This window comes from Heterocephalus glaber, unplaced genomic scaffold, assembly GCF_053883595.1.
Source record: "Heterocephalus glaber isolate CG9 unplaced genomic scaffold, H.glaber_assembly_v1.0 deba00001610, whole genome shotgun sequence".
NCBI lineage: Eukaryota > Metazoa > Chordata > Mammalia > Rodentia > Bathyergidae > Heterocephalus > Heterocephalus glaber.
In genome coordinates this window covers 14,772,534-14,894,429 of record NW_028258381.1, presented here as the reverse complement: position 1 = coordinate 14,894,429, position 121,896 = coordinate 14,772,534, and the positions used below count along the sequence as shown (strand labels likewise).

General features: G+C 47.3%; 1 protein-coding gene and 2 pseudogenes across 2 annotated transcripts; 2 read left to right on the top strand and 1 right to left on the bottom strand.

Moving 5' to 3' along the window:
- The first annotated feature begins 20,701 nt into the window (after positions 1-20,701).
- On the top strand, positions 20,702-29,233 carry Ramp3 (receptor activity modifying protein 3). Its single transcript, XM_021254259.2, has 3 exons — positions 20,702-20,909; positions 26,976-27,108; positions 28,523-29,233. Exons 1-3 carry the CDS (start codon positions 20,858-20,860, stop codon positions 28,776-28,778), a joined length of 441 nt encoding a protein of 146 aa, XP_021109918.1. The 5' UTR covers positions 20,702-20,857; the 3' UTR covers positions 28,779-29,233.
- A 170-nt stretch (positions 29,234-29,403) lies between these two features.
- On the top strand, positions 29,404-74,924 carry LOC147822610 (rho-related GTP-binding protein RhoG-like; annotated as a pseudogene). The gene is made up of 4 exons (XR_015445438.1): positions 29,404-31,707; positions 40,241-40,312; positions 47,745-47,824; positions 57,667-74,924. The product of XR_015445438.1 is annotated as a rho-related GTP-binding protein RhoG-like (transcript).
- On the bottom strand, positions 43,331-44,209 carry LOC101712105 (CBY1-interacting BAR domain-containing protein 1 pseudogene; annotated as a pseudogene).
- Positions 74,925-121,896: the final 46,972 nt, after the last annotated feature.

The window sequence follows — 121,896 nt, the reverse complement described above, 5'->3', positions numbered from 1 at the left end:
ATGGCCATTGCGGAGCTCTGGCCCTGCTGGTGATGCACACACACTTTGCTGGTCCTTTTCCTGCAGCAAGGGGTCATTTCCGGCCACCATGAGAAGGCTGCATGTCTCATTTGTGCAGCCGCACCCACCCTGCCTCTGCCACTGGTGGAGGAAGGAGCCTGTGCCCTCTTCCTTTTCTCCTTGGCCCTGTTTTCGGGTCACTGCTGCTGGCACCCGGGGAACAGCAGGAAAGAGCCCGATGAGGCACCTTGGCTGCTCTGCTATCTCAGAAGGCCACGGTGTCTTTCTTTTCTTTTCTTTCTTCAAGGTCTCACTGTGTAGTTCAGGTTGGCCTCAAACTCACTATGTAGCCCAGGCTGGCCTCGAACTTGTGGTGGTCCTCCTGCCTCAGCCTCCTGAGTGCTGGGATTACAGGCGTGTGGCACCACACTGGGCTTCACCCTGGTGTTTGTGGTTGTGGAATTTTGAAAGTCTCAAACATTATTCATTTGGTCTTCCAAATACTGTCACGGGAGGCTGGAAGACCCAGGCCACTTTCCTGGCATAAAACTCTCCTGCCCGTGAAAGGGCCATCCAACTGCCCCTCTACTCACGGTTTGTGTGGGGTCGGCCTGGCCTCTGCCCTGGGCCTGGCCGCCAAGGAAGAGCGCTGTGTCCCCTCCATGCCCCACATGCTGCTCCTTCCGGTCCTCTCAGATGCCTCTGTCCCCTGCTGACCCCCTGCCTCAAGCCTGCTGTCCCTGGTGTGGCTCAGGGTGTCCTCAGCCAGGAGGGGCTGTGTGGCCTGGGGAGGAGCGAGGGCTTTGGTGGGCAGGAATCCAGGGCGCCTTCCCAGAGTGGAGCTGTGTGGGCCCCAGGGCAGGGCCGTGGGGTGGGTATGTCCCCGAGCTGTTCCTGGGCCAGGCTCCAGGTCGAGTTCTCCCTTCCAAGACGCCCGGTGCTGTGTGCCCTGTGGATGGGGACACGAGGCCTGCACTCCCTCCACCCCGCTTGTCCTGTGCCCCTGGCTGGGCCGAGTTTCCTCGTCTCTGGTGCTCAAGGTCTCACCATCAGCCTCTGTCTGCTCTGAGGGAGGCCCTCCCATTGTCCCTGTCACACCACTCATGCCTCTGAATACAAAACTGCATCTCCTGCACCAGCCCTCGCCCCTCTTCTCCTGCGGCATTGCACCACAGGCCCTGGGTCATTGGCGAGTGGGCTGGGTACCCTAGACCCAGCAAGGAGAGGAACAGCTGCGGGTCAGCCTGCTCCCTGGGGCTCCATCTGCCAGGGGCACAGGTGGGTGAGGACCCCAGTGGGCCCACAGTGCTCCCTCTCTGGCTGTGAGGGAGTCGCTGCTGAGCATTCAAAAGAACAAGGGCAGCAGAGCATGGGGGTGCATGCCTTTAAGCCCAGCACTCCCAGAGGCTGAGGCAGGAGGGTTGCAAGTTCCACTTAGACCCTCCTGCCTCAGTGTCCCGGAGCACTGGGAGGACAGGTGGGTGGCACTGTGAGCAGCTGAGTGGTCCATTCTTCCATGTGGTACACGCTTTCCCCGGGTGCTCCTGGTGACTCAGAAGCCATGAGGGGATCTCCCTCCGGGGTCAGTCTGCTGCCAAGCTGAGCTTCCGGCCTCCTGGGGAGGGGGGGACGGGGTAAGGGCAGGGCAAGTCTCCCACTGTGTAATCACAATATACAGTGAATGTTTGAATAAAAATATGGTGAAACAACTGATGAATGGATTAAAGAAGATGTAGTTTTTTGTATCAAGAGCAGCTTTTTTTTTTTTCAGTACCGGGAATCGAACTCAGGTCCTTGCGTTTGCACAGCAGGCGGCGAAACCACTGAGCTAAATCCTCGGCCCGAAGATGTGTTTTTTTAATACAGTGGAGTACTACTCTGCCATAAAGAAGGATGAGCTTCAGACATTTCTAGCTATATGGATGGATCTTGAGACCATACTCTTAAGTGAAATAAATCAGATACACATGTGTAAATAACACATTGTTTCTCTGGTGTGAGGAACCAAAAGTGGAAATAAGGACTAAAATGTATAATACATATTGGGAAATGGGAAGAAAATGTTCAAAGGGGAAGGAGAACAAGGGAGAGGGGAGGGGGGGAAAAGAAGGAAGGGACAAGAAAAAAAAGAATAGAAGCAACAAATGGAAACAAAGCTTTTGTATATAGAGAGGGGAGGGGGCTTGAGGGGAAGAGGGAATGGGAAAAAAGATGTGGGATATATCTTGGACAGGTGCAAATTCCCTACGATGAGTGTTCTCATTATGTATGCCTAAAATGTACCAATAAAAGTTTTGCTATGAAAAAAAAACAGGGGCTGGGGATTTAGCTCAGTGGTTCTGGTGCCTGCCTTGCAAATGCAAGGACCTGAGTTCGATCCCCGGTACCCAAAAAAACCCACAATCCAATAACAACAATAACAACAACAACAAAACAGTGAAGGGGCGGGGATTTAGCTCAGTGGCGCCACACCTGCCTTGTAAATGCAAGGTCCTCAGTTTGGTCCCTGGTACAAAAAAAACCAAAACCCACAACACAACACAACACAAGAAAAAACAGCGAAACACACATTGTCATGAGCCCCTCAAATCTTCCCCTTGCTTCCAACACACCCATCCCCTTGTCCTCACCACTTTCTGCATCAGCTCTGGAGTCCTTTCTTGAGTGTAGTTATGCTGTCCTGGCTGCCTCCATGTCCTGAATCAGTTCAAAACATTTTTCCCAAGGAAGCAAAAGACCTCTACACTGAAAACTACAGGACTCTGAAAAAGGAGATCGAGGAGGATACAAGAAAATGGAAAGACATCCCTTGCTCCTGGGTAGGAAGAACCAATATAGTGAAAATGGCCATACTTTCAAAACTACTATATAGATTCAATGCAATGCCGATTGAAATTCCAACAATATACTTCACAGAACTAGAAAAAAACAATCCAAAAATTCATTTGGAACCAGAAGAGACCTAGAATAGCAAAAGAAATTCTAGGCAACAGAGACATGGCAGGGGGTATCACAATCCCCAACTTGAAACTATACTACAAAGCTACTGTGATAAAACTAGCAGGATACTGGGAAAAAAACAGACCTGAGGATCGGTGGAATAGATTACAAAATGCAGAAACAACTCCAGACATACTCAGCCACCTCATCTTTGACAAAGGAGCCAACCACCCTCATTGGAGGAAAGATAGCCTATTTAATAAATGGTGTTGGAAAAACTGGATTTCAACCTGCCAAAGATTAAAACTAGACCCATACCTATCACCATGCACTAAACTAAGATCGAAGTGGATTAAAGAGCTAAATGTTAAGACAGAAACACTAAAATTGCTGGAAGATAAGTTAGGTAGAACTCTTGCAGACATTGGCATAGGAAAAGACTTCATGAACAAAACCTCAGTAGCATGGGAACTAGCACAAAAAATCAACAACTGGGATCTCATCTTATTAAAAAGCTTCTGCACTGCAAAAGAAACCACCAACAGAGCTAAGAAACAACCTACAATGTGGGAAAAAAATTTTAGCATCTGTACCTCAGACAAAGGACTATCTAGAATATATAAAGAACTGAAAAAAAATCAGACCCCCCAATTCAAAGACCCAGTTCAAAAATGGGCATCTGAAATGAACAGACATTTCTCAGACAAAGAAGTAAAAGCAGCAAATAAATATATGAAAAAATGTTCAACATTACTGGTCATTCGAGAGATGCAGATGAAAACAACACTGAGATTCCACCTCACCCCAGAAAGAATGGCTGCTATCAAGAAATCAACCAATAACAAATGCTGGCCGGGGTTTGGGGAGAAAGGAACCCTTCTCCATTGTTGGTGGGAGTGCAGACTGGTGCAACCACTGTTGGAAGTCAGTATGGAGATACCTCAAAGAACTAGGACTAGAGGTCCCATTTGACCCAGATATTCCCTTACTGGATATCTTCCCCAAAGAATTAAAAGAATCATACCACAGCGATATGTGTGGACCCGTGTTTATAGCGGCACAGTTTGTAATAGCTAAAGCTTGGAAACAGCCCAAATGCCCATCAACTGGAGACTGGATAAAGAAGATGTGGTTCTTTGGATAAGCTGGATAAAGAAGATGTGGAGTACAGAATGAGGAACTAGAGACATTTATAGCTAAATGGATGCACACTGAGGCCACACTCTTAAGTGAAATAAATAGGACACACGTGTAAATACCAAATAGTTTCTCTGGTGTGAGAAACTGAAAGTGTAAATAAGGATTAAAATGATTAAAACGAATAATTGCTAATTTGAAATAGGAGGAAAAGATCCAAAGGTGTAGGGGTGGTGGGAGGGGAAAGGAAAGAAGGGAAAGGAAAAATTATGAGAAAATGAAAAAATGGAAACAAAGTCTATGTAAATAGGGAAGGTTGGAGGGGGTGAAGGGCGCCCAGGGAATGGGGAAAAAATAAGAATCAAGATACGTCAGGTACTGGTACAAGCACCCAATGATAAATGTAAACGTGTTGTATACCTAAAATGTACCAGTAAAGAATTTTTTTTTTTTGGTACTGGGGATCGAACTCATGTCCTTGCACTTGCACAGCAGGCGGCGAAACCACTGAGCTAAATCCCCGGCCCGCAATAAAGAATTTAACGGACCCCCCCGCCCCCAAAACGTTTTTTCCCTTTCGAGTTCATTTTGACCTTGGGAAGGAGCTGGAAGTCACACGGTGTCAGATCCGGTGAGTGAGGTGGACGAGGACAGAGCGTCATGTTTTTATTTGACAGAAATTGTTGCATACTTTTGATCAATGAGATGTGATGAAAATTAGTGAATTTTTAAATTAAAAAAATCAGACCTGGCGGGTCCAGTCACGGCGGAAAAACGAGAGGCAAACCGCGGGACGGCCGCAGCGCCCTCTGCTGGCGGCTGTTTGTCACCGCCGCTTCCTCCCTCCTCAGCCCCAAGCCCCTCCTGGCTCGGGTGCAGCTCAGTGGTGAGTGCGCTTGCGCCGCGATTACAGGGTGCTGGGTTCGAGCTCCAGCATGGGGGTGGGGGGGAATAGGGCATCCGATTTGGACGCCGTGAGTGAGGCTTAACTGCACCAGTCGTAAATTCTTAGAAACAAGAAGTCTATGCCGTGCACTTACTTGACTGTTGTCAGGTAAAAGGGCTGAAAACCAAGACCAGACTAGGCCACAACAAGCCTTTATTAGGGGAAGAGATCTGCCAGGCTATCTCTGAACAAAGGAGAGACAAAAGCAATATGGCCGGGGCAGGGAGAGTCTTTTATAGAGACTGGGGTGGGGTTTGTAGGGGCTGAGGTGGGGTTGAGTGAGGTAGTGACTAGGGAATGGAGGAGCCGGTGATGTCACTAGATGGTAGGAGCTGAGCGAGTATTAGGTTACTCTCTAGGCAGGAACAGGGGCATGCTGGAAAGAAGGGTTTATTCTTTGGTGGGAGCAACCATCTTGGGATGATGTCACACAGGGGAGGGGCCAGGGCACCATAGGAAGAGGGCAGCTACTATACATAATAGCTGCTGAGGTAGTGGGAGACCTATTAACTGTAATCCCAACGCTGGAGAGGCAGGAAAGATCGCGCCGAGTTCGAGGCCAGCTATGTAGAGAGTTCAAAGCCAGCTGGGCTACATAGTGAGATGCTGTTCCCCACTCCCCTGATAAAAAAGACTGTTGGATACCCAGTCACAGCCTCCTGTCCCAAGCAAAGCCCCGTTTTTTCAAGCCTCCTGCAAACCAAGGCCAACTCCCCCAGGTCTTTCTCCTCTCCTCTGCTAGAAAGCCCTGTGTTCTCCGCTTATGTATCCACTGCGGGCAAAGAGCGCTGTTCACCACCGGTGCTGTGGCTTCTGCAGGAGGCCCTAGAGCTGGGAAGTGATCCTGTCTTCTCCTTTCTCGGGGAAAGAAGCTGAGATCACACACACTTCCTGAGTACTGAAAAAAGAAACAGAAATTCTAAATTGACCAGCCAGGCTGGATTCTGACTTCTTTTTTGGTACCGGAGATCGAACTCAGGACCTTGCACTTGCGAGGCAGGAACATTACCACTGAGCTAAATCCCTGGGCCTTGGATGGTGACTTTTGATCTTCCTGCCTCAGCCTCCCAGAGTGCTGTATTACCAGTGTATGTCACCATTGTAAGACCGAGGGCCTTACCAAACACTCCGAGGAGCTGACTATAGTGAAGCACACCCAGGAATCCCAGTGGTGCCTTCAGAATGTAAGACTGAGAGCCTTACCAAACACTCCAAGGAGCTGGCTACAGCGAAGACCACCTGGGAAGGAACACACCGGCCAAGTTGGGAAACAGACCTTTATTAGTCTGGCCAGATGGCACTCCCGAAGCAAAATAGCTTAGAGAGGCAACTGGCTCAGAATCCGAGGCTGTTTTTATAGGGGGTTGAGGGGGAAGTTAACATATTAAAGAAAAGGGGACAAAGGTTAGCGGTCGACTGTCACATATTGATGGTTAGCAGACATCTGCAGCTTGTTCTAACAATTGTGGTGCCTGGAATATCAGTTCTGGATAAAAAAAGAGTTGAGTAGTTTACTCTGGGACTCTAGGTCTGTTACAGATCCCCATCTAGCGTTCCTAGACTAACAAGCATCTCCATCCATTAACTCACATTTTAATCACAACGGGGCTGGAGAAAAAGGAACAAAGGTTATGCAGTCCCACACCATGTCAGGCTGAACAAAAATATTTTACTTAAAATAATATAAATAGAAATTAATATTTTTAGCCTGATGTAGTGGCACACCCCTGTAATCCCAGTACTTGGGAGGCTGAGGCAGGAAGATCAACCGTGAGTTCGAGGTCAGCCTGAGCTACATAGCGAGACCACATCTCAGAATAATTAAAAACAATTTTTAAGCACATGTTTGGGATACATTTGAATAAATGAACTGTGGGGAGTTGGTACATATACATTTTAATCCTTTCTACTTCCGCTTCTCTTCCCCTTTCTCCTCTTTCTATCCTTCCCTTCTGCAAACATCTACTTTCCTATTTGCTATCAGAAGGCTTACATTTAGACCACTTCGGACCAATCAACAGGCTTGAATTTGAGCCAATCAGCAGGCTCAAATTTGGACCAATTACAGGCCTGCAGCTGCTATATAAAGAGTATTCATGAGGCACTTCTGGGTTGGATCTGGGAGCCTTGTCCCTGGTGTCTCTGTCCTATAAATCTTTTTAAGGTTTATTTTTTGGGTCCTGTAAATCTAGTTGGGATTTTTACCCTAAGTAGTGTGGTCAGAGTGGTTGCTTAAAAAAAAACGCTGTAAATCCTTGGGGCTGTTAACCCTGAAGAGGGCAGGCCCGCCGTGGCATCAGGCCCAGAGCTGTCAAGCTGAGGACCGTTGTTGGCACTCAGCCTGGGGTAGCTCAAAGAGTTGCGCTTTGGTGATTCCTGATCCAGGGCCCGGACCAGACACCCGGGGTCTCCCCGAACTCCTCAGTTCATCGCTCAGTTTCCCTGGGTGTCCTGGACGGGAAGAGCGGTTGCCAGGAAGTCCTGCGGGGCTGAACAAGGCAGGAGGGCGTTCTGGATGAGGATGTGCTGGGGAGGAAGTGAAAGCACATCTAGAGCGGCTGCCGGGATTGCAGGCTGGGAGTGTGGGAGGGGAAGCCAGGGGAGTGGCCCAGGGTACCTTCGGGGCAGAGGTTGGGCTCTGAGAGGTGGCTGCCACTGCCTCGGAAGTGCGTGCGCCTGCAGAAGGGAGGTTTGGGGCGGCTGCTCAGATGCTCGCCCCACAGGAAGCAGCAGAGCACAGAGACCGTGAGCCGGCCTCGCTCTCCGCTCTGGGTCTCCATGCCGGGCATTTCCCCCTGGTCTTTCTGCCTCAGACCTCACGGGTACCGAGCTACAGGCTGAGGCTCTGTTACTTGCACTGCCTGGGGCTGGTTCCCTGGGAAGCTGAGAGAGGGATTAGAGTGCAGGAGGATCCTGACTGGGGACTCCAGGAGGAAAGGAAGGAAGCCGAAAGTGGTAGGGGAGGAAGAGACCTGCAAGGGCTTCCAGGCAGAAGGCTCAGCTGAGTTCTGGCACCTCTCAGTTCCACAATGCCTCCCTGTCCTTGCAGCCTGGCTCAGGCTGCGCTACTGTCAAAGTCTCACCAGGAAGGCTCCAGAAAACCCACCTGGACAACTGTGGGGCTCCCCCTTTTCCTCCCTAGCCCTAGCGTGAGGCCATGGCCCTTCCTTCTCATGGTCACTCTTCTCTCCCCTGGTGTCGGTTAGTCAGCTTTCCTCACTATAACAAATACCTGAGATAATCAAGTTGAAAAGAAAGTTTATTTTGTTTCATAATTTTGGAGCTTTAATCCATGGTTACTTGCTGTCAGTTGGGCCTGTGGCAGGAAATCACAGGGTTAGCAGAACCTCCTCCTGCTGGGTGAGGAAAAAGAGAGAGAAAGAAATGCAGGTCCCAAAGTCCTCTTCTTAGAGACTACCCCAGTGTATTGATCAACTTTTCAGTTGCTAGGATAAAATACTTGATGCCCACAAATTAAGGGAGGAGTTTATATTGGCTCATGATTTCAGAGGTCTCAGTCCATGGTCAACCAGCTCCAAGGCAGAAACATTATGGCAGAAATGTGTCATAGAACAAAACTGCTTACCTCATGGCATCTGGGAAGTAGAGAGGAGGGGAAGAACCAGAGAGGAAGGGTCCAGGGTCCAGGTATGGTCCCCAAGGTAACATCCCCGTGACCTACCCAGAAACACCCAGAAGTGTGCTTTGCTAACCTCCCAGGTGTCCCTCAAGTCAGCCCAGTTCATGGTCAAGATTAACTATCACACACAGTGATGCAAAGACCTGCCACCAGGTCCTGCTTCATGAGGCTTCCACCACCTCCCATTAGTACCAAGCTGGGGGCCTTGGGGCAGGCAGTCCTGATGCAGACCATAGCACTCAGCCTGCAGAGCCCTGCCACGGGGATGAGTGGCACAGCTTCTCCAGGTGGGCTGTGTGATGAGGGGCCTCTTGCTTCCCCTTTCATACTCAGCCCACAGAGCTCACACAGCACCATGGGACATGTATCCCCTTCCCCCCATTGTCACTGCCAAGCTGGTTCAGCAGGACAGCCCCATGCTTCAGCAGGAGGCATCTCTGGGTAGAACCACCTATTATGTGGCCATGGTAGCCTATGTAGAGTGTCCTGTCCACAAGTCTTGTGCCACATGCTGGGCCGCCCTACCTGACAGGACATGATGTGGGATCTCATGCTGGTGGCTCATTGCCACATCCGGCTCTTGAGTCCTAGGAGCAGCTGCCCACTGTGCCTATTGCCCAGCAGCAGAGGGACTCACTCAGGTCGCCTGTTCCTATCCATGCCTTTGGGGCATTCAGTTAACACAACTGCTGCATCTAAAGTGCCCTGGTTGCAAACTCCTCTCTCTAACGAGCTGTCTTCCAGCCACTTTGCCTTCTGCCTCCTTCCTTCTGGCTCAGAGCCCTTCGTGTTCACAATCCTCTCAGCACGCCTTCTCCCTGGCACCCCCACTCCCACTCATACCATCAACACCCCATAGATCTGCAGTGTAAGCCTCCCTCCTCCCCAGAGCCCCCCAACCTCAGTGCTCTTCCGGGCTGTCGGCAGAATTCAGGTCTTGTGGGTGTTGACCCAAGTTCCCTGCTTCCTCTGTCTTCAAGCCAGCTACTGTGGGCTTATTTGTGGTGCTGGGGCTTGAACTCCAGACCTGTGGTTGCCAGGGAAATGCTGTACCATTGAGCCACCTCTCCAGCCATGCTACCAATTTAAATGTTAATTTCATCTCCAAACCAACATCCAGAGTAGTGTCTGCCCACATATCCGACACATCTGACACAAGTGGATTTGTGGCCCTAACCTTCCATCCACAGGGTCCTTTGCCACCCAGGGACTCTTCCCCCAGCTCTGGGATCAGGTGTGGACATCTCTGGGGGCTGTCATTCTGAGGTGCACACTGTTCTTTTGCTGCCTTTCATTATACCCAGGAGTTTGTCTTTTCTTCGGGGGCTATCACGGCATGAACAAAACCAGCTGTGCATGTGGCCTGAGCTGTGCCAGCAGGTGTTTCCCCAGGTCCCGAGGGATCCGTCCTGGGGCACAGAGGCAGCACTGGGAGCCCTTGTCCTCAGGGAGAAGGGTTCTTGCACCAGTGTGTGGGAGGGGCTTCCTTCCTCCCCGTCGGCCTCTCAGCCAGTGGCAGAGACCCCCTAAGAACACCCCAGCCTCAGTGTGCTGTGGGCCCCAAAGCACGCTCCTTTCCTTGCAGTCCTGGCTGAGGCAGGAAATCTCTGTCATCTCACCTATGCCACAGATTCAGAACAGATGTTTTTATTGGTGCGTTTGACTTTGGACTCACTGAGGATCAAAGAAGTGAAGGATGTGCCCAGGGCCACAGTGTCCTGACATGCCAGCTGTGACCCTTAACACATGTCATCTGACTTGTGGGGTCAGCCAGCTGAGGTCAGGCTGTGTGGTGGGGGAGGAGGAGAGCGTGTTCTGGGAAATCATCAGACACACACACACACATGCCTCACACATGCACACTCACAAGACACATACGACTTTAATGCTCAGAGCACACATCACACATATCCACATGCTGCACATATGATGCACAACACCCACTCGCACCTGTGTAGCACACACACATGCACACACACACCACAACTCATGATGTGTGCATACAGCTCACGTGTGTCATACATGCAAGACATACTCGACCCCCACGTGCCATGGTCTCCACTGTACAGACACATGCAGAAAAGAACAAGAGTTCAAAATTGCCTCCAGTTTTTCCAGGGGCAAAAGACAAGGAATTCTAAAAGTTGCAAGAGAAAAGTTCAAGTCTCGTAACAGGAGTTTTTCACTACATAACATCAGACTTCTCAATAGAAACCTTATAGGCCAGAAGGGAAAGGGATGGTGTATTCATTTTGGGCACACGAGACCTGCTAAAGTTAAACTATGAAGACCCAGAAAACCTGAATAGAATAGTACAAGTGACAAGACTTCATCAGTACTAAAAGTCCCCCAACAAAGAAAAGCTCAGGACGGGACGGATTTGTGGCTGAATTTTACCAAACTCCCAAAGATGAACAAATTCTTTTCAAACTGTTTCAAAGTATTGAAGGGGAGGGAACCCTCCCAAATACACTCTATGAGGCCAGTATTACTTTGAAACCAGACAGGGACACAATAAAAAGAAAAGAAAAGAAAACTACAGACCAGTATCCCAATATCCAATAGCACATAAAAAAGATCACACATCATGGTCAAGTGGGATTTATTTTAGGGATGAAAGAATGATTCAATATATGCAAATTGTTAAACATAATACATCACATCAGCAGAATGAAAGATAAAAAACCACATTGTTATTTCAATAGATGCAGAAAAGGCATTTGATAAAATTTAACATCCCTTCATGATAAAAGGCCTCAAAAAAATCAGGAATAGAAGGAATGTTGTTATGGCTTGTATCTAGATGTCTCCCCAAAGTCTCATGTGGTTATAGGTGGGCCTTTTCAGAGGTGGTTGGATCTAGGGTGTGTGATGTTAGGCTCAAGAATGTGATCCTAGGATTAAGGGTGGGTAGCCTGGATAAGGGACAGAAAGTTTTGTCTTTTGTCAGTTGCCAGTTGTCACCTGTCCAGTGGCTTGTTTTGTTAATTTCTGTCCATTATGAACTGTTTCTCCTCTGTGATCCCTGTCTGTCACACCACCCTGCCTTGGAGCCAGCCAACTATGGACTGAAACCTCTACAAACTGTGAGCTAAATAAACCTCTCCTCTTTTAACTTTGGATGTTTGGTATTTTGTCTCAGTAATGAGAAAAGTAACAAATACAAATGTATTAGTCTTTTCCTTCCTGGACACAATACTTAACTTGACAACTTAACGGAAAAGAAGTTTAATTTGGCTCGTGTTTTAAGGGGATTTATTCCATGGCTGACTTGCTCAGAGGCAGAAGCACCACAGTGACAGGGCATGGTGGAGCAAAGCTGTCTAATTTATGGTGGCTAGGAAGCAAGGCAGGGGAATAATGCCAGAGAAGGGGTGAAGGACCAGATATAGACCCCAATGTGTGTCTCCATGATCCACTCAGACACACCCACTAGTGTGCTCCACCAATCCCCTGGGTGGATCCCAAAACCAGTCAAGTTGACACTGCATACTAACTGCCACAATTCCACCCCTTGTCAATTTACTACCCAAAGACATGTCCTTATACCGTACTTCATCTCTAAGACAATAGCAAGTTCATAATTCCACCCAACATAACACGACTATTCCGTCTGCAACTGGAAATGTAACAATCCCTTCCTCAAAATCCCAACAGTTCCAGCATTTTTCAAAAGTCCAAATCTAAGTCTCTTCTGAGACTGAAGGCAAATTCTTTGTTTGTTTGTTTTTTGGTACCGGAGATCAAACTTGGGTCCTTGCACTTGCGAGGCAGGTGGTGGAACGACTGAGCTAAATCCCCAGCCCTGAAGGCAAATTCTTAGTTGTGAACCTCTGTAAAAATAAAGAGCAAGTTTTGTAATCCCCAGGCACAATGGCATAGGATAAATATTCCTATTTTAAAAGGGAAGAATAGAGAAATATAAAAGAATTGAACCAAAGGAATTGAAAAACCCAGCAGGGCAAACATTAAGTCTTGTGGCTCCATAGCTGTCATCTAGGGCAGACAGTGGCAAAATGTGAGTTCCAAAGGGCTTGGGCAGCCCCACTCCTTTGGCTTCACCAGTTACAGTCCACAGGGTGTCTCTATTGGGCTGGCTCTGCTCATAGCCCGCAGTTTTCTTTGACACATGTTCCACATTCCTGGCATCTCTGACTTCCTGGGGTCTTCACAGCACCTTCTGGTTCATTCCCACAGCTTCATGCACTGCCCTCTCAGACCTTCCTTTGAAATCTGGGTGGAAGCCACCATGACACCACAACTCTTGTATTCATGTGGATGATGCCAAATTCTACTACCAGCAGGTGTGGGACTGCATGATTCCAAAATCAATTATCCCCCTAGCCTCTATTGTACTTGTAAATTAATGGTTAAAATGTGCTTGTTAGTTCTGGGATAATAGAATCTGTAACAAAACAAAGTTCCTAAGCAAAATTACTCAACCCCTTGTTTGTCTCGAGAACGAATGTTCCCGGGCCCACTACCTGTAGAACAATCCATCAGTGTGTCTGCTGACCATCAGTACGTGACGGTCGTGACCATTAGTGTGTATGTCTGCTGACCACCAGTACGTGACAGTCGACCACTAACCTTTGTTCCTTTTTTCGTAAATCTACATGTTAACCTCCCCTTCAACCCCCTATAAAACAGCCTCGGACTCTGAGCCAGTTGCCTCTCTAAGCTATTTTGCTTTGGGAGTGCCATCTGGCCAGACTAATAAAGGTCTGTTTTATTTTCCAACTTGTCCGGTGTGTTCCTTCCTGGGTGTTCATTGCTGCAGTCAGCTCCTCGGAGCGTTTGGTAAGGCCCTCGGTCTTACAGCAGGAACAGTAGCCAGGCCTCCTTGGGCCATGGCTGCAGTGCCCTTTGAGTGCCTGGGTAGCTGAGTATGATGAAATGAATCCCAGGGAACAAATTCCCCATGGAACCTTTCTTGAGCAGAGGGCCTAGGGGCTTTCTTCTCAAATGAAAGGTTTATATTTTTGGATCCTTGAGCCTGAAATGGGTGGGGTCTTGCTGGTTCCAGAGATACCCTCAAGAGATCTTTTTTCTTATTCCTGTAAAGAGTACTTTGTGTCTTTTTAATGGTGCTAATCTCTTAACCAATCACATTTCTTTTGACCCTAAATTTACATGTGGGCCAAAAGTTAAGTTTTTAACATTTTTCTGCTGTCTTTTGGCCCTGATTCTCATAATAAATCCAGCTAAAAGCAGTCAGCAGTTCCCATGTCCCAGCCTGAACTTTGGGCTGTCTTGGAATTTCTTTTTTCTTTTTGTGGTACTGGAGATCGGACTCAGGACCTTGTGCTTGCAAGGCAGGCATGGTGCCCTTGCGCTAAATCCCTGGCCCTGCCTTGGAATTTCTTCCACCACATTAGTCTATCACTCTTTATCTCAGTGTCCTGAAAAGTGTCAGGACAATGACAAAATGTAGACAAATTTTCTATCAGAGAATAACACACATGGCCTCTAATCCAAATGCTAATGAAATCGTTGTTCCCCATGAAATGTCCTGAGCCTGGCCTTTACTGTCCACATTCTTATCAGCAATCTGATCATCTGAGCTCCAACCAGAATCACACATCAGGCTCTGCTTACAGGATTCTAAGCCTTCACTAGCTTGCATCTCCAAACCTTTCAAATTCCTCTTGCAAGTCAGTTCCAAAAGCTTTTAAACCACATGGTCAGTTATAATCACAGCAATGACCCCACTTCTCTGGTACCAGTTTTCTGTTTTAATCACTTTCCCATCACTGAACACAATACCAGACATTCATGACTTAAAGAAGGAGAGGTTTAATTTAGCTCACATTTTAAGGGAATTTAGTCCATGGTTGCCTGGCTCTATGGCAGAAACATCCTTGTGGAAGGACATGGCAGAGCAAACCTCTTTAGTTTACAGCAGGTGAGAAACTGAGCAGGGGAATGGTGCACTCCTTCTCATAGTTCAGCTCAATAGGGGTTATATATGACAGACCCAAGGCCTACATCACATTAAACTGAAAGAAGCTGAAATTGTTTCCTCCAAAGTCAGGAATAAAATAAAAGTGTCTACTTTCACTCTCTTTTTCAGTGTTGGAAGTCTCAGCTAGTGCAATATGGCAAGCAAAAGAAACGAAGGACAACTACATAGGACAGGAGGAAGTCAAACAACCTTGTTTGTGGATGACATAATTTTATACATACAAAAGCTTAAGATTTCATCAAGACAGTGTTAGAACTGATAGATGAACTCAGCAAAGTAGAAGAATAAAACCAACACACAAAAATTAGTAGCTTTTAAGCACTTCAGTAATAAAATTCTTGAGAAAGAAATCAAGAAAGCAATCCCATTTACAATAGCTACCTAGGAATAAATACTTAGGAATAAATTTAAAATAAAATAAATTTAGCTAAGGAAGTGAATACAAATTACAAAACTCTGATAAAATTAATTGAAGAGGATACACATAAAATGGAAGGACATTCTGTGTTCTTGAATCGGAAGTAGTAGTATTGTTAAAGGTCCCCACTACCCACAACTACTACAGATTTAGTGGAATTTCCATCAAAATACCAATGACATTCTTCACAGAACAGAAAAAACACTCTTAAAATTTATAGAGATCTACAGTGATCCTAAATAACCAAAGCTATTTGTCCTAGGGGACAGTGAGAACAAAGCTTGAGGCATTATGATACTTGGCTTCAAAAGATACTACAAGGTGATAGTGACTGAAACAGCATGGTACTGGGATAAAAACAGACACATAGGCTAATGGGACAGAAAGGGGAAGCCAGATATTAATTCACGTATTTACAGCCACCCAATTTTTGACAATCAGAGCAAGAACATACATTGGAATGAAGCATGGTGGTGCATGCCTGTAATCCCACCACTTGGGAGGCTGAGGCAGGAGGCTTGCTGTAAGTTTGAGGCCATCCTGGGCTACACAGTGAGTTCAAGGCCAGCCTGGACTATGTATGGAGACCCTGTATCAAAAAAAGAAAAATCAAAACTAACAACAACAACAACAACAAAACAACAGCAACAGCAACAACAACAACAACAATAACAACAACAGATACATTGGATAAAGAACAGCCTCTTCAATAAATGGTGCAAGGGAAACTAGATGTCCAAAGGCATAAGAAAGAAACCAGATCCCTATCTCTCATCATATACAAAAGTCAACTCAAAATGGATTAAAGGCTTAAATAAATGCAAGACCCTAAACTACAAAAGCACTAGAAGAAAAATGGGCAAATGACCTGAATGGATGTTGTTAAGGCTTATATCTATATGTTTCCCAAAAGCCTCATGTGCTCACAGTTGGGGCTTTTGGGAGGTGGCTGGATCATGAGTTCATGATGCTGGATTAAGGGTGTGATAACTGGGGTAGTACCCTAATTGGATTAGCATGGTCCTGGGTGTGACTGAATGGATTTACCGAAGAGGGAAACTGCATCCTAAATGTGGATGGCACCAACCAATAGGCTTGTAGCCTGGATGGAATATAAAGAGACATAAAGAAGGCAGGCTTGCTGCTCTTTCTGCCTGCCTTGCCATGGACTATCTCTGCTCTGCCATGCTCCACTGACGTGCTGCCCTCCCTTGAAACCAGCCGACTGTGGACTGAAACCGTTACAAACTGTGAGCCAGAATAAACCTCTCCTCCTTTGACTTGTGGGTGTTGAGTATTTTGTTCCAGCAACAAGGAAGTAACTAAGACAGGTATTTCTCAAAAAAGTTAATACAGATAGCCAAAAAATGAATAAAAAACACTAAAAATTAATTATCAGGGAAATGCAAATCAAACCTAAAATGGGATATCATCTCACCTCAGTTAGAAAGGTTAAAAAAAGATAAAAAATAATAAATGCAGATGAAGATGAAAGGCAAACTCTCATATGTGGTTGGTGGGAATGTAAATGACTACAGCCATTATGGAAAACAAGGTGGAAATTCTTTAGAAACTAGAAAGATGACTCCCCTATGACTCAGTAAATTCATTGATGGGTTTCTATTTATTTATTTATTTATTTGGTACCGGGGATTGAACTCGGGTCCTTGGGCTTGCGAAGCAGGCGGCAAAACCACTGAGCTAAATCCCCAGCCAGATGGGTTTCTATTTAAAGTAATTGAAATCAGTATGTCAAAGAGGCATCTAGACTTTCACATTTACTGCAGTGCTATTCACAGGATAAGGAGGGCTGGGGAGCAGCCTGTGATAGAACAAAAACTTGCCTCTCATGTGCTAGGCCCTGGGTTAATCCCCCATATCACAAACCATGTCATCATCATCATCATCAACAACAACAAAACGAAGATAAGTATCTATCAGTGGATTGTGGATCAAGAAGAAAGTGGTACATGTATGTAAGTGTCTTCGTTACTTTTCTCATTGCTGAGACAATATACCTGAGACCCAAAGTTAAGGAGGAAAGGTTTATTTGGCTCACAGTGTGTAGACGTTTCAGGTCATAGTTGGCTGGCTCCAAGGCAGGGTGGCATGGCAGAGGGGCATCTCAGGGGAGAAACAGTTCATGGTGGGCAGAAGGCAGCAAAGCAGTGAAGTAGCAAAGAAGTAGCAAGTGGCAAGGAACAACAGTAGCCCTCTTCCTGTCCCTTATATTCTATCCAGGCTACCCACACTTAGCACTCACACCCAGGGAAGACCTTCCCATTATCCATACAAAGAACTATGCCATACCAATCAGTGAACTGATTTAGTAATCATACCCTTGACCCCAGCATCACACATTGTAGATCCAACCAGCTATGACCACATGATGCTTTGGGTGGAGATCTAGACACAAGCCATAAAAGTAAGAGAATGCTATTCATCCACAGAAAGAATGAAATTCTGACATTTGTAGCACCATGATGGATGGAACCAGAGGACATTATGTTAAGCAAAATAAGTCAGGCACAGAAAGACAAATACTACATGTTCTCACTTATATGTGGAAGCTAAAATGTTAACCTAAAAAGAGCAGAGAATAGAACAGAGGGCACCAGAGAGAGGATGGTTAACGGGTACAGAGGTGCAGTTGGATAGGAGAGATACCTTGTTCTGTGGACTGGGGATTGAACCCAGGACCTTCCCATTGAGCTACATGTTGGTCCTTTTTAAAAATGTCATTTTGAGACAGGGTCTCACTAAATTGTGAAGTTGTCCAGGCTGGACTTGAATTTGTGACCCTGCTGCTTCAGCCTTCCAGAATGCTGGGATTTCAGTGTATGCCACCATACCCAGGTAGGAGGGAGGGATAATTTAGAATGTTCTGTAGCATAGTAGGATGACTATGGTTTGTTTGTGTCTTTTGGTACTGGGGATCGAACTTGGGACCTTGTGCTTGTAAGGCAGGTGGCAGAACCACCGAGTTAAATCCCCGGGCCAGGATGACTATGGTTGACCACAATTAATTAAATATTTCAAAAGAGCTAGTAGGGAGGATATTGGATGTTCACAACACACAGAAGAGATTTGTGTCTGAGGTGTCAGAGACGCCAGTTCCTGCACTGGGATCATTATACAGTGCATGTGTACTGAAACGACACTGTACCCCACAAAAGTACCATTACTATGTGTCCATTACAAAGTTTTAAAAGGAGACAGAGTTATCCCCTGAGCTGGAGGCAGGTGGTAAATACCTCGGGGTCAGGCACCCCTTCTGGAATGTCCCCCATTCCACCTTTGGGAAAAGTCCCCTGCTGGCGGCTTCCTCTGGGACAGAGGCCCTCAGCCCTGACTGGTGAGGATGCGCTCTGAGTATTTAGACATCTGTCCAGCAGGGGGAGCCACGCCTCCAGGAACGTCGGAGCCCGTGGAAACCTCAACCTCTGGTGCGGTGTGGATTTGCGGGCACCAGGTGGAAACCCTCTACCCCAGAGAGGGCGCCGTTGAAGCACGATGTTTGATCACAATGTCTTCGTGTTAGAAAAGTAGCACACATCCCAGCACTCTGGGAAGCTGAGGAAGGATTCAAGGCCGCAAGTTCGAGGCCAGCCTGGGCAACTTAGTGAGACCCTGACAAATAAATTAATTAAAAATTAAAACGGACAAATTAATTAAAAATTTAAAAAAGGGTTAGGGATGTATCTCAGTGCAAAGGCCCTGAGTTTAATCCCTAGTACCAGAAAAAAAGCTACTTGACTGTCAAGTAAAAAAAAACTTTTAAGTCTATTTTAGAGTAAGAAGAATTGCAGAATAAATACAATAATTTATCAGTTGGAATCTGGTCAGAATCTGAATCAGGATTTTTGGTTTAGAGAGCTGTGAACCACGCCAGGCAGAGAGAACCCAGAAGATCTCAGGGTGGTGGACATGGGCAGGGCCACCCGGGCTATTTCCGGGTCACAGTGGGATGGCTGCTCCCCTCTTTGCAGTCCCGTGGGGCTTGGGAGTGTGCTGGGCTGCAGTAGCCGAGCTGGGGGCTCTCTGTCTCAGGAGGAGGTCGCTGAGGCTGTGGGGCAGCCTGCTTTGGGGTAACACGCTGTTATCCTTAGGTGACTTCCCACCCCTGTGGCTGGCAGCTGAGCCTGTCATTCAGCAGGCAACCTGTCCTCCTCTCTACCCAGGGCCACCATACCATCTGCCCCAAGCCCAGTGGCCTAAGCCACACATGTGCAGCCCTGGGGAAGCCAGGATTGTCCTGAGAGGTGGGCCTGGCCCGGGGTGGGGTAGGCTGTTCTGACATTGCCCAGGCACTGGTTCGGCCAGGACGTTGGCAGGCCGGAAGCTCAGGTGCCCTGTCAACTCCAGGGCTGTCCCCTGTGACCTCTCCTGGTACAGGAAGATGCCAGCTCCTTGGCATTCCTAGAACTTGATTCTGCTGTGTTTGAGGGTCACAGGGACCAGAGATGCTGTTCCAGGAGGAGGCTGGGAGTCAAGCTCTGGATGGGGGAGGAGTGTGAGCCAGTGATGACCTTGACCCCCACCCAAGGTCAGCTCCTCTGCCAAGGTGCTCTCTTCCCACTGGCAGTGCTACCTCCCAGCTCTGCTGCCACCCAGACCCTCACCTATGACCCCACCCTATGAATGGGCTGCCCCAGGTGGCACTGGTCCTGACTGTCCTCAGCTAGGACCAGGTCACCCACACTTCCCCATGGGGTCCCAGTGGCAAACATGGGGTGTTGTGCAGAATGGGAGGAGGAGAGGACAAAGAAGGGGTGGAGGAGTAGGTGGGGGCAGCGGGGTGGCCCCTCTGCTTGGAAGGCAGTGGGGCTGATGTCTCCATCGCTCTGCCCTTATTGCCCTGTGGCAGGAGCCCCTTGGAGGCCATGGGACAGAGGTGAGGCTGACAGCGTGCCAGGGACACAGGCTGCTCAGTGGAGCTGGGGTGCTGAAGTCCCCAGGCAGAGCAGGGAGGGGCATCCCCATCCTGGCAGGCTGGCAGGCTGGTGTTTGTCCTTGTACCCTGGTCAGGGCTGAGCCATGGCCCCAGGCTGGTGAGGGCCTCGAGGTGCCGCTGGCCCTTTCCACCTGGTGACCCCATCTCCTGACCCGGCCAGCAGGCTGCCCGCAGAGCCTGGCCTCAGCTTCTCCACGTCTGTCGCCCCCAGCACATGGGGTCTGGTCCTGGACTCTCGGGTGGTGCAGGGGCTGGGCCAGCCTGTTTCCTGATGCGGGGTGGAAGGCCTGGGTCATTCCTGCCCGCCCCCGTCCTCTCAGGCAGAAGGTGAGATGACTGATGGGCTTTTTCCTTTGCAGCACTGAAGACTGAACCCAGAGTCTCCTGCAACCCGCCCCCCTCAGCTGCCTCCCAGTCTGATCTGACCCCGCAGACTGCCCCCAGTTCGTCCTCTGCCTGAGCTGCAGCCTCCCCATCCGACCCCTGTGGGCCTCCAGTCCACACTCTACTCTCACTCCAGGCTCAGAGCGTCCCCACTGGAGCAGGCTGGGAACTGCCAGGCTGCACCAGGGGTCAGGACCTCCTTGGGAGGGTGGGGGCGTGGCCTGGAAATGACAGGGTGTAGCTTAGGGAGGGAGGCGGGGTCTGGGGAACGGGGCGTGGTCTGGAGGGAATGGACGTGTCCAGGGCGGGACTGGGGAGGGAGCCGGGAGGATGGGCATGGTGTGGGCGTGGCCTCAGCGGGCCCCTCCCCTCCCCGGCTGGCTCCGCCCTATTCCCCGGTCCTCCCTGCCTCTCCCGCGCAGACCCGTTCGATCTCGGCACAGCGCGCCTGCGGATACGCAGACCGCCGGGCCATGGAGACGCGGGAGCGGCGGCCGCAGCTCCTCTGGCTGCTGCTGCTCTGCGGTAAGGGGGCGTCGGCCAACCGGGGAGCCCCGACCCCTGGGGGTCTGCGCCTTCCTCGGAGCTGGGGAAGGGCGCGCAGTGACTCGGGGAGCAGAGGGATGTGCAGGGGTCCCGGTGGCTGCGGTGCAGGCCTGGGGTCTGCAGTCCCGCCCCTGCCTGGGGAGAGGTCTGAGGAGGTGATGAGAGCTCCGTGCAGGCCAGGGGCGCGCGCACACTGCGCAGGCGACGGTGGGGGAGACCCCCCAGTGGGTGGCCTTGGTCTTTCTGAGCCCTGGGGGGGAATCATTGCTCACAGAATGGGAAAAGCTTGTTTCGAAAAATCTCGCTAAGAAATTATCCAAGAATAACAGGATGCGTGTGTGTGTGTGTGTACAACTGTACATGTATGTGGACGTGCGCGTGTGTGCGTGGGTGTGCGTGTGTGTAAGGGCTTTTACAGGAGAGCGCTTGCCAAGGGCTGGGGGTCGCTGGGCACGGCCTGGGGCTGGCCGGCTCTGGGCTCTGGACAGGTGACGGGCCTCGCCTGGGTATCAGACTCAGGGTCCGTCCTCCAGGGCCACTGCCCCCTGGTCCTGGAGGACAGCTCCCTTTCCGGCCCCAGCCTCCCTGGCTGCGAGGCATTTGCAGTGTCTTAGTCAGCTTTGCTGATGGGGATTCGGTAAACAAGGTGGGAAAGGTGAGCCAGACGTGGTGGTGACATCCCTTCCTTTGCAGGGCTCTCTGGGCAGTGCGTGGCTTTATGCCATGTTTTCCAGAGCCTCAGGTGGGGTGGGCTTTTAGGACACGTGACTGCTTCCAGAAATCCGTGTCCTGCCTTTGGATTTCAGCAAGTGCCTCCCATGAAGGCCCCTCTGACAGGCTATGGCCTTCCTAGCGACAAGAGAGACCGGAGTCCCTGCTGATGGTGCCCGGGCACCCACGACTGTCCCCAGCAAGGGTTAGGAAAGGACCACAGGCGGAAGCCACACAGCACCCTCTGTAGTGCTCCTGGGGCCACCTCCTTGACCTCTTTTGGTGGTCCTCATTGTCCCCTGACCCAGGAGCTGGGCTCCTTAGTGGGAGTCAGGTGCAGCCTCCTGCAGACCTACCTGGTGTTTGCTTGGCCAGAGCACAAGTCAGACGAGCTCACAGTCACATGCAGTTTGCTGAGCAGCATGGAGCCCGGACTTCCTCTGGAAGGAGGAGCTAAGCTGCCCAGCTCCCAGGCACGGTGGCCATCTGTGCTCTGGGTCCTCAGCTGCCTTCAGAATGGGGCCTGGCTGCTGAAGGGAGCAGAGCCAGCAGCAGTGGTTCCTCCTGACCAGTTCCAACCCAGGAGGGTGCTGGCCTGCAGGGCTACTTTGAGAATTGTAAAGCATTTCTCAGGAGGCACCTGGCGTGGTGCAGGGCCGTGGAGCAGGGACTCTGGCAGGTGTCCACTCAGCAAGAAGCTGCCATGGGTGAAGCTCTTGCCCAGATCTTTTTGGTATGGGTGAGAATCAATCATAATCTTAAGATCAGCAAAATCTGGCCTCTAGCCTCAGTTTCCCCAACTGCAGTGTAGACGCAGCTCTAGCCATCTGGAGAGGGCCGCTGTGAATCAGTCTGATTCATTTCTGCTCAGCCCCCCATCTGGTACTGGGTGTGGGACTCATGTGTGTGGCAGGTGGGGCTCACCAGGCCCACAGCACCTCCTGCGTGTGAACAGGTGCTGTCATTTTGACAATGAGCGGAAGTGGTGATGCCCTGCTACCATGTCATCTGTGGTCACTCTGATCACCAATGTTGTCTTGTTGCTCACTGGTGGACCCAAGGGCAGGGTGGAGTGGCAAGTAGCTCTGGGACTTAGAGTCCAGAAGGAAGTGGCTTTTCAAGCTCAGGGATGGCCTTGTAGGTCATCTGCACCGACTCATCATTTTACAGATAAGGAAACTGAGGCAGAGGGGCAGGGAGGGAGTTACCAAGGGAAGGGACCCACTGTGGCCTGCTGTAGCTACCCAACATTCTGGGGTCTGGTGGCTGTGCGTTTCCTTCCCGGAGGATGAGGCACTTGGGTTCATGTTCGAGACAGTCTCCAAAGGTCTTTCGGAAATGGATGTGTTTGGCTGTTTATCATCTCTGAGCGTGTGGAAGGCCTCGGGACAAAAGACGCGCATGCCTGTTTGTTCTTTGTTTCCTGGTGGAACTGACCAAAATGGATTTCTATTTCAGTTCAGTTCCTGAGAACTTCACAGATGCATCCAGGAGCTCGGGTGGCAGTCACCCGCTTTCTGTTTGTATTCCGGGGCTGTCTCCACCCCTTCGGTGTTCTGTGGGTAGCACCACAGTGCCTGCCTGCCCTGCACCAGCCTCAGGCACTGTCACAGGCCCTCCTTGGTCAGGGAAGTTACGCATGAGGCTGGGTGTGCGGCTTCCATGGCACAGTCACCACTGCCTGGGCCAGGACCCTGCTGCCCTGGGAATGCAGGGTTCAAGGGCACAGGGCACCTGGGGCATGCAGAGATTCTGGGGGACACAGATTCTGCCTTCTTTGGAGGTGTGTAGAGATTCAGGGCGCAGCACAGTGGGTCTCCCATCCTCCTTAGAGAGCTGGGCCCACAGAGGTAAAGCTGTGGCAGAGGGTCCTTCCTTGGCATGGGGGGAGGGTGGGTCAGCTCTTCCAGAGGAGACCAAGGGCTCGGAGGGAGTGACAGTCCCAGGGACTGGTAGTCACAGGACCTGTCCCGGGGGCTGTTTTAGAACTTCACAGTTAACGTGAAGAGGCATCAGAGGTGGACCTGCATGGGGGAGATGAGCTGCTAGGAATAGCCGTGACAGACACCTCCGGGGTTGGGGCTGCACGCTGTCACTAACGTCATCTGGCCTACATGGACCAGGGCTGCCTTCCCACCATGGGGGTGTGGCTGAGCAGCATTCCGATGGGGCCTGGGCAGGGCCCTAGGGTCAGATGCCTGGGGACATGGCATCCCCGGAGCCTGTCGGTCAGCGCCCTGGCCTGCTCCAGGCCTGTGGGAGTGTCATCTGCACCGCCGAGGTGCACATCTGAGTGGAGATGCCTGGTCCTCAGTCTCTTGCTCCCAGCGGGGCTTCACACTGTCATGGATTAGAGAACAGGAGTTCCTAGGTCTCCACCCAGAGACTCTCCCACAGTGGGCTGGGCTGTGGCCCGCGGGGCTGGTGTGCAGCCTGGTCCCCACTTTCTTCTGCCTTACACAGTTGCCCTGGGAGACAGCAGAGCCCACAGGGGCTGGGGATGGAGCCCCAGCCTTGGGGTTCCAGGTGGACTGCGGAAGGGCGGTCCCCACTTGTCAGAGGAGAGGCTTCCTTCTGCCCCAAAGGCTTTCATTATAATTGTCACTTCCTTCAAACAGACCTGGAGCCAGCTGGGAATGCACAGAGGGGACAGCCAGTCCCTGGAGTCTGGGGAGGGGATTGGCAAGGGGGACAGTCAGGCTGTGAAGGGAATGGGCCAGTGCCCAGTGGAATGAAGCCTCAGAAGAGATTTTGTAGGGACACCATTATTAACTGATGAAAAACACCCATAATCAGAATATTTTCATTTTTGAACTAATTTTATACTAGATGCTTTGAAGTTTTTCTCTGCTAAGCCCAACATTTGGAGCTTCTCAAAGGTGACTTTTGTCTCCTGCTCTCTCTCCTATTTCTTTCAATGTTTAATATTTTTAAACACTGTGAAAATTTAGGATAATCTATTGCAGCAACTCTGGGTACTGATCCTCCCCTGGTGCTTGTTGTGTTATCTGTTAAGGTGCCTGGCTGAACTTGTAAGTTTGCGAAGCCTGTTTCCTCCTTAGTGTACAAGGAGTGTTTGAAAAATATGGTGAAAGTTTAACCTTTAAAAAATTATTATAGAAATAAAAGAAGGGAAAGGAATAAATATGAGAAAAGGAAAAAAATGGAAACAAAGTCATTGTAAATAGGGAGGGGTGGAGGTGTTGAAGGGAGGGCAGGGGAATGGGGAAAAAAATAAGAACTAAGATATATTATGTAAAGATACAAATCCCCAATAATGAATGTCAACATATTGTATACCTAAAATGTACCAATAAAATTAATGAATTAAAAAATTATTACAGTAAAACATGCATTGCCATTAATTCCCCCCCAAATCCTCCCCCTTGCTTTGAACACACTGATCCCATTATTCTTGTCACTTTCTGAAGCAGGTCTGGAAGTCCTCTTTCCTGAGTGTCTTTATAAGGAGGGATTAAAAAAATATAGTGAATGCTGTTGTTGAGTGCCATCCATCAGAAAGGCAGTGCATAAAAATACTACAGAGTGTCCTCATCCACCTTATCCACCAGCTCTGGCACTGTGCCACGTCTGGCTCTTCCCTCAAATTAAAATGACCATGAAAGGGAAACATTTTGAATGGATTTGGGACATCAAGGCAGCCACAGCAGCACAACTAACGACGCTCAGGAAAGAGGATTTCACAGCTGCTGCAGAAAGTGGCAAGAGCCATGGGATGTGTTCAAAGTGACAGGGCCTAATGGCAATGTGTCTTCTACTGCAATAAAAAATTCAATTTGAACAAACACATGCTGTATTTTTCAATCATGCCTCATATAGTCTATAAGGTCCCCGGTTATATATATTTTTTTCCCTTAAAAAGACTTGTGGGTGAGATTCCTAGGATTGGTACAGGCCCTTTGGTGGTCAAAGGTTGGGCTCCAGCCCCCTTGGCCAGACAGGTTTCCACCTTTTACCGTTGGCTGGGTGTGTATGTTGCAGACTTATTTCACAGTCTAAGGAGATTGTCCTTTTGGAAGGAGCATTGCCAGCGGCTAGGACCTCTTTGGTCATTCTGGAGGAGCAGGTCTGACAGGGCAGCGGGGAGGACCACCGTTGAGTTTTAAGCAAGTCTTCTTAGGATTGTGCCCTGGAGCAGGGCGGCTTGTGGGTGGCTGATGCCCCAGCTGGAAGCTGTGCTCCAGCCTGTGAGCTGAGCCCCACCTCAGCTGTTGGGTCCGAGTGTGGCGTGGGGAGCCCTGGGCCCCGCATCCTGCCTTTTGGTGTGGGCAGCATCCTGAAGGCTGTGTCCTCGGCCCCCCAACTGCGGGTTTCTATGAGGGCTGCAATCCCGGTGCCTGCCTCCAGGGGGCGCTTGGTTCTGCTTCTGCTGGCCCTGTCCATGGTCATTTTAAGCCCAAACGCAACCTGGGTTTCTCAGGTAAGGAGAACTTAGGCGGTGAGTTCTTGAGGAGCTCAGCCTGCACTGACTGACTTGGGATCCTCTGCCCTGCCCAGTGTCTTTCTGTCTGTCCTCCCGCTGGCGAGGGTGTGGTTATTTCTGGCTCATTTCCTGCCAAATGTCTGTTTACCCAGCACCTTTCATCATGTCACTGCCTTGGGGTTCGTCTGCCCTGTGTTGTCCCCTGGCTCCCAGCCCAGCGACCCCGTAGCTCTGGGCTCCCATCCACCTGGTCTCTGGCTGGTTAGCTCCTTGCCATCCTCGTCTTGATGATTTGATGAGTTTATTATTTGCATTTTGTCCTGGGCTTTCAGTTGTTTTCCGTAGAAAGTAGGTCCATGTTTCTGCCTTATGCCTGAACGTGGAAGTAGATCTACTTGTCTCCTTTATACTCATCTAGTGAGGCTTCTATACACTTTAAAAAAACCTGGATGTGGTGGTGCACACCTGTAATCCCAGCACTCTGGGAGGCTGATGCAGGAGGATTGCAAGTTTGAGCTGAGCCTGGGCAACTTAGCAAGACCCTGTCTCAAAATAAAAATAAATAAAAGGGGATATAGATTGTTGTGAAGGCCCTAGGTTTAATCCCCACAACTGCAAGGGAAACAAAAATAAGAAAGAATTAAACACTTGTATACCAGCTGCAGAAGGCAGCTGTCAGAGCTGTGGGGTGGGACCAGGCGTCAGGGCCCAGGCTGCACTGAGAACCTGTGGGGTTCTGGGTAAGTGGCATGGCCTCGGTGGCCTTGTTTTTATGAAGGGCAGGGTGCACACCTAGGGGGTGTCTCCTGGGAGACAGGAGGCCGGCTGGCCTGTGGGGGACATCGGCCACAGGGGTTGCTGAGGTCCCGCTCTGGCTGTCCCCTCCGCAGGCACGTGTGCCCGCGTGTGCTGCTGCAACGAGACCCGGATGCTGGAGAGGCTGCCCCGCTGCGGCAAGACCTTCGCTGAGAGGATGCGTGAGGTGGCCGTCTGGAAGTGGTGTGACCTGTCCCAGTTCATAGTGTGAGTGCCCGCTGGGCCTGCCCCACCCCACGGGTCCTCCTCTGGGTCCACCCAGCCCTTACAGAGCCCTGGGAACAATACTCATGGCGGGCATCCTGGGCAGAAAGGTCTCGAAGACATGGATGGTCACAGCATGTGGCTACCCTCATCCTAGCTTTCCAGGCAAAGGCTTTTTTGGGGTGTCAGGAGGCTCCCCGGCCTCAGATCTGCTGGCAGGCAGAGGTGGGTGGCTGTGGAGTCTGGGCCTCTGAGACGAACGGGTAGGGCAGGCAGGGTTTGCCCCAGGCTGGCTGCCGAGGTGCCCTCAGGGCCTTGGCATGTGCAGCCACCCAGGAGCACCCCTGGGCCTGGACAAGGATTCCAGGCCCCTGTACTGCCAACTCTGTTCACCAAGGCTACTGGGGTGGACACAGGTGCATCTCACCTGTCTCAGAGGGGTTGGGGGCCCTGGGACCCTGCTGCCAGGTGGACAAGGAGGGCCCAGGTCCAGCTGCTGCATGTTCCTCCCTCTTCTGACCTTGGGGAATACAGCCCAAGGTAGTGTTCTGTGTGGGAAGCTCCATGCAGGAAGCACTTCATTCTGGGCCAGCCACTCCCTCCCAGGACATCACAGGAAGGAGGAAGTGGCCCCCTCGCCAGACCCAGGGGAAGCCAGCAGGGCCCCCCTGTGCTGTCCCTCATCTGCCCCTTGCGGAGCTGCTGGCTTTTGGCAGGTGTCCACCCGGCCTCCTGCAGAGCATCTTAGAAGGGCAGCTGCAGCTCCCCACAGACCCCAGGATAGGGAGGTCACTAGCTGCAGATGCTGGGCCAGCTGGCCCTTGGGAAACCCTTGTGGACATTGGGCTGAGCCGTGGATCTTGGTAGCTGGAACCCTTGGACAGCCCTTAGAACCATCCAGGCCTGTTCCTGGGCAGATGAAGCCAATCTTGGGGGGTCTGCTGAGATTACAAATGGGACCTCCCTCTAAAGGTTGGGCCAGGTGGGGCAGAGAGAGGCAACTTCCTGGCAGGAAGAGAGGCATCACTGGGGCTCCCACTCTGAGCCCTTCCCCACCTGGACCATGAGAACAGGCGACCTGGAAGGCTGGAAGGAGCCTGGCCTCAGACAGGCTTCCGCTCAGGTCCTCGGAGTGTCCCTTCGGTGGTGAGTGCCTGGTGAGGCCACGTGGCTGTGGCCAGGTCCCTGCAGATGCAAGGCTTGGCATGTCCACTTGGCAGGTGGTTCTGGGGGACTCGAGGTCAGGGCCAAGACCCGGCCCGGGGAGCTCCTTCCCTGAAGGTCATGGTCCAGACTGGGCGGGGACCCATGTGGCCGTGACTTCCAAGGCTGTGCTCTGTGGGGGCCAGGTGGGAGTGGCCCACAGTGTCTCCTGCCGGTCCTCTTGAGGCTTAGGGGTCAGCCTCTGCCTCCACAGGTTCTACGAGAGCTTCACCAACTGCACTGAGGAGGAGACCGTTGTCGTGGGCTGCTACTGGCCCAACCCGCTGGCCCAGGGCTTCATCACTGGTGTCCACCGGCAGTTCTTCTCCAATTGCTCGGTGGACAGGCCCCACTGGGAGGACCCCCCCGATGAGGTGCTCATCCCGCTGATTGCGGTGCCCGTCCTGCTGACCGTGGCCATGGCTGGCTTGGTGGTGTGGCGCAGCAAGCGGACGGACCAGATGCCATGACCGAGCCTGGCTTGCCGGAACAACGTCCCTGGGCCCTCGAGAGCTGTGGATGTCCTCGCTGTCCGTCCCACCCGGTCATGGCAGACTCCTTCCTGCCCAGGCCGGCACGGCCCCTAGAGGCAAGCTGGCTGGGGGCCCATGCTTGCTCTTAAGTTAGAGCTCGTGAGCCGAGCTTCATGTTGTTTGCTGCTGAGCGCTGCACTCCCTATGCTGGGCCCCTGGTCCCAACCATTTCACAGCAGAGTCTTGGCCCTGGCTCATGTCACCTCCTGCTGCAGCCCTGCCCACACCCCGGGGAGATGGACAGGCCTGGTGTGACCCACCAGTCTGCCTCACCCCTGGGCTGGAGTGGGGAAGCTGGCCATCCCAGGCCTCCCAGTGCCCTCTGGAGTCTGTGGTCCCGTGCTGTGCCTGCTCTGCCTGTCCCTCCTCCAAGTAAAGTGTCCAAACCTTTACTGCTCCTTGTTTTATTTCAGGGGAGTCAGAGTTCCTGCTGTCTGGGGGCTGATGAGTCTGTGGCACCCATGTGATAAACAGGGAGCCCTGGAGGCCCCAGAACCCCGAGATGTCAGCACTCAGGCTCAGAGAGCAGGGAGGTGCAGCCCTATGGGACAGGGCACTGCCCATCGTGGCCCCTTCCTGCTCCGCTGTTTTCCACTTCTGGCGCCTGGGATCTGTGGGACTCTTGACCAGTGGAGTTGGGGAGGCCCTGTCTGGGTTGGGTGGGGTGCAGAAGACGCTGGTCCTGCGACTGGGGGTGGGGAGCAGGGTGGAGCTCAGCGGTCTGGGGTCCTTCATCGCATTTGCTTCTGTTGAAAGCATTGTGAGGGTGGACAGGAGTCGGGGCTCCACGGGGCCAGCTCCGTGGCGGGGGCTCCCCTGACCTGCAGGGGGTGTGTGTATGGCCGCACCTCGGAGTGAGCCGCTCTGGGAATGGGTGGGGACCCACGTGGCCATGCGGGGCCCCTTCAGCCAGCACAGGCTTATGGGTGGGAGGGAAAGAGAAAGAAACGCTCATTGGGCATCAAGCTTGCCCAGGAGAAGTAATCACGCAGGAGTAGACAAAAGTCCACTCCTACTGCTCTTTGGATCCTTTTCCCACAGGTTTGCTCATTCATGTGTTTTCCCCAGGGTAGTAAGGGTGCAGGGCACACACGAGAAATGTGTATCATGGGTGTGTGTGTGTGTATGTGTGCCCGTGAGTGTCAGAGGCAGAGCTACATGAGGAGCTTTCTTGTCTCAAAATCTCTTCAATTTCGTCCTTAAGTTTTGTGTGGTTGGAGGGTGTCTTTGACAGCTTCACCCAACCAAGTTTTTTCACTGATGTGTTCACAGCTATGGGGACCACAGCAATTTGCAAGGCACAGCTTCATTCCAGGAGGCTCCCTCATGTGTCAGGGAGGCAGATACCCAGCCCCTAGAGCAGCATGCATGGTGAGAAGGCAGATACAGCAGTGGGTCTGTCTGGAAGGTTCACGGAGGAGGGCTTTTCAGTGGGGTCTTGAAGGGTGAGTAGGAGTTTTCCATCGCAGAAGGGCATCATGAGCAAAATCCCAGAGACTGCAAGGGTGTGGTGTGGGCAGAGGCTTTGCAGAAGTCATGTGACCCCTCCAGGACAGACAGCTTGAGACCCTGGGCGGGGGGCACCTGGGGTAGGTGTGGGAACTGTGAGGACTCAGACGTCCACCTGAGGAGAGCTTATGTGGGACCGAAGGAAATTCCTGCCCTGTCCTGTCTGAAGCAGGCTTCGGCCTCATGAGCGTGGGCCGAGGACGTGGACACCTGGCTAGTGACACTGCCTGGGGCCTGTATTACAGCCTCATTCTCTGTGCTGGTTAATTAAAGAAACGGAAGTTTTCCTTCGATGGAATTTTCTGCAGTTTTACAACTAAACCCAGGGGGTTAACAGAGCTTTAAGAGACCCCGGGATTTCTTCTGATGTATAGGAAGCAAAATCACAGAATATAAAGTGATGTAGAGAATCCACTTCTCACATGACGTGAAAAACTTCACAGACCACACCACCGTGACCGGTGCAAACGATCACAAAGAATAAATAAGTAAGCCATTCAAAGTCTCTGGAAATTGTCCCGCGGTCACACAGCCCAGGAAGAAACATTTATTAAAGAAAATGGGCAAATCTGCATAAAGACAGACTCTAGCACTTGAGCTGGGGCCCAGTGGTCTGGGAGTCAGGGGTTCCCTCCCCCAGTTCCCTGTCTCAGGTGTTTTGACAAGGTGACACCTCCAGCATGCTCAGCCCCAGCCGGTGGTGCAGAGGCCACAGTCCCCGAAGGAGTAAGGTGTCGGCTGTCTGCAGGCCCCTGAGAGGGAGGCGTCCTTTGTCCACCTGTGGCCTTGTCACTGCCTGATGATCACCAGACCGTGGGGGCGCCCTGACCCCCGCGATGCTATTACCACACAAGCTGGTCCTACTGGAGTTTGGGAGAAGGTTCCACAAAGAGCCAGAGCTGGGCAGAGCTGGGTGGACTGGAGGGTGCAGAAGGGCAGGGCTGGCTGGTGAGGGGTGGGAGACCGTGGGCGGCCGAGCTCTCCGGAGGGGTCTTGGAAGGAAGAACCAAGCCTGCTTTCCCACAGGTGGGGCACAGGCCAGGACTGTGAGCATCTTGACACCTCCATCCTCAGGACACGGAAGCCAGGGGAAGATGGTCACGGGGGAGAGGCCCGTCCCGCCTGGGCCTCCCAGCAGCTACCACTCAGCCGCACCGCCCAATGGGCCTTTCTGATTTCCTGTGTCCTCCCTGGGGCACTGCCAGGTGCCTCAGGCTGGATCAGCCTCTTCCCCAGCTGGCTTCTGCTGTCACGGATACAGCGAGACCTTTCCTTTCGGAGCAGGGTGGATGTCCCATCGGTCCCCTTAGCAGCCAGGACTGAGACTCCATGGCAAAGCTGCTGTCCCCAAAAGCAGGTAAGACCTGGTACTGACTGGGTGGCAAAAGTGGGGGCTGGATATTTACAAGGTCCCCTCCCTAGCTCCCAGTCTCAGGGTCTTGTCAAAGTGACGTTTCCGGGAGCCAGGGGACCTGTAGAGTGAAGCCAGAACACAGGAACATAGGGCTCCGCAGCCACAATTCACCCCGCAGAACATCTGATGTTCAAGGACATCCAGGGGTTTCCCCAGCAGTGACCAAGGAAGCGAGGTTAACAGGAGAGCTGGGTAGAAACAACTTCCTGTTCTTTTATTTAGAAATCAAATTCAGTTAAAGTAGGATTTGTTCAATTCAAATGTAGCCGCAAGAAATCAAGGCATGCAAGGTGACCAGTTAGAGCTGGAGGCAGAGGAAAGCCTCCTAGCGGGAAGGATTCCTGGAGGCTTCTGGCGTTAATCAAGGAACTGTCTTGGAAGATGGGGGAGAAGGCAGACAAGGGCCAGCCGTGCAGTCTGACCTCCCTGGTGCCATGCTGACCAGTTCCGCTGAGTGCCCCAAGGCAGCTGAGTTAGGGAGCTGGGCCTGGGCTACGGCAGCGCCTGGTCTTACGGATTGGTGAGAGGCCGGAGTGACGCTGGGACCCCGGCTCTCCGTCCCCTCTTAGGTGACACCCTCTTTGTTCCTGGCCTTCCCCATGGCTACCTCATCTGGCAGAGCTGACAGGTTGGCAGGGGCACGTGGGGCACAGTTGTGCTTGTCATCGATTAGACTTCCTACTTCTGCTTATCTCTGACCCTGGATATGATAGGACATGGAACACAGTGTTACAAGTCCCTAGTGTTACAGCTGCTTAGTTCAAAGCCTGCTCTGGCTGCACGACATGGGATACTCAAGAAACAAACACGCACTTCCTCCAGGGTGTGGAAGCCATCATACACCAACATCATACACCTGACAAACAGCAGGGGAGCTGCTTATATAGAGCAGCAGCAGGCCTGTGATTGGCTCAAATTTGAGCCTGTTGATTGGCCCAGTTCAAGATGGAGGCCATTAATTGGCCCAAATTTGAGCCTGCTGATTAGTCCAAATTCGTTCAAAGTCAAGCCTGTTGCTTGGTACAAATTCAGGCCAGCTTTGGTCAGGGCAGACATCTACAGGTATGGGAGTCCAGGAGTGTGCTTTTGTAGCTGCAGACCATGTCCCCTTCTGGCTGTCAGCAGGAAAAGGGACCGGTTGGGCTGTTTCTGATCTCAGTGGTACTGACACGATTGTGCACTTTGCCTTTGATGTTGTGTTCCTAGTCCAGGCTAGTTTTCCTCCTCCTTTTGCAGTGCTGGGGATCAAACCCAGGGCCTTTACCACTGAGCCCCATGGCCCCACTCCAGGGTATTTCTGCTGGAATCTCCTGTGTCCCTCCTGAGAGCTGGGCCCTGCCAGGAGCTTCTCAAGTCCTGGGCCTTGCCTCTGACTGAGCTAGCCCAGCTCTGCCCTCCTCCCACACTCTGCCTGCTCCAGCCCTTCTGCTCTACCTGGGGTCCTCAAGGATTTGCTTGGAGCCAAACTAGCAAACACCGATAGCTCCACCTGGAGAGAGAGCTGCTGCTCCAGCTTAGGGATCGATGCTCCATTTGTTTTTGTTTCTAAGCATTTTGTGTATAAACTCAGAAGGCCATGAAAGGGCCTCTGTGCTGCAGCTGCTGCGATTCTTGGAGGGGAACAATGAGGACGGGATACAGAGACATTGCTCTGACAGTGAGGTCACAATGAGAAGCGTTCTGCAAAGCCTCTGTCGCAGGATTGATTTGCTTTAGGAGCAGTATCCGGATTTTAGCAGCTGTTAGGTATGAGCATTAAGACTTTGGGGAAGTAGATGCCTTTTCAGTTACTGAGCCCCGATTAAGCAGTGTGGGGAACCATGGGGCCTCCTGTTGCTCTTGAAGCCCCACCAGGGAGCCTCAGGGACAGAAGCGGCCAGTCCAGGAGAGGTAACATTGTCCGGAGGCCTGGGTTAGGCCTGCTCCGTGCTCTTGAGCCTGCGGAGGATGAGGTGTTCCAGCCTCGGGTGGTAGAGGGACCGGAAGTTGACAGAAAAGCACCTGTGCTGCCGAGACTTGAGGAGACACAGCCAGTTCAGTCCTGGGAGATCGGAGCCGACCTTGTTCAGAAATCAAGAGATCAGCTACAGGCACACAAGGAAGTAGGAATATACACGTTATAAATGATAGGTAACAGTTATGTATCTTGTCTGCAGAGAAATATTTATTCTTTTTGGATAGGCGTGGGAAATTGGCAAGAATGGAAGCGATGCTGGCTGCATTCCTGAATTAAAAGGCAAAAGAGCCAGGCACAAAGGCACAGGCCTGCAGTCCTAGCACTCTGGGGCGCTGAGGCAAGGAGGTGGCACATTCAAGGCCAGCCTGGGCAACCTAGCAATTTAGTGAGGACTTGTACCAAAATTAGAAATTAAAAAAAAAAGGGCTGGAACATAGCTCAGTGTGAAGGCTCTGGATTCAATTCCTAGTAACTTTTCTCCCTCCCATGTGTAAAACGCAGAAGAGAAAAATCACAAAAAATCCTTCTTTATAAATTTACATGTAAGAGGAAATAAAAGCAAAACCCACAAACTATTTACAAATTAATAACAATAAAACACCCTCCAGATATCAAAATACATTGAGACATATTTCCACACACACACACACACACACACACACGTGTGCATGTGTGCGATGGGTGGGGATACAAAGTGTGCCACCCCCAGCAGGACTCAAACAGGGGCACGGACCAGTGAGTGGGGAAATTTTCATCCCCTGCTGTTGAAACTAACTAGGCATTCATTGCCACAGGCTGGTAAAAAATAGCAAAAGGAAAAAAATAGCAAAAGAAGAATAGAAGGAAGAAGTAATGTTAAGCTGGGTGTGAGGATGAAAGCCTATAATCCCAGCACTCTGGAGGCTGAGACAGGAGATCACTGCTAGTTCAAGGCCAGGCTGAACTACATAGCAAGACACCATCTCAAAAAATAAAACAAATGAAAAAGAAATAGTGTTAAAAGCAAAAATAATGAAATGGAAAAGAAAGAGAAGATTTGATCAGTGAATAGGTTTATTTCAAAAGAAGAAAGATGAGATAGAACACCTGAACAGAATAATAACCACAGAAAAAACTGGAAAGTTCCTCAAATATTTACTTCTAAAAGGTGACAATGGCTTTGGTGGTTTATGTGTGGGTTCCATCATCTGTCCCCATGGGATGCCCCCTGGATCGCTCTATGAGGGTAGTTTCGCCTTCTGTGAAGGTGCTTGGCACCTTGAGCCTATAGCGGGGAGAAGTAGGGTGGTGACCTCGTGTCATTGCTGAGGAACACGGCTGCATCTGAAGCTATCTGTCCACATCCAACAGGAAGAAAGGGGGATACTGGCCCAAGTGTTTTCTCAGGATTCTACCCTGTCCTCCAGGAAGACCAGCTTCTCCTGGGCTCCCGTCTACCTTGCTCAGCTGATATGTCTCGCATGGCCACCTCTAGCTGCAAGGGATGTGGGAACAAGCCCAGGAGGGGTGGGCTCCATTCAGGGATCCTGAACCTGAGGGTCCCAGGGTCCCTGCTTCTTGTGGCCATGGAAAATGAGAGGAACCACCCACTCAATCCATGATCAGTTGCAAAAGCTTCATGAAGGATGACATTTTTTTAAAAGGAAGAGTAAAGCTGGGTGCAATGGGACACATCTGTAATTGTGGCACTCTGGGAGGCTGAGGCAGGAGTATGCCAAGCTTGAGCCCAGTGTGGGCCACACAGCCACTTAATGAGACCCTGTTTCAGAATAAAAAAAATAAAAAGGGGCTGTAGCTTAGTGCAAAGGCCCTGGGTTCCATCCTCAGTACTGCTTCCCCCCAAAGTAAACAAATAAAATACTAAGTATAACTGAATTTCCCAGTGAGATGTGGCACATGCTTTAAGGATTAGGAGCAAGGTCAGAGCAGGACCAAGGCTCCTGAAATCCTTGTGGTGACCTGACCCTGAATCTGGAGGCAGAACATCCCAGAAGGGGCTCAGGAGTCTGAGGTGAAGACACTAAGGTGTTTGGATGATTCAGAAACTCTATTTCTCTTTCCCTGTCTTCTTTGCTCCTTTCCTGAAAGTGTGTCCTTACTGCGGACAGCAGGAAGGGGCTTGGGGATCCAGCTGTCACCAGAGGTCCCCGCATGTGACTTGGGACAGGGGGAGCTTCAGGCTGGGCCTGCTGGGGACAGTGACAGGGCTCTGTGTGCACTGGGGGCAGGGCGGGAAGTGGGGATGGGAATCGAATCTTGGCAGCATCTTTAGCCAGACCTGAAGGTTTCCTGAAGTAAAGCTGCCGAGGATGGACTCGGGATGCTGGCTTCCTGGAACTCACAATAGCAAATCCTTCCTGAGTGCTCTGTGCCTTCCAGGAGCTGCTCACCCCAGGAACCCTGCATCCTGTCACCCTGCCACCCTTGGAGCCAGGTGCATTTTTTTTTTTTTTTGAGACAGGGTCTTGCACTGTAACCCAGGCTGGCCTTGAACTTGTGGCGACCCTCTGGCTTCAGCTTCCCAAGTGCTAGGAAGACAGGCATGCACTCCTATGCCCAGTGGCAGGTGATATTTCTCTGCCGTTTTGCAGATGAGGAGACAGAGGCCTCAGGATGGTTTGGTAACATCCCCAAGACTACACAGCTTGTTGAGGATGGAGGACAGATGAAATCCTCGTCTGGTCCCAAACCCACATGCTTTTAACCACCCAGTATTGTTCTGAGCTGGGAGAACTGCTGGTATCAGGACAGAGCAGAGCCAGGCTCAGCCTCCTGTGCCTGAGCAAGGGCAGCAGGCTCTGCCTGTCATGGCCCCTGGGGCTGTCCTGAGCTGCTGGGTGCCCCTTGCAGTGTAGACTTGTTGTCCACTTCTGGATGTTAAAGCAGGGAACATGGGGCGCAAGGTGGGGGGGCATCTGGCCCAGCATCTCCTCATTCAGCACTGATTATCAGTGGGGAAACTGAGGCACAGAGAGGCAGACCTCTCCAAGGCCGTCTGAGAGAAGCTCTGGAGTGAGTCCGCTCACTGCCCTGGTCCTCGCTGCCTTGTCTTTCCTTATGCTGGTCCCTTCCCCCAGTTTACAGACCCACTGGGCAGGTTTTGGGTGTCAGCCTAGGTCCAGGGCCCTGATGGGGCACTGTCCTTGCTGGAAACTCGAGCTGAATGTGTGCATGTAGGGGTTTAAGTCCTGTCCACACTTTCCCTCAGTGAGATTTTGAAATTGCTGTTTTGTTGTCTTGCTTTATCTGTGTGCTTTTTTTTTTTTAGTACCAGGGATTGAACTTGGGACCTTGCGCTTGCAAGGCAGGCATCAGAACCACTGAGCTAAATCCCCGGCCCTGTCTGTGTGATCCCCCTCCCTTTTGCAGTACTAGGGTTGAAGCCAGGCCCTTCACACTGAGTTACATCTCCAGCTCCCCACTCTTCCCCTTTGAAACATTAAAAAAAACCCAACTTTTAGACAGGGTCCGGCTAAGAGGTTAAGTTGCCCAGGCTGGGTTTGAACTTGACAATCTTCATCCCACCTCTTTTATTTTTTGTGGTACTGGGGATCGAACTCAGGACCTTGCACTTATGAGGCAGGCACAGTGCCACTGAGCTAAATCCCCTAGTAAAGTACATCTTAAAGTTAGTCATTCTGGGTTAATTCTCTCAACTTCCTAATGAGCCCTTACAATGTGCAAATCTACTCTACTTATTTCTTTTTTTGATGAAACATTTGAATGTTAGTTCTATTCCATTGTTTTGCTTTTCTTCTCTGGGGACCTCAATAACACATTATTTCTTTTTTGCCTGTCTTCAACATCTCCTTCTTTCTATCTGGCCTGTTTTCCTTCTTTCTATTTTTTTTTTGTATTAAATTCTTTTATTGGTACATTGTAGGTATACAACACAATTACATTTCTCATTGGGAATTGTACCTTTATATAATGCATCTTGGTTCTTATTTTTTCCCCATTCCTAGCCCTCCCTTCACACCCTCCACCCTTCCCTATTTACAAAGACTTTATTTCCATTTTTTCCATTTCTCATCATTTTTTCCTTTCCTTTCTTTCCTTTCCCCTGTGCCTCCCACTACCCCTACCCCTTTGGACCTTTTATTCCTATTTTACATTATCGATTATTCATTCTAATAATTGGTACATTTTAGGTATACAATATAATGACATTCATCATTGGAAATTTGCACCTTTACATAGCCTCTCTTGGTTCTTATTTTTCAACCTTGCCCAGCCCTCCCTTCAACCCCTCCAGCCCTCCTTATTTACAAAAATTTTGTTCCTATTTTTCCATTTTTCTCATATTAATCCCATTCCCTTCTATCCTTTCCCTTAGCCCTCCCACTTCCTTCCCCTTTGCCCCTTTTCTTCCTATTTCACATGACCTATTATACATTTAGTCCTTATTTACACTTTCAGTTTCTCACACCAGAGAAACTATTCGGTATTTACACATCTGTGTCCTATTTATTTCACTTAAGAGTATTGCCTCAATGTGCATCCACTTAGCTATAAATGTCTCTAATTTCTCATTTTTTATGGCTGAGTAGTACTCCATTTTATAAAAAAACCACATTTTCTTTATCCAGTCTCCAGTTGATGGGCATTTGGGCTGTTTCCAAGTTTTAGCTATTACAAACTGCGCTGCTATGAACATGGGTGCACATATATCACTGTGGTATGATTCTTTTAATTCTTTGGGGAAGATCCCCAGCAGTGGAATAGCGGAGTCAAATGGGATTTCCAGTCCTAGCTCTTTGAGGTATCTCCATACTGATTTCCACAGTGCTTGCACCAGTCTACACTCCCACCAGCAGTGGAGCAGGGTTCCTCTTTCCCCACAGCCCCGCCAGCATTTGTTATTGGTTGATTTCATGATAGCAGCCATTCTTTCTGGAGTGAAGTGGAATCTCAGTGTTGTTTTCATTTGCATCTCTCGAATGACCAGTGATGTTGAACTTTTTTTCATGTATTTATTTGCTATTTCTACTTCTTTGTCTGAGAAATGTCTCTTCATTTCAGATGCCCATTTTTGGATTGGGTCTTTAAATATGGGAGGTCTGATCTTTTCAAATTCTTTATAGATTCGAGATAGTAGACCTTTGTCTGAGGAAGAGCAGGTGAAGATTTTTTCCCACATTGTGGATTGTCTCTTCACACTGCTGGTGGTTTCTCTTGCTGTGCAGAAGCTTTCTAATAAGAAGAGATCCCACTTGTTGATTGTTTGTGCTAGTTCACGGGCAACTGAGGTTTTGTTCATAAAATCTTTTCCTGCACCGATGTCTTCAAGGGTTCTACCTAACCTCTGTTCCAACTGGTTCAGAGTTTCTATTTGAATATTTAGATCTTTAATCCATTTTGATTTCAGTTTAGTGCATGGTGAGAGATACAGGTCTAGTTTTAATCTTTGGCAAGTTGAAGCCCAATTTTTCCAGCACCATTTATTAAAGAGGCTTGTTTTCCTTCTTTCTTTGTGACATTTTTATTCTTCTGGTTGTTTTGCTGACTTCCTCTGATTTCCACTATTAAATTCACATTTAAGTCTATTTTCCATGGTCCACCTTGTGATTTATTCCTCAATTCTAAGATAATTTTTTTTCCTTTCATTTCTTTTTTGAGTCCAATTGGCTCTTTTTCTTTTCTCTCTGTTTTTGTCCATTTATTTTCTTTGACTTTTGGGTTTCTGACTCAAGCAGGTTTTCATATCTTAAGTGATTGTTTTACTACATTTAAGTGTGTCATGAATGTAGGCTCGAAATTTTGTTCCTCTTTGTGCTTTCTGTTTGTTGTTAGGTAGGAGAGAAGAATTTTCCTAGTTGATATGTGTGTAACTTTGTCTCCTGATTTTTTCACAGCAGCTCTCTGTGGATTTTAATTTTCCCTCATTTATTTTTGTGATATTGGGGATGTTCATGAGATCCTTAGTTAATGATGGCCCTTTCTGTTGGTCTGGCAGTGAACAGGTACTTGGGATGAGAGCGTGTGTGTGTTTTGGAGGTGGGGAAGAAGTGGGATACAAATCCTCCAGTTTTGTGGTTTTCCTTTGCTCTGCAGGACCTACATCTCTTCCTTTTTCCTGTTTTCCCTTTCACCACTCAGTTTCCAATGCCCGCTTCCTTCTCTTTGCTTTCTCCTCTCCCAGAAGGTCTGGGAACTCCTCTGGACCGTGCTTTTCCTTTATGCATGCACCTGACCCTGAGCTGCGGTCTCTGGGACCAGAGGGAGCAGGTTTAGGGTTGGAGGGGTTCTTGTTTTCCCAGGTGCCCTGGTCCCTTCTGGCTCTTGAAGCCCCATCCCCTGGGTCCCTTTTGGCAGCCTTGGTGGGGCCATTGGAAGGGGGAGGGGTGAACACAGGATCTTGGCTGGGTTTGCTGCCTTTTCTCTTTTTATTGACAGTTACTTTGGAGTCTTGGGAGTCTTTGTTTTCTAATAATGTTCAGTATGTAGTTTTGCATAAAAATTTTCTGGTTGAGTTACTATGTGTTACGTGAATTTTACCTTAACTTTTTTTTTTTCCAGTTCTAGGGATGGAACCCAGAGCCTTGGGGATGCTAAGCAAGTGCTCACCACTGAGATACACTCCTAGCCACAGTTGAGTTAATTTGTATCATTTGCTGTTGTGGATTGTATCTAGATGTTCTCCCAAAGCCTCATGGGCTCATAGGTGGGGCTTTTCTGAGCTGACTGGATCTAGGCTGTGTTATACGGGGATTAAGGGTCCGTGGTACTAAATTAGTCCACTGATTGGAATTAATGTGGTTCTGGGTGTGGATAATGGATTTACTGAAGACAGAAGCCCCACACTGGGTGTGAGTGGCACCACCCAAATTGTAGCCTTGATGGGATAAAAGGGGAAAAGATAGAAAGCAGCATGCTGCTGTTTGCTGTCTTCTGCCTACCCTACCATGAACTGTTTTCCTCTGTGATTCCCCTCTGCCTGCTTCCCTGCCTTGGATCCAGCTGACTATGGACTGAAACCTCTATAAACTCTGAGCTTAAATAAACAGTGTTGGATATTTTGTCTCAGCAACAACAACAACAAAATAATTAAGACATTTGGGGAAGAGATTTTTGAGTCCTGTGGTTGGAGACTTTAACACCCTTCTTTCATTTATGGACAAAACAACTAGATCAGCAAATCAATAAGACTATAGAAGATTTGAACTTTACCACTTGTGATGGGTAATCTTGGTTGCCAGCCTGATTGGATTGAGAAAAGCTCGAGAAGGCAATAAAACACACTTTTGGGTGTGTCTGTGTGTGTTTCTAGAGATGAATGGATCACAAGGGCTCTCACTTCTTGATGGATTGTCCTAATGATAGGATCATAATTTGATGGTATTTTGGGCGGTGATGGAGACTTAGGAACTGGGGCCTGGGTGAAGGAAGTGGACCATGGAGGTGTGATCTTTGGGACTCTGCCTGCCCCTGCCCCTACCTCTCTGGCTCTTTCCTCCTCTCCTTGCTTCCTGGCTGTAGGAGATGAGAGCTGTCCCCTGCCACACCCCGCTGTTTCTACTTTGGAATCAGCTGTGGACAGAAATTTCTGAAATAAACCTTTCCTCCTATAAAATGTGTATGTTGGATATTTGGTCACAGCATCAGAAAGCTGACTGTCACACCATCAGTCAGTGTGACCTAACTGATATTTATAGAACCTACGCTCAGCAGCTACAGAAACATATTTGCAAGGACATACAGCATCTCCATGAGAGAGACTTTCTTTCTGAGGATAAATCCACATCTCATTAAATTTCAAAAGTTGATAGTTAGAGTGCCCACAATGAAGGTACTTTTTTTTTTGTGGTACTAGAGATCAAACCTCAGGATCTTGCACTTGCAAGGCTGATGCAGTGCCACTAAGCTAAATCTCCAGCCCTACAATGAAGGCACTTTTGAGAGTTATAGTAGTAACCTGTCTAGAAAATCTCCAAAATGTTTGGAGATTGAGAAAAATTCTTTAAAAAATCCACAGGTCAAAGAAAACATAGGCTGATTTGTAGTCTCAACTTTAATGAAAGTAAAACCGCAACATACTGGAATATGTGAGGTGTGTCAGAGCAGCCTTTGGTGGAAATTTATAACATTGAGTGCTTATATTAGAAAAGAAATAAAAACATAATGATCTGATTCCATCTTAACAAACTGAGAGAAGCAAAGTAAATGTGAAATAAGTAGATGAAATTAAATTGTAAAGAGTGGAAATCAATAATATGGGTAGCAGATGAGCAATAGAAGAATCAACAAAATAAAAAATTGGTTCACAGAAAAGATGAATAAAATTGACTAAAACAGTGTGGTGAAAAAGGCAAACAACCCTAAAATTGTTGATGCCAAGAAAGAGAATATACAATATATAAAGAATTCAAACAATTCAATAATAAGAGAACAAATAATTGAAAAATGGGCAAAGAACCTGAATAACATTTCTCAAAAAAGACATACAAATGGCCAAGAGGTATATGAAAAAAAAATCCCAATATCACTAAACTGTCAGAGAAATGAAAATATCATATCACTTCACACCTGTTAGAATGGCTACAATTAGAAAGACAAATGATAACAAGTGTTGGTGAGGATAGGAAGAAAGGGAATGTCTTCTACACTCTTTGTAGGAATGTAAATTAGTGATGCTAGTATGGGAAACAGTGTCAAGGTTCTTTAAAAAACTAAAAATAGAACTACCGTAAGATAGAGCAATCTCAATAATGAGTCTGTATCCAAGGGAATGAAATCAGTATGTCCAGGAGAGATCCACAGTGGAATACTATTCAACCATTAAAAGGAAGGAACTCATGCCATTTGCAACAACATGGATAAACCTGGAGGATATTATACTAAGTAAAATTATCCAGGAGCGGAAAGACAAATACTGGACCACTCACCTGGATGTGGAATCTAAAATAGTCAAACTTGTAGAAAAAGAAAGCAAAATAGTGGTTACAGCGGCTGGGATGGCGAGTGGCATTGGGGAGATATTGATCAAGAAATATAAAATTTCAGCTAGACAGGAAGGATAAGTTCAAAAGACATATTATATGATTTGGTGATGATAGTTAACAGCAATATATTTGAAATTATTAAGAAGGTGGATTTACCAAGTTCGATTCCTGGTATCAAAAAAAAAAGAAAGTGGATTAATTTCTCTCATCATGAATAAATGTTGCTTAGTATTTATGCCTGTGAGGTAGTGGATCTATTAATTAGCCTGATTTAGTTAGCCCACAATGTATACATAGTTCAAAACATCATGTTATATATTATAAATAATATATATTATGTTTGTCAATTAAAATAAAAAGAAAGTCATCACAATAGATTCTATAGACAATAAAAGGATAATGTAGAAATGTTAGGAATAAATTTGTGCCAACAAATTTAATAACTTAGATGCAGTGGTTGAATTCCATGAAAAATAGTTTATCAAAGTGGACTTGAGAAGTAATAATTGATCAGAATACCCCTGTAGCTACTAAAGAAATTGAATTCTTTTTTTTTTTTGTCAGCATAAATTTGTTTATTTTTGCATTTATGGGAAGATTTTGTTTTGAGGTTTTCCTTATCAAGTGAGTATAAAGTTTTCAAGTCATTTAAGATGAAAATGGACGTGCGGAAATTAACTTAAAATTAATTTTCTTCTTCTCTGAAGTCTACCTCTTCATCTTCATCATCTTCTGCATGTTGATCCTTTCTTAATCGACAGGTAGATACCTGTCCTGTTCCAGATACACCCTTAGCTGACAGTGATCTCCGAAGAGGTGACTTTGAATTTGCTTTTACAATATCTAAATGAGATGGATAATCTAGTGGATACAGAGAATTTTGAAAGACCTCTAAATCTTCATCCTCATCAATCTTTTGTATATTTTGGTAGGCAGCAGTGTAGACCTGTAAAGCTTTGCCATGAAATAACATTTCGATTGTGATAAATTCTGAAAATATATTCTTGATATCCTTTATTTTCTGCTTTTCAAAGTTGTCAATAATTTCCTCCAGATGACGAGTTGTTTGGGTAACATTTGTTGAAGCTATGTGTAATTCGGCTTTTGCCTGTGAAATTACATGTCAATCAGATGGGTTTCGTTGCCGGGTTCTTTCTAACTGAGTTAACCGCTTAGCTTCTCTATTCCTTGCTGTTAGTGCTGCTTTGAGATCATCCTGTTTCAGTTTTACAATTGCTCCATAAGCTTTCAAAAGTTCAACCACTTTGGCTTCAAGTCTTTCAACCTCTGCTTGTTGATAATCCTGAAGTTTGGCAAACTCATCAGCGAAATTTTTCAGGCCTTGCTCTAAATTTGGGGTCTCTGTAGAGGCATACATGTTAATTTCATTCACCAGGAGGTCTGCTTTGTCTCACAGTCTGGCAGTTTTCTGCACATAAGCAGCAAAGATTTGGCACAGCTCCCCAAAATGCTTCTCTACATTTGTCACAGCATCTTGCAGTTGTCTGATTTGAGCGTCCTGGCTTTCCAGGGTGCACCTTAACATCTTGCCTTGCAAACAGCCAGGAGCCAGGGGCTGGAGCCCAACGACTGGGGCTCCCAGGTGCCTGATGCACGCTAGGCCCAAGCCACATGCCAGAAATTGAATTCTTTATAAGAAAACCTTCCAAGAAAGAAAGCTTTGGAACCATAGTGCTGTATTTTAAATTTTTATTAGTACATATTTGTAGTACATAAAGATTATGTTCATTGCACAGGGCTTTATTGGTAAATTTCATCAAACATTTAAGGAAACAATAAACTAATCTTAAACTAACACAAAAGGAGGTGAAGAAATGCTTCCCAACTCACTTTATGGGATCGCCATAACTCTGATACAAAAACCTACAAGGCAATTACAAGAAAACAAAATTATAAACCAATATTCCTTTTAAACATAGATAGTCTTGAAGAAAATATTAACAAATTGAATCCAGCAGCAGATAGGAAAGATAAGATAGTGTCACCAAGAGGGTTTGAAGCCCAAAGGCCTTGTGGTTTTACATTCAAAATGCTACCATGTAAATCAGGGTTCAGGGACACAAGGAGCGAGCTCATGGAGATGGGGACAACGAGTCCATCAGCCACTCCTGCTGAAAACTCTGAGCAAACGAGAGACAGGGGAGCACGGGAGGTGGATGGTGTCTCCGTCAGGTTGCCTGTCCCTGTGGTAGCTGCCTGGACACAGCCACAGCCCCACTGGTTCCCTGGACCCACAGAGGACTTGGAGTCACAGTGTCTGCCTCCACTAGACTGAAGAGGGGATGTGTGGCCTCAGGAGGGGACCCAGGAGGGCCGAGAGCCCCAGTGGTACTGTAAACCCGATTCAATCACCTTCCAAAAGCCCCTCCGCTGAACACAGGAGACTCTGGGGGACATTTAGATCTGAACTATAGCAGCCAGTGAGATGTTGACACCTGTGTCTTCCAGCCCTGTGCCGCAGCTCCGGTTCCTCCTCCTGCCTGGTGCTTCCTGTCCTCCAGGCCCTGCAGGCCTCCTCTCTCTATTCTCTTCCTCCTCCCTGCAGTCCTGCCAGGCTGGTCATCCCCAGGGTCTCCAGGCTGCAGCTGGGCAGGGAGCTCTGCCATAAGCTGCCTTTGAGGAACATGGCGGGGCCTGGGTCCGATCATCTCTGAACTGGCCAAGCACATGCCTGGCGTGTGGGTCTTCAGAGTGCCTGAGGCACACAGGAAAGCGACTTTCAGAAGGCAGTGTAGAGGTCTCCTTCTGCTCCTACCCCTTCCTCTTTTTAAGTAATTTACTTAAAAATTCTAAACCCATTAATAGACATGGGAAAACAATCAGGTAGCTACAAGGGGTGATCAAAATATATGAGGAATGTTTAAATTTAGAAAAAAATGTAGTGTTACAGTAAAAGACACATTGCCATGAATCCCCCTTGCTTTGAACACATTTATCCCATCATTCTTGCCAGTTTCTGAAGTCTTCTCTCGTGTCTCCAGAAGGTATAATAAAAAAATACAGTGAATGCTGCTGCTGAGTGCCATCCAATGGAAAGGCAGGCTCATTAAAACATTACAGTGCGTCCTCATCCACCTTATCCATTGGATCTGGCCCCTGCAACTTCAGGCTCTTCCCCAAAGTCAGAATGAGGATGAAAGGGAAACATTTTGAATCAACTCAGGACATCAAAGCAGCCATGACATTCAACTAAAGACACCGAGGAAAGATGTGTTCAAACAAGAGAGTATTTTGAGGGGGATTCATGGCAATATGTCTTTTACTGTAATAAATAAAAAAAAATCATCCGGGCATGGTGGGGTACACCTGTTATCCCAGCACTCAAGAGGCTGAGGTAGGAGGATCACCATGAGTTCAAGGTCAACCTGGGCTACATAGTGAGTTCAAGGCCAGCCTGGACTCCAAAGTGTGACACCATAGTTTTTGGTCATACTGCCTATCTTTCTAACACAAAGGAGAAATTTGATTCTTTCCGTCCCCAAATCCATCCCCAGGAGACGAGCCACAGCTCTCCGGGGGTGGGAGGACCCGAGAGGAAGAGGACTCGAGACACAAACAGTACCTGGAAGGGGCTGTGAACCTGTAGACCCAGGGGAGCTTAGCCCCCCCCCCCCCCCCAGGCCTGGGGCGGCGGCTGGCTTGGTGTTTCACTCCCTCTGACAGGGATGGACCTCGCTCGGGTTTCCGGAAGGGTTTTTTAATTTTTATTTTTGGTACCAGGGATTGAACTCGGGACCTTGTGTTTTCGAGGCAGGCGCCAGAAGCACTGAGCTAAATCCCTGGCCCTTCCGGAGGGTTTTGAAAGTCATCATGGCTTCATCCACTGTGTAGTAAACTCTGCACAGACCTTGGCTCGCAGCACGCATGCCCACAGGGAACACGTGTGCCATTTTTCACGGACCTTGGCCCTGCCCAGCCCCGGGACTCCCTGCAGTGTGCAGCAGCAGCTTTCAGGCTAAGCAGAGCCCGAGGTACTTGGCTTCCCTGAGTACTGTACTCCATGCTGAGATCAGGTGCCCAGGTGGAGTGAGTCCAGATGTTGGACAAGCAGAGCTTATTGCGCACAGCACAAAGGGACCAAGCATAGATAGCTTCTTCTGCTAATGAGAAGTCCTACCTGTGCACGCGTCGAGTTAAATGAGGGGCACACGGGCACCGGACATCAAACCACGCCAGGGAAACAAGGCAAGTGGGCTCATCAGACACGCCAGACGGGACCCCCTTATGTAAGACCTAGAAAAAAGTGGCAGCCCAAGGGTGTGCTTGGCAGCAGCATCGACTGCTACCTGGTCACTCCTCAGAGCCTTGCCCAGGAAAACTGCCACATCAGTGATGGTCCCAGCTGTCCCCAGGCTTCAGCTTGGTGTGGCTTTTCTTGCCTGAGCCTTATGGTCTACACCTTGACAGCGTTGGACCTCTTGGTTCGCCCTGGCCCAGACTCCCTGTTTGTCACCTGTGGTGACCCCGGAATTTGTATCAGCTCTCTGCCTTTGCTTTTTGCAGTGCTTCTTTAAATCCTGTGGCAGCCTAACCCTTTCGTAGCTTCTCTGTAACCTGTATATCACTGTGTGAAGTGAGATTTGAGTATTATAGATATTACTAATTAAGAATAGAATAGAATAAAAACTTACGATTGCCATGGTCATGATTACCAAGCAAAACTAAGATACTTGGTCAGCTGGGTGTGGTGGCGCAGACCTGTAATCCCAGCCCTCAAGAGGCTGAGGCAGGAGGATTGTCATGAGTTCAAGGCCAGCCTGGGACACACAGTGAGTTCAAGGCTAACTTGAACTGCACAGTGAGACCCTGTCTCAAAAAACAAAGCAAAACAAAATCCAAAAAAGCCCAAGAGTACTTGGTGAATTAAAGTCAATGCAATGGAGGTAACTCGTGAATTTATTGTTATTAAATAAATTCTGACATTGTGGAAAGACACCAGTGTCTGGTCCATGTAAATGGTGGTGCTTGTTATTGAGCAGAGCCAGACCAAGCTCTTCCAGGAAGTGCCCGGAAGCACAGCCAGGCAGGATGGATCCTGACTGATTGTCTTTTTCTTTTAGAACTGGGGATCAAACTCAGGACCTCGAACTCACCAGGCATCGTGCTGCTGAGCTACATCCCTGGCCCCTGACTCTTGCAGGTGAGAATCTGGTATCTAGACCATGTGGATCAGTCCAGTATCTCCAGTCCTCACTGACTGGGACTCCAAAACATTTATTCTAGGTAACTTTGGGCCAACCTGAGGCTACCTGATGCTGCTGTGTCATACCTGGTGTCTGAGTGGTCTGCATGGGTAGTTCTGAACTCAGAACTCTCCCAGACACTCCCTGTCTAGGGAGAATGGCAGTTTACTCATGGGAACAAGCATCCATACAGGTCTAGGCCATAGCTCGAGGTCCTCCTCCAAAAGAGATAGCAGGAGGAACATGGGCATGTCTACCCCTGTGGCAGTTAGGTTGGAGTTTCAACTTGATTGGCTTCAGGATATGTTCCAGGGATTGGTAGAGTGCACTTTCTAGGTGTGTCTGGGTGGATCATGGAAGTATGGTCTTGGGATCTATGCCTGGTCCCCTCACTGTTCCTCTGCTTTCCTGGCCATTATGAACTATGCAACTTTGTTCTGCCATACCCTTTTTGCCACGATGTCTGTTCCTTGAAGCCAACTGATCTTGAACTGAAACTATGAACAAATAAAACTTCTCTTCCCTTAAGCTGTGGATGTTGGTTATTGTGTTTCAGTGATGAGAAAGCTGATACAGAAAACTGGTACCAGAGAAGTGGAGTCATTGCTGAGGCTATACCTGACCATGTGGTTTAGTAGTCTTTGAACTGGTTTGTGGGAGAAATTTGGAAAGGTTTGGAGATGCAAGCTAGAGAAGCCCTAGAATGTTATAAGCAGAACCTGATGAGGGATTCTAGTTAGAGGTTAGAAGACCAAAATGCTGGTAGGAATGCAGACAGTAAAGATCAGGCTCAGGAAGTTTTAGTTGGGAACAAAGATGCCACAGGCAGCTGGACAAGAGGACAGGTGTATTACATTCTGGCAGAAACATTTTCTGCATTTTCCCCAAGTCTTGAGACTTTGTGGGAGACTGAGATTAAAGGCAGTCTTGAGGAAGACCACCTAATTAGATGGGGGAATTTTCAAAACAGCCTAACATTCAGAGGACATTGAAAAATTAGACCACCAGTTAGTGCACTTTTCTGAGGAGTAGATTTGCGGTGCTCCTTGCTACTCAGAATTGCTTTCCCTTGATTCTGGAAGGTGTTTGAATTGGGCCCGGACACCCAAGCTACCTTTTTGAGCAGGTACTTTAAAGATACAGCTTCAATGTCTGTTTTATGACTTCATGTTTTGCTGTCATCTGGACTGTCTTTCTTTGTGTCTTATATCATTTCCCTCTGGTACTTTTAGGATTTTTCTAGTTGTGAATATTTTGCTTATAATGTGCCTGTGTGCATTCTTCTCCATGTTCCTTTGGCATTTGCTGCATTTCTTGGATTTGTGAGCTTACAGATTTCATTAAATTTGGAAAATATTTGGCCATTGTTTTTTTCAAACATTTTTTCTATCTGTCCTTCCACTCTTGTTCATCTGGAGACTCCAATGCCATGCATTTTGGGGCCACTTGAAGTTGTGGCTCATGGTGCTTTGTTCATTTTTTGAATTTTTTTTGGTGCTTCATTTGGAATAATTTCTATTGTTACATCTTCAAATTAATTTCCCTTTTCTACTTAAATATGTAAGCTATTGTTAATTTCATCCAGCATATTTTTTCACATCAGATATTATAGTTTTCATCTCTAAAAGTTTACTGTGAGTCTTTTCAATACCCCAGTGTTCATACTTTATTATGCTGAATCATTTTTCTAGCTTTTTGAACAGGATTATAGTCACTATGTATCTATATTTATATCCTTGTCTGCTTATTATAATATCTATGGCAGTTCTGGGATACTTTTCGTGAACTGATTTTACTTTTCATTGTGAATTGTATTATGCTGATTCTTGGCATGCCCAGTATTTTTTGATCAAATGTCAGATATTGTGAATTTCTTCTGTTGGTGGTGGGTGTTTTTATATTCATCTAAGTGTTTTGAGTCTTGTTCTTGGATGCAGTTATCTTTAAAGAAACTGTTTGAAACTTGTAAGTCCTGCTTTTAAACTAGGACTGGACAAGAATAGTAGTCTAAGGATAAGCCTTTTCCCACACTGAATCAGACCTTTATGGGTATTTTGCTTGAAGAACGGTGAACTATGAGGGTCTCCAATACAGCAGATGGGCCATACTGGAAGGGGTTCCATATTGGAAGGGCCATATTGGGAGGCACCTGGTTGCTGTTCTCTTGAATCCTTTCTTTGAGACGTTTCTTTCCTTGGCCTCGGGCAATTTCTTCATGCCTACACTGACTGTTCTTACCTGAAGACCTGAGGAGAACCCTCTCCAGATCTTTGGCGCTGTCTGTGTAGTTTGCATCCTATCTTGTAATATGTCCTGAAAACTTGAGCCCTGAGCCTCTCAGCTCCTCCTCTGCAACACTCCCTCCTTGAGCTACAGGCTGGATATCCTCTGAGATGGTGAGCTGGGGATAGTGTGGGGGTCCTTTTGCTATCTGGCTCTCAGGGACGGTCGCCCTTCCTTGTCTGATATTTTGAAAAGTATTGTCTTCTGAAATTTTTCTTTTCTTTCCCTTCCTTCCTTTTTTCCTCATTTTCTCCCTGCCTCCTTCTCTCTTTTTAAAATTCTTTTTCTTTTCCCAGACAAAAAAGTTTTTTTTTTTTTTTTGGTACTGGGGATCGAACTCAGGACCTTGTGCTTGTGAGGCAGGTGTGCTGCCACTGAGCTAAATCTTCAGCCCCAGGCAAAAAAGTAATTACAGATCTGTCCCTGTTTATTGATCCATGGCATAATTCCAATCTCTTCAATCCCTGTATTTCCTATTGTGTCACTCTTCTCAGGGAATGCTCCAACCTTTCCCTTAACTCACTAACCCAGAACCCAAGATACATGTATAATTCTTCCTCGTCCACATCCAAACCTACTCAGTTCTCAAAACCAATCCTTCCTACAACTCTAACCCTTCATCTCTTTGTCTGCTCTGCCCCTGGAATAGTTTCAATCACCACAGTCTCTTGCCTGGATTGTTAAATCTTCCTCTTCCTTTTCACCTTTCATATCTGTAACAATTCTTTTTCTCCTCCTGTATTCAGTGAGTGAGATTCATCCACCAAGTTGACTAAGGAAGAAACAGGAATTATTCTATTTTTGTCTTTTCTACTCAGCCAAACACTGAGCATACTGTGTGCATAGTTTTTTTTTGGTGTGGAAATAATTTCTATCCATATGAAAAAATAACCTCATAAAAATAAAATATATATAATTTAAGCTAATGACAACGCCACAACTCTTCCCTCAGAAATCTGAGAGTGGATGGAACACTACATGGGGAGGATGTGAGGAAAGAAGAACTTTCATAAGTTGCTTTGGTGGTGTGTATTAGTCAGATTTCTTGTTGTTCAGACAACAATATCCTACACTCACAATTTAAAGGAGGAAAGATTTAATTTGGCTCATGGTTTCAGGGGACTCAATCCATGGTCAGCTGGCTCCAAGGCAGGAACATCATGGCAGAAGGGTGATGTGGAGCAAAGCTGCTTAGTTCATGGTGGCCAGGAAGCAGAGCACAGAGAGTGGCATAGTGGAAGGGGTGAGTGACCAGACCCAGACACAGGCCCCAAAGCCGCATCTCCACAACCCACCCTGACACACCCACACATGTGCTCCATCCATTCCTGGGGTGGATCCCAAAACCAGCTAGCTGATACTCCAGCCTAACCACCAGAGGGTGTACATTGGAGCAAGCTTTGTGGATGGAGGTTTAACAACTTTTGTCAACCCAAGCTGGGTATGCCCATACTTTGGACTTGAAGAAATGAATCTCATTGATTTTCTTGCACATTTACATCTATAATGATATTTACTACAGCAAAAGCTTCAGAGCACGCTAATTGTTCAGGAGTAGGACACCGTTTGAATACAATGTGGTCATTCCTGTGTGCCGATGGGGTGGTTTTGTTACTGGGTTTAGGGGTGCTGGAGTTGCCTCCTAGAGGTGATTTTTAGGTTCTTTCTTTCCCTAGCAAAGAATTGGTCAAGATAAGCACAAATGCTAACAAGGTTTTACATTTATTACAGGTAGAAAAAGAGACTCGCAGAGCAAGTTTGGGTCAAGTAGAAGTAGGAAAATAACATAAGTTCACTCGACAGGATGAAAGCAGGCCATTGTGGAGGGGCACAGTGGGCCCAAGCTCAAGGTCAACTGTCCTGTTTCTATTTCCTTCTCCTCCTGGCTTCAGATCTGCGCCATCCTATCAAAAACCTGCTTGAGTTCTCGCGAGAAGTCCGCACGGGGGTTTGAGAACGGTTCTGTGCATGTGTCCTGGGATTTTGTAATTACAGCAACAGGCTATGCCTGTTTCCCCACCCAGCTTTACCGTGTCCTGGTCTCTTGCCTCAGTTTCTCATGTGAGTTGACGGTGCAGGGGTTCTCCAGGGATGGAGGTGGCCTCTCTGGTTTGATAGGTGCAGAGGCCCATTCGGGGGGACAGACATGGGGAGGATACTGAGTTTTCATTTTTTTTTTTTGGTCTTTGAATATCGAATCGTGTATATGTATTACCGATTCCAAAAATAGTTAACGGTTAAAAAAGTACATCTGAATACTTTTGAATTCCCGTCACACTCCTCCTCCACTGCCACACTAATTCATCATCGAGCCCTATTGATTTTTCATCTAGATTGTCTTGGTTTGCGTCCCCACCTACTTTCCATCCTCTTTCCCCATTCTGGCTCCTTCTCTCCTGAGTCCCAATCTAGAGACCCCCTTTTCCAGGAGCTCCTCCTGACGCCTCCGGCTAGGGGGCGCTCTAGCGCTGCTAGCTTTCCGTTGCTTGGTGTGCACATCTCAATTCTGAGCTCTGGAGAGAGAGTTAGACCAGAGACCTAGATTGGGAGCCATTGGTGGATCCTGTGGCTGCATTCTTGAATACCTGAGGTAACCAGCAGCTCTCAAAAATGACAGGATTTTTGTCTGAAACAGCAGGATGGGGACAGAGAGTAGCTGCTCCCAGGCCTTCAGTTTGACATTGGGTTTCCCAACCACTGCAGGAGCTATAAAAACACACTGAGCTCCATCCAGCAGGATTTCCTCTGTCTGCCCGTGGGACTACACTGCTGGAGCGCTCCTCTAGGACTAGAGGATGTCAGCTAGGGAGCCCCTCCCATGCCAAGCAGCAAGTAGGACCTGGCTGAGAGGAAGGACACTGCGGGTGTATGTTTCCCTCCACTGCCCCCCGGGACGTCCCTGAGAGCGTCCATCTGAGCTGCATGTCCATGGATGATGCAGCTGTCCTGTGGTCCCCGCTAAGGTCAGTGCAGAGGTGCCAGGTGGGTGGGAAGAGTCAGGCGACAGTCTAAACCGGTGCCTTTGCTTGGGATAGCCCGAGGTCACCACCTTGCCTGATACAGGGAGGAAGCCTGCCCTTCCTGGGCCTGAGGGGGCATTGTCTACAAGTTGGGGTTCAGCCGTTCTGAGTGTGACATTCAAACAGAAAGCCTGAAGGTTTGTCCTGGGTGCCTGTTGTTTCTTCCCGAGACAGTGTGACTGTTGAGTTTAAGTACAACTTGACTAGCTTGGGAGCTGCCTAGGGGATGAGTAAAGGACTTTTGGGTGTGTCTGAGCAGGTCCGGTGGGGTCTATGTCTGCTCCCTGGCCCCTTCCTCTCTGGCGCTGTCCCTCTGCTCTCTTCCTGGCCCCCATGAACTTCCCTCTGCCATGTCCTCCTGCCACGATGTTCCCGGCTTGGAGCCAGCTGAGCATGTTTCAGACTAAACCTCTGAAACCGTGAGCCAGATAAACCACTCTTTCCTGTAAGTTGTGGGTGTTAGGCACTTTGTTCCTGCAATGGGAATGCTGGCTGACAGTGGCAGGAGCCCTGAGGCCTGACACGACAGAGCTGAGAACTGGGCCCTGGTGAAGCCTTCAGAGCAGTATTTCCTGAGCCACTTGCACACCAGATTCCCTTGTCCTCACTCCCTGGACTAATCAACACCTCCCCCTCCTTCAGTTCTGAGCTCCCCACTGGCCCAGAAAGCCTGAGACCCACAGCCCTCCTGACATGTGGCTACTGCGGGATGTGGGGTGACAGTGGCTGTTCAGAACGTCCAGTAAATGCATTTGTACTTTCTTCCTGGCTCACACAGCCCCATGGCTCTTCTGACCTAATATCACTCAGGTAACTGGAAGGATGAGGAAGCCACTGCTTGGCTTTGAGTTGCAAGACCGATTTGGGTTTCCAGTGAGGCAAGAGTGTAGGCAGCTGAGCATGTCCAAATCTCACACCTCCTCTTCCATGGAGAGCATGGGGTTCTGAGGACACAGGGCTTGGCCAGGCTTGTTGGGGTCCCCCTGATTCCTTTCCTCTTCCTTCTTGGGGATCCTTAATGTTGGCTGGGCTTTCTCTGAGCAGGTGGATGGGAGCCTCAGGACATGGCTGTGCCTGAGGCCTAAGATGCTTTGCTCATCTCCTGAGTGACAGGTGTGATGGGCTGAATTATGTCCCCCAATATCCATATGTTGGAGCCATCACACCCAGCCCCTCCAATGTGACTGTATTTGAAAATGGGCCCTGTAAAGGGATGATTGAATTAAAGTAAGGTCACTGGGTGGGCCCTAACCCCCTCTGACTGATGCACTTATAAGAAGAGGAGAGGACACAGTCATGCCCAGGGGGCCATGTGAGGACACAGGGAGTCTACAGGGCCAGGGGAAGCCTCAGAAGGAACCAGCCCCGCAGACACCTCGATCTCAGCAGATCTTCCAGCCTCTGGGACTGGGAGAGAAGACCTTTCTCTTCAAGCCAGCGAGCCTATGTTAATTTGTAACAGCATCTCCAGGAAACTAATACAGCATCTAGCTTCAGCTTTAAAATATTCTTGATTTTTTTTTTTTTTTTGTACTGGGTATCAAACTCAAGACCTTGCACTTGTGAGGGAGGTGGCAGCACCATTGAGCTAAATCCCTGGCCCTAAAGTATTCATGATTTAACAGCATATGAGAAGATGACTCCTATCACAAGTTACTTCCCAATAGGAATCGAGAAAAGAGCAAATCTGTTTTTATACGGCAAGCAGGGCTAAGTCAAGCTGAGTTTCTGGTCGTTTTCTCTCTCTATGGTGTCTTAATTGCTCTGAAAATTCTGCAAATGATCAGAGATCAGCCAAGGACTAATCAAAGGCTCCAGTTCAATGATGGGCCTTGGAAATTATGTTTAAGGTCACCTTGAAGGCCACGTGCTCGCAGCTGACATCTTGACTCTGCCAGCGAAGTGGCCGTGGCCCCTAGCATGGCGTGACATCTACATGAACCCATTTAAAACAAAACAAGGGCATTAGTCATTACTGTTCAGTCCTGTTCACACGTAATTACATTTCCATAACCCTAAACATTTAGTGGAAAGGATAGTGACTCACGAACCAGAATAGGAAATTGAAGCCATTTGAATTAATTAGATTTTTAAAGAGAAAATAAACACAAACTTGCTTTGCATGTGTTGTTATATCCCACACTGTCAGGCACTAAAGCAGAAGATGAGCAATTTTCTTATATTAAAATTATCCTATCTGTTAAATTTGTCATAGGATGAATTGTGATGTGTAATATTAAAATGATTATTTTTTATAATCCTTGTGTAATTCTCCTGTGATTTTAGCACACCACTAATATTCCTTAAATCTTGCTTAAAGGTCTTAATATTTTGGGCTTCTTGGAGACTTTGCCTTTTAACTCCCGACTTCCATGCAATTGCATCTCCTGACTTCTTATCCTGTATCTTAGCAACCACCTCTGCATTCATGGTTGGCTGGTGATGGGGCCAGTTCCATTTCTGGCTGTTTGAATGGAGTCCCTCTTGTGGGTGGCATGGAGAATTGCTCTTAAAGAATAGGTGTATGTAGATGGAAAGCTGTTGGAAGTGCCTCTCACCATCTTAGCATTCTTCTGCAAATGCCTGCTAGGAGCTATTGATCAGTCAAAATAGATAAATCTTTACAGTGGTGCAGCTTATTGACCCCCAGGGCTGTGGGCCTGTGTTTCTGTTGCGGATCTTTTTGCATGCTCCCATGACTGGCTGACAGCCAGGGGACCACCTCTGAAGGGTGACAGTTTCCCCCCACTGTTGTCTCTGGGAAAAGGTAGTGGTCCTTTGTTTGTGATGCGCAGACCTGTGAAGAAACCAGGACAGGTCCCTGGGGGAGAAACTGAGGAGAAGGGGCCTCCCCAGGTGAGGGAATACCCTGGCACATGAAGGTGCGGAGTGATTCCGTGGGGCTCGGGTCATTGTTTCAAGAGGGAGTGGGTCCATCTCCTCAGCCAGCGGCTTCGTTTTATAAACCCAACACCCAGCAACTCTCAGGTCAGGAGTCTCATCCCTCCCTCTGGGTCTGGAAATGCCGGAGCCCAGGGCCGCCATCTGCAGACACAGACAGCATTGTCCTTGAAAGCCCTGGGAGGAGCTGTCAAAGTTTTGCTTAACTCATGCGTAAAAAACTGATCATTTACCTGAACATGGCGGAGAAGACAAACCCATGGCAAGTCAGGTCTGTTTCCGGGTCTGGGGGTTTCTGACCAAGCCACAGCCCTTGCTGGGAATGCCCCTCCTGGCTGTTCCATAGCTGGGAGACCCCTTTTCTCAGGCTGTACCAAATCCCCAGACATTGACCCCCCCCCCCCATTGCACTTCACAGGCAGGTGTGGCACCACTGAGCTACATCCCCAGCCCTTGACATGGACATTTTTAACAAGGGAGACATGGCAGAGGTTGGCAATAAAATATGCTTCAACCCGCCACCAAAATCATTTCTACTCCCCATACTGCATATTTGGGCAGCAGCTAAGTGCTCAGCCCAGGGGTTTATCCTTTTGCCACCTTGTTCCAGGCTCCATTCCTTGGGTCCCCTGTCTCAGCACGGGCCAGGAGGGGTGGTGCAGACACTGAAGTCGCTGTGGCCACCGTCGTGGTGCACATCTGTAATCCCAGCACTCAGGAGGCTGAGGCAGGAGAGTCATCATGAGTTTGAGGCCAGCCTGGGTTCCATAGTGAGTTCAAGGCCAGCTTGAACTACTGAGAAAGACCCTGCCTCAAAAAAAAAAAAAATCTAGATCAGGAACCCAAAAGTAAGAACATTTCCTTCTATCCCTGAGAAGCACTTCCAGGTCTCAGCCTGCTCACTCAGACTGTGGTTAGTGGAGGATCTGAATCCAGATCCTCATCTGGATCCAGGCCTTTCCCATGCTCAGTGTGATATCCCTTACGAAGGCCCTGTAGACAATTTGTGCAGGTGGCATTTCGGGCCTAGGACCAGTGTACTGCTCAGGAGGGTTTTATGTCTTGCTTTCGTACTCAGCATTGTGTAGTCAACTTTGCATGACTACAACAGACACCTGAGACAATCAGCAGACAGTTTGTTTTGTCTCGCAGCTTTGGAGGTTTCAGTCTGTGGCTGGTTGGCACTGTGGCTCTAGGCCCGGGGTGGCACTGAGTATCATGGTGGAAGTGTGTGGCAGAGGAAGCTCATGGCCAGGAAATGATGGAGAAAGAGGAAGAGGAAGGAGTCAGTTCCCATTTTCCCTTCAAGGGTGCGTCCCCAGTGACCTAAAACCTGACACTCTGGTTCCACCTCTCCAAGATTCTGCCACCTTTGGATAACACCAGGGTCTGGGCCTTGACTGAGCATGTGGGCCTTTGGGGGACTTTTCAGGTCAAGGTTGACTTGGGATTTTGCTGTTGAAGATGCCTCCACCTACCTCTCCTGGACCCTCTTAAGCCACAGACAAAACCCAGACACATAAAACTGTTGTCTTCATAATCTGCTGATGACACTTAAAGCTTCCAAGTGACTTATGTGTCTTTATGCCCCCTAGATGGAGTGAAAAAGCAAGTCCCAAGCCCCTGGCCAGCCAGTCCGGTTGCATCTGTAATCTCCACCATGGCCTGACGATTCGCCAGCACCTGCTTTCCCTGAGGCACAGATAGCACAGAAATATTTCCTCCTCCTCTGTGTTAACTTGAGCATCGCAGTTCACTACCAAGGTATTTGTTTGCCTCATTAATGTTGGTAAGTGGTTTTGGTTTTAGTGATTTCAATGAAAAATTTACATGTGGGAGCAGTTTTCTTTTTGTAGCTGGTGCATTCTGAGATCCTTGAGCTCACGCAAATTCTTCAGGGACTAATGAAGGAAAGAAAAGTGAGCTTATTTGTTTGTCTGGAGGCAGCGATGTATCCTTCACAAGGGCAGCAAATAACACTCCACAGGGGACAGGGCAGGGCACAGCTGATTTGCGCTTCAGCTCAGCAAGGCTTTGGATTCTCCTTTAACTCAACCTACAGTACAAAATTACTTGCTTAAATTGAGCATTGTTACCAAAAACAGTGAGACCCAGGTTCATATTTGGGTCCTAATGACCTTGGACATATGGCTAATGTCTCCACTCCCTGTGTGCTGATAGTCTGTTCTCCCGGGGAAGAAATGAGAATGACAGGGTGGTGACCCCTGCACCGGGTCCCTTGTGGGAATAAACTAAGACCACACACAAGGAAAAGCAGGGCTTTTTTTTTTTTTACACATGCACCAAATTTATTTAAGCAGTAATAGATGCTATTTATTGTTCTAAGAATTTTTTCTTCATCAACTTGACATAGGATAGGAGAAATTAAAACTGGGCGAAAACAAGAAAAGGAAATTAAATACAAGAAATTATACTTCAGTTTCTTTTTATTTTATTTTACTTTATTTTTGTACTTCAGTTTCAAGACATGAAGGTTAGTTTTTAAAAAAAAATTCCTAGAATTCTTAAGAGACAAATTGCCTGTAAATTCAGCATCTAGGCTTGTCCTTTTTGCCTGTAAATTGTGCTTCCTCCACCCTCAATGAAGCAGCAGTATTGGTGGTCAGCATATCCCAACTTCAAACACATGACAACCTGTCAAATGGGTAACCTGACAGTCAGTCGGAATACACAACTTAGATCACCCATCTTGATGACACCCCCTTAAAGATGCCCAGGTCTCTCTCATAATGCATCTCATTTTTCTCTGAGTGCCCAAACTTCACTCTTGAGTACTTCCTAAATCTCTGCCTAATGAGTTCTGGTCATGCCTCCTGCTGACATGTCATGAAAATTCTTTTTCCACACTGACCTACAGTGAACCTACAAATTTATTCTACAAAAGAGTGGGACAGGTTTCTTATTTCAGACTCAAGGAACCACAGACCCAGCCAAGTGATGAATTGATACAAAATGCCTGATGAATCTGAGAGCTGTTTTCATGAACTCCACTTCACCAATGAACAAATTAAGTCCCAAGAAGGTTAACTTGCCCACTGAAATTAACGTAATTAATAACTAGCAGAATCATGATTCAAATTTAGTAGTCTGGGTTTAGAGACCTAAGCTTTAATCTTTTAACAAAAGGTCAGTCTTGCCCAAGATGACACAGGATTACTGAGGGTAGGGGGTGGCTCAACTCAGCCTGAATGGTAACCAGATCTCTGCACTTACTAGGGACAATGTAAGGACTGATGAGGCCTGAAATGAGGTGAGCAGGGCTTTTTAAGCAGAGCGGCTGGACCCTCACTGAAATTGGCTGCAACATCCAGGGGGTGGGGGGATGGGTTCATAGGGAGAGGGAGGCTCTGGGAGGTGCTGGAGGCTGTGGCCTGGGAGGCAGGGGACGGGGCTTCCCTGTGACTGGTCAGGGGAGCGTATTTGACTTTCTCTAGTGGCTCCTAAGGTGAAAGTGGAGACTCACTTAGGAAGCTGCTGGTTATTTATTAGTCAAGTCTTGGCCATTTGGGACTGTTTCAGAAGTTGTTTGGCTTCCTGGTGGAGACAGTGCCTGTTTCCAGAAAGACTGGCTTTAGGGCAGGCTGGCTTCCTGGGCTGGTGGGTCTTGGAGGGGTGGTGTCCTCCTCCAAGGAGTGCAGGGGCTGCAGGTGTGAGTCTGAGCCCTTGGTTTCCTGTTTGCATATCTAGTCTGTCGCCCCAGCTCCAGGGAGGATGAGCGGAAGTGGGGATCACAGCTGTGTGTCCTGGCCATGTCTGGCTGGCGGGGTTGGGTGATCTGTGGGTCCTGACCGGTGGCTGGTGATGTCTGGCAGAGACGGCACAATCTCAGGTCTCAGGGAGCAGGCTGGGGAGGGGGTTACAGTCCTTAGGGACCTGGGGCAGGATGAGCTTTTGGCTCCAAGACTGGCCTGTAGGACAGGGTCGGGCAGAGCCTCCAGCATGGTGATCTGCAGAGCTGGGGGTAGATGGGAGCCATGGACATAGCACAGAGTGACAAGGGTCCTCTTTGGGTGGCCAGGAATAGGCGGGGAGGCCCAGGAGTTCTGCCTCTGAAGACATCAAGGGCAAACTTTTGCTATCCAAGTAAAAAAGACATTTTTAAAAAGTAGAAGCTAGCTTTCAATTTAATTAAACACACTGGATCTAGGAGAAAAGCCCAGGCCTTAATGTCATCCTAGCAATACTGACTCAAGGATTTGGAGGGGAGGCCAGACCTGAGAGGAGGGGGCCCGGCCCTTGCCCCAGCCCTGCCCCTGCATCTCAGGGTAAATGACCAGCACTGATGCGGTATGGCCACCCTGGAGAATGAGACCAGCTCAGGGAGCCCAGGGGCTGTGTCATCAGCAGGGGAGAGGATGCAGGCTGATGTCCACAGACCCTCACCTCCTGCTTGGCCAGGTGCAAGCCCAGTATGGACTCTTGGGAATAGCGGAAGCTTGCCTGGCTTTCCTGGGTCTTCTTTTTGTATATGCCCTGCCCTGCCCTGCCCTGCCTCCCCTCCTCTCCTCTTTTCTTTCACTGAAGGTTGAAGCCAGGCCTTCTCACTGAGCTACATTCCCAGCCCTTTTTCCATTTTTATTTTCACACAGAGTGTTGTTTGAACTTGAGATCCCTCTGCCTCAGTCTCCCAGGGTGCTGGAACTACACCCGGCCATGTTTTCCTTTCTTAAGAGGAAGTCGACCTGGCTTGCAGTGAGGGCTCTTCTTTCTCAGGAATTTGAGTATCACCTGGGATGCTGCTGGCCAGGGACCCCCTACTTTGTCCTCCAAATCGTCTGTCACTTGCAATCGCGGGACATCTCTAAGATTCCAGCCACAGGCCTGCTCTGCTCTCTCCTCTGTTCCCGGCCCGACCGATCCTCTCTCCTGCAGAGGAGCAGGCATGTGTCCTAGGAGCACACAGAGCGTGGCCGTCTCAGGAGGAGCACTAGGAAGTGATTTGGAGAAGATGCCCTTTGGCCTGGGCTTTGAAGGCAGGGTCCCAGGTTGAGTCCGAGGCCTGAGGGTGGATCATTTGGCATGCATGGGGAGCGTGTGCCCCAGCAGGGAGGGTGTCCCAGGCTCTTCTGTGACAGTGACCTCTTGGTCCCAAGAACCAAGGAGCTGGCACTTGCCAGCACACAGCCACTCAGCCCTGCATTGGGACTCACTTTGCCCCAGGAGTAAACGACAAGCGAGTGGGAACAGCACACAGGGCAGTCACTTCCTTGGCTCCCAGTTGGCTCTTGGGCCTCATGCCATAGGTGGTCTCTGGCTGGTTTGAGGAGGGACGCTTCATCCATGGTTGTGTGATAGCCAACCCGACTCCATCTTGGGCCTCAATGCCATTTTGTACCTGTGCTTGAACAAAGTGCTTGCACATGAACAGAGCACCCCAAACCCCCACATCCTGCTTGAACTGTAGCAGCGAACTTGCTACAGTTTCAGGATGTTTTGTAGCTCACCTAGTGTGTGTGAAACTTCCTTGTACCCCCCCCCCCCAACCTGGCATGATTCTGCTTCTGTAAGACTCTGCTTGCTCTGCCCTGAGCGCCCCCCAACTGAAAGCACGATTTAAAAGGAGAAATCAAACTGCTTCCCATTGCCGAGGAACCCTTCTGGGCGCTAGCCCCCCTCAGCCGCTGGCTATAATAAATGGGCATGAATCTGGCATAGAGTGTGGCGCATCTGTACTGTCAGAACTCACTCGTCTACAGCAGCTGGAGGCCCCAGCGAGATGGCCACACCTGGTGGACTGGCCTCTCATCTCTTCCCTCCCGTCTGTGGCAGCAAACTACAGGGGAGGTGCCCCCTGAGACATTCCAGGGCCCCTTGGTCTCACTGCCAACACGGAAGGGACTGCAGAGACACCTGAGACACCCTCCAAATTTTCTGAAGCCCATCTGGTCTGGTAAGGATCCTTCTGGTTCTGGTGGGGAACAGTAGTCCTTGATGATGGCATTCTTCTGGCTCCTCCATAAGGTCAGGACGCTGACTGAGGTGGCCCCCTGGTCTACTCTGGTCTGGCTGTAAGCCAGCCAATCTGGTAAATCCCCAGGGATAGGGTTGGAATGTCTTTAACCTCTGAATGATTGCTGTATGAGTGAATGAATGACAGGAAATGGGCAGTACAATAGACTGTTCCATCCATATCCCACAACAAAGGAGTTCCGAGACTTGTTTGGTGTCGTACTGTGATTCCGTGGATGCATCTAAGAAAGGCCAAGTGGGTGCTCTTGCTACGAGATAAATACACTCTAAAGCCTGGATGGTCCTTAAAGTAGCTGAGAGGCCCTCGGCCAGTAGACCGACTGAGTGGTTCCTCCCACAGAGGAACACCCCCTCCCTCACTTTATCTGTCGACATCATTCCAGGGTGCACCATATACACACTAAGGCCCCTTTCTTTATGTCTGGATGCCCCCACTGTCCCTGAACACTTGGACCTGTCTTCTTTCTCCGAATTTTGACACCTCTTGCAGCCAGGACTCCCCCGGCTGCTTCCCCCCTGTCTTATTCTCCCCAATACTCTCCCTTCTGTGCCTCACAGGTCCTATTTCGGGACACACCTCACTGGCTCAGACAGGGCCAAATTCTCTATCTTCTGGGCCGCTGTCCTCAGCATTCTTCCCTTGACCCGAGGCAGACTGATTGGCATTATGGAGGTGCCTTTCAGTTTTGGGATTGGCCCAACTTTGAGTCTCATCTTCTGGTCCATCTCTTTTGTCACCTTTCTGTCTTCCCTATGTCCTGTCCACAGCAGAACACAGGTGAATATTTAATTCAGTCAGTTCTCACTCATCTGCTTTTTATTGACTTCCGTCTTGGGCAGCCCCTACCTATGTTTGTCAGTGCTTTCCCTCCTGGGTCTTCAACTCCTTAGACAGAATTTCGAGGACATCCTCTGACCATCAGTGGCTTTGTTGTTCTCAGGGCATTTTCCCCCTCCCTTTGAACCCTGGACCCTTGTTGACCTTGCAGTTGAGGCCATCCTATGACCCTTACAGCAGGAAGCATTTTGGAGCCTCATCACCTTTCTCCAGTGGAAACATCAGTGGCTTCTGAGCCTTCGACATAGATACAGGGGTCCTGGTCCTTCCCTTTAACCCCCAATTGATGTACTGCCAGGCCCTTCTAACCAGGGACTCTTTTGAAATCCTCTCGCTCATGCTGCTTTGTCTTCTTTTCTTTTTATTTCTTCTTGCAGCTCCTATTCTTGGGCATCTCCTGCCTGCCCTAAGTCTCTTTACCATGGGGTCATCATCTTCACAACCTGTTACACCCCTGGTCTGCATGCTGAGAATTTTTTCCTCAGGATTTTCTGATGATTGTGGAGTGAAATTTTCAAAGGACAAACTCTGCACTTTTTGTGAGCTTGAGTGGCCCTCTTTGGTGTGGGCTGGCCCTCTGAGGGCTCCCTGGACCCTGTCTTGTTTCAGGCAGTTTGGAAGGTTGTTACCGGGTCACCAGGACACCCCGATCAGTTCCCTTACATTGACTCCTGGTTTACTGTAGTGCAGCACCCTCCTCCATGGCTAAAGGCTTGTGCTATAAAAGCCTATTCAAAGCTGCCTGTTTCCAAAAGCTGTTCTCTCCCTCATAGGCAAACTCTGGAGAGGCAGAAGCCAGTTCCGCAGCAGTCAGATGCTGAGGAAGTCCTCCTCCATCCCCTCCATATAACCCTAGTTCACCCCCTTCTCCTGTCTGTCCTGATCCCTCTGCCCCTGACTCCTTCATTTCGTCCTCTACTTCCCCTGCTACCTCTCTTCCGATACGAGGGCATCTCCAATCCCAGCAGGAGGTCACCACCTTGGGAAGATGTAGTCCAGAGATTCTCTTCCCTTTGAGGGAGGCCTCTCCTCCCAATGGGGCAGGACCGGGAACCCGCCTGTTCCTGGTATATGTTCTCTTTTCCACTTCTTACCTCTACAACTGGAAAACCCAGAATCCACCCTTCTCTGAGAAGCCCCAGGTTTTGGTTTCCCTGATAAAGTCGATCTGTCGGACTCATCTACCGACCTGGGATGACTGTCAGCGATTGTTATTGACTCTGTTCACTGCTGAGGAACGGGACAGAATTAGGTTTGAAGCTAGAAAGCTCTTATTGGGGGGATGCTCAGGAGACCCACAAATTGCTGAAGCAAGGGTTCCCCTCAGAGCGGCCTGAATGGGATCCAAATTCCTGTGGGGGGGGCAGGCTTTACTCACCTTTCACCAAAACTTGTTAAATGGGATTCATGCAGCAGCTCAGAAATCCATAACTCTGTCAAAAACCACTAAAGTGATACGGGGACCAGAGGAGTTGCTCAGTGCATTCCTGGAGAGACTCAGAGAGGCCTCAGTGGGTTTATACCCCATTTGACTCTTCTGCTCCAGAGAACAGTAGAGCTATAAATTTGGCTTATATTACTCAGTCTGCATCTGATATTAGGAGGAAATTACAAAAATTGGAGGGATTCCCAGGAATGAACATGTCTCAGCTGTTAGAAGTAGCTCAAAAGGTGTTTGAGAATAGGGATTCAGAAAAACAAAAATTGGCCACAGCCATGGCTGAGCAGTCAGTGAAGAAACAAGCAAAGATCTTGGCAGCAGCCGTCAGAGGGGACACACAGGACCCATCCCCAGGAAGCCCAGAGGTTGGATGCCCAGAAGGCCAGGAGGACACCCACCATTGGGCAGAAATGAGTGCGCCTTTTGCAAGGATGAAGGGCACTGGAGAAATGAATGCCCCCACAGGCCCTCTGCCAAGGTGCTATCTCTCCCCAGGTTCGGGGAAAAGGAAGATTCACAGTGAGGAGGCCAGGGCTCCTTCTCTCTTGGTCCCCGGGAGTCCATGGTAAATGTTGAAGCAGGGGTCTGATGAGTCTGTTTGCTGGTGGACACTGGAGCTGAGAGGTCAGTATTATCCCCTGAGAAAGCTTTCATTCCAAACAGTTCCCATCCAGGGAGCCACAGGAGCAATCCAAACCTGCCCACTCATAAGTGAGTGACTGGTGAGCCTGGGATTGAAACAAGTTACTCACTCTTTTTGGGTGATACAGGACTGCCCCTTCCCCTTGCTGGGGCAAGACTTCCTTCATAAGCTAAAGGCCACCATGCCTTTACTCCAGCCGAGGCTCAGATGTCACTCCCTTCATACCAACTGTCTTTGACCACTGCCCTGTCTGAGGGGTATCTCCTCTCGGGAGAAGAAAACCCAGAGGAAATAAGCCCCGGCGGCTTATTGGACAGACTTCAGGCAGAGTTCCTGAAGGTGTGAGCAGAAACTAACCCACCAGGCTTGGCTGCCCACCATGCTACATGACAGTTGTGCTATTGCCCACAGCCATGCCTGTGTGATTGAACAATACCCCATCTCTCAAAAGGCCAGACAGGGGTTAGCCCTTCACATTAAGAGGTTAATGGACTTCCTTCTCAAGCCCGGAGCCACTGCTGCCGCCCCCAGCTCCCCCACCGCAGGGAGGGCACCAGGTCATTCCATCCAGAGGGCCCAGAAGAGGGAGGAGGCACTGCCTCCACAACAGCAGCTTCACCCACAATGCAGAGCATCAAGTGTATAGTGGTGGGTGATGGGGCTGTGGGCAAGACGTGCCTGCTCATCTGCTACACCACCAGTGCCTTCCCCAAGGCGTACATCCCCATGGTGTTCTACAATTACAGTCCCCAGAGTGCAGTTGATGGGTGCACAGTGAACCTGAACCTGTGGGACACTGCGGGCCAGGAGGAGTATGACCGCCTCCGCACACTCTCCTATCCTCAGACCAAAGTTTTTGTCATCTGTTTCTCTATTGCCAGTCCACCCTCCTATGAGAATGTGAGGCACAAGTGGCATCCAGAGGTGTGCCACCACTGCCCGGATGTGCCCCTCTTCTGGTGGGCACCAAGAAGGACCTGAGAGCCCAGCCTGACACCCTGTGGCGCCTCAAGGAGCAGGGCCAGGCGCCTATTGCACCACAGCAGGGCCAGGCACTGGCCAAGCAGATCCATGCTGTGCGCTACCTCGAGTGCTTGGCTCTACAGCAGGATGGAGTGAAGGAAGTGTTCGCTGAGGCTGTCCAGGCAGTGCTCAACCCCACACCGGTCAAGCGTGGGCGGTCCTGCATCCTCTTGTGACCCTGGCACTCAGCTTGGAAGCTATCCCTTCCCTCCCCCCACCAGTTGTGCCTTGGCGCCTTGTCTGCCCCCAGCTGTGCCTTAAGGACTAATCCTGGCATCCCTTGCCAGGGGCCTCCCTGAATGCCTTTTTATCTTTAAGGAGGCCCACAGGGAAAAGGGGCTTCAGTCCCCACCACACTCTGCTTGGGAAAACCAGGTATTCTCATGAGCTCACCCAGGCCAAGGCTGACCCTCCCCAAGAGGCGAATTGAATGCTTCTGTCCCCATTTTCCGCTACTGACCAATTCATTCAGCTTTCCAAAAAGTTGTTGCTGCCTATTGTGGTGCCTCCTCTCAGGCTAAGGGCTCTCAGCTGTCTCTAACCTCTGCCCTCACTGCTCTTGGAATTGCCCCCCCCCCCAAGATGCTCCCTTCCTTCCCCAAGGAAGGAGCCACAGAATCCTGAGAAGATAAATGCACCCTAATCTGTCCCTGTTTGCCCAGGCCTTATGCGTTTGCTGACTGACTCAGCCCCCATGCTACTAGGGGCTTTTCCAACCCCCCATCAGCATCAATAAAACCTTTTGTCTCCAGTGGGGGGAAAAAAAGAGGTTAATGGACTTTGGGATATTAACTCCCTGCAAATCTCTGTGGAACAACCCATTCCTGGCAGTACAGAAACCAGGGACATCAGATTACAGGCCGGTTCAGGACTTGAGAGAAGCTAACCGGTGAGTGGTAGCTCTGTATCCTGCTGTCCCCAACCCATATACCCTCCTGACTTTGCTGTCTCCTGAGCACCAAGTGTATACTGTGCTAGATTTAAAGGATGCTTTTTTTAGTGTGCCCCTTGCCCCGGCCAGCCAGCCTATCTTTGCTTTTGAGTGGACTGACCCAGTTTCCAGTGACTCGTGCCAGCTCACCTGGACCCGGCTGCCTCCAGGATTCAAAAATGCACTCACCCTGTTTGGTGAGGCCCTCCAGAAGGACTTGCTGAGTTTTCGATCCCACCACCCTAACCTCACCCTGCTTCGATATGTAGATGGTTTGTTATTAGCAGCTACTAGCTATTCAGACTGCCTGCAGGGTTTGCGAGAGCTTCTTCAACTACTAGAGGAGTTGGGCTACCGTGTATTGGCCAAGAAGGCACAACTCTGTATCATATCATATATGGGGTATGAATCTCAGAAGGAAGAAGAGCCTTGTCCCAGGCCAGGAAAAGGTCCATCCTCCAGATACCCACACCAACTACCAGGAAACAGGTATGAGAATTCCTAGGTGCAGCTGGATACTGTCGCCTATGGACACCTGGGTTTTCTGAGATAGCTTGGCCCAAAAGGAAGAACTGATTGCCTTGGCCCAGGCCTTGAGATGGGGAAAGGAAAAGAAGGTAAATCTGTACTCTGGCAGTAGGTATGCCTTTGCTACTCTGCATGTCCACGTGAGCATCTATAAGGAGAGAGGGCTTCTGACAGCTGCAGGAAAGACTGTCAAAAACAAAGAAGAGTATTGTCTCTCCTAGAGGTGGTATGGCTTCCCAAGAAGGTGGCTGTCATTCATGTTTGGGGTCACCAAAAGGACAATACACCTGAGGCTAAGGGAAATCAACTTGCAGACCGTGTAGCCAGAGAGGCAGCCCTGAGGCCAGCTGAACCCTTAGTCATCCTGCCTACTGTGAGTCCTCCTCCCACTTTGCTATCAACTAGCCCTACTTACAATGAAGAGGAAGGTAAAGAAGCAAGCCAGCTGCAAGCAAAGAAAGATCCCCAAGGCTGGTGGAAATGTCCAGATGGTTGCATCTACCTCCTCCAGGCATTAGGATGACAGCTCATCCAGCAGCTGCATTTGGTCATGCACCTGGGGGGCTCCAAGATGGCTGAGCTTCTAGCTCCAAATACTGTTTTACAAAGCTGCGGGAGCTGGTCCACAAGGCCTCTCTTAGGTGCCCAACCTGTGTACAAGTAAATCCCTGCTAGGGCCCTTCTGCACCCCTTGGGGTCAGATTCTGGGGTAGGAATCCTGGAGAACACTGGGAAGTGGATTTCACAGAGATCAAACCACCAGCAGGTGGCTATCACTACCTCCTGGTTTTCATAGATATTTTCTCAGGATGAGCAGAGGTCTATGCTACTCCGTGGGAGACTGCCACTATGGTGGCAAACAAGCTTCTTCAGGGATTAATTCCCAGATTTAGAGTGCCGGTGTCCATTGGATCTGACAATGGCCCTGCCTTTGTAGCCTCTATAACTCAGTCAGTAGGGCACTGGGTATGCATTGGAAACTCCACTGTGCCTACTGACTGCAAAGCTCGGGGCAGGTGGAATGGATGAATTGGACCCTAAAACCTACTGTAACTAAATTGATGTTGGAGACTGGTGAAGGGTGGGTCAGCCTGCTGCCCTTGGCCGTCCTTAGAGTTAGATGCACCCCTTACAAAGCAGGTTTTACCCCTTATGAAATTGTGTTTGGAAGACCCCTCCCCTGCTTCCCAAGGTTAAAAGTGAGGTATTAGAAGAACTTTCTAACCAGTCCCTGTTAAAGTATCTCCAGTCTCTCCAACAAGTGCAGAAAACTGTTCACTCCCAGGTATGAGCTACTCAGCCCTTGCCAGCTCTACACTGTGCTACCCATTTCAGCCTGGGGATACTGTCTTCATCAAGGCCTTTTGGAGTGAAGGACTGACTCCAGCCTGGAAGGGACCCTGCACAGTCATCCTCATGATGCCCTCGGCTCTCAAGGTTGACAGAATCTAGAAATGGGTTCACCATTTGCATGTCAAGCAGGCAAAACAGTGGCCTGCTGAGCTGGGACCTGTTCCTTTAAAGCTAAGGCTGGTCCCATCATGATTATGACACTTGTCCTTATTGTCTTGGGCTGATGAGGCTGCACTCTGGGGAGATGCAATGAGGAAGTTGCACTCCTTTCTCCTCACCTCCTTTAGCTCAGGAGAAATTCTAGGTAATGTCACTTTTGGTACCATCCTCCCCCGGCAACCTCTCAGGTTGCCTGAGGTCGATCTCTGTAAATTAGGAGAGACTGGGGAAGCTACTATGATCAGTTCATAACTCTGGAAAGCCATGATTTTTATGCATGTCCAGGATCCAATCCATTCGGACAGCCGGGTTATGGGTCCCCAGGTGACTTCTACTGCCCTAACTGGGGCTGTGTAAATTGCCTCCTATAGTGGGGGACCAAATGTCACTCATATCATAGTTTGGAAATGTGGGTGCCGAGTCACAATTCTGATACAAAGGCCCCAGGACTCTAAATGGGGCACAGGATGGAACTGGGGCTTCTGCTTCTGGCTCCCTGGAGGACTAACTCCTGACCCAGGGGAAATCATTAACTGTCAAACCTGCTTACTAAGCCAAGCACCGAGAGAGCCAACAGGACCCTTAATGAAGATAAAGGACCCCTTACTTGAGCCTCACCCTGTTGTCCCTCCTTCAAAGCGTCCACTCTTAGCTACCAATAGAACAGACCCTCCAACGTGTACTGCCTGCCTCCCTATTCTCCATGCGGGAGCCATCCACACTATGTTAAACCTGACCCAACCAGACCTGGCTCAAGACTGTTGGCTCTGTCTAAAAGCAAAGCCTCCTTATTACGTGGGTGTGGGAGTCCTGGGTTCAATCGAAGCCTCAAGTACTGCCTTAGCATGCACTTCTGCAAAGCCCCCCTTGACAATTGGTGGAGTTTATGGAAATGCAATCTGTCTGGCAACTTCTTCTTATGATACGAGTATCATAAGAGTATCCTTTCCATGCTGTGTGTAGCCAAACTGTGGCTCTGGAGACCTTGCAGGCTTATTTTCCCCCTAACGGCACTTGGCTAGCTTGTACCTCGGGACTCACTAGGTGTGTAAGAATTCCTGAGGGAGATACTAGACCTGAAGTCTTGTGCATCCTGGTGTGAGTTCTTCCTCAAGTTTGTGTGTACAGAGGACCACAGGGATGGGATTTTGTAACACCCCCAGGACTACTATACAGACAGAAGTGAGCACCCTCTATAGTCATTCCAATTTTGTTGGGATTGGAGGCATCTGGCTCAGCAGCATTTGGAACTACTGCATTGGCTAGAGGAGAACTTGGACTCTCAGCTTTGGCAGAACAGGTAGACACTGACCTAGGAAGACTGCAATATGCCGTTGAGACTCTGCACTCCCAAGTAGAGTCACTAGCTGAGATGGTCCTCCAGAATCGAAGGGGGCTTGATCTAGTGCTCTTGTCACAAGGAGGATTATGTGCTACTCTAGGGGAGGCATGTTGTTTCTATGCCAACAAGTCTGGTGTAATCCATGATACCCTTCAGAAGGTCAAGGAAAATCTAGATAGACCTAAGAAGGAGAAGGAAAGTAAAAACTCATGGTATCGTAACCTGTTCAATTAGAGCCCATGGGTAACTACCCTTGTCACTGGAGTGGCTGGTCCCCTCATCCTGCTTTTTCTTAGGCTCTTGATTGGCCCTTGTATTCTTAATTGGATAATCAACTTTGTAAGACAGCGTGTGGCCTCTGTTAAACTAATGTACATGAGATCCTACTACAATCCCTTGTCTAACCCCCTGCCCAATCAAGAGGGTCTCATTGAGTCAACGCTTTGACATCATGGTTAGAGGAGTTGGGAATGTGATCCAACCCGACTCCATCTTGGGCCTCAATGCCATTTTGTACCTGTGCTTGAACAGAGTGCTTGCACATGAACAGAGCACCCCAAACCCCCACATCCTGCTCGAACTGTAGCAGTGAACTTGCTACAGTTTCAGGATGTTTCATAGCTCACCTAGTGTGTGTGAAACTTCCTTGTAGCCCCCACTAACTTGGCATGATTCTGCTTCTGTAAGATTCCGCTTGCTCTCCCTGAGCCCTGCCCAACTGAAAGCACGATTTAAAAGGAGAAATCAAACTGCTTCTCATTGCCCAGGAACCTTTCTGGGCACTAGCCCCCCTCAGCCGCTGGCTATAATAAATGGGCATGAATCTGGCATAGAGTGTGGCACATCTCTATTGTAAGAACTCATTCGTCTACAGCAGTTGGATGCCTTAGACCCACAGTCCCACTTGCAGTTGCTGCTTGATTGGCTACTTGACTGTTCTCACAGGGTGCTATGGCTCTTCTTTTCTCTACAGTCAAATCACAAACTTGCTTTTTTTCTTTTTGCAATACTGGGGATTGATCCCCGTGGCCTTGTACATGCTAAACTTCTGCCATTGAGCTACACCTGTGGCCACCAAGTGACTTGTCTTATCTTCTTGGTTCCTCTATTGGTTTCCAAAGGAAGAGAAACATCCCAGGATTTATCAGGTTAACAGTTGCTGCTCCTGTATTATGATTTCCTCTGAGATTAAATATATTGCTTATTAAATAAATAAATTAGGGAGATTTCCTGGTAAGGAGCACATGATACATTCAGATTTTAGAATCTCCCTCCTTCAGTTCCTGATGACCTTAATATTGGAAAATGAGCAAAATTCCCATCAGCAGAGAAGGAAAGAGGTAAATAAATCGGTGTTATAGCACTCAGGAACTGCAGTGATAGAATTGTCTCTCACAGTGACTCACTGAAGGCATTCTGGGAAAAGAAGAAACAATAGAACCAGAACAGTTCTCTTGGATTTCCCCCAACCTGGGAGAAGTTCTGAGCATGAGTGCTCTTATCTACCACTGTGGGGGTCTTGAGGTCTCAACAGAGCAAGAAATTTACCAGGGCTTGACAATTTCTGGGTCTCCCCATGAAGCTAAGGGGAAGGCCTTGGAGGTGCCACCTTGGGGCCACCAGTTCCTGAGTAAGAGTGACAGTACAGATTCAGAAAAGACAGAACCTGACCAGCCAACAAGCCTAAAAGAACAAGATGTCAGACACAAGTGACATTTCAGAGCATATATCAGAAAGTGGATACCAAAGCCAGCACCTTCATATAACTAAACAATAGACAAGGAGCAGAATATCACAGAAAGAGCAACCTACTCTTCTAGAAGAAAGGTGTGAAATAACTCTTGGGAACATACAGGAGCTGAATGAGATATCACACAATTGGGAACACTCTTGAAAAAATCAGGCTGACCACACACTTCTGACCAATATTTAATGTGAACCGAAACAACCGGGCAATCATTTGAGAGCAATTAAAATGTTACTCTGGAAAATTGATTTACTGCATTTCAGTAAAATTGTTGTGAAATCTAAAGGCAATAGTAGATGGTCTTAAAAACCTCAATAAATATAGAACCATCCAGTTCTTTCTTTTTTAAAAAAAGTCCAATTGAGCAGTTCAATGGACCCAACAAGGTGGAGAGGCAGAGGTGGGGGAGGGGGAGTTGGGCTCAGGGTCAGGGGTGGGTACAGCAACGCCCAGAGAATTCTGAGGGAGGGAAAAGAGATTCAAGGATTTTATACCACACAATCTTTCTTTCAAATACTAAGGGACAGATAAACACTCCCAAGTGTACAAATCTCAGAGGAGAAATTATCCATGAGCCTTTCTCGAAAAAATGTGACCTTGGAATCCAGCCAATGAAGGATGAATAAAAACAGAGCATGCAGTAATGGACTAGAGAACCAAAAAAATACAATTCTACATATGGTTATTTTTGGTAATTGAATATAAATGCTATAAGCCAGGACAAAACATTAAAATTTCAAAATATTTTAACTAGGTGACAGTGCACTATCCAATTAGTGGATTAATTGAGTGTTGGGGCAGCCATCCAGGAGGTGGGGCAGAGTTAGAGGAGAGTGCCTTGAAGACTATGTCCTGGGCCGGGGATTTAGCTCAGTGGTTTTGCTGCTTGCTGCGCAAGCGCAAGGACCAGAGTTCAATCCCCAGTACTGGAAAAAAAAAAAAAAAAAAAAAAAAGACCATGTTCTGCCTGAGGCCTCTTCCTCTCCCTCTGGCTCCCTCCTTCTCTGGTTCTTGGCTGCTGTGAGGTGAGTGGCTTTCCTCTTCTCTTTCCTTCCACCATGATGTTTCTGCCTCCCCAGAGGTCTAAAAGCAATACAGCAAGCCACCCATGGACTGAAACCTCTGAAACCATGAGCCAAAGTCAATCTGTGGTCCTTTCAAATTCTTGGCTAAGATATTTTGTCACAGCAATGAAAAGCTAACCTAAAACATTTTAAAAAAGCATTTATCTGAATATTTTACCCCAGTTTCTTTTTAAAAAATCAATTTCAAGTAAACTCAATTTAAAATTTTAATATTAAAGTTAGTATGTTTAAGATGACGCTATCACCTGTCTACCTATCTCATGTATCATTGTCTATCATGTATCTACCTGTTCGCCTATCTAGCTTCTGGCTCTACTTATGTAATGTTGTAGGAACCAGCCTATGGGTTTATCCCCTACTCAGGGAGGAGGGGTGCAAAAGAGGATTAAAGACAAAAGACACAAAGATAATTTGGAAGAGGAGGACCAGGGAACTCAGTGCCTCTAGTGGACAGAAGAGCACAGGGAGCCTAGAAAGCCCCATTTTTATTAGTTGAACAAGGCAATGTAGCAAACATGTGATTCAGGGAACATAACAATCCCATATCTGGATATATAATTTTCTTTGTGTAACCCTTGGCTGATGTTATTCTGCCCCTGCGAGCCAACAAGGGAAGGGGCAGCCTTCCACCCCCTCTCTTGTCCCTGGGAGAGGTCAACAAGTCCTCAGGATCTATGGCTGATCACATAGCCCTGTCTCCCACATAATATTTCCACTTTTGTTACACTGCATCTCTCCAGTGTTCCCTCTGTGCACACACATGTGTACAGGAACAGGTTTTGGAATCATGGTATTAGTATGAATTACTCAGCTTGGTTTGCTGTAACAAGAGGCCACAGACTGGGTGCTTTAAACAGCAGACACTTAATTATGCATGGTTCTGGAGGCTGGAAGTCTGGGAGCAGGTGCTGCAGATTGTGTCCCAATGAGCGCTCTGTCCTGACTCACAGATAAACTCTTCTTATGAGAACACTAACTTGTGTTAGCTTTCTGTTACTGTGACAGAACACCTGAGAAGATCAACTTAAAGGAGGAAAAGTTGATTCTGGCTCACAGTTACAGAGGTTTCAGTCTATGGCCATCCAGCTCCATTGCTTCTAGGCCTGTGGTGAGGCAGAAGTATATGGAGGAAGGGTGTGGAGGAGGAAAGCTACTCACCTCATGGCACCAGAAGAGAGAGGGAGAGAGATCCAGAGAAGAGGGGTCCAAGGACAAAGTATAGTCCCCAAGGACATGCTCCTATGTCCTGCTCCTTTCATTTAGATCCCACCTCCTAAATTTCCATCCCTTCTCAATAGCACCCAAAATTATGAATCCATTAATGGATCTATCCACTGCTAAGTTAGAGCCCTCATGACCCAGTCACTTTCCAAACACTTCTGAACATTGCTGCTTGGAGAACCAAGCCTTCAATACACGAGGCTCCAGGGTACAGCAGATCCAAGCTATGGCACTAAACCTACCGGACCAGGGCCCCACCCTTCTGACCTCACTTAACCTTATGACCTCTTTCAAGGCCCTCAGTCCATCTATAGTCACTGAAGGGGCTGAAGATTCAACATAGGAATTTTAGGGGGACACAAATACCCCATAATACACTGGATGGTAAAATTGTTTCTTATCTCTATTGCTTTTCCATGTTTCTTAAATTTTTTTGCGGGGGTACTGAGAATCAAACTCAGGATCTTGTGCTTGCCAGGCTGAGCTACATCCCCAGCCCTTTAAATGCTTTATAATAAATCCTATAGATGTTCTAATAAAGTGTTATAAAAATAAGTCATTCTTCTAAAAACTGTAACTGGTGCTGTGGATTTTCCTAGAAGTAATGAATCCCAGTGCCATCTCTACCGACCATTTAGAACGACTCACATTCGATTTCCATTGACAAACACAAGGCTGGCAGGAGAACTGATCAGGCTAGAGAAATCGGTGTCGTAGCTGGTGAGCATCAGAGTCCAAGTCCACATCCACATGTCTCGGCGTCTTTCTTTTCTATGTGACAAGATGTCCACTTCAAGGTAAATCTCCTTTTCTCATTACCTTTACAAATTCAGTAACAAAGCCAAGAACTTACACAGTAGAAACCAGTGCTTCTGCATGTGAGGCCACATGGGAAGAGCTCGCTGTCCTTGGGTAATGACTTACAGGAGAGGCTCTGCCTGGCTACCGCAGCCTCCATTTGGCCCCAGTGACCCAGACACTGAGGTCACTGAGATGTGCCTGTCACGTCTGCTGCCCGGCCTATGGGACCCAGGAGGTCCCCCTGCTGGTGACTCAGTTCTTGGCTTTTTAGAGGCCCCACAGGCCTCAAGAGTCATCTATCATTTTTGGACGCATCCTCCCTCGAGGCTGGACTCACCCAGTGCATCCCTGTTACACGTCCTGCTTTGTTGGTGCTTCTGAGGGCACCCAGAAGGGAGCCACACACCCCAGCCGCCTCTCTGCACCCTGCAGGCTGTCACAGAGCTGGTTGTGGGCATGTCCAGCTCCCCAGGCCTCCTGCGGCTGATTCTGGGGGTTCCTTATGACCTCTCCTTGGGGCACCCACCATGGGAGGCTCCTCTTTCCTGACAGTGTCCCTAGCGGTCTGGGGAGTCCCTATTGCTACAGTGGGACACGCTTATTCCTGGAGGGAGGTCGCTGCAGGTGTGCTGACTGTGAGGGGGGGGAAAGGTCAACCCTCCAGTCACAGTTCCTTGGTGCCAGGGGCAGAGATGTCGTCCTGTGCCCCCTATTTCTAGAGAGAACAGAAGTGGACAGGTACACAGGTTCAACATGTCCTTCTCAAGCTGGCCCTCCCTGCCCCTGATTCACACTCTGCTTTCTTTGCTTAAGAAAGTATAGTTTAAGCAGTGCTGGAGAAATATCTTCTGAAGAAATTTTTCTTTCATGTACAGTGTAAGTCAATAGTTCCCTTATTCATAGTTTTGGAGCCAGCCAGGCCGGGTGGTGCACACTTGTAATCCCAGCACTCTGGGAGGCTGAGGCAGGAGGCTTGCAAGTTCTAGCCAGCTGGGCCACTTGGTGACTCAGCAAAACCCTGTCTCATAATAAAAAAATTTAAAAAGGGCCAGGATGTATCTCAGTTCAAAGACCCTGGATTCCATCTCCCGTAAGGGGAAAAAAAGTAGAGCCTTAAGCAGTGTTGGAAAATATCATTTTCATTTTATCTTCACAAGAAAATTTTTTTCACACACAGTGCAAAGTCAGTAGTTCTCTTATTCATATTTATAGAAGTTGAGATATTTTTCACATCTCTGTTTTAAGAACTGGATTTCAAAATTCTGGAAAGTTACATTCTCCTATCAGCTTGTGAGCTACTTCACTGACTATGACACTTGATGGAGGAGTTGGCCTCTTTGGGGGGTTTAGTCAATATTACTTCAAAAATCAGTGCTGAATACTTTCTTAAAACCTCTCCACTGTGCAAGGCACAGTGATCCCATCTAAGCCCAGATGGGTCCCCACTGGGCAGTGAGCTCAGCACAGGCTGAATCTGCCCCTCCTTGTCACCTCTCCTGAGTGACATTGGCCCTCAGCAGTTGCTTGATAAATTAATGCTATTTGTTCTATTGTCACATCTGTTTTATCAAAAGCAAAGCTTCCTCAATTTCCTAATAGCTTAAAATTTTTTTTTCTGGGGCTGGGGTTTTAGCTCAGTGTTTCGCCACCTGCCTGGCAAGCGCAAGGACACGAATTTGATCCCTGGTACCCCCCAAAATATTTTTTTTTCTAAAATATATAAAGCAGTCTACCTGAGAGTTTTGGTGAGTTTGGAAAGGGCTTCCCCTTTCTCTTTGATTCAAAGGATTTGAAATTCCCCAGCCCAGCCTCACGGAAATTCATCCCACTTAGCTTCTTATTTCAGCAGTGGTTTTTAGAAATCCCCAAACCACCAGAGGACAGACCATTAAGTGAGCTTGTCTTCTAAGCAATGAGAGGAGCTGCGCAGGGCAGAGCGAGCTGCAGGTGTGTGGGACACAGCGGGCCTTCCTGTGGGGTCAGGGCTTCGAGACTCTGCCAATGTAGTTTCCATGACAAATTGAGATGCTTGACTCTCAGCGTATTGGCTCCTGCTTTTAACTTCCTATCTTTCTTTCTAAGAATTGTCTTTAAACAAAGCAGATAAGAAAACAACCCATGGTACAACAGCAGTGTAACACATTTGGGGGTAGAATGAATTCCACTCAAGTGAGCAAGGTTCATGATCAAAATGGTGTGCTGGCAGCTCAGGCAGTGGAGCTGGGTGGAGCAAGGGCTGGGCCTCTGCAGCTCACCCGGGCCCTTGCAGGGTCTGTCTGCACTCAGGTGGGATGGCCAGGGAAGAGGGAGGTCCTGAGGGGTCTGAGCTGGGAGGACAGTGGGAAGACATCATACTGACAGGTTTGGAGCTTTCCAGGAAGAGAGAGTGCCAAACATGATGGTTGGCAGAGAGGTGGCCATGCTGGTGGGGTTGGAGAGGGATTGCCCAGAAAGGAGAATGTTAAAGGGATGGACACACATGTGGAGGGGTGAGAAAAGGTCAACCCAAAGGAGAGAGTGCGGGTCGCAAGGGAAGGAGGGTCTCTGGGGATGCTAGGCAGATCTACAAGAGACCAGGACACAGACAGGGGCAGGGATGACTCAGCAGAATGGATAGGACGGTTGAGGGGTGGCAGAAAAAGAGCTTCCTAAAGGTTGATAGAGCAAGAGGGACAGGTCAGGTGCACAGGATCATGGGGGCTTTGGGAGAAGGCAGTGGATCCTCATAGTGAGAGATTAGCAGAGAAAAGAGGATCTGTAGACTGCCCGGAGAGGCAGCCCTGCTGGAGGGATGGGGGAAGTGGGGTCCCAGGCAGCTGGAGCTGAGAGAAGGAAGAGGCTGGACCATATGTGAGGGTGTGTGTGGAGGGAGGATGGATTATGTAAGCCACAGAGCATTGAGCTGAAAGATGACAGGTAGCCCAGGCCATGCAAACTTTCAGGGAAAAGAGGAGAAAGTGTCCCAGGCCAAGATGAGGATCAGGCTGTGTTAGGAAACATGGGGGCACATGGACTGGTTGAGGGGCACAGAAACTGGGGTGTCTCAGAAGTGCTTTGCTGAAAGGCATGTGGGGAGACATGCCTAGTACCTGGGGGCCAGGAAGAAGGAGTGTCCAGGAGAGGACTGAGGGGTGGGGAGACCAAGCTTCTCTGTCAGGATGGGGAGGCAGGAGAGGTGCAGTGTCACAGAGGATGCTTGTGCCAAGGTGAGTGGGCAGACCAGTGATGATAAATGGCCTAGGGCGTCAAGGGCAGAGATGTATGGGCAAAAGATGCTTGAGCAGAAAGGTGAACAGAGTCATGTATGAATGTGGGGTGCAGACATTGTATTAGTCACTTTCCTGTCACTAGGACAAAATACCCGACACCCACAACTTAAAGGAGAAATTAATTTTGATTCACAGTTTCTATGGGTTTAGTTCATGGTTGGCTCCAAGGCAGAAAGAGCATGGTGGAAGGGCCCAGTGGAGGAGAGCTGCTTACATCATGGCAGCCAGGAAGCATAAACAGAAGGAAAGAGACAGGGACAAGAATACATCCTTCTAGATCATGTTCCCAGTTCCCACCTCTCAATACATTAGACTTTTGGGGAATATTTTATACCTAAACCACAACAGATATTTCTTGGACTCTCTGCTTCTGTGAACATACCCAGAAGTGGGATTGCTGGCTCACCTTATCCTATTAAAAATGTTTTAAAAAATGGAACTGCCATACTGGTTTCCATTATGGCAACACCATTTTATGTTTTCACCAGCAGTCCACAAGAATTAAAATTTCTCTCTGTCCTTGCCAACATGTGTTTTCTGTTTTTCTTTTTTTTTTTTTTTGTACTAGCACAATGTGAGTGCAACATGATTTCTCTTTGTGGTTCTGATTTGCCTTTCAGCAATTCAACAATTCAACAATTTTGAACATCTTCTCCAGTGCTTTGTAGAAGGAACATGAAATATTTTTGAGGGAGCTTTTTGAGGAGGTTTTTTGGGGATAGATGGTACTGAAATTGACAAGGCCTGAAGAGAGGAGACAAATTAACAATATCAGGGGAGAGGATATAGCTGCAGATTCTTTGGACATTGTAAGGGCAATGAGGGAAAACTACCAGTAACTACACATAAATTTAACATGGAACTGACTAATTCTCCCCAAAGCATAAGGTACTCCAGGTCATCAGATATGAAGCAGATAATTGGAGTAACCTATCGCTATAAGAAAAATTGAACTTGTAATTAAAAATAAAACTCCCCCAATGGAAATCTCCAGGCTCAGATGATTTCACTGGAGAATTCTATAAAATATTTAAGGAATTAACACCAATTTCACATAATCTCTTCCAGAAATTAGAGAGGTGGCATCCTGATATGCAAGCCTAACATACACAGTATGAAAAGAGAAAACCAAAGCTCAGTTTCTTTTGTTATTTTAAATTCATACATCTTTAATGAAATTTTGGCAAATAGAATTTTGCAATGTATAAAAGAAATTACGCACCATGACTGAGTGAGGATTATTCCGGGGATTCAAGGCTGATTCAGTGTTTGAAAATTAATCCATATAATTCATCATATTAGCAAGCTAAAGAAGAAAAATTCAGATGATAGTATCAATTGATGCATAAAATGTGTTTGAACAAATTTAATACCTTCTAATGATAAAATCCCACAAGAAACTAGGAACAGAGATTTCCCTCAACTTGATAAATAGCATCTATGAAAAACAAAACAAAAACAAAAACAAAATACAAGCATATACAGTTAATGGCACACTGAGGCAGTGTTTTCTCCTGTGATCTGGAACAACATGGTCATAGAAGTTTTAGCCACTTCAATAAGGGAAGAAAAGGAAACTCAAAGTATATGGATGAGATAGGTAGACACAACAGTGTCCCTATTTAGCAATGATATAATTATCGCCATTGAGAATCCCAAAGAATCTACAAAAATATCTCTTACAATGAATAAACAAATTCAGCAAAGTCACAGGACACAAAATCGAAATACAAAAGCCAACCACATTTTTACGTACTATCTGTGAATATATGGAAATCAAATTAAAAATACAATACCATTTAAAATCTCAAAAAGGGAGAGAGAAATTCTTAGGTGTAAACCTACACAGTATAGAAAACTTTGAAAACTACAAATCACTGATGAAAGAAACCAGAGAAGACCAAAATAAATGGAAAGATATACCATGTTCATGGGTTGGAAGAGTGCATACTGGAAAGACATCAGTTTTCCCTAAACTGGTTTATAAAATTGACACAGTCCCTATCAAAACCACTGCAAGGTTTTGATAGGTGTAGATAACATTATTATAGAATTTATACAGAAAGGTGATAGAGCAACTAAAATTTATTTTTTAATGTACAAAGTAAGAGGAGTCACCTGTATGACTTCAAGACATTGTATAGCTGCAAAGATAGAAGCAGTGTAGTGTTGATGGAGGGATAGACAGAGAGATCAATGAAACAGGAAGTCTCACACAAATATGGCAAATTATATTTTAAAACAGACTTTATTTTTAGAGATTTTTATATTCACAGAAAAATGGAGCAGAGGTAAAAGATGCCCCCTGCCTGCACACACCTCCCCTGTTAGCAAGAGTTCTACCCACAGTGGTGTATTTATTGTTCTGAGCAGGTCGCTTGAACTAAACACTAAAAAAAGAAAATGAATCACAGCACAATTTAAGATGATGTATAAAGACGATGCAACTCATGGTATGCATGAAGCAGATTTAGTGAAGAATTAGAATTCTATAAATTCATGCAATTTATAAAAGTTGATTTGGGCCGGGGATTTAGCTCAGTGGTGCTTTCGTTTGCCTTGCAAGTAAGTGCAAGGTCTGGAGTTTGATCCCTGGTACCAAAAAAACCCACGTTGATTTGAAGATTGGGTGCCAGGGAATGGTGCCTGTGTAGGCCATTGGTCATTTCCATCTTTCCACCACCTGGTTGTATTCACTGGGGTTTCAACTGAGCCCCTTCAGTGGATGGAGACTCCCAACTGGAAGGCACTCTACTCTTTCTCCTCAGTCGTGTTCCCTCGGGCTCTCCGCTCCAGTATCACCCTCCTGCCCAGTGCCTCCTACAGCTGCCCCTTCTTGCTCCAGCCTTTGTTCCATTTCTTCTAGCTCCTCCCCACCTTGCAGCTGGCCACTGTTGACCACCAGAGGGGACATTTCCTTTCTGATTGTGCTGCAGTGACAGAGAAAGGATTTTACTCTTGTGGCCTGAGACTTTCTCTGGGACAGAGATTGACTTTTTAAAACAATTTAAAAAATTTATTTTAATTGACAAAAATTGTATCTATTTATGGTATACTGCATGTGCTTTGCAATATATATCCACTGTGCAATGGCTAACACGCTAATGAACAGGCCTTGCCTGACATGTTGGTCAGTTAGAATACTTAAAATCTACTGCTAGCAATTTTCAAGACACAATTATTGTTTGTTTTTTTTTTTTGGACTGGGGATCGAACTCAGGACCTTGCACTTGTGAGGCAGGCTGCAGCACCACTGAGCTAAATCCTTGGCCCCACAATTATTGTTTTTAACAATGGTTTCCTTGCACAATTGATCTCTTGAACTCATTCCTTCTGTAGAACTGAAATTTTGTGTCCCCTGACCACTCACACACCAGGCCCTGTAACCATCACTCCATGCTCTACTTTTATTAGGTCAATATTTTTAGCTTCCACTTATAAGTGAGATCATATAGTATTTGTCTTTCGGAGCCTGGCTTATTTCACTTAACATAATATCCTTCAGGTTCATCTATGTTGTCACAAATGGCAGGATTTGCTTCTTTTTTAAGGTTAAATACCACCCATTGTATGTAAGCACCTCGTTTTCTTCATTCACTTGCCCATGGATGGGCGTGTGTTAGGTTTGGATATGAAGGGTCCCCCAGAGGCCCGTGTATGGATTGGTTCTCAATACAGCAGTGTTCAAAGGGGTCGTGAGGGTTCTCACCTCATCATTTGATGGCATTACTTGGGGGGTGGTGGGAACTTGAGGTGGGGGCTAATTGGAAGAAGTCAGCCACTAGGGGTAGGGTGCACCCTGGAAGAGTATGTCTTGTCCCAGCTCCCCCTCTCTCTTCCCAGCATCCTCCATCTCCCCTCTCCCCCATTTCCTGGTTGCCATGAGGAAGGCAGCTTCCTCCTTCATATACCCTGCCGCCGTGTTGTTCTGCCCCAGTTAAGGCCCAAAGCAATGGAGCCCATGGGCCATGGACTGGAACTAGAGCCAAAATAAATCTTTCCTGCTTTAAGTTGTTTTTCTCAGGTATTTTGGCCCAGCAAAGGGAAGCTGACTAACAGCACATGTGTGTCTCATGTATGTGTGTGTGTGTTCATGTGTCTGGGTATCCAGCTGTTTTCTGTGTCTCTGTGGGTGTACAGCTGTGTTTCTGTGTCCATTCGTATGCTGTCCCTCTTTCTGTGTGTGCATCGTGTATATGTGTACGCCTGTGTGTGCGCGCCTGTGAGTGTGTTTAGAGAGTTGGATGTAGGGGTCTGGACCATGAGTGACACCCTCAGCTCACAGGCTTCCCTCCACAGGTAGTTTGGACTAAACCAGCTCACTCTCCTCATAATCAAGCTCCCCTGGTGTCCTGGCCCGGGATGACTTTATTCCTACTCCTGCTGGCTGTGCAGTGCTGAGCTTCCTCCCTGGGTGGACCGGGTCAGGGGTCAATGTCAGGTGTGAAGGAATGTTGCCCTGAAGGAGTTTTCGTTCCTCAAAAATTTAGTCAAGGACGATAATCAGCGGCGGACCGGACCAGACTGCCAGTTGAGGTGGGGGAGACTTTGAGGAACCAGGAGCAACAGCAAAATGTGCTGCTCTTCATGATATGATAAAAGGGCTACAAGAGACCACTGAATATCAACACAATTTGAGAGGTGAAAATGAACAACTAAAAAGAAATGCTGATATGACAAGGGAAAAGCTGAAATCTCACAAACAGGACTATAAGAATAATATCGCCAAACTTGTACATGAAATGAAAATCAAAGAGGAAGAACATAAGATAGAAATAAGCAAACTTTATCAAGATATGCAGAAAAAATTGAATTAAATGAAGAAAAGCACAAAGATCTAATAAAGAAAAAAGAGATGGAAATCTCAGAGTTAAATGCAAAGTTAATAACTCAAGAAAAAGAAAAGTAAAATGAAGTAATCAAACTACAGCTGGAGTTTGATGTCGAACTAGCAAGAGTTCAGACTAAGTCAAAACCATATCCAGATGCTACTATTTCCCCATAGAGTATCTACAGAAGGAAGCTTCAACATCTTCAAGAAGAAAAAAACGGAGATTGCAGTTCTTCCTAATACCATTCACAATTTGGAGCAGTGCCTTTCTATTGGCAAAGATTCTCACCTTAAACATAGACGATTTTGAGTATAACAGTAAATTCATTAATTACTATTTACTTTTCAAAAAAGCAATTGAAAAATTCACTTCCATTTTCAATATAAGTATACTGCCTAAATAATAAATGAGACAGCTTTAAACATTTAAAAAAAATTTAGTCAAGGAGGGCTGGGGATGTAGCTCAGTGGTGCCGCGCCTGCCTGGCAAGTGCAAGGTCCTGAGTTCGATCCCCGGTACTGAAAAAATAAATTTAGTCAAGGGAGGAAGTAGATAAGGTTTTTGAATAAAGACACACATTTGCATTTTCTGTAATGCCTCTGAGCTGCCCTTGCCACATTCTTATTTTCGTGTCCTTAATGTGTGGTACACACCGGTAAATGAGCAGAACTTAGGAATGGAAATCAGAGCTGAAATCCAGCAGCACAGGAGCCTGAAGAGCCTCGGGAAGCTTGCTGAGGAGCCGGCCATTCCAGGTTGGTGCCCTCAAAGCGCATTATTGAAACGTGTACAGTCTCAGCAGCTCAGGTGCAAGGGGCCAGGCAGGGCTGCAAGTGACCGTGTCCTGGCCAGCAGTGGCTCTGACTGCCCTCAGCCTGTATCAATGAGGCTGCAAGACGACAGCAAGTTCGATACACGTAGTTGGCTCTGACTCTCGCCTCCAGTTGGCTGCGTACATTTTACGTTCCAGTTTTTCTTTTCTTTTTGATGACACCCAGTTTCCTCTCTGTGAATGATAACAAGACCGCAGTAACCCTTCACATCATTGCTCTAGATGGAACAGAGGGTCCATGGGTGATAGACATTGGTCCTAGAAATGTGCAAATCCCCGGATGTGAAATCTCACCCTTTATGCTTTCACAAAGGCAAGGAGCAAGCTCTTTGAGCACAACCTCAGTCCGTCCTCAGGGGAATGTTCAGTGCTGCCAGTCCAGTGACTGATGCAGCAGAAGCCTCGGTTATCAGCTGGCTCCGGGCATCTATTTCTATTCTAAATAGCTGCTCACAGGAAACACATAGAGTTTGTTCTCCACGGGGTTCCCCAAACATCCTGGATGCAGGTGAGCTAGTGCTTCCCAGCCTGTGGCTTTAATCAGACATGATAGCTCGGTGGTTTGCATTTGCAGTACATTGCTCTGCACATTGTTTCTTTGTAATCATTTGTTCCTGTCTCCTTGAGGAAATCTTAAGACAGAGAAGCTCTTGGTGACATTTTCAGGGGTTCTTTTGAGTCAGGGTCACCGGTAAGTATCCCACTTGTCTGGAAGGGTCTTTTACATTGGATGCTAGAAAGAAGACGAGGACCACTGAGAAGACTGTGGGCCAGGGCTAGCACTTGTAGAGCTTACCCAGAATGCTTTGGAAATTCTCATCTTCTGTTATCGGCTTCTTATTTTTACATCTGATAATTATAATCCTTTTATGCTTTGCGGCTCACTTTATTCTCAAAAGGTCTCCAGGCAGCTTTAAAAAAGGCTGTGGAGCAAGACTGACTTTTGGAATAGTGGATCTTGAGAACCTGCTCTCCCACAAAAGGAACAAAATAATGGCAAAACAATAGAAACCCATAATTTCAGAGCGCTGGAAATGAACCAAAAGCACAGGACAAACTGAAAAGTTCTCATTCATGAACAAAACAAAAACCAAAAAGCCACTGAAAGCTCAGTAAAAATAGAAGAGTGTGTGATGGTTCAAATTGAGACTATTCCATCTGTCTTTCCACTCACCCTGTCTCTCTCTCTCTCTCTCTCTCTCTCTCTCTCTCTCTCTCTCTCACACACACACACACACACACACACACCCACACCCACACACGCTTGGATAAAGTTCCATCCTCAGGCTGGAGTCAGTTGTTTGAACTAGAAGCAACCTGGGAAATCTCCATTCCCATGGCACAGTCTCCACTTGGTTTGACTCGGTGTTGTGGCTCTGAGGGGCAGGGAAAGTCCAATCCCATTGTTGGACACAGTTGAGATCAGATGAGGTGGTAATTTCAGTGGGGGCAAAAGAAGCCCGGCTGAAACTTTCCAAGGGGGACTGGAGAGCTAGATGACCATGGGCACTTTGCACAGTTCTGGGTCATTGCTGGGCCAGTGCAGGGCTCTGCACATGCCTGGGAAAGACCAGAAATCGAGAACACCTTGGTGGGGCACTGTGGAAGGAGATGGAGGCCAGCACTGTCTGGTCACCATCCTCAAGTTCCAAGGCATGACTTTGTAAGCAGTTACCTTGGTAGAGGAGCTCAAGATGCCGATGGACATCTGTGACAGCTGATGGACGACTGGACGGTACTGATCCAGCCTGACTCCTGGGAAGCCAAGCTTAAAAATAAAAGTAAGAATTTAAAGGAAAATGTTAGCCGAGGACTCAATGGCCACATGACTAAAACTCCACCTGTCTTAAGGAGATAGATACAAAGATTCACAACAAAATGCTACCAAACCAAATCTAGGAACATCTGAAAATGGTTATGATCTAGCAGGATTTACCCTCGGAACACAAAGTTGATTTAATATCTGAAAACCAACTAATATTATTAGAAAAAAGGCAAAAGCTGCATGACCATCTCAATAGATGCAGAAAAATCATTTGAAATAATTCAGTACCTACTCATGATAAAATCTGGCCACAAACTTGAACAAAAAGGGAACTTCCTCAATATGGCAGAAGGCATCTGCAACATACCTAAAATCATAGGAAATGGTAAAAAAACAAAAGATCTTGCCCCTAAGATCCAGAACCAGGCCATTGTGGGTCCTCTTGCCACTTCTCTTTAAAATTTGCTGGAGGTTCTAGGCAGTCAGGTGAGAAGATAAATAATGGCATCCAGATTGGAAGACAAGAGGTAAAACTGACTTTATTTATAGAAGACGTGATCTTGCATGTAGAAAATCCTAAAGAACACACACACATTAGAACTAATGAAAAAATATTGATAAGATTATAGGACATAAGATCAAATGATTTAACTACAAAAATCAGTTACATTTCTATGGACAGAGAAGAATATGAAAATGAAATTAAGAATAAAATATATCAATCACATTAAAAGAACAAAATACTGGGCCAGGGACTTAGCTCAGTGGCATGGGCACCTTCCTGGTCCTGAGTTTGATCCCCATTCCAAAATTGAAAAAAAAAAAAAAAGAACAAAATACTTAGGAATAAATTTATCCAAAGAATAAGAATTATATACTGAAAATTACAAACCACTGCTGAACTGTCACTGTAGGTGAACTTATATATACTTCCATCCCTATGCCAAAATTAACCCCAAATGTATCATAGACTTATATGTAAAGCTACTAACACCAATATCTTAGAAGAAAACGTAAAATCTTTGAGATTTTGGGTTATGCAAATATTTCTTAGACTTGATACCAAATTTACAGTCCATAAAAATGCACACACTTAAAAAAAACACACACACTAAATTGGACTTCATCAAACATTTAAAACATTTGTGTTTCAGAAGAAATCAGGAAGGAAGGGAAAAGACAAGCAAGAGATTTGGAAAAAATATTTGAATAATATAGGTAGTTCAAAAGAAATGGAAAATTAAAAGTTTTAGTAGAGAAGTAATATTAATTGATAGCTTAATGGATTGTGGAAAGAGCCAAATTTGAAATTAGAGATCTGCATCTCCCTTTCAGCTTATCCGATTCCTACTTTTTTTTTTTTTTTGCTATGGAGTGCAATTTTCTGAGCCTAGGCAGTCATCATGTCCACAGGATTGAGGAGTTTCTTAGAAATCGTGGTTAGCGGTAAACTGTCACGAAATGATAGCCACTATTGCCATAATAATACACGATGTGATATTAACTAAGATAAAACACACAAAGCATCTCATGGTTCCTTGTACATATTAAATATTAAAAATGTTATTTATTATTAATCACTAATTTATTACATAGAATCTAGAAGGAAAGTTAAGGTATGATCAGGTCCCCTTTTAACTCTTGATCATTACGAAGAGAAAAATATAAGAATTTCCAAATTTCAGACAATAGAACACTATTTTAAAGTAATACTGCAGGAAAAATTGGAAATCCTCCAGGGTGAAGATTTTACTTTAGCACTATATTTAATTTTAGACCAAAGGTGCACCTTGGACCAGCTGGGTGCCAAGGAAGGTGGATGACAGCCGTTACAGAAAGGCAGGTCCTGTTTTATTCATTATGTACATTCCCCAGATCACGTTGAATCCTTACCATCCTATTTCCAAAACCAAATTCATTTGCATTATTTCAATGACTCATACGTTCCCAGGCCTCTGGGGGGCCGGGGAAGGTTGCACTGAGACAGTTCTATTTGCCAGTGGGCACCCTGGGGATGGAAGGCACTTGCCACAGACAGTGGCCCCAGGGCAGGCCTGAGTTTCACGTTCCTTCACGTGGGCTTCCTCGGGTCCTTGTCCGGCCACCTTCTGGCTCCCTAAGCAGCTGGGTGCGGGCCAGAATCTGCTCCCCTGGCCACCTTGATAAACCCAGCCTGCTCTGCTCTGGAGCCCCTCCTGCGATGCTACACGTTTACAGCCATTCCCAAGGAGCCCCATGTTTCTGGACAAATCAACGAGAAATCTCAGCACTGTGGAGGGTTAGCAGCTTTGTTTACAGTCTGCTGATCTATTTACTTCTTTAATTTTATTAATGCATTTTAGTAATAGACAATGATGGTGTTCATTTTGGTGTGCTGGAACATGCAGATAATAAGCTTTATTTTCAACCCCTCTCAACCTCCTCCGCCCCCTCTTCCCCATCCCCTTCCTCACCTCTAATCATCTACCTTCCATCTCTCATTTAAAAAAGATTCTTCACTGGCTTGTTTTTCTTAATATGATGGTCTCAGTTCCATTTATTCTCTGCAGATGCAAAACCTCGGACCTAGGGGCCAGAAGGTGCTCTTTGTAGTTGCAGAACTGAGAGAGAGGCTTGGCCTCCCAGCCACAGTGACCGTGATGGTGATGGGTGACGTAGGGGGAAGGCTGGGCAGAGCCTGGGCCTAAAGGTGTGTTTTGCGCATTGGCGGCCGCCCGGGACCCCTGGGAGGCCGGGCAGAGAGGCCCATGGCACAGATGGCAGAGACGTCTCGGGGACTGGAGACAGGGGGGCTTGAGGAGGCCGGGGGAGGAGGAGCAGAGGCCCGGCTGGGCTGGGGGCTGCTCCGGGGCCCCGGGGCAGGTAGTAGCGCGTGCGCCCCTACTGCCCCGTGTCCCCCCGGAGCCGGCTCTGTGCCCTGCCCCGCCGGGAGCCCACATGCTTTCCCACCCTGAGATGTGGCCGTGTGGAGGGCAGTGGGCTTCTGGAAGCAGGACCAACGTTTCTGGGTGGTGGGGAAGCCCCATCCTTGCCTCTGGTCCCCAGAACCTCGCCGCCTCAGATCTTCCTGTGATTGCTCCTCCTGAGCGGGTGTGTGTGTGTGTGCGCGTGCGTGCGTGCGTGTGAGACCTTCCCCGTCGAAGGTGTCCTGCCATCTCAGGGCCTCCTCCTCTCTCGAAGGCGAGCGTCCACCTCCCATCTCCCAGGAACCTCCACAGAGGTTGGACCCTGGCAGCTCCCCGATCCACCTCCCTCCCCTCGTGGCCACAGGGTCGAATCCCAGCCCCTCTTCCTGATGGCAGCTCCGGGTCGCGGTGCACGTTCCAGCTGGAGGCCACACCGCCTTGGCCTCCTGGAAAGCTCCCTGCTAATGGAGTAGAGTGGAGAGGGCAGCGAGGCTGTGGGGTGACCCCGACCGACCCCCCCCCCCCCCCCGCCCCGCTCGAGCCCTGGTTTCTACCTGCAGAATGGGATGGGGCTGAAGGCGCGGGGAGTGTGGGAAACAGGCGGGGAGCAGGGCCCGAGGGTAGGATGCGGAGGGCGGGATCCCCTCAAGCACCCTCAGCCGGCGCCCCGGGCCGCGCCCCTGGGCGCCTCATCCCTGAAGGACCCGGACTGAGCGCTCGGGAGCCTCCCAGCCGAGCATCCTTCCGGGAGCCCGGACTCAGGCTCTGCATCCCGCACGCCCCGGCCGTGTCCCCGGCCTCTGCCACCCCCTGCCGGCCGCTCGCCCCGCTGCGCCCGCCTCGCCCCTCAGTTCAGCCCGCCCCACTCTTCCCAGCTCAGGCATCCTCGCAGGGACGAACCGCTAAGAGGGCTGCGCCTCTGCAGAGCGGGCTGGTTTGTCTCGAAGCTCCCCAGTCCCATTCCTGAGCACCCCGATGGTCCTCTCCCTTAAGCTTGGCAGAGGCCGGAGTTAGGAGGTTGGCTTAGGGTTGGGTTAGGATTAGCCTTGGGTTAGAGTTAGGGATAGGGTTCTGCCCCCCCGCCCAAGTTCACAGAGGGGGATACTCCTAGAAACTTTTAAATGCATTTCTTTATTGTACTTCTTTCTTTAATTTTGTTTGTTCTTTGTTTTTTTGAGACAGAGTCTCGCTATGGCCATGTAGCTCAGGGCACGACTGTGTAGCTGAGCCACCTGGGCCCATGCAGGCGTTGTGGGGATGGGCTCCGTGTCCCAGGACGCTGTGGGGATAGGCACCCAGCTGTGGTTTGGCTGCGGGAGGTGGGGAAGAGGACCCGGGACGACGGTAATCACTTCCTTTCCAAAGCAAAGCCACAGAGGCACCCAGAGAACGAGGGGGTGGAGCCGGAAGCCGAGCTGAGAGACCAGGAGACATGTGAGCTTGTAGAACTCAGAGGAACCTTGCAAAGACATCGGTCTTTCTGCAGAGGCAGGGCCGGGGATGGGAGGAAACATTCTGTCACAGGGGCAAGGCCCCCCGCAGCTGAGCCCCGGGAACCCCCAGGGTGTGACTGAGAACAGCCATTAACACTGGGCAGAGCTGGAATAGAAACCTGGGACACGGAGCCCAGCTAGCAGGCTCCTGCCCCTGGTTCCAGCTCTCTGTCTGTCTCTGTCTGTCTGTCTGTCTGTCTCTGTCTGTGTCACTCTCTCTTTCTCTCTTGGCCTCACCCAGCCAGAAACCAAAGCACAGTGAGAAGGCTATCTCAAAGCACTCAGAAACAGGAGGATGTGCTTTTGTGTTTAGGTGAATCTCCTGCCTCTCTTCCTTGGGATCAAGATCAGGCAGGAGAATGGATGGACAGAGCCGCAGAGGTCAAAGGTGGGGGGCCTGGGGACAGCCTGAGACAGCTGGGGCTGTGACCTGTCCTCCAGCGGTGTTGGCCCGGGAAGTCCTGAGAGCTGCAGGCAGCAGGGAGCAATCTGCTGCCCCCCGCCCCGTCTGTGGCAGACATTCCTCATTTCTAGAACAGATTTAACCTATACTAGTCCACATTTCATACTTAACATGCTGTCTTCAGAACATTTTATATAATACCCAAAACAAATGACAGTAACAGGCTAAATCTGGTAAAAATATCCAGAGTCTCTACTGCCCTACCAAATCAAGAAGGCTTGCCCATGGAAACATCATGTTCATAACTTTATACTCATGTTCTCACTGATTATATATAAGTTTGAAATGACGTTTATTAGTCTTCAAAATGGTCCCTCCTGAGGGCTGGGCCCGGCTTTCTTATTGGAGACATATCATAATGTATCCATGGTCTGATGGAAAATGTAACTGCATGGTATTGTCGAAAGTAAGACTATCATAGACTTATTCTTATCGTCATAAAAATAGTCTTTCCTGGGCTGGGGATTTAGCTCAGTGGGGCTGGTGCCTGCCTGGCAAGCGCAAGGGACTGAGTTCAGTCGATCCCTGGTCCCAGAAAAAAAAAATAGGCTTTTCTCTTTGCGGACAGCTATTGACTTAAGCAAAGTGTCTAGGAGTGGAATTACCCAGAATACATTTTATAACTTTTTAAGTATCACTGGCAAATCATCATCTCTGACTGGTTTTTGTAAATAATATATTTTGGGATCTCCCTTCCCCTATTACACCTACGCCCTTACATCCCCTTCTCCCTCGCCCTGTTTCCTTCCTCTTGCCTAATAGTAGTTTTCCTTCTTTCTTGTCATCTCAGATTCCAGATATTAGGGGAAATGTGATAATTGTCTTTCTACATCTGGCTTATTTTGGTTAACATGATGATTTCCAGTTCTATCCATTTTCCTGCACATGACATAATTTTGTTCTTTATGGCTGAATTAATTCTCCATTGAGTCTATCTACCACATTCTCCGTGTCCATTCATCCACTGATGGGCACGCATGCTGGCTCCACATCTTGGCTGTTGTGAATTGTGCCACAATAAACATGGGTAAGCAGGTGTTCTGTAGTATTCTGGCTTTAATTCCTTCAGGTATATACCAAGGAGAGGTGTAGCTGGATTAAATGGTAGTTCTATTTTCAGTCTTTTGAGGAACCTCCACATTGATATCCATAGTGGCTGCACTAATTTGCATTCCTACGAGTAGTGCAGAAGTGTTCCCTTTTCCTGTATCCTCACCAGCATTTATAATATTTGAAATCTTGATGATAGCCATTCTGAATGGGGTGAGATGGGATCTCAGTGTAGTCTTGATTTGCATTTCTCTAATGGCTAAAGATCCTGAACGTTTTTTTCATGTATTTATTGGCTATTTGTGTTTCTTTTGAGAAGTGTCTGTTTGCCTATTTATTTATTGGATTATTTGACTTTTTTTGTGTTTTTTGAGTCCTTTATATATTCTAGATATTAATCCTCTGTTGGCAGAGTAGCTGGCAGAGATTTTCTTCCATTCAGTAGGTTGTCTCTTCACTCTGTTAATTGCTTCCTTTGCTGTGATAAAACTTTAAAATTTGCTGTAGTCCCATTTGTTGATTCTTACTACTACTTCCTGTGCTACCAGAGTCCTATTTAGGACATCTTTGCCTGTGCCTATGGATTTAAGTGTTTCCCCTATGTTTTCTTCTAGCAGTTTCAAAGTTTCAGGTTTTATATGTAGATCTTTGATCCATTTTGAATTGATTTTTTTTTTACAGGGTGATAGAGAGGGATCTAGTTTCAGTCTTCGACAAGTGGCTATCCCATTTTCCCAGCACTATTTAAGAGGTTGTCTTTTCTCCAGTGTATGTTTTTGGCTCCTTTGTCCAGAACCAGATGGCTGTAATTGTGTGGGTTTGTTTCTGCTTTCTCTATTCTATTCCATTGGTCTCATGTCTATTTTGTGCCAGTACCATGCATTTTTTGTTTCTAAGGCTTTGTAGTAGAGTTTGAATTTGGGTGTTGTGATGTCCATAACCTTGCTCTTCCTGCTTAGGATGGCTTTGACTATTCTGAGTCTTTTGTGTTTCCATATGAATTCCAGGATTTTTTTTTTTTTAGTTCTGTAAAGAATGTCATTGGAAATTTTTTTTTTTTTTGGTACTGGGGATTGAACTTGGGTCCTTGAGCTTGTGCAACAGGTGGCAAAACCAGTGAGCTAAATCCCCAGGCCCTGTCATTGGAATTTTGATGGGGATTGCATTGAATTTGTAAATTGTGTTTGGTAATATTGCCATTTAAACAATTTTAATTTTGTCAATCCATGTGTAGCTTATTTGGTGAGCTTAGGAGTAAGAGAGATAGCTAATGGAAAGGCCTGGGATAGAGTGGGGTGACCAGCCATATTGATAAGAATAAAAAATAGACAGTGAACTAGGACTTGGCACAAAGAATGAGCTCCTCAAGCAGCAGAGAATGCAGTCCACCTGCTACAAAAAGCAGGTGCAGCCACTCCCTGCTAAGTTCCTGAATTTTGAGGAACTTACAATGCAAATCAACTAGTTTCTTCTGAGATCTCAGTTTCCTGTAAACCCTACTTGTTGAAAAACTAGGTTAAAAGCTTGAGTCTCAGTTGGTCATTTTAAATCCACAGAGCCACCTGCGATAGGTGAGGGCTAAACAATAGAGCAATTCCTGTGTTCCTTTGATCTATAATTAGCTCTAGATCAGGGAGCTATGCTGCAACCCCTTTCGGGACCCCTCCTGGAAATGCGGGAGCTATTCTTTTTACTTCCAATAAAAACTCGCCTAACGTCCTCCTTTGGTTGGAATCTTCATTCCTCAGTGTTTGCAGAATCACAAGCCCGGTCCACACAGTACCACGTGAACACTGGACGTCTTTCCATCTTCTGGTGTTTTCGTCAATTACTCTATTCAGTGTTCTGTAATTTCCACTGTAGAGGTCTTTCACCTCCGTGATTTGGATGTTTCCTAGGTATTTCATTTTTTGCAGTTATTGTGAATGGAATTGTTTTCTTGATTTCTTTCTCTGCTAGTTCATTGTTGGTGTATAGAAAAGCTATTGGTTTTTAAATGTTGATTTTGTATACTGTACTGCTCACTTGTCTTTCGTATTTGGTTTGGGCACTTTCTCCATAGAAATAGTTTGCCCTTCTTCTCTTAGGGAACTCTAAGAGCTTGACAGAAATTATCTGAGAGTAATCTCCTGTTCCCAGATGGGAGGTAGAGAGGAAAATCACAGCATCTCCAAGTGATCTCAAGCATCGACACCACTGAAGGCCAAGAAAGTGAATTCTGGTAGAAGAGAAGTGTGACTTGTTTAATAAAAGATGCTCTGTAACTCAGAGCTTCTAGATCTTCATTGCTAAGAGCCACTTCCAGGTCCAGTGTTGAGTTTTCAGAATCTTGGACTGGACTCTGATGTCCAGTCATCTACCTGCCGCTGTCATGCTTTTCCTCCACAGCTGTCTGTTGTTGTTCCTCATGTCCCCAGGAGGTCCTTTTCTCCAGGAACTCAGATCTTCCCACTTTTGAGGCCAGCCCGGCCTGTTCTGGCTGCCACCCTTTCCTGATTTTCTCTGTGTGGAGCGGATGCCAACCCCACCTGCCTGGGCCTGGGATTTGTCCAGTTGGGCACCTGGTTTGTCATCTGCTGTTTGTTTTCTATTTGTCCCATCTGCTCTTTGTCCTCTTTTCTTGTTTCTCTATCTTCTTTTGGATTCACCGAACATTTGAAAACAATTCCATGTCACTTATTTGTATGATCATTAGCTATGTTTTTGTTGTGACATTTTAATGATTTCTTTAGAGGCTATGCTATGTATCTTTATCACAGGCTGTGTTTGATATTTATGTCACTTCAGGAGTTGTAAAATGGACAGAGAACAGCATACTTCTACTTCTTCCTTTCTCTTCTTTGCTATTATTAGAATGCATTTCATTGCTATATATGTTACAAATTCCATAATATATTTTTATTGCTCTAAATGGTTATCTTTTACAAAGTTTTAATTGATTTTTTTTTTTTTTGGTATTGGGGATCGAACTTAGGACCTTGCACTTGTGAGGCAGGCAGCAGAACCACTGAGCTAAATCCCCAGTCGGGTTTAATTGATTTTTAAAAGTCTTCACACTACATGTCTGCCTCTCTCCACCTCTTTGCCTGGGACCACATTTCCAGAGGCATCAGCTTTTCTTGCATTTCTCATAGCTCAGATCTGCTAGAGAGAAATTATTTTGGCCATTGAATGGCTGGAAAAGGTATTTTACCTTCAAAAATGACATATGTTCTCCTTGGGTAAAGAATTCTAGTTGACAACAGTTCCTTCAGTGTCTTGGGGCTTGCTTGAGAAACTGGCTCTCAATTGTCTTTGCTCTTCTCTCTGTAAAGCACCTTCCTTCTGTAGCGGTTTTTAAGGTTTTTCCCTTTATCAGTGGCTTTGGGCAGTGTGCTCTGACATGAGTTGATGTAGTTTCATCCTGAGCCTCTTTAGTCTGTGGGTTTATACTTTTTTTTAAATGATTTTTAAAAATTTATATATTAATTGGTACATTTTAGGTATACAATACATTTACATTTATCATTGGGTGTTTGTACCTGAACATGATGTATCTTAGTTCTTATTTTTTTCTTTTTTAAAAAAAATTTTATTTTATTGGTACATTTTAGGTATACAATATAATGAAATTCATCACTGGAAATTTGCACCTTTACATAATCTCTCTTGGTTCTTATTTTTACCCATTCCCCTGCCCTCCCTTCAACCCCTCCATCCCTCCCTATTTACAAAGATTTTGTTACCATTTTTTCATTTTCTCATATTAATCCCATTCCCTTCTTTCCTTTTCCCTAACCCTCCCACTTCCCCTTCCCCTTTGCTCCTTTTCTTCCTACTTCACATTATCTGTTATACCTTTTAGTCCTTATTTACACTTTCAGTTTCTCACACTAGAGAAACTATTCAGTATTTACATGTGTGTCCTGTTCATTTCACTTAAGGGTATCGCCTCTCCTACGAGGATTTAGTTCAGTGGTTTCATTGCCCGCTGCGCAAGAGCAAGGACCCGAGTTCGAGCTCCAGTACCAAAAAGAAAGAGTATCGCCTCAATGTGCATCCATTTAGCTATAAATGTCTCTAATTTCTCATTCTTTATGGCTGAGTAGGACTCCATTTTATAAAAAAACCACGTTTTCTTTATCCAGTTTCCAGTTGATGGGCACTTGGGCTGCTTCCAAGCTTTAGCTATTACAAACTGTGCCGCTATGAACATGGGTGCACATATATCACTGTGGTATGATTCTTTTAATTCTTTGGGGAAGATACCCAGCAGGGGAATAGCTGGCTCAAATGGGACTTCCAGGTGGATTTATCCTTTTTAATGATGAGTTTTAGGGAAGGTGGCCTGCCCCTGGTGCATTGTGGGAGTGGGGAGGTGAGGAAGACAGCCCTGGGCATGTTGCCTCACCATGGGGGATGGGCTTAGGAAGGCTGGGGCAAGGTGGAGGTTCGGGCAATGAGGAACTGCAGGACTGTACGGGTGGCCCACTGACCCCTCAGAGGGTCGGCCACAGCCTGTCACTCACATTCTGCTCCTGTTTCGGTTCTCATCTCTCCTGGGCTCTCCTCTGATCCCGTTACACAAGTTTGCCACTCTTTCTTGTATCCTTTGTGGTGCTGGGGCCTTCTCCTTCCTGTTGTCTTCCACTCTGAATTACTTTTAGGTCCTTGGTGGGTGTGGGCCTGCCCATTCTGGTCCAGGGCCCTAGGAGAGACCCAGCACTGCGGCCCAGAGCCACTTCTGGAGGACGCCGAGTGAGTGGTGGGTGACTGGCGAGTGGCTGTTTCCCACTGCGTCCTGTCCTTCCTAGTTCTCAGCTCAGCATCTCATCTATGGCTTCCAATCGGAGTGAAGACTCTGGACACAAAGGGAGAGCTGGAAAATTCACCAGAGTTGGAGGCTTTGAGGGGACCAAACTGTGGAATGTGTCACAAGAGGGACCTCAGGTGGGGATTGAGACTGTGCTCAGGGAAACTTGGTGGTGGTGGGTGCAGGAAGATGCAAACACTAATTAAAATTTCTCTGCACTAGGTTCCAGAGCTGGGGGTCCTTGTCACAGTTCTCCTCTATGTGGTGTGTGCTTTTGCTCGCCTTCTTCCTTCCTTCCTTCCTTCCTTCCTTCCTTCCTTCCTTTCTTTCGTTCTTTCATTCTTTCTTTTCAGCAGTGGCAAAGTTTATTCGAAAAAGTAAAAGTGAAGAGTGAGGGAGAAACTGGCTCTCCAGAGCAAGCTTGGGGCACATACTCTCCTTGTTTCAACACTGGGTGTGATGATCAGTTGGCATAATGGACCTTAGTCAAGGGTTTCAAAAGCTGCGGCTTCTATGGGCTTCCATCTTTTCTTGGAAGAAGATGGGTTTTCAGAGTGTTTTGAATTTACCAACAATGTTGCTGGCCCACATAGATGGTAGGTACATTGCGAGGCATTGGATCTCATGTCTGTGTCCTTGTTTGAAGCTCTGGAAAAACACGAGGTTGATGATTTGCAGTTCCTTAACATTCTGAATTAATCTGTCTTTAAAATTCATTATAGTATAAAAGATGCAGAGTAAGAGAATGGGTTAAAAGGCCTGAGTTCAAACCAAGTCCTGCTGGAGTGAGGCTTCTGGCTTGGATGAAAAGATGTGGACTCATTTCCTCTGCCTCCTTTTCCAAGTCCAGCAACGACCCTGTGAAGAAAGCAGCAGGCAGCCAGAGGAGAACCTGAGGGGTGGGAGGAGGGAGCAGGGCTGGCTGGGGCCTGGTGACAGAGGTCTGCATCCCCCCAACAGAGGGAGGAGCCAGGCCCTCAGCTGAGCAATGGAGGCTGCCATGTTCCTCCCCAGGTGGAAAGGAAGTCGCTCCCACCAAGGCAGGTGAAAGGCCCCTGCCCGGGAGACTGCTGGGACCCCACAGATGTACCCTGCAGTGGGGGTGATGTTCTTTCCTGTGGTCCAGAAGCTCCCAGAGAGGAGCCTGCCATAGGAGTATGGCCTGGGAAGCCCCTTTCTCTGCCCAGGACTGAGAGTCCCCTCACTTAGAGATCCAGGGACTGGAGCTATGTAGAAAGCCTGGATAAGAAGAGGCATGTAATGCTACAGCGGGGTGTTGGGGAATGGTGACTCACAGATCAGTGCTACCAAATAGAGAACTCAGAAGCAGACCCGCAGAAATGACCCCAAGGAGTCTTTCTTTCTTGGTTTTATTTATTTATTTTTTTTAGGACACAGTTATAATTACTTTAAATATTTCTGTGAGGTAGGGGACAAGATACTTCTGGTCAATTTAGAGAAATATTCTTACAGTTCAGAGGTCTTATTTATTTTTCACACCTATTATGGGGTGGACCAGGGAGGAGTACCTTCCCGCTGGTTGTCACAGGGTGGCCCAGGTATCTTTCTCTCTGGCATCCTTCTTTTTCTGACCATTCTCCTTCACATGTTCCAGGGAGTATTTTCTTTTTTCTGGTACCGGGTATTGAACTCAGGACCTTGCACTTGCAAGGCGTGGTGCCACTGAGGTAAATCCCTGGCCCCTTCCAGGGAGTATTTGAAGTTCCTGGGCTGCTTAATGTGCTCAAACATTTGTTTTCTTGACAAATGTCTTAGCTACTCTACTTTGGGACCAGGTACTCAATACCCACAACTTAAACAAGGGGACGTTTATTTTGGCTCACGGCATTTAGAGGATCCATAACCGGCTGGCTCCAAGTGCCTGGAGGAAAGCTGCTTACCTCATGGCAATCAGGAAGTAGAGGGAGAAGGGAAGACCCAGAGAGGGGGATAAACCACTTGAGGTCACTCCCCCAGTGACCCACCTCTGCCACCCCTTCCAACCAGGCCCATCTCCAACAGCACGTTCAGCTACGGATTCATCAGTGAATTAACCCACTGAGCAGTATGGCACCTCATGATCCAATTACCGTCTAAAAGTCCAACCTTTGAACACATGAGCCTTTTTGGGGACATTCCAGATATGAAACTTAACAATCCACCTCTGGTCCCCAAAAGCCTAATGTCCATTTCATTATACAAAATGGATTTAGTTGATTTCTAAGAGTTGTCAAGGTCTTAATAGTTCCAGCACTGCTGAAAAGCCGAAGTCCAAAAGCTCTGAGATTCTAGGAAAGCTCTTAGATATGAGCCCCTGTAAAAATCAAAAAGAAAGTTAAATACTGCTGACATAAAACAGCATAGGGTAAACATCCCCATTCCAAAAGGGAGGAATAGGGGGATAGAAAGGAATAGGACCACAGCAAGGTGATATTAAATCCTATAGCTCCACATACAACATCTGGGACAAATTATGGTGAGATGTGAATTCTAAAAGCTTGAGTGGCCCTAATCCTATGGCCTTGCTGGCTTCAGCCCTCATGGTTTCACTCTCTAGGGAACTCCACTCACTGCCTGTGTCTTTCCTCAGGAAATGGTCCCTGTTCCTGACTTCTCCAACTTCATGGAGTGTCCACTGTACCTTTCCCATCATTCTGTCAGCTTTATGCACTGCTCTCAGGCACACTGCCTGACTTCCCAGACCTTCCTCTGAAATCTGAGTGGAAGCTTCCCTGACCACACAAATCTTGCATTCTGCATGCCTGTAAAACCAGTGCCATGTGGATGATGCCAAGGTCTGCTGCCAGCTCAAGCAGTAGCCAGGCCCACTTGGACCATGGCTGCAGTAGCCTCTGAGTGCCTGAATTGCTGAACTCTCGGAAACATTTCCCTCTGCATCCCAGAAAGAGCAGAGAACCTTGGGGCTCTCTTTTCACATGGAAGCTTTACAGTTTTGCACCCTTCAGCCTGTGAGGGTGGGATCTTCCTGATTCCTTAGATGCCCTCAAACCATCGTTCTTATCATCCTGATGCAAAGTACTTGGCTTCTTTTTAATGCTAATCTTTTCAGCAACCATGTTGTCCTTTACCTCAGTAATGCAAAAAATTTTTTTCTGGGGAAACTGAAAACATTTTACATCAGCTCTTTGCTGCTGTGGAATCTCACTGTAGACCTGGCTAAAAGCTACTATGTTACACAGCCTGAATATTGGGCCACCTTGAAATTTCCTCCACAAAATTAATTAGTCTGCTGCCCTCAATTTCAGTCTCCCACAAAGTCTTAGGACATGGGCAAAATGCTGCCAAATTTTCTGCCAGAGCATAGCACATATGGCCACTGGTCCAACTGAAACCTCCTGAGCCTGGCCTTTACCATCTGAATTTCTTTCAGCATCCTACTCTTCTCAGCTTTGACCAGAATCTCCAATCAAGCTTGGGTTACAGCATTCTGGGGCTCCTTTAGTCAGCCTCTCCAAACCTTTCCAAACTCCTCCCATGAGCCAGTTCAGAAGACTTCTAAATCACATGGTCAAGTACAGTCATGGCAACAACCTCACTTCTCTGCTACCAAAACCTGTCTTGGCCACTTTCTCATCACTGGGACAAAATACCCAACACCCACAACTTAAAGGAGGAGGGTTTTTTTTTAGCTCATGGTTTCAGTCCATGGTCTGCCAGCTTTCAATGCAGAAATAGTGTAGATGCAGGGTAGGGGAAAATCTGCTCACATCATGGCAGCCAGGAAGCAGATAGGGAAGGGAAGAGCCTGGGACAAGAACACCCCAGTGACCACCTCCAAGCAGGCCCCACCTCCTAGCAGCACATTCAGCCATGAACTCATCAGTGGATCTATTCACTGAGGAGTATGGCGCCTCGTCATTCAATCACCTTCCAAAAGTCCAAGCTGTGAACACACGAACATTTTGGGGGACATTGCAGATCTAAGCCACAATAGCAAGAATCTTGCCCTTAACTGTGTATACAATGATACAAATGCTTTCCCTCTATCTTTGCCATTTTAGAGGATTTTTCTGAGGAGGATTTATAGATAGCCAATAAGCACAAGAGACAATGTTAAACTCTGTCAGTCACAGGTAAATGCAAACTAAACTTACTCTAGAATATGACTACATGCATTCATCTGTTTTCTGGGGTTAATAATGAAGTATCTCAGACAGGGTAACTTTATGAGGAAAAGGGGTCTGTTTTGGCTCATGGTTCTGGAGGTACAAGGCATTGATGTGGTGACCTTCTAGCCAGCAGAGTCCTGATGGGGTCCAGGGTCAGGGAACACGTGTGTATGTGTCTGTCTGGCCACTCTCCCTCTTCTACAGCAGCCAGGTGAAGTTGTGGGCTTCACCCTGATGACTTTATCTGACCGTAAGCACTTCCCAAAGTCCCCACCTCTAAGCGCCATTGTCAGATTAAATTACCACCCTCTTGCTCCCTCACAGTGGGGATTAAACTTCCACACGTGAAGCTTCGGCGGACACTCCCACCACATTGAGGCCACATCACTGCACGTGTACCAGAATGACCACCCCAAAATAGTGACTGTGTTAAATTCTGGTGAGGATGTGGAGAAACTGGATCCCCTTTTCATCAGTAATGAGAACATGAAATGGGTATCACTCTGGAAAACAGGTTGCCAGTTTCTTAAGGACACAACTGCTGTACAACCCAGCAATCACGTCTGGGCTTTTATGTCCACACAAAAATCTCACAAGAAATTTTTACCGGTAATAGCCCAAACCTGGAAACAGCTCAGATGTCTTTCAATGAAAGAGGAAAGGTTCAACAAACGGGTGCACTTGGCCATGGGATAGTAGGCGGCAATATGACAGCATCAGCAAAACACCCACAACTTGCTGATGTTCCCAGGAATTATGCCAGGTGCACAAGATCAGCCCTCAAAGGCTCCATGCTGCTCGGTTCCATTTATGTTCTGATGAGTGAGTTTTGGGAATGGAGAGTAGGGGATGGGCTGCTGGCTTAGAGAAGGGGGGTGGTGGTGAAGGAAGGTGAGAGAGGCTACAGAAAGGTGACCCAGAGACCTCTGTGGGGTGGGGTGTCCTGTGTATTGATGCGGGTGGTTGATACGTGAACCTACACCCATGACAGCATTGTATAGAACTAAATGTGTGTGTGCCCACACACACTGTGAGCGAAGATAATATTAGGTAATGTTAGATGTTGGCTGTATCAATACCAGTATCTTAGGTGGGGTGTTGCATTGTAGTTTTGAGAAGAAACTGTAAAAGGAATGTGAGATCTCCCTCCCTCCCTCCTTCCTTCTTTCCTTCCTTTTATAGTACTGTGATTAAACCCAGAGCCTTTGTACTGAGCTACATCTCCAGCCCTTTTTATTTTTTATTTTGAGACAAAATCTCACTAAGTTGCCAAAACTGGGCTCAACTTGTGATACTCCTGACTCAGACTCCGAGAGTGCTGGGGTCACAGGTGTGTACCACCATACCTGGCTATCTCTGTTATTTCTTACAAAGCATCTGAATGTACAAAGCATCTCAGTAGAATCTGCACTTCAGACAATAAGTGACAAGCCCTGAGTGGTTTATCCAAATCCATAAGGATATTGGAAGAACTAAATTGTGCTTATAATGAAATCAGGATTTCTAAAATAAAAAACCAAACAGCAGCTGGCATTTGTTTAGCGCACAAGACACCCCAGGGCACCGGGCTAAGTGTTGCACACACACAGCCTCATTTCATCTGTTTCACACTTGTCTTTCCAAGATCTCCCCTCATTAGAGATGCTGTGCCTCAATTTCCTCAGCAGTGAAAGGGTGATAATAGCTGTCTGTGTGGTGGGTAGGAGGTGCTAAGTGGATCATAACATGTGATTCGCACTAGCCAGGTCCCGACATGCAGATGCTGCTTAAGTGGAGCTTGATATCAATTCAAGAAGGGCTCCCTCTCCCTAGGTTGTCACTTCTCTGTCTCTGAGTCTTTGAAGTAAGTGCATACAAACATGCTATAGGTAAAGTGGTTCCAGAACAGGAGAGAATGTGGTGAAAGACCAGCCTCGAGTGTGTGAGGGAGGTGAACTTATTTGTCTTCAAATTGCTGCAAATTAAGTGTCTGAATGAAGCCATGGAGTGTTAAGAATTCTGGCCAAGTTCATTCAGTAGTCATGGAATATCCTTAAAATGACTTTTAGAATAAGCTTCTAATTTTAAAATAGTTTTAGATTTATAGATGTCTCAGTCACTTTCCTGATTGCTGGGACACAATACCCAACACCCACAACTTAAAGGAGGGGAGCTTTATTTGGGCTCCTAGTTTGTGGGGTGTCAGTCCATGGTCCACTGTCCCCAAGGCAGGGTGGATGGCCTGGCACAGGGCATGGGGGAGGAGTGGTTGCTCATCTCAGGGCAGACAGGAAGTAGAGAGACAAAGGAGAAGCCAGGAAGGGAGATTTGACCTTCCGGGTCACACCTGGAGTGACCTGCCTCTTCCCACCAGGCCCCACCTCCTAATTCAAGTCAGCTGTAAGCCTGCATGATCCAATCATCTTCCAAAAGTCTTTCCTATGAGCACATGAGGCTCTTGGAGTACAGAAATGTTGTGAAGATGTTACAAAGAGGGCCCGTATGCTGTGGCCTTAGTTACCCTGTTGTTAGTATTTTAATACTGTGGGATATTTGTACCAGCAAATGGACCAACATGGATATGTTATTATTAACTAAAGTCCAAATAAATTCTGAAAGCCCATGGTTTATTGGGGGTCCCTTGCTTTTTTCATGATGCTCTTTTCCTGCCCCAGGATCCTGTCCAGGACCTCCCAGGACTTCCATTGTCCTGTCTTGCCAGGCTCCTCTGGGGTGGGACAGTTTCTTAGATCTTCTCAGAAGTTTCTCAGAACTTCGATAACAACAGAGAAGTATTGGATTAGCCATCTTTTCTGTCACTGGGACAAAATGCCTGAGAAGTCAACTTAGTGCAGGAAAGATTTTGTTTTTTGGGCTCATAGGTTGAGAGGTTTCACAGGTTTGTTGCTTCTGGCTTGGGTGAGGCAGAGTGTCCTGGCAGGGTGCATGTGACCGAGGAAACTTCATCTCGTGGTGGCCAGGAAGTAGAGAGAGCAAGCTCACTTTTCATAACAAATCCCCTACCCTCAAATGCGCTGATCTATGAGTCTATAAGCAGATCACGAACCAATCACCTCCTGAAAGTGGACATTCTGTGTTAGAGACCAAGCCTTTGACATGTGATTCTGGGGGACACTTAAGATGCAAGCAATGACATGCATTTGGATAATGGCCTTCAGCTGGTATTTGCTTGGAGTTCTTTAAATAGTTTGTCTGGAGGGAGATCACAGAGGAAATAGGTCTTTGTCATTATCTGCTATCAAAGTGTCTGCTGGCACCGTGACTTACCAGTGTCGGGAGTGACCTTGGTCCCCTGGCTGGGCAGTGCTTGCCAGTTTCTCCACTGTAAAGTTACTTCCCCCTTCCCTTTCCACCTCCCACTCTTCCGAAAGAGGTTTGGGAGGTGTCGGGTCCTGGAGTAACTTGGGCTGCCTGTGGAATCAGGTTGGGCCACCCTGCAGCTGGCTCTGCACATCTGGAAACTGGAGTTGGGGTCTGAGAGTTGGGGCCACTTTGTTTGACCCAACCCTGGGGCCCCAGGTTGCAGAAACTGTGCATCTCTGGAGAGGAGTGTGGGGTTGGCAGCCTTCAAGTCTCCCTCCTGCCTCCACCTGCAAGATGGTGAGCTGCATAGCCAGGCTGGAGACTGTGCTCAATGCGCGGGGAGTGTTGGGGTCCCTGGGGCCAGCTAACAGTGCCCCAGAGCCCCCGTCCTGCTGGCACAAGTACACTTGTGGGCCTCTGACTTGCCTTGGTCTGGAAGCCCCCACCTGGGCTCTGTGACTCCGCTGCCAGGGTCTGTTGTACCCCTGGCCCCTTTCCCTGTGACACTGATGTTTCTGTCAAGCTCAGTGTCCCTGCCTTGTGCCTCCCACAAATTCCACCTTTGATGCAGAGTCCTGTGGAGAACAGCTTTGGGTCCTGTTTACCTCTGCTTCCCCATTAGGCTTGGTGTTCAGCTGGGACTGAGCTCAAGGGCTTCACACCAAACGATATGCCCAGTGCTTTTAGTTTTTAAAATATGTAAACATCTGATCAGGGTCTTGCTAAGTTGCCCAGGCTGGGCTCAGACTCTCGATCCTCCTGTCTCAGGCTCCCAGAGTTCTGGGATTCCAGGTGTGCACCACCGCATCCTGCAGGAAATGCCCTTGAGGTGAATGAATGAAAAATCCATTCCCTGAGGTGGCGAGTGGGCGCGGCGTGTCTTGTCCAGGAAAATCCTCTGGCTGTGAAGGCCTGGGGGTTCCTGAGGTCTCGTCCCATCTCTGCCCCGCTCTGGCCTCCTTGCCTGTGAATCATGGAGGGCCACCCTCGCCTTTGCAGGTGCCCCAGGGACGGGCAGTGTTGAGTTGGCATCACCCGGTCCTTGGCCACTTATTCCAACCTCAGACAACAGCAGCGGGAAGCAAGCTCCTGCATGGTTGCGTGGGCGGAGGCTCTGGGAATCACCGGGCCTCAGGGCTCTGCAAACCCCCCTTCCCCATACTCCCGGGGCTGCTGCAGAAGCAGTGTCCTGCTTCTATTTTATCACAGGAATCTCAAGGCCTGGCTCAAACAGTGTCCTGCTTCTATTTTATCACAGGAATCTCAAGGTCTGGCTCGAACTGCTGGAGAGCAGAGGCCCTCCTGGAGTTGAGCATAGGAAACTGCTTTTAGCCGCAAGGAGGTCGCACGTGTTTCTGTTCCTCAGAGGTGCTGTACAGCCGTATCAGCAAGCTCCTGCAGCCCCACCCTAGGGAAGTTTCTGGGCTTGTCCCTCAGGAGATTTCTTGGGTGGCTCCTGCGTGCGTGCCTGGGGGTCACCCTGGTGGGTATAGAAGGGCAGATGGCTCCCCAGTGGCGTGGTCAGGCTGGATGGAGGAATCGCTGGCCAGCTCAGGTCCTCGTGGAGGACTGACATCCGGGTGCAGCAGTACAGTGGTGGGTGACTGCCGGCGGGCTTTCTGCTCCGTTGGTCCCTCCAAGTCAGCACTGCAAGGAAAGGAAAAGCTCTGCTTCAGAGAACTGATTTTCCTTGGATTTGTTGGAAGGATACAGACTGGGAAGGGACAGGGCTGGGGAGAGTGCATTTCAGAGGCACCAGTGAGGGACAGAAGTCAGGGCAGGGACCGGTGCAGGGATGAGCGTGAGGCGATGACCAAAGACTCCACGCTCTCATTTTCAGTTAGCACATGGAGAGCATGTGGACTTGTTCTTGGGGGTGTTTTTCCCAGTTCAGGTCAATAACTGTAGACTCAGAATGTGCTGCGGGCCCCGCATGGTGCTAAACATCAGGTACACGAAGGTGCCTGTCAGTGTTCTGGCCTGGCAAAGGGCTTCGAGTTCTAGTGGGCCTGAGCCTCACACGGGGTCCCTGCAGCTGCTGACTGCTGCGTGATGTAAGCATGTTTTGCAGATGCAGCCAGGCTCGGGAGAAGGAGTCTCAGAAATGTCGTGTGGTGTCCATGGTCGCTGTCCCAGGAGGAGCAGCGTGCGTCCTTCTACCCGGGACCTGGGCCTCTGCTTCCCAGCTGAGTCTATGAAGTCAGTGTTGTTATCCTGACAACAAAACCAGACAGAGACATCACAAGAAAAGAAGATTTCAGCCTAACATTCCACATGAATATAGAAACAAAAATCCTCAGAATACCAGCAAACCAATCCACGCATAGTGAAAGGATTATGTGATCAGGTGGGGGTTATTCCAGGAATTCCAGGTTGGTTTAATAATTCAGACTCAGTTGACACTGAATATTAATAAAGGAGGGGAAGCCTCACAATAGAGATGCAGAAAAAGCATCTCATGAAATGCAGCACCTTTTATGATGCAAACTTCTGACTAACCAGGAGTGAAGGGAACTCGCTCAATTCGATAAATGTCACTTAAGAAAAATCCATAGCTAATGTCACACTTAAAGGGGAAAGACCAAATATTTTCTCCCTAATGTCAGGACAAGGAAGGGATATCCACGCACACCATTTTCACTCAACATTGTAGTAGAAGTTGAAGTCAGTATGTTAAGAAAAAAAGGAAATAAAAAGCATTTAGTTGAAAAGGCAGTAATCTGTCATTGTTTACAGATGACATAGTCTCATGTGGGACCCACACTCACAAAGACACCCTCATAAGAACCAATGAAGGGCCGGAAATTTAGCTCAGTAGCACCGCGTCTGCCTCACAAGCGCAAGGTCCTGAGTTTGATCCCCGGTACCAAAGAGACCCAAAACATATCAAAACAAAAAACAATGAAGAAGCTCAGCAAGGTCGCATGATACAAGATCAATACATGAAACTGAATTGTATCATTAATACCAGTGATAAATGATCTAAAATGAAGTTGAAAAAACACTTTCATTTACAATATCATAAACATATTAAATACTTAGGACTGAAATAACATAGGAAAGTACATCATTGGGATGCATTATGATGAGAAATGAGGAGAGCTTTTGTGCCCATGGAGCAGAAGTTACAATATTATCAAGATTTGCTTATTCTCAAATAGATCTATATATTCAGTGCAAACTCAGGGCACATCTTGAGGCTTTTTGTAGAAACGAACAAGCAAATATCCAGAAAACCTAGTCTTGAAAGAGAACCAAGTTAGGGGGTTTAGACATTTCTTGATTTCAAAACCTACATGAATATAAATAATCAGGACAATGATACTTGTATAAGGATAGACATGTCAATCAATGGCACAGACAAAATGGCCCAGATAATCAATAGAACAGAATGAAATGGTAAATAAACCCTTGAATTTATGGTCAATTAATTTTCAACAGAAGTATCAAGGCAAGTCAAAGGAGAAAGGAATATGCAATAAATGACACTGAAGCAACTGGATATCAACATGCAAAAAGATACATTGAAACGTTTTACATCATGGACAAAAATTAACTCTAAGATGGATCACAGACTTAAATGTAAGAGGTAAGCCCATAAAATGTTTGAAATAGAGAACTTAAATTTGTCATGAAAAGCCTGATTCAGACAAGAAAATAATGGCTCAATTGGATTTCATCAAAATTAAAGCCCTTTTCATTTCAAAAGACCTAATTGAGTAAATTAACAGGAAATGAAACACTTCTGACTAACAGACAGTTTGAAGGAGCCCTGTACTGAAAGAAATTATTTTGTAAATCATGAATCTTAAAAAGATTTCTGTCCAGGATATTAAACAAACCCTCATAACTTAATGAAAATAGGAAACAGCTCAATTAAAAATGGGCAAAAGATTTGAATAGAAATTTCACGAAAGAAGATATAAAAATGGCCAAAGGCAGTTGAACAAATGCTACTAATCATTGGATAAATGCAAATTAAAGCCCCAATAAAAATATCACCTCACACCTGTTTGAGTGGCTGTCTTAGTCATAAATATCAATTTTAGGGCATAAATATGTACAATTATAATTTCCAATATATAAGAATAAATTAAAATTCTCATTGGAACAAAATACCCAATGCCTGCAACTTAAGGGAAGAGGCTTATTTTGGCTCGTGCTTCAGTTCATAGTCAGCTGACTCCAAGGTAGGACAGTGTGGCCAAGGGCCTGGCGGAGGAGAGCTGCTCATGGCATGGTGGGCAGGAAGCAGAAGGAGTGGAGCAAGGAAGGGAAAGGGAGATACTGTGTAACCTTCCGGGTCAGACCACATGACCCGCCTCTAACCACACCCACCTCCTAGCAGCAACTCTGCCATAAAGCCTCCATAACCCAGTCACTTTCCAAACAACACCCGTGATCCCATGGGGCTTTCAGGGTACATCTAGATATAAACCAGAGCAGTGACTATTGTCAAAAATACAAAAGAAAAAGAAAGTATTGGAGAAGATGTGGAGAGAAGGGAACCCTTCTGCATTGATGGTGGGAATGTAAATTAGCACAGCCATTGTAGAAAGCTATGGCAGTTCCTCAAGAAACTAAAAGTAGAACTACCATATGACCCAGTGATTCCAGGGACTGGGTAACCAGACAAAGGATTGGAAATCAGCATGTCGAAGAGCCATTGCAGAATTATTCATGAGAGCCAAATTGTGGGATCCATCTAGGTGTCCATGAGAGGATGGACCGATCAATGCAGAAAATGTGGTGTGTATATACACAAGCTTAAAAAGAAGGGTGTCCTGTCATTTGCAACAACATGGGTGGACCCGGAGCACATTATGCTGAGTGAAATAATCTAAGTGCAGAAAGACGAACACCGCATGTTCTCACTTCTGTGTGGGTTCTGCAACAACCAAACTCACAGCAGTAGAGTGTGGTTACCAGAGGCTTTGACAGAGGTTGGTTAGAGTAGAAGCTTCAGTTAGACAGGAAAAATGAATGAATGATAAGTATTAGAAGTGCTCACCATGTTAATTAGCTTGACTCCATCAGCCCGTCTTCTATGTCATAGCATCAATTTTATGGCATAAATATATGCAGTTATAATTTTCAATGTACAAGAATAAATTCAAACTGGGTATGGTGGCACATGCCTATAATCCCAGCATTCTGGGAGGCTGAGGCAGGAGGATCACAAGTTTGAGCCCAGCCTGGGCAATTTAGCAACTTAGCTAGATTCTGTCTAAAAATAAAAACATAAAAAAGTAATAGGAAGGATGGGGGTATAGTTCAAAGCAAAGATCCTGAGTTCAATCTGTAGTACTGGAAAAAAAAAAGAATAAACAAATAAATTGAAAGACATACAACCCAGGAAGGAGACAGTTGCAATATAAGCTCGTGTCAATGTATCTAAAGAATAATAACCCAATGAGAAACGTTTCAGTCACTCAGAAAAAAACCCCACAATAGGTTAAGGAAATAAACAGGCAGTATAAAGTAAAGCAATGCTTAATCATGAGTAAATAATCAAGAAAAAGCCACTTTTTAAGTCGATAGATGGGGTTAGATGTCCCTAGGTGGGCAGAATCTGGCCACACTGGGGAACTGCACAGATGCAACGACAGTGGACTCAGCACTGCTGGTGGGGATATAAAGTGCTGTGAGCCCTGGACAGCAGCATGTTGGCAGTGCAGATGGTGTGACCTGGCCATTGCCATAGGGGACGCCCTGGCTGGGAGGTTCCTGTGCACATGTGGCCACCCCCGGCAGAGGTGTCCCCCCCCCATCTGCAGCAGTGAAAACCTGTAAATAAGTTCACTGTCCATCAGTGGGAGAACAGCGTACTTTTAAATAATTGAATATTTACTTTAAGTGAATGAATATATTCTTTACTTTTCAGAGTTTGAAAAGATTGCTAGGAATAAAACAAGACAGAATGAAAAGTTACCTGGGGCTCTGAAGCTGTCAACCAGGAGATGAACACACCCACCCCCCACAGCTGGCCTTTGAGATGAGCAGCGGATCACCATGCTGCGATCAAGCCTGGCTGTGCCTCCCGCTGCTAACAGGAGCCCCCAGGCTGCCCCACTGGCGCTGCTGCAGGGCACCTGCAGGGATGCGAACGCTGCGTGTCCACACACAGCCCCGTGCATGTGTGCACACAGACATACTTGTGTGATTCTACACTCACGTGCATGCACACACAGGCACACAGCTTCGCTCACAGCCTCACACTGTGTGTACACACATGCACACAAAAAGCCTTAGGAACACACACACATGCACACACATGCACATCTGTACACACTCACGCACAGTCCTATGCACACTCATGCACACACATCCTGTGCCCACTGAACACAATAAGGTCGGAGGGGCACTCTTGGAATAGAGCCTCTTTTGAGAATGGATTAGGCTTCCTGATGGTAACTGGAAGAAACGTAGAGAGAGACCCTGACATCTCCCAGAATTCCCACATTCCCATCTCCCAGCATTCCCATTCCCTCAGACCTCCTCCCTCTTACCTGGCTGCCTTCACCATGGGAGAGATCAGCAGATGCAATGGAAAGTCCAGGGAGGGGAGCAATGCAAGAGCAGCACAGAACTTGAAAGATAAAGAGGATAGAACAAAGCAAAAGCTCTCTTTGTATAGATATCTTTATATCCAAAGAAACAAACAGTAGGGAATCAAGGAGTAAGTAGGATCGGAATATATGGTAGTGATGAGAAATACAAAGCCATAAGCATGTTAACCCTCCTTTGCTTTGCTGTTTCAATGACTGGGAATTTGTTTTAGGAAAATAACACCAAACCATGAAAACTCTGCATGCTTCATGACTAAGAAGACCGCATTAGCAATCAATTAAAATGGCAACACTAGAAGAACCATAAAGTGAATCTACTGCAGTGAGTCACAGCGGCAATTTAAAGACCAAGTTGCCGTTAACTAAGATGCAGATGACGCAGTCATGGAAAGTTGCATATGTGCTGTCTGCCCACATGTAACACGTGTGTCTGCCCTGGGATAACGGAAAGGTACCTGGGAAGCACGTGGCGAGATTGTCCGCAAAGTGTCTAAGACGAGATGGTTGTCATAGTCCTGATTATTCAATCAACTGTCCTTTAAGAGACTGAATTAATCTAGGTAACTTTTTTCTTTTTTAGACTAGCAGTAGGGCCCTCCAAAGTGAGTGGCCGCTGCAGAAGCTGCTCAGCCCCGGATCCTGGATGTCCAGAGTTGCATCAACAAGCTGTCTCGGGCTGGCTGCTCGTGGCGATTTCCCTCGTCCTGCTGGAGAGCAGCAGATGGTTTCCCATACTGTGTTATATTTATTAACATTCAGCCCAGACTTAATTGACAATACTAAACATTGGTTCTTTAAACATTCAGCTTCATTATTTGCAATGGTAATTTCAGTAAACAGTAGCTATTCCAAAGCTCTGTAGTGTGAAATTAAATTTGTTGGTTAATTAATTGGAAGAATGTAGCAACTTCAGACTGCTTAGAGATGGTGGCCTTGGTGTGGCATTGAAATCAGTGATCTGTAAAATTACTCACAGTATAGCAAAGTCAAGACAATGAGATAAATAAACTTATCAACTTTTAGACACTAGCAAGTGCTGAGTTCTTGGAATGATGCTATTACAGAATGAACACACTGCTGTACCCAGTAAAGGATGTTCTTGATTGATGCACATGTTTATTTTAATAACAAATTCTTGCTCACTTACTGCTTTGGGATCACTATACCCCCAGCTTTGTTTGCCTGGACAAGATTTATCTTACTAACATTGCTTTTGACAAAGTGTGATGTTGGAGTAATTTACCCAGTAATAATCCAAAGTGTGGTTATTCAGAGCTCTGAGCTTCAGTTAGTTACATCAGTATTTCCTATTAGCTCACTATAAGCTTCCATTTACAAATTATAACATAAAAAGTCCAGAGTAAGAAGTGATTGACTTAAAAAACCAATCACCACAGAATATTTGATCTCCTTTAGGGGCCCAAAAACATTATTGACCATGGTAATGAAATGCTATTTTTTTTCACCTATTGGTTGACGGAGATGAAAAGGATGGCTAACCAGTGACATACACCATCAGAGAAGTGGAAATTGATATATGTATGAAAGCAATTTGGTAGTTACATCACATCAAATATGTATCAAAAGCCTTTGCCACTACCTCCCTAGATATTCCATATCTGGAAATGTATTATTCAGGTGCAACTGTGGAAATGTTTGAAAGTGTATGAATGAAGGTTTTAATTATAGAGCTATTTATGATAATGAAATATTCCAAATGATGAATTTTTTATTGATTCTGGCCAACAGTATGGAACAGATTAAATAAATTACACGGTGCTCATTCAATAGGATAATTATGCAGCCATTGAAAATAAGGTGGCAGAAGCAGTAGGAGGAGATGGGAAATGTTTGCCATCCACTGTCAAGTTGTGGGTAAAGACCATGTGCAGAATGAACCCCTTTTTCTGGAAGGCCCATAGCAGTGGAAAGTAATAATTTTGTCTCCTGAGTGTGTGGCAGAGAGGCTGCAGGGCTCTTTATTAGTTTGTATATCAAAGACTTGCTTCTACCTGGGCCCTTCCTTATGTCTGATAATTAATTTGCTCCAGGGGGCGCTAATACATGGGCCAGAAAGATATCAAAACACAATGCTTATCATAAAACAGCAAACAACAACAATGCTAGCAAGGCTGGGGGGTTGGGAGGGGACTTCTACATTGTTGGTGGGAATGTAAACTGTTACAACCACTGTGGAAATCAGTATGGAGAGTCCTCAAAGAATGAAAACTAGGAATTCTATCTGTCCCAGATGTCCTCATTCTAGGACTCTTCTTGAAAGAGTTAAAGACATCATATTTCAGTGACCCATGCACACTCATGTTTATAGCAGCACAACTCACAACAGCTAAATCTTGGAGGCAGCCCACATGTCCATCAACACATGAATGGGTAAAGAAAATATGGTATTTCACACAATGGAGCACTATGCTGCCATAAAGAAAAACGAGTTATTTGTAGGAAAATGGATCCACCTGAAGACCATAATCTTAAGCGAAATAAATCAGATACAGAAAGTTAAATTTGACATAACTTCTCTTACATGAGAAGCACAAAATGTAAATAATTTAAAAATAAAATATAGGACAGACAATAGGAAACAGGGCAATATTGTAGTTCTTTTGCAAATGGAAAGAGGATCTAGTGATGGAGGGTAAGGGAAGGGGAATAAAAAAATCAAGATATGTTAAGTACATGTACCAATTCCCTTAGATGAATGTAAAAATTATATACTAAAAACATATACTAATAATTAAAAAAACCACAACACACAAGCTGGGAATGGGTGGTGGAATATGACCATAAATAACTGTAATCCCAACTGTTCCAGAGGCTGAGTCAGGAGGATCACAAGTTTGAGACCAGTCTGCACAACTTAGCAAGACCCAAATGGCAAGACCCAGGTCTCAAAATATTTTTTTTTTGTTACTGGGGATCGAACTCAGGTCTTTGCGCTTGCATAGCAGGCGCGGAAACCACTGAGCTACATCCCCGGCTCATCAAAATATTTTTTACAAAGGGCTGGGGGTGTAGCTCCGTGGTAGAATGCTTGTTTAGCATCTGGACTTCACCCTCATTACTGAAAAAATGTAAATACCACACTAGAAAAGATGTCAGAGGAAATGGAGGCTCCTAAGTGGTGGCTTTTTTCCAAACACGGAACCTCAAGAGAACATAGCTCGGGGGGTGGGGGGTGGGGTGGGGGGTGGGGTCCTACCAGCCGCTGTTCTTGGTGCTGACCCGAATTCTTCTTGGCTGGGTGGTTCCTACACATCATGGTGACTTTTATTGGCTGTCACAACTTTGACCTCGGTGACTGACACAGAACAAAATGCAGACTTTTAGATAGCAGGAGGGAAACATCTGAGAGTCCTTGAATGCAGCTGCCCCACGCTAGAGAACCCTGGCCATAGGTACCGCTGTGTGTGTGGCAGAGGGAAGGCCGGCCCTCGAAGTGGGCAGGAGCGAGAGTCCTGTGACTGTTTCCCACGACAGAACTGGATTCGTAGACGCAGTCACTGGGGTGACGCAGAGGGATGGGCAGAGGCGGGCTCTGTTCCAGTGATCCAGGACATTGAGGCAGCCATGACAGCACAACTAAAGACACTCAGGAGAGAGGACTCCAGAGCTGCTGCAGAAAACGGCAAGGATGGTGGGAGGAGTGAGTTCGAAGTGAAGGGGAGGATTTTGAAGAGATTAATGGAAATGTGTCTTTTACTGTGAAACATTTTTAAACATTTAAATATTCACAGTATATTTTTGATCATACCTTGTGTAATATTGAGTAAAACACTAAAAAGAGAAATGTGTATAATTTGGCCCCATTTTTATAAAGTTCAGAAGTGAACAAAACCAAACTATATTGCTTGAGAATGGATATATAGTTGGTAAAAGTATAAAAAGAAACAAAAATATACTTCTCGTAAAAGCCAGGATAGTGATTTGTTCCCAGAAGGAAGTGATTGCTGCTGTTTTATTTTTTATCAGTTAATGCTTAATTTGGCTCACGAACTTAATCCTTTTCAAGATTCTGCCAGTTGACTGAGCCCAGTGATGTAGTGTAGCTGCCTATGCAGCATGGAAGCCCTGAGGTGAGCACCGTGCTGGGCAGGGCAGGGGCTGGCACGGCCCACGTGGTCAGGTCAGCATGTGTGTCCTGGAACCCTGGCTGCAGTGTGGGTCAGATGAACAGGGTGGAAATGAGCTCGGCTTTGGCACTGTCATTGTGAGTCCTGCACAGAGCCAACCCCTCCAGAACCGAGGGTGATGGTGACACCCTTGGAGCCTTCCACACCCCTGGGGACAGCGATGATATCCAAAAAGCTCTCATATCCAGGGGATGTTTTTAGACAGTGAGCTTTGAATGTCAAGACAACCATGAGAATGCTGCCTGTAGTCCACGCCATCTAAAAGGCCAGTGCTTCCTTGAGCCCTAGAGAAAGTGCACATCTGTTGCATCAAAATGAAGATGGGACAGGGCTGGTGACTTCACAGACATTCCCAAAAGGGAGCCCCGAGCATCAAAGGGATTTCTAAGCCGAGACTTCCCCTTCTGCAAGTGCCCTTCTTGGAGTAAGCTGAGGCTCGGTGTGTTTGCTCTGAGGCTGTGCAGCAAGAGAGGCCGGGGGAACGCAGCCCGCACCTTCTCTGGTGTATCTGGAAGCTGAGCGGTCAGGTCGGGTGGCCTCTTCCGCTTTCACGCATCTGCTCTGGTCACTGCTTAAGGCCCACATCTCTCTGCAGATAACGGCCACCCAGCCCATGAAGCACTGGGTGGATTCTCACAGCTGCTGCAGCCTGGGCCTGGGCTGTGGTGAGCTGCCTGCCAGCTGTGCCTGCGCCGCCTGGCACGGAGCCGTGGGAGCAGCTGCCTCTGCCGGGGGAGCTCTCTGCCTCCTTGTGAAATTGATTGGTTTGAGATTCTGGCCGGCAGCTCTTCCTGATGCCAGGGCTTCTCATTAGTTGGAGAAAACAAATAGCTCTTCGGTCAGTGGACAGTGTTTGAGTGGCAGCTTGCTATCACGCGGAGGTCTCAGAGGCTGATTTAGCCTGGATGCTTGTGTGCTGCCAGTCACGCTGAGTGCCTCCCAGGCTGCTGGCCTTTGCTTGCAGCCATGTCCCTGGTACCTGCTTCTGCTCACAGGCACCTGCATCCTCCCCATTCCTCCTCCCTCGTGTGCCAGCTTGGCCGGGCCACAGGTCCACTCCTAGATGTTACTCTGATGGTGTTTTTGGATGAGAGTAATGTCTAAATCAAGACTTGGAGTAAAGCAGACAGCCTGCATGATGTGTGGGCCTCACCCAATCAGTTGAAGACTCCTCCCCTTTGTTTGTATCTTGTCCAACAGAGAGCAAGCTGACTCCCACTGGGATAGAATACCGCTGGAGCAGTATTTGTGCAGTTCCTATTGGCTGTTGGTCTCTGATGCCACTGATTTCCAGAGCTACTTGGGCCACTTTCTACCCCTCCACCCCATGAGGGTGTTCCTCAGATCTGTAACAGCTGGGTTCTCGGGGACTTTTGGCATTCCATGCTGGGATTTCCTGACTTCTCTTGCAGGATCTTTTTGTGTGCTGCTAGGGATCAAACCCAAGGCCCTGCTCATGCTCGGTGACGTTCAAAACTTTGCCTGCATTGGAGACAACTCTTTGTGTTGTAAATTCTGTGGACATGGTGTCACATAGAGTCTTCACGCTGTCTTAAAAATCCTCTGCGATTTACCTAGCCACCCTCCCACCTGCCCTGAAGTTCTGACAGCTGGAGATCTATTCTGCATTTCTACACTTTTTGCCTTTTCCACAATGTAATATAATTGGGATCACACAGTATGTACCTTTTTTTTTTCCTTTGGTTTGTTTCACTTAGCCACATCCATTGAAGATTCTTTAGGTCTTTTGCAAGGCTTGCTACCTCATTTAAATAAAAAACCCATTAAACAATATTCCATTGTAGTCACGTAACAGTTTATCTTTCACCTACTGAAGGGCATCAGGATTTGAAGATGAATGAAGCTGCTATGGACATTTGAATGCAGGTTTTTGTGCAGATGTGAGTTTTCAAATTAATTGGAAAAATTGTGAGGAGTTTGGTTGCTTGGTCACATGGCATGATTATGTATTTAACCTTATAAGAATCTGCCACACTGCTTCTAGGAGCTGGGCCACCCCCCACCCCCTGCAGTGATTAAGCCTTCCTTGTGTTCCACATCTTTGCTAGCTTTTGGGATTGTTGGGTTTCTGGATTTTAACCCTTCAAAGAGGTTTATGCTATTATTTTGATTTTCACTTTCATCTGCCTAATGACAAATGATGTTAAGGTTCTTTGCTTTTCTTTTTTTGTTGTTGTTTGTTTTTTGGTACGGGGGACTGAACTCGGGTCCTTGCGCTTGCGAGGCAGGCGGTGGAACCATTGAGCTAAATCCCCGGCCCAAGGGTCTTTTCATATGCTTATTTTCCATATATATCTTACCTTTCCATATATACCTTACCATATATATATCTTACCACAGATGTTTTGGGCTAATTTTTAATTCAGTGTTGGCTTTCTCACTGTTGAGTTTTAAGAATTCTTTGTGTATTTTGGACACAAGTCCTTTGGCAGATATGTGATTTACAAATATTTCCTTCTAGGTTGTGGCTCCTTTTTATCCTTTCAACAGTGTGTTTAACTGAACATTTTAAATTCTAAAAAAGTCCAAATGATTAATTTTTGTTCCATTGTTTTGCTTTTGTGTTGTTTCTAAAAATTCACACCCAAGATAAGGTCATGTAAACTTCCTCTTAAGAGGTTCATAGTTTATATTTTACATTTTTGTCTGTGATATACTTTAAGTTAGTTTTTTTGGAAGGAGAAAGGTGTGTGGCCAAAGATGTTTTGTTTGCTTTTTCTCTTTGCATACGGACTTCTAATTTTTCCAGCAAAATTTGTTGAAAGCCTATTCTTTCTCCACCAAATTGCTTTTGCATCTCTGTCAAAGACAATGGACTACATTTGTGCAGACCTAGATTTACTCTATTTTGTTCCGTCTATCCACACATCTACTCTTTTGCTGGACCACACTGTGCTCACCACTGTAGCTTCATAGTAAGTTTGAAGTAGGGAATGTGTCTTCCAACTCTCTTCTTCAGGGTGATGTTGGATATTCTTTGTCTTTCTACAATAGGGCTAGAATTAGTTTTTCAAGTTTTGTTAATATCTATAACACAGCCTGCCAGAATTTTTAATGGAATTGTGAATTTTAAGTCCAGTTGGGAAGAATCAACATCTAACAGTGTTGAGTCCACCAAACCATTCAGAGAGAATCCACCTTAGATCCTTTGCCTTTTTTTTTTTAAAAAAAGAACCTGCATTGTACATTTTCATGTATTTATCTTGTATACATCTTATTAGATTTATACTAAACCACTTTATTTTTGGTGCTATTATGAATGGTATTAAAAATATCAAATTCCTGTTTCTCTTTGCTGATATAGAGGGACACAGTTAACTTATGTATATTTACTTTGTATCCTGTTGACCTTACTGTAATTGCTTATTAGTTCCAGAGAGTTTTTTGTTAATCCTTTGAAATCTTGACCTTAGGCATTGCACTGCCTTGAAGTTTCCATGTCTCCTTTCCAGTTGACACAAGCTCCAGGCTTGAGGGGCTGCGGTACAGCCCCTGCAGTGCATGTTTTCTGCGGCAGTGGATGGTGAGCCTCCCTCACGTGGCCATGGGCAGAGGACAGTGAACAGATCCCCACACCTCTGGCCAACCCTAGGAGACTCCAGGGGGAGGGCCAAGAAGGGCAGGCTTGGAGCTAAGAGGGTGTGGCTGCAATCTGGGCATCAGCATGAAGGCAACTGTGACCGCACATGCATGAGCTATATATGTTTTCCCTTGGCTGTCAGGAGTGGGCAGGTCTGCACTGCTGATTTACAGAAGCGGCCATGTGGCACCCTGCCCAGGGCTCTATCTGCCTCTTCTAAGGTAGACGGTTCAGATGAGGAAGAAACTCAGGAAGGAGAGGTTTAAGGTCATGTCTCTTGCCCAGCTAGGGCCGGGCATGCTCTTGGTGACACCTGCTGTGGGTGGGATCTATACTTGGAGCCTGCAGATTTCGGCCAATGGAGCGGTCCATGTGCCTCCAGGGAAGGGGTGGGTAGAGCCCACAGGAAGCCTCTGCTGGGTTCAAAGCAGGGACCGGCTCAGGTGTCTAACTGAAGCCAAGGGAGATGAGATGGCATCCCTGGAGCTCTGCCCCTGTAATCCTGCATCGTCCCCTCCCCTCTCCCACCGTCATGTGGCCACTGGAGGCCTGCTTCTCTCTGCAGTCCAGTCTGTCCCCCACTGGACCATATACAAGGGGCCTATCTCCTTCCTTCCTGAGATTCCTGCAGAGGCGGTGTGTACAGGGAGCAGCCTGCCTGGCATGGGCTTCTCCAGAGCTGGTGGAGAGGTACCACTGGCCCACACGGAGGGGGTCCTACAGCGCTTAGTTGGGAACCACCCAGCCACTGTTCTAAGGCTTCACCCTGTGAAGCCATGTTACAGAACTGGAAACTGAGGCACAGAGATGTTTTGTAACTGGCCTGAGTCCCAGAGCAGAGAAGCATCCACCCCAGAGTCCAGAGCCAGAACCAGAACCTCCCTGCCACTCCTCTTTGTAAAGGACATCCACAGTGACATCCAGGAAGTCCACAGATGTCCACAGTGATGTTTACAGTGACACCCTTGTGATGGCACACCTGGTCCACAGTGCAGTTCACAGTGATGTCCACAGTGGGGCCATAGTGCACCCACATCTGCATCTGACCCAAAGTCTACTGTCAGCGATGCCTGTAGCTCATCGCAGTGATGCTCGTTGGCCACAGGAGACCTGGCTGGCTGTGGTTTCTTTGCTGTTGATAAGTTCTGTGTGTGGGGAATGCAGCTGAAGAGCCACCCAGATGCAGCTGTGACACTGGAATACACTTGCCACCACCTTACGGTCCCTGGGACTGGGCTGCCCATTTCCTCAGTTGGGCAGAGCTCCCTTCAGGAGGTTGGAAACCATGGGGCTGGTGGGAAGGCAGCTGGGTGGTCTGGCTGTTCTCTCTGGTCCAGAGCCCTTGAGGAAGACCCAGGCCTTGTTCTGGCTTCAGCCAGGGCTGCCCCTCCCATCGTCTCCCTTGGGCTGCCAGGGGGTCTTGTCCAGCCTGAGGAGCCTCTCTCTTTCCCTCTTTCCTGTCTGTCTGTCCTTTTCTCTCTTTCCCTCTCCCCTTTATTTCTTTGTCTCTCTCTTTGTGTTTTGCTTTCTCCTCCTCTTCTGTCTCCTTGTTTCTTTCTCTGTTTCTCCCCCATCTCTGTCTTTCCTAACCTCTTTCTCTCCATCTCCTTGCCGCCCCCCATGCTACAAGTCCAAGCAGTACCGGAGCCCTCCCAAAGCACACACAGGCTCTGCCTTCTGAGGAATCACAGGCTCATTTCACAAATGCTTAACAATGTCCTCTTACAGTCTCCCTTTTCATCCTTTTGCATTTAATTTACTGATTTTATTCTACCAAATTCTTGTGAAGTGCTTATAACTTTCTATCCAATGTGATTATTTCTGTATTTTAACTGGTGTGTTTAGATTATTTATATTTAATGTATTTACTTATGTGTTTGAATTTAGGCAGCTTCATCATGTTATTATTTGTTTTATCTTTGCTCCCTGTGACTTTTGTTTCCTTTCTTCCTTTCCTACCACTTTAGGATAGTTGAACATTATTTGTATTCCATTTTAATTTATCTACTGTGATTGTTACTATATTTGTTTGTACAATATTTTTAGTGATTTTTCTACTTAAAATTTTTTTTTTTGGTACTGGGGATCGAACTCAGGACCTTGTGATTGCCAGGCAGGGGCTATTCTGCTGAGCTAAATCCTTGGCCCTTAAAACCTATTTTTATCCTTTCAATTAGAAAGTATAAACCTGACCATTATACAGTTCCCCTTTTGGTCCCCATTTCATACTATAGTGAGTTTATAAATTAACCAATCAAGGGGAGATTAGGGCCGGTGTTAGACTTCCAACTTCCATAACTAAAAAAAATTAATCTGTGTTGCTTTAATTGATTGTGTTTGTGGCAATTGGAAAATCGATACATCAGCTAATTCCCAATCTATCATCCCAGAGCCTGTTGATCCTCTTATCCTGTGTGTGTTGAGATAGTCCTGGTTCATTGTATGAGACTCATATTGGATTGTGAATGCTATATTTGGACACAGTCGTGTATTCTAGGTCTTGCTTAAATTCCATGGAGCATGTTGATTGTTTCAGCAGGCAGTCGACTCAGATAGGTTTAGGCACGAGTTCCAACTGATTCCTTGGCCGTGGTCCCAATGGAGGTTGTGTTCAGAGCCTCCTTTGTGCTCTCTGGATCTGCCCCACACAGTCTCAAGGACTGTGGAGATGTGCTTAGCTCATAAACAATATCAGGAGGTCACTTCCTGGGGCTCTTTCTTCCCCACCATCTTGCCAGCATGTCCTAGTTCCCTGAGGTCCTCATGGTTTTCTTCCAGCCGGAAATCTGGGGCATGAGCTGTCTTGCTCTGCATGTGCTTCCACGGCTGTGCCCACATCTGAGCCCAGGCAATGGGAGGAGGAAGAGAGGAAAGACAACAGGGTTTGTCCAACCCCCTAAAGATCACATCTTTACTGTTTGGAGAGGAAAAGCCCCCTCTTTAATTAAAGTTGCTTATTTTTTTCTGTAGGGATGGCCTTAAAAGATATTGACATGGTCAAAGGGCAAATGAGGTATCTTTTCAAGGACAAAGTTGTATGTGGCCTGATGGAGATGACCCAGGGACAGACTGGTGGGCACACTTCAGTCTGGTGCAGTACAAGAGGGTGTTGAGAATGTCATGACATGGTCATGTTTGGTGAGAGAGCTTGCATTCCAATTTCACTAAGATATGTGTTAGCTTTTCTTCATATAATCCTTAGCACTCACAATTTAAAGGAGAGGTTTAATTTGCCTTATGATTTCAGGGGATTCAGTCCATGTGAGCTGGCTCAAAGGCAGAAATATCATGGTGTGAGGGTGTTGTTCATGAGAAACAGAGCAGGGTAACAGTGCCAGAGAGGAAGGGTGAGGGACCAGACATAGATCCCATGGCCAAACCTCCATAACTCGGCCAGACACACTCAGAAGTGTGCTTTACTAATCCTTAAGGTGGCTTCCAAGCCAATCAAGTTGACACTTGATCCTAACCCCAACAGGTGTATTTTTGAAAATATTGTGAACATTTTTGACCCAATGGCACCTGTACCTGAGGAGGCAAATAAATGATGAGTAAAATTTAAAAACATG

Bases quoted from the DNA above. Each gene is read 5' to 3' on its own strand.
- Ramp3 (XM_021254259.2), top strand. From the start codon at position 20,858: ATGGAGACGCGGGAGCGGCGGCCGCAGCTCCTCTGGCTGCTGCTGCTC. The intron at 20,910-26,975 runs GTAAGGGGGCGT...TCCCCTCCGCAG, and splicing joins CTGGCTGCTGCTGCTCTGCG to GCACGTGTGCCCGCGTGTGC. The intron at 27,109-28,522 runs GTGAGTGCCCGC...CTGCCTCCACAG, and splicing joins GACCTGTCCCAGTTCATAGT to GTTCTACGAGAGCTTCACCA.